Source organism: Hakea prostrata, chromosome 7 (genome assembly GCF_041222555.1).
Source record: "Hakea prostrata isolate BN-2017 chromosome 7, UWA_Hpros_2, whole genome shotgun sequence".
Lineage (NCBI taxonomy): Eukaryota > Viridiplantae > Streptophyta > Magnoliopsida > Proteales > Proteaceae > Hakea > Hakea prostrata.
The window spans coordinates 17232054-17376232 of record NC_142606.1 but is presented as its reverse complement, the minus strand read 5'-3'; the positions used below and the strand labels follow the sequence as shown (position 1 = coordinate 17376232).

The 144179-nt window shown below is 37.8% G+C and overlaps 3 protein-coding genes, 1 long non-coding RNA gene and 1 pseudogene across 6 annotated transcripts; 3 read left to right on the top strand and 2 right to left on the bottom strand.

Annotated features, from left to right (window-relative positions):
* Positions 1 to 3176: 3176 nt before the first annotated feature.
* Positions 3177 to 6752, top strand: LOC149010182 (Leucine-rich receptor-like protein kinase family protein). The gene is made up of 2 exons (XM_089163620.1): positions 3177 to 4978; positions 5069 to 6752. The coding sequence occupies exons 1-2, from the start codon at positions 3429 to 3431 to the stop codon at positions 6549 to 6551; spliced, it is 3033 nt and encodes a 1010-aa protein (XP_089019746.1). The 5' UTR covers positions 3177 to 3428; the 3' UTR covers positions 6552 to 6752.
* Positions 6753 to 7966: 1214 nt separating this feature from the next.
* PFA-DSP5 (Phosphotyrosine protein phosphatases superfamily protein) lies at positions 7967 to 11253 on the bottom strand. Its single transcript, XM_089164216.1, has 5 exons — positions 10771 to 11253; positions 10567 to 10660; positions 9220 to 9277; positions 9089 to 9132; positions 7967 to 8601 (listed from the first exon to the last, which is right to left on the bottom strand). Exons 1-5 carry the CDS (start codon positions 10977 to 10979, stop codon positions 8344 to 8346), a joined length of 663 nt encoding a protein of 220 aa, XP_089020342.1. The 5' UTR covers positions 10980 to 11253; the 3' UTR covers positions 7967 to 8343.
* Positions 11254 to 15691: 4438 nt separating this feature from the next.
* LOC149010180 (eukaryotic translation initiation factor 3 subunit H-like) lies at positions 15692 to 23902 on the bottom strand. The gene is made up of 12 exons (XM_089162157.1): positions 23761 to 23902; positions 23594 to 23673; positions 21522 to 21638; positions 21285 to 21388; positions 20991 to 21057; positions 19026 to 19159; positions 18894 to 18942; positions 18250 to 18321; positions 18042 to 18143; positions 17867 to 17934; positions 16650 to 16802; positions 15692 to 16431 (listed from the first exon to the last, which is right to left on the bottom strand). The coding sequence occupies exons 1-12, from the start codon at positions 23768 to 23770 to the stop codon at positions 16374 to 16376; spliced, it is 1014 nt and encodes a 337-aa protein (XP_089018283.1). The 5' UTR covers positions 23771 to 23902; the 3' UTR covers positions 15692 to 16373.
* A 17954-nt stretch (positions 23903 to 41856) lies between these two features.
* On the top strand, positions 41857 to 80483 carry LOC149010179 (uncharacterized; annotated as a pseudogene). The gene is made up of 6 exons (XR_016174534.1): positions 41857 to 41988; positions 42462 to 42559; positions 42673 to 42878; positions 65117 to 74097; positions 74200 to 74271; positions 78583 to 80483. The product of XR_016174534.1 is annotated as an uncharacterized LOC149010179 (transcript).
* A 20280-nt stretch (positions 80484 to 100763) lies between these two features.
* On the top strand, positions 100764 to 139676 carry LOC149010178 (uncharacterized). 2 transcript variants are annotated; one of them, XR_016174790.1, is made up of 5 exons: positions 100764 to 100838; positions 101298 to 101397; positions 101503 to 101706; positions 136620 to 136703; positions 136792 to 139676. It is a non-coding gene; the product is annotated as an uncharacterized LOC149010178 (long non-coding RNA). The 2 variants fall into 2 exon arrangements; XR_016174789.1 differs by lacking the exons at positions 136620 to 136703; positions 136792 to 139676 and having other exon boundaries at positions 101503 to 102095.
* Positions 139677 to 144179: the final 4503 nt, after the last annotated feature.

Below are 144179 nucleotides of genomic sequence, written 5' to 3'. Positions count from 1 at the left end.
CGGCACCTATATTAGTAATATTCCACCCCCTAATATAAACTCGTCGGCTACAAAAAAAAAAAGAAAAAGGATCACGTGTCACAGTCTTAGATAGGAATTACAGGGAATTGTGGAAGATATGAACCCGGGCGTGTTACCTTTCTCACCCTCACCTCTGAAAGTTATCAGGGTGGAACCCCTTGGATGGTGGTGAGCGTACACCCCCACCCCCACCTAGTAATACTAATAATATTGATTTGTCAGGATGGCCGAGTGGTCTAAGGCGCCAGACTCAAGTTTTGCCAATGCAGGGTTGGTTGAGTGGTAAAGATCCATACTTCTCAGTGGAGAGGTCATGGGTTCGACCCTTGCGGACGGCATTAAATTTCCAGTATTAAAAAAGCACCAGTACCAAAAAAAAAATACTAATAATATTGATCTAATCCATTTTTTAATTAGCCCTCTATTTAAGAGAGTTCTTGTTTACTCGAAGTACTGTACTGCATAATAGGTCAAGTTGAACTGATCATGTCTGGTTTGATCCTGAAACTAGTTTTGACAGTTACAGTCTACTGCCAATCTGAATTCTCTTCCACATTAGTAGTTAGAAGATCTCTTCCACCGTGTGTGAACTGAATGACCTCCCAATTGGACTTTTGGATAAGAAATCACTCCTTCATCCCTACTGACAATATCAGAAGTACCCTTTAACAATCTAACCATATCAATGAATATGGTGAAGTAAAACTTTGGCAGTTCTTCATGGATTGAGCTTTTTACCATTCATATCCTATGAGATCCCCTTATTATAGGGCCAGCAAAAGCATTTTAGAAACTTAAACCTTCCCAAATTTGTAAATTGAAATCAATGTGGTCCAGTTCCAGTTTCACTTCCAACACAAGAGGGCAAGAAAGTGAAGTGGAGACACAGGAATCCATTTCTGGATAGGTGGCTTTGTTTATTCTGAAGCGTGAAACAGAGGCCAAGGCAGTCCGTGAAGGTGGTTTGGATCATGTGAGCTTTGCTCTGCACTGTTGTGTCCGTGACACCGAAGCCATGTTTGCTCAAGCAGAAATGAAAGAGATTATTCTCTCTTTCTCTCACACATTATTGGGCTTTTGGCTTTAATTCACATGGCTAACAGTCACTAGTGACAAAATAAAAGACATGAGAAGAATTGAGAGGAGAGAAGAGCAAGACAGGAAGCAGCAAGTGGGGCTAAAAATCATCCTTTTAGATTTCTTTGAGACCCAACTTTAGATTATAAAATTTTTCTTGTCTTCTTCATCCTGTGTTCTCAGTGAAAAAATCAAACGCCAAAATTTTCTACAGAAGAAATGTTCAAAAAATAAGATTCCTTTACTGTAGGGTCTTCTGAGAATTTAATGAAGGTTGGTGGGAATTTGGCACCAAAAACAAACTTTCAAAACCCAGGACAGTTTTAGGAATGTTCAGCTTTTCAAATCTCCTCCAATTGGACTCACAGAAGAGCGAGTAAGAATGAAGTAAACGTCAACATTAGGAAAAGAAACTGGGTTCAGAATTGACTTTGAAGAGATCTTCTGGGAACTGGGTACAAAATACTTTCACAAGAACTTTCTGGGTTAAATAATTCATGTGGGTTTTATAATAGTGTTCCACGAAACAGAAACAGAAACAGAAAATTTTATTATAAAGAGAAAGATCACGGGATAACATTGGAGGAGGTATACAACATTTTTTACTAAATATTTTGATCAATAGAATAGAACAATCAAGCCCTTATCTCAATTAAAACATTATTTCCTTGAATAGAACAATCAAGCCCTTATCTCAATTAAAACATTATTTCCTTTTCAAGCATGGTTCAAGCCTTCATGGCGTCAGCAGATACAATTTGTTGTTCTTCGTTCCCTGTAACTGGTTCATACGGTATCGGTGCCGACATATAAATGTTGTATTAGTTTTTAAAACGATTGACACCGACCTGATTTTTCATGATACTTCAAAACCCACCAATATAAAGTGCATGTGAACCCATGGGACACATGATTTCACGTGGGTGATGGGATTCAACCCCTCTCCTACATGATATAACTCATTTAGGAATCGGGAACACCTCCCCGTCGGGATGGCTTCCCAACTACAAAACACAGTGGGGCTCACAGGTAAAATTTTGAGCTTTTTAAATTTTTTTCTTTCCATAAAGTGTTTTTCACCGTGGGCCCCATTGTATTTGTGGTCGGGAAGCTGTCAGGAGAGCTGATCCCAACTCCTCATTTAGCTTCTCTCTTTTCTAAGTGTAAATTCTATTATGTTGTTACAGACACTAATATAGTCGTGGATTTTCTTGCTCGGAGGGCATGGTCTCTTAGTAGCATGACCGGTTGGCCGGTCTCCACTCCTTGGACTTGGATATAGATATTTTTATGTCCTAGACTTTGATATCTAAATAAATGAAATTTTTCTACCAAAAAAAGATGGGACTCAACCCCCTTTGACTAACACAAGAATGAAACATTTAAACCCATTGGTCACCAAAGAAATTATAATGTAGATATGTACAAGATGAATTTAAATCAAATGTACTAAGGGCCTGTTTGGTTGCATGAATTCAGAGATTTCAAATCTCTGGATTCGAATGCAAAATTTATACCGATTTGGTTGTGAAAATTTTTGGATTTATGAAATCTAGAGATTCATCTTTTTACACTAAAAACGTGAATCTGGATATTTATTGGTATGGTGTGAAATCTCTGATTTTACCTCTACTATAAAAGTGTTAAACATTTACGCATTCACAAAAATTATTTCGACCAAACAGTTTTTCAAGATAAATCCACAGATTTCATTCCACATATTCAAATTAACTAAATAGTTAATTTTATAAATTATGACTCCATAAATTTGAAATCAATAATGTAAAATCTCTAAATATTTGAAATCTCCATACTCCTAAAATCATACATGCCCTAATAAAAGATCTCTGAGAAATTACTAGCTGGTGAAAATTTCATTTTCCAAAAGAAAACCCACTCCACCGCTCAGGCCAATTGCAATCAATTCATCTTTTGGAATTAGCAACAGTGAATAGTCCAAGTCCAGATCACTGATCCAAATCTAGCCACTTGTAAAATTATTGGGTTGGTCATGGTGCCCTCTCCTTAAAGTTACTTGTTTTTATCATCAATTGAAAATTATGGAATGGAACCATCCAAACAAAGCTGCTGCCCAATACGACACACACCTCCATCAAGGTTCCATGTTGGACTAATAAGGTTCTTCCAGTTTTTCCATCTTACGCTTATCTGGGGTTTTTAGTGTCTTCTCTTCTCTTCTCTTCTCTTTTTTCCCCCTTCCTAACGTTAAAGGAAGTTCTAATTAGCTGTCTTGAAAACAAGTCTTGGTGACTGCTACTCATCCTGCTTCATCCACGGCAGATGAACTGTGACATTGTAAAGGGAGGAAAATGAAGGTGACCCGTTTTCTCAAACTGTTATTACTCTCGTGGGTATCCGTTGTTTCTCTCCGATGTTGCTTCTGCAGCAATGACTCGTCTCTGCAACTCAACGATGATGTACTGGGTCTAATCGTCTTCAAATCAGGCTTTAACGATCCATCTTCTGCTTTCAGCTCGTGGAACGAGGATGATAATAGCCCATGTTCTTGGCAGCACGTACAGTGCAATCCTGTCACAGGTCGAGTTACCCAGGTGTCACTTGATAACTTGGGCTTATCGGGGAAGATTGGAAGAGGACTTGAGAAGTTGCAGAGCTTGGAAGTTTTGTCTCTGTCGCGTAACAACTTGTCTGGTAATATAGGGCCTGAGCTTTCACGAGTTAACAGTCTCAATAGATTGAATCTTAGCCACAACAGTCTTTCTGGTATCATTCCCATTGAACTGGGTTCTATGGTTTCTTTGAAATTTTTTGACTTCTCGGCTAATTCTCTGTCTGGGCCAATCCCTGACAATCTGTTTAATAATCTCTCTTCTCTCCGATCTGTTTCCTTTGCTGGTAATAGCTTGGAAGGGCCTATTCCACATTCTCTGCCCAAATGTTCCCTCTTGAGTTTTCTAAATCTATCACACAATCATCTTTCAGGGAATCCAAGTTTCGTTAATGGGATATGGTCATTGACAAGGCTGAGAATCTTGGATCTCTCTTACAATGCCTTCTCTGGTTCTGTCCCTGATGGGGTCTCAGCTCTACATAATTTGAAAGAGCTTCATTTACAGGGGAATCGCTTCTCCGATTCCTTTCCCTCGGATATTGGATTTTGTCCCCACTTGTCTCGATTGGATTTCAGTCATAATTTGTTCACAGGAGCTCTACCCAATTCCTTGCTGAGGCTTAATTTCCTGAGCTTTCTCAAATTATCAAATAACATGATGACCGGCAATTTTCCTTATGGGATTGGTGAGATGAGAAGTTTGGAGTTCTTGGATATGGGAGGGAATAGCTTTTCTGGATACCTTCCAGAATCAACTGGTGATTTGAAGCAACTGAAGCATTTAATTGTAACAGATAATCAACTCACAGGTAAGATCCCTGCTTCACTAGCCAACTGTTCTAGGCTGTCTGTGCTTCGTTTGAGGGGTAATCGATTCAATGGTAGCATACCACCTGGACTATTTGAACTGGGTTTGAATGTAATCGACCTTTCTAAGAACAGGTTTGATGGATCAATCCCACTTGGTTCAAGTGCACTTTTTGGTTCTCTCCAAATATTGGATCTGTCAAACAATAAGCTGATAGGAGGTTTTCCTGCTAATATGGGTCTCTTGTTCGAGTTGAGATACTTGAATCTATCATGGAATAATCTACAGTCAAGTTTGCCTCCTAAACTTGAGCTTTTCCAAAATCTTGAAGTGCTTGATCTTCGCAACAACGCTTTACGTGGGCTAATCCCAGAGGATGTATGCGACTCCAATAGTTTTTCAATCCTGCAACTAGATGGAAATTCCTTGAGTGGTCCAATACCAAAAGAGATTGGGAATTGTTCATCTCTTACATTGCTGTAAGTCTTTAACTGGCATGAAAAATACTTGTAATCTGTTGTGTTGTGCTTCTTGGTAGAGAAATACTGACCAATGGCTATTGCTTGCAGGAGCTTGTCACATAACCACTTAAATGGTTCCATCCCAAAGGAAATCTCAAAGTTGAATAAGCTGGCAATTCTCAAACTGGAATTCAATGAGTTAAGTGGCGAAATACCGCTGGAGCTTGCTAGGTTGGACAATCTTCTTGCAGTAAATATTTCCTATAACAGGCTTGAAGGAAGGCTTCCTATGGCACCAATTTTTCAGAACTTAGACAGAAGTGCTTTACAGGGGAATCTGGGCATCTGTTCACCCTTACTGAAGGGACCCTGTAAGATGAATGTCTCAAAGCCATTAGTCTTTAATCCATTTGCCTATAACATCCCAATGAACAGGAACAACACTGTTTCTGAAACCTCTAATTCTTCAAGAATGGGGGATAGCAGATACCTCCGTTTTCCTACAATTATTGCAATTGCTGCTGCTATTTCAATCGTAATTGGAGTTCTAGTGGTAAGTGTACTGAATGCTACCACACGCAAAAAACTGTCATTTGTTGATACTGCCTTGGAGAGCATGTGCTCAAGCTCTCAAAGATCTGGGAGTTCTGCCACTGCGAGATTCACTCTACTTGGTTCAAAATCATCAGAAGATTGGGTGAGCAATCCAGAATCCCTACTTAACAATGCCCATGAGATAGGAAATGGAGTCTTTGGAACAGTCTACAAGGCTTCACTGGGTGAAGGTAGATATGTAGCCATTAAAAAGCTCACTGCATCTAACCTACTCCAAAGCCCATATGATTTTGACAGAGAAATTCGAATCTTAGGAAATGCAAGGCATCCAAATCTTATTACTCTGAAAGGGTATTACTGGTCTCCTCAGTTTCAGCTTCTGATGTCTGATTATGCTCCCAATGGGAGTTTACACTCCATCCTTCATGAAAGGTCTGCATCATCCATCCCTCCTCTTTCATGGGCTAACAGATTCAAGATTATACTCGGAACAGCGAAAGGACTTGCTTACTTACACCAATCTTTCCACCCTCCAATCATCCACTACAATGTAAAACCAAGCAATATTTTGCTTGATGAGAACTACAACCCCAAGGTTTCAGATTTTGGGTTGGCAAGACTTCTCACCAAGCTTGACAAGCATGTGCTAAGTAGCAGGTTTCAGAGTGCATTGGGCTATGTTGCACCAGAATTAGCATGCCAGAGTCTAAGGGTTAATGAGAAATGTGACATCTATGGCTATGGAGTGATGATCTTAGAGATTGTGACAGGAAGAAGGCCAGTGGAATATGGAGAAGATGATGTGGTGATACTTAGTGATCATGTAAGAGTACTACTTGAACAAGGAAACGCACTTGATTGTGTTGATCCAAGCATGAATGAGTACCCAGAAGAGGAAGTCTTGCCAGTCCTAAAGCTGGGTTTGGTATGTACCTCTCAAATACCTTCTAGTAGGCCATCCATGGCGGAAGTGGTGCAGATACTACGAGTGATCAAGACACCAGTTCCACAGAGGATGGAAATGTTCGAAGGATGATGATCACAAGTACTGTTTAACTAGTAATGTTTCCCATTATTTTGATGATAGTCATATGTACCCTGTAGTCCTCTTGGATGCAAGAAAGCAACGTTCTTCATGTTCTGTTCCAATTCTTTTGGATGGTCTGGGAATTTCCTTTTAAGAGGAACAGACCTGTCAACAAAAAATTTAGAGTGTTTTTCATGGCACTCACATAAATTTGGGCCTAAATTCTTAATTGCTTATTTAAGCAGAAAATTTTCAAACTGCCCACAAATCATTTTTTTTTTCTTTTTCCAAATTCTAAGTTACCCATGCTTAACTTTTCCATTATCTTTCAAAATAAAATGACTATTTTGTCCATGGGGTGAAGGGAAACCTACCCTCTGGCTGGGGGAGGCCCGGAGGGGTGTTGAATCGAGTGAACAAGAGAGTTTTCTTGGAGATTTAAAAAAATTAAGTGAAGTAGTGGTTGTCGTTTCATATATATATATATATATTACATAATTTTGGGCTGGAAATTTTTGGATTCACATCATTTTGGGCTGGAAATTTTTGGATTCTTTACATGTCATGTCTTAGTCCATTGGGACCATTAAGTGTGAATCGCTGCATGGATATAAACGGGAATGTATGCTAAATTGCTAATACGTGCGGGAAAATGATAAATTTGAATCTTAAATTTGACATGCAAGCTATCTAAACCATCGCTTACGTTTCAACTTTGACTTAGCATTTGAGCATTTAACGATTCCATAGGCATCTAAGCCTAAGACATTTTGATGGGCCAACTCTGGATATTTTGCTGAAGAACCAACGTTCTTTTAAACTTGAGATATCCCTGTAGATGATTACATTTAGTTCCTTTCTTCCCATATATTTGTCCTCCCTATTCATTTATCTTTCACAAACCACCATAGCCTAAGTAGATCAAATCCCTGTTAATCATTTTTGTGTTCATGGGTACCATCTAGGTGTGCAAGTTTGGCCCTGATAACTGGAACCTGCCTTGGGTCCAAATAAGGTGAGAATTGAGAAATCTTGGCCGAAGGGTCAGATAGTTAGAAAATTTTTACCCTGAGACAGGGCCAAGCCAAGGTTAAGGCCTCCAGCTTAGCTCAGCCAGATCTTGTCTTCGCCTGCATCTCCATTCTTGGTCCAATGGTCAGGGGCAATCATTTTCAGACACACTTCAGCCCATTCTGGGCTGGACATGGTTAAGGGGACATAGAAGGGTTTGATAAGCCTAGCCCAACCAAACCCTCTTGGAGCCCTAGAGTTATCTACTAGTTATAAATGTTCCAATAAGATTTTGGTGGTATGCATTGCAGAACATGTAAACCAACAGGAAATCAAATCAAAGACTAAGCAACAAGCATATGAAATGTACAAATTAAGTACTGAAGAGATGCCTCCCTTCCTCGCCTCTGTTTGTTAGGAAAATAAGCTTCAACTAGTATTACATAATCCCTCCCAAGGGTACTTAAAGAAAGATAAAAAGAGAAAGAAAAAAAAAAGAGTAAAAAGGGTTCTTCGTTTAATGTAATAACTAGTGAGGAGAATATGCACCTCAAAGAAGAATGTAATTCACAATATCCAATCCCATTTACAGACGAACAAACTCAACTATTACGCAGGCTGACAAAAAAAAAAAAAATGTTAACCTACGTTTCATGTAGAAGAAAAAAGGTGAACATGAAGGCGTAGCTCTCAAGTGCAAATCATGAGAAATCCCGGGGAAAAGGGTATCTACTTCTTGCTATGTATATGCAACTTCTGCAAATGCAGAAAGGCTATCCAATTCAATAGATCAACTGGAAGCTATCTGTGGTTTCTGTAAATTGTCCTCTACGTAAACAAGACGCCTATTGTGGATCCCATATCCATGGTAACGGTAGATGATGCCATAGAGACAATGTCTCAAAGGTGAGACATCATACATCTCGATGAACCTCATATCTGATACCCTGGCTTTGGCACCAGCAAAACGCTGGTACTCTTCAATCACAGAAGACAAGCACCAACTCTGGAGTTTCCTCAGGCAACCCACAAGGGTTCCTGTCCGATGCTGCAGCAAATGCACAATAAAAGAAATTCTAATTAGGATTCTGTAGCAAGTTTTTGATAACTAATTGCACAGTAAAAGTTAAGAATTATTAGTAACTCCACTGTGAATCGTGAAGGAAGTCTAATGGAAGCACTAAATTTAGTGAGAAACTATTTTTGCAGTTCATGAAAAACACTGTTGTAGTAAGGAAGTCTTAAAAATCAGGCATCAAGAACTAAAAGATGGCCATGTCCCCTGGTTCTTTTCGTATCTAGCTCAGTATGGTATATAGGCCATGAGGATCCCACCATATTCTGATGGGGAGAAGGAGTTCCTACAACCATAGCCACCAAATTTGAGGGTGTTTAGAGTGTTTCCAATTCCCATTTTTGCTTCCATGATAAATATACACTGTCATGCCATATGAGCTCTTAAGAGAACTCATGTTCCACCTAGCCAAAACTAAATTGCAAGTTAAGGCAGTAGTTACTATCAAGCATTACCATACCTTTCCACGTTTGCAATGTATCAAAACTGGATGATTTCGAACGTCTGAAAAACAAGAAAAATATCAAGAATATTAGACAAAGAGAACTTCAAGCAAAGGTGGTGACTTAAATTATTGTTTATTATCAGTACCAAGTAGGACCCTCAGAGCTTCAGTGATGGCATCCTTGGGATTAGTCACAGAAGGCTCCTGCAGATGCTAATAGTCAGATCAATCACTCGTAATGCTACAGAAGAAGTTAGTGCACTTTTGGAATGTAGAGATGTATTACCAAACATCTTCTAACCAACCAATATGATCTTTCTATTATTTCTAAGATCCCTGACCATTTACGCAAAGTTTCCATTCAAGAATCCATAACTCTCTGAATCTTGTAAATGCCCATCTCATCAAATTGCAGACTTGAAACCTATATATAGTATTATAACCTCAAATTATATCTAGCTACAACCATATCATCAAAGCTATTCTTTAAATGGGCATATTTCCATGAAGCCCTACCTATGAGGGAATTTCCATGACCTGCTACAGAATATATCAAATTTCAATTTTGTGTAATACAACTCAAATCCGTTTGAATGTTGGAAGACACGAAAATTTACTAGTGGCATTCAAGCAGTCCAGATTAGACCACCAAGAGGAGTGGCCTACCTTGAAGATTAATCCAGTGCAAGACTAAAGGAGTCCCCTTCTCTTTTTCCAAGTCAGACTCACTATTAATATTAACATCTTGTGTTAGGTTATTCCTTCTGCTTGACACTTTTCAAATGGCAACTTACTTAACAATGAACACGTTTTCATTAAATCCTGGAGGTAACTCTTAAAGATGAGACTGAAAAACTTGAATATATCTCTGTACATTGTCAAATCCTAAAACATATTGTTAAAGATGAAACTGGGACTACTTGAACAATCTATTTATATCTACCCAAAGAAGAACAGTAGACAGTGAAATCACCAAAAGAAACTTAAATAATTCATGCATACTAGTCTCCCGGTATGCTAATTTGTCTAGCTATATACCAGAAGAATTCCAACATAAGAAAAACAACACCCGTCCAGTCAACACAAAAACAGAGCAACAAAAGCCAAATAATATTGGATCCCTATTGTGAAATAATAAAAGGTAAAATAACCAGATGAATTAGTAATAATCTTTTGAGTTCGATTCATAATCAATTTGATAATGCTCATTAATTTCGTATTGCAGATACAAAAATACCATATATTGTACTCAAAGAATTAGTTTTTTCCGGTTCTTTCTTCCATGTACTTTCTTCTATTCCTTCATATGAAACGGTTACACTTAATTTCTTTCAGAAAAATCTTTCAGTATAGAAGCCAGATTAAGACCAAACAAACAAACAATCAATCGAGCAATTTCATCCTTGCAAAGAAAGAGCAACATCGAAATAATGTTCCTCAACAGGATAACCGGCAAAACAGAAAATAAAATAGAAAGAAGACAGAAAATTTACCTTGTTTCCATCAATCCCAAACTGGAAAAGCTTGATATTATGACTTCGAAGAAATTCAGAGTTGTCTTCCGGATACGGTTCAGGACACAAGTATCTGCCCAGATATTACATTCACACAAAAACCACAACATCAGTACTTCAAAATAAAAATACACCAAAATAAACAAAACCAAAAACAATGGCGGATCAATCTAGTTGAATTACATGATAGATCGAAGACTTAGGGTTTCAAGGAAACCAAAATTGGATTCATTAGGGAAACCGGATCTGTAAATCCCTCTTTCAACCATAGAGAAATTCAAAGGAGTAACCAAGAGATCCTTCTCTTCTCTTATTTCCACCACCTTTGTCATCAGAATCAGTCTTGCTTCTTCTTCTTCTGCTTCACGTTCTTTCGACGACAATACCACCATTGTTGATCTCTCGCTCTCTCCCTCTTTCTTTCTTCTTCTTGGATTTCAAACAAGAATGAAAATTTGCTATTTCAAGACACCTAGAAGGCTAGGGTTTATGAAGAACGACGTTGTGGGTACGGATTCTGATTCTTCCATGAAAGGTAAAGAAAAGGACTTCCCAATTCAAACCTCTTTTTAATATTGTATTTTGAATGAAGAAAAAGGAACGTGGATAAAGTTGAAAAGTCTAACTTAACAGCAGAGAATCCCAATCTCTCTCTATTAGGGTTTCTTTCAGATAAGACGTTTCGCTATTCTGGTACTTTTGGATGATTCATGAGACTCGAACAAGGACTTTGCTTAAGTAGATGCGCACACTATCGAGCCGTATATTTTGGACCATTCGATCGAGATTTCAATCTTGTCCGTTAAAATTCCACTCTTGAAATTTCAATCTCGACTGAGATTTCAGATCCAACGGTCTAAAATCTCGCTTGATGTTTAAAGCGCTTGCCGCGATGGAGTTTTCTATTCTCCCACGAAAACTTCTCTTTACATCCAATGGAAGTCTGACACGTGGTACTAAGATTAGCTGCAGTGCTGTTACGGAGAACCTAAATTTCGAGTTTCGACACCGTTTTCGACGGAAATAACTGGATATCGTTACGGAGTATTATCGTTCAGGGAATGTGGGGCCCACTTTCAAACTCGTCGAAGGTGACGTCACGTGGATGGAGAATCCGTTTTCGGATTCATGCGCGCATGTGTGTGGTGGTGTGGTCCCGTCGAACCCGGCAAGCAAGTGTTCTCCGAAAGCAGGAAAACTGAAATGACGCATGGCCACGTCAGCATGTGCTGTTGTGTTGGGAAACGTGGGTGCAATCACAAAGGGTGTTCTCGTAATTTCTCAATTCGTGCAATGCGGTTCGGTTCGGTTTATACAAGTTTGGTTTGGTTTGGTTTAGTTATTGTCGATTCAAGTCCCTATCTTCTCGAAACTTTTTCTCGTTTCCGATGCCAACACGTTCGGTGGATGAGAAAAAAAGAAGTGGGAAAAGTAATTTGAATTTCAAAGCATCTAGCGTTTGGCGATGGGAATTAGACAACACTGGTAGGGGGCCTATGAGGGGAATGGGCAGATGGCTCATCAAGAAAGTAATTAGGGAAAAAAGATTAAATTAATTTTTGAAACTTATATAACACGTTTCTTGAAAAAAGTAAAGTTAAATACCATATGACTCAACACTTGGATTATTGGGTTTTGCAATTAGGTAGCTGTACTTGCATGGTTGCATGTTCTTCACGCATTGTCCAGTTTGGTAGTGAAATGAAGCGTGGGTTCACAAGATTCTTCTTTTTTGTAATCCAGTCTTTCATTGAAAGGTAGAAGCCGAGACAAATTGAGTACATAGATCAATAAACCAAGGAGAGGAAGATGGCCAGCCATGTCTTCCTGGCCAGAGAGTGAGCAATAGAATTCAGCTTCCTAGAGACATACTCGAAAAAGCAAGTAGAAAAACTTTGAGTGACAAACAAAGTATCCGAAATAATAGACTGCACTTCCGCAGATCTACATTCTGCTGCTGAGCGGTCGAGGCATTCTATCAAAGTAGCATAGTAGGCGATAAGTGAAGGGTTGGTGAATATCGTTTTCAATTCTTCTTGTTCAAATCACTACTTTCTCATTCATTCACATGAAAGCTCAATTATTTGGCTTGTTCACTCTTTAAAATAATATATTCTTTTGTTCTTGATAAGCTCAATCATACTTATTTTTATGGAAGTTAGATACTTAGATACACCATGTGAGTGTTACCCAATTTCCACACATGTAGATATATAGCTAACAAGATTAGGTTGGTAGCCCTAGTAGGAGTCAATGATTGAACTTTATAGCAAAAAAATATGAATGCTCCAACATTAACCATATCGTCAGCATACTTATACATCTCATATTAATTAAGACAGTGAGTTGGATTGACATCCTTAGATGACATTGATACCCATAGGTGGTGTAGTAGTAGGGTTTGTTATCCATCCGGATAGCCTGCAAGTTACTGGTAGATTCATTCGGGATTTAGGACAATCGTGGGCATTGAACTGACAAACCAAACAAGGAAATTGCTCGAATCAAGGGCGGCAACTCTCACGATTCCAATCTAGGGAAATGTTGGGATAATTGTATTACAAATTCTATAAAACACAAAAAATTGTTAGAACTAGAAGACCAGAGGCATAGTATAGACAGACCAATAATAGAATCAAGGAGAAACGAATATATAAAATATACTTTATGTCAGAATCACTTACTCGAATGTAGTAGAAGAAGCGAAGGAAAACCAACACGAACTCGAATAGGGTGAGTTGAAGTGTATGTATAGTACTTTTCCTTAAGGTATTTGAATACCCCCTTTAATGCAGACTGGGTTTGACCTTGACGTTCTTACCTCCAAGATACAACAACTCCTAGATTTGAAGACTAGCACTCCAACAGGTACTTGCTAAGGAGATACGAAAGTTATACACAACACAAGAATGAAGAAAACAAAAAAACGAAATTTTTCTAACTCTAGAATACAAATTTATGTTTTTTCACCAAAATTAGAGTGAGGACTTTGTTCAGAGTTTCACCTCTATTTATAGGCTCTCGCATGGACACTTTCAGAGAGCTACATCTGTACGTAAGGTAACATTCAGAGAGTTTTAATTGTATGATCAGTCACCTCCCTACAGCAAAACCCAAAACCGGATTTTCTGGATCCACAACCCACGACCACAAGTCCCATCATAGACACTTAATTTTATTTATATAATATTATAGTGCCCCATGGCCTTGTTAGACTAGGGTCTACGGACCACAACTGCAACCATGCCCGACTCTGTCCAACTCGGTGCATGCGCGTGATCCACACTTAGCTCTTTACCGGCATACACCCTAAAAGAAGGGATATTTTTTTTTTTATTTTATAAATTTTTTTTTAAAGAAAAAAAAAAACTTTTTGAGGGAAAAAAAAAAAGAGGAGAAAAAAAAAGAGGAAGATTAAAAAAAGAGTATTAAAAAAAAAAAAGGGGGGTAGGGTTTTTTTTTTTTGAAAGTTATCTAAATAGTATATTATAGGGATAATTACTATTGCCCCCCTGTACTTTGATCTTATTACTAATAAAACCCTATTCTTTATAAAATTACTGTTGCCCCCCTTCCTTATAACGGTGTTAAGTAGCCGTTAAGTTTGAATATGTAATGTCCACTTTGTCCTTCATTAAAATTAAGAAATCAAAAGACGATACTACCCCATTTATAAAAACCAGATTAAATGTCAATTTTACCCTAACTTCATTTATTTTGAATTAAAAAAATATTGGTTTTCCACCTTCACTAAACTTATTTATTTTGAATTAAAGAAATTGGAAAAATTCAAATTCGATTTGGTTTCCCACCTTCTCCTCTAGCATACGTAGGGAAGGAAACCACAAATTTTTTTTTTTTTTTTGGGGGGGACTGGTGCTTTTTTAATATTGGAAACGAAACGTAACACCTCCCCATGGGAGTTTAGACTTTTAACCGCTTTACTAACCCACCATTGACGAAACCACAAAATCTTGCCAGAGAAGGAATTAACGAAGTAGGTGATATTCAGTTTCCAAATTTGAGTTGAATTCTATCTTCCCTCCTCTTCGGTTTCTATTTTAATTTTATTCAACTATTATTTCTTTATTTTGGTGATTTTTTTTTAGAGTAAAACAAATTATGATTATTTTTTTCTCTACAATTAATTAAGGGTATTACTGTAACTTGACAAAAGGGTAAATAAGTAAAGAGATAAGTAAAAGGGTATTTTGGGATTAAAATATGGAGATGCTACATCATCAGTAAACTAGCGGAACTTAACAGTAGGGGGGCATTAGTAATTATAGACAAAGTTAAAGGTTGGATTAGTAATTTTGCAAAATACAGGGGATACATTAGTAATAAAATCAAAGTATAGGGGGGCAATAGTAATTATCCCTATATTATATTATATTATTTTTATTTTAAAACAAAAATCCAACAAAAATAAAATTGCAATACAATTGAAAGATGAAGATCCTTAGCCAATCTGGAGAGCTTGATGTTGCAATCGAACAAAAACCACCGATCAATGAGGTTGAGTCACACATTAAGTGCTATTTTTAAGATAATTCATGCACCATACTACCAAGGATTTTTCACATCACCACCTCTAAAATAAATCAACCTCCAACTAGAAGATGATGTAATTCTTAGGGACATGCAAGTTGCTCCTCTTGGGCTAAGTTGCTTGACAGAATATCCACTAGCACCCTTTACTAACATGGCGTGTATTTGTAGATACAAGATGTGCAACATCTGCGACCCCGTCGAGGAGCACTTTGTGCTCTCCTACGATTTTTCCACCCCAAAATACAGGGGGACCTAGGGGTGGGTGATAGGGAGTTTTTTTTTTTTTTTTTTTGTGGGGCCAACCGATTTTGTGGTGGTAAAACCGTCGGGGAGCACTCTGGGGTGATGATCCGAATTCCAAAGTAATGAGGTCATCTTTATGCGTGCACGAATGAATGAGCCAAAAAATGTTGCACTAGATGAGCATATGAGACACTAATGGCAATGATACAATCCTAATGGTACTAGAAGGCATGACGAAGGGCACGAGGAAAGCAAAGAAATGGATGTCAAAATCACTCATATTTGACACAACCATAAACAACTACTCAATCTTGTTCCCATACCCAAATGCTCAACTTGACCACTACAACTTGTCCCAACGATTATTAACTTTCTAGATTGTAAAATTAGAAAATTTTAAGTCAACAACAACGGTAGAACAGTTTGAAAATTTAGCAGTACAGGGACATGGGGGATCCCAGAAAATCTAGAAAGAAGTCCCACTGACCTCTCTGTGCTTGTTTCTAAATATCTGTTTTTCATCAACCAAAAAATAAAAAAAAATCAATTGTCTATATATCAAGCATACATGACTTAGAGTTTTCTTCACTATGACACTGAAGATAGAGAGGGCATTGATGACCTATTAGCAAATCGACTGCAGACTGGATCTACTCCCCTCTACAGAATGCAGATTGGATCAGTGCACTGTTTCATACAAAGCCTCATGGACCAAAAAAGGTTCCTTCATTCACTGGTTAGAAGCCATCTCCACAATATAAAAAAGGGGGAAGGAGAAAGGGAAAACAGACCTCAATGCGGATACATAGATGATGGCATTTCACTAACAGGTTTCTAAGAAAAACCTAGTATCTCAAACATCTTCAAAATTGCCTAAAAGCTGCTGCATAGAATCTATATAAAATCTTGAAATAATTGCCAATGAATGCTCAACACGCATACTGATTCGCAGCAAACTAATGCAGAAAATGAACTTCATACAGCCCAGGTCAATTTTCATGTAATGCCTTCATTAGGTGTAGTCTACTGAAGCTCTGCCCTGCAACCCTGAAAAATAGAATGACAATGAAAAATCCATTAATACAACAAAAAGAAACTTAAATAGTCCAGTAGGTATATTAACTATAAGGGCAGATATTGTAAGGGTGACTGACAAATATATGCTTCAGCTTATTTAGCATGCTAACTATACTTCAGATAATTAGAAAGAAGGCAGATAACAGGATGTCATGATACACAGCAAACTTCTTTGGTATCAGTCATACCCATTGATTTGGTTGCAGTAGTTTGCAATTTGGTTTGTGATCAGGAAGCTATCCAATCGCGATGGTTCGGGAACTGGCTTAAAGATGGGGTTTGCAGGATCCTCCTCAGGCAATGGTTCCTCTCCAGCGGCTTTCCGTGCCATGTTCTCAGCTCTATACAAAAAAAAAAAACCCAAAACAATGGTATTACAGAACTACATAGGAATTTGATTACATGACCTCTACATCCTTTACTCATGAGCAAGAATGACAGAAAGCATGAATATCAAATAGCAATCATCAGCAGTTCCAATTCAATGAATGGGGAGAAAAGGAAGACGGAAAGATCCTGAGTTCTTAACCATGCGGAGAAATCAAGAAAAGGCTTATTCTACCTCCACCCATATGTATATTTCAATATTGCAGGCAACAATGGAACAAGAATGTCCACATGAGTATTAAATCCAGGTGTTATATTTCAACTTATTAAATCTTTTTATTGGATTGTTAACTTCTGAAAGCTAAATATTAACACTTTTGTCATAAAAATCCTTTCTTTTGGATGCAAAAGAAACCATACTTCTAAATCTCATAGACCTTACTTGTGGGAAGAAAAACTGTCCAGAAGTCTGCCCAACACCAGCAATTCAATGACTCTTTCTTCCGCATATGAAAAGACACATATGCTCCCTAGTTTTAAGGAGATGGACAAGGCACATGAGAATGCTGGCATCCGCCTCACTCTCAGACAGAAAACTACTTCCCTTGTTTTACTCATGTTGCCTTGTACAGGGCACCTCACATGATATACTAGGATCAACCAAAACAAGCAGCTTCCACACAAACTTAAGGTCATGCAAAAATCATGTTAAACATCACTGACAGCTCCCAGTAAACCGATTTCAAATTTTAACTTTTCATTAGATTAAGAGGGCTTTGTTACAATAAGATCCCACCAGGTAAACAAAAAATAAAATAAAAAGGCTGCACCACTTAGAAAAGCAAACCTCCTCATTTTCAACACAGAAATTAATAACTTTCTAGTCACAATATATAGCACACAACTAAAGAAATTCACATCAATGCTGCAGTGTTCAACACTTCACCAGCTGTCTTCATTACTTTGCAGGGGCAGTAGCAAGATTCATACCTCAAACAGAATCTTTCAGCTAAACCAGGAATAGAAAATGGTACAGTAGAGAAGTCACAATTGATTAATTCATATGCCAATTACTCACCTCCTCTTTTGAAGCCATGCCTGCTGCTGAGCTTGCTGACGTGAGAGGTTTCTATAGTAGAATTGGAACTGGGAATGAAAAAAAAAATTAACATATTTCAACCAACCATAAGTTCACACCCCGTGGTGCAAAAACGTGCCAAACTATTACTAGAGCAAGGGTCTCAGAGACTAACCTTCTGCTGTTCCATTGATAGATCGTCCATGCACTCAACCAAAAATTCAAGATTCCTCTCCATAAATGGAGTAGTTGATAATTGTAGACGATCATAGTCACACTGCATTAGGAAACAGATGGCATAAAGTTAAATGGAAAAAGGGCAAGTGTAATATACACGATTAAGTCTCAAAAAGCTCACAAAAGAATTAGATAATTTATAAAACCTGGGAAACAGGTGAATCAGCTTCCAGCTCTGTCATAAAGGCACTAATAAGTGCTGAATTTGAAACTTTAATCTGTACAGAAGCAGAACCATAAACACCTATACAAAAATTTAATAATCAACTAGGGGCATAAACAAATTTCCTACGAAATATTGCAACTTCTACCAACATCAGAGAAGAACTATGGATCCAGAAAACAACACACATTCTTGACCAAAAAAGAAAAAGAAAAATGACAAGCATGGATAAAATCCTCCCATAAGATGAAACCTGTTCCCATCACAATTTCATGCACTTCAAAAGGGTAGGTAGCGTGCTGCCATGCTTATTTAGACCTGGCTGTAAAGAAGTTGTATGGATTAGACAACAGCATAGTCCAATTGTGACGTGTATTATCCTTTGAGAATTCCCTTTCAATTCCTCATACCAGCTAAACTTTTCCTAGGATTACAGTAAGCAACCCTATGAGGAATAAGCTATTCTTCCACAAGTCAGTATACAAATATGACTCTTGCTTTTTTATGTATGAACACAAAACGACAGGACCATGACCAAAATTGATTACTCAAACGCACATCACCAATCCTACCAAAACTTCAGAAAATTATACATGTAAATTGTGTAAAGAATCACTGAGAACATACCGGTATCTCCTCAAAGATATCCACCCACGTCAATTTTTTTTCTCTCAACCTGTATGGAGAACGACAATATGATGAGATTTGAACTTACTATAATCTTCCATACATTAACAACATGAAGGAACCAGCACTAACTTTTCCCCAGAAAAATTGTTATTGCGATGAAGATCCATGAAAGAATCTGTCAGCTTCATAGCCTTGAGAGCTAAAACCCCTTGATTGGAGCGTGAAGGATCATATATAATGCACACACACCTCCTGATATTCTCCTGCAGTAACACATCAAAGAAAATCAGTTTCTACATAAGTGCACCAGAATGTTGCTAAGTGCCACTGTACAAAGAAAAGATAACCATTCAAGTACAGATGATGCCTACGGTTAAAAAGAAGTAACCGATAAAGAATAGTCCATCACTCAGTTGCAAGAAAATATTGGAGATACGAACACAAATATTGAATATAACATAACCCAAATTACACGATTCATGATTCAAGCACTTCTAAAATGATCTGGGATTTAAAATTGTTGAACTGAGAAATTTCCAACAAATATTTAAAAGATCTTGATCCAGGATCCACTCAGTCTCAGCCAATCTCAAACCATATTAGCCCAGACAGGCTGATCAACCCTGCTTCTGACTAATCCATAGGTGAGCATGATTAGAGAGAACAAATATCACACAAACCTTTATCAAGGAATGATTTTGAACATCACGGTCAGTATTTCCATTTTCAAGTGAGAAGAGAACAAAGAGCACAGGAACTTCCAATTTCTTGAGAATTTGCAAACCTGATAAGTGAAGGATTAAAGACTAGATGACTCAAGTAGCAAGTCAAATCAGTCTGACAACATCTGATATGCAATGGGTAAATTCACGCAACGACCCAGATATGTGAAAGCTTAACTGCAAGCCACTCAATGGGCATGCATTTGGAACAGTTAGGCAAGGTGATCAAGTGACTTTTGGAATAAAAAGAGCGAATTCAAGATGAAGAAACTAAATATTTAGAAGATATAAAGTTGAAACTAAACTCACATTCAAGAACCTATCTTGCACAATTTAGGGGTTCTCAAGGAGAAAGAAGAACAACTTTTGAATGGGGGAGGGGGGGGGTAGAAGAGTAAAATGAAAGCAGCTTCTCTAATAGTCTCTTGCAGGAGGATTTGATTGATTTTGTAGAAGTGGGAAAATAGGTACCAAAGCAACTCTAGAATTCAAAGCCTAATTGAGGCCAAGGTGCCCAAGCAAGCTCTACATGTTATATCCTAAATCCTAAGTCACATTTTCTGGGTATTCATGATTCATCTTATAAATGCATATGTAAATGTATGAATGAGCATGAACATAGACCAACAAGGACAAATGTAACAAGAGAATTTAGAGATATACAAGAGTAGAACAAGAGATGATTGAACATTATAACATGTGCCGGGCAAGATTATTAGGCTTCAGGTCTGGGTACCTTGGAAAATAAGGCGACATTTGCTTAGACCTCAAATAAAAGCCTTGAAAAATTATGCTACCAAAATATGAGAGCTGATGCATAAGAACTGTTTAAAATTTATTCAATTTTCCCTACTTCCCACTTGTCTTCTTTCTATAGCTTAGCTTAGCTTAGTGTAGTTTTCTGCAACTCTTCTTAATTGCCTTATTATCATCTTCTCACCCTTCAAACACAAACTTCTCAAAGTGAGTTGATGACTTGATGTTAATGCTTTCTTCAGTGAACCCCATCTGATTCTTCTTCATTTCTTCATTTTTTTCAAGTTGAAAGAAAAGTATCATTAATACAAAAACCAGTTTTCCTTTAAGACCCAGCATGTCTATATACAAGTCCATCAGACCATAAATATCATGTATGTTTTTGGTCATTGCCAAAGGTGTATTATCTAGAAATGAACCCTTTTGAACACCATGACAATCATGGAGGCTTTTCGTTGTATCATCTGTTTTTTCAACCTTACTTGAAATACTCAAGAAAATGGGACTCACCAAAAATAAACATGGTGGTTCAGAAACAAGAATGGAAAGAGTCTGCTAAGAAGGTCAACAATTCAAAGTGATGAATGTACTACAACAGGAGAAAAATCTATGTTACCTGGTAATTCATAAAGGTCTCAATCAGTTCCACGGTCTGAAACGACCCTAACAGGGTTGATTGATACCTGACAAACATTTAAGAGGAAACATGAACACCAAAAAGCAACAAACATTACAATCAAAATATTACACAACTTTTTTTTTTTGCGTGGGAGGGGACTGAAGAAGGGGATTGAAGAGATAATCTTCTCATAAAACCTCATAAAAAGTTAGAAATACAACAAAACTCTAAACCACTGCATGTATAAATGAGCTCAGATGAGCCAAAAACAATACATAAATTTAAGCATACCATCCAACAGTGTTATTATCAACATTGACCTCTCTCAAGCATCTCATCATTTCAAGTTGGTAATTAGCACCATCAGCTTCAATTTCTTCATCTTCCTCTCGTATCTGATGTCATTCATGTGCCAAGCGAGGAAGAAAGATCAAGCAGAGGAGGAAAGGAACATAGTGCCATTTTTATCATTTGAAATTCATTCTACAAAATACTTTCCAACATAGATAAAGGACAGTGTTTACCTACCGGGAATGGGAAACAGTTAGTAACTTCAAGAACACTACCCACATCTAATCCAAGAAGCTGGCCCGTAACCAAAGCTGGTGAAAACTCTTTGCAGTGCTTAATTATCTTTAGTACAACCTGTTTATAGAACAATAACATTAAGACTTTAGAAAATAACTCATCATTATATAGCTTGAGAATCTACCAGCATATATACATCAATTGTGCAAGAAACTTTTATCTTCTGAATCTAATTGCAATGCTTGAAGCATATCCAAGTGAATTTGTCTTTGTTTGTGTATTTCTTTCTGGTAAATGATGACCATACAAAACCCAAATCTACGGAAAAACACAAACTGTACAATATCAGCCAACTTTGCCCCATGAGTTCATAAGTTCTTTAGCATTTTGGAATGAATCTAGCACTACTAAAGGGGATATCCAATTCCTTCGTCAGGAATATGACAGAAACTCACTAGTTTGACAGCCCGACAGCAGCACTGGAAAGTCAAAAGGAAACTAAAAGAACAATAGCCTTCTGCATCAAGCTAGCCACCTAATAATGATTCAAAGACCCTAAAGATTTCAAAACCCTGCTGACAGCGTATTTGAATCACAATGACCCCATTCAGCCCTTCAAAAATATTTGAGTTTGCATGAACTAGAAACCTTATAAGACACATTGCTGAGGTAGTACTTACAAAAATAAAGACTATCAAAAGGGCTGGTGACTTGTTCCTAGAGATGTTTAAGATTTCCATTCTCGAGACAATGAAAAATAAGCTTAAGTATCATTCAGCTCTGATGCATAGAAATCACTAATAGATAAGCAGAAGTACCAACATTATCCCAAAAAATTGAAATTCTAAGGTGAAACCATTACCAAATTTGACCCATTAATAGATACACAGAAGGCCCAATGAAAGTTCTATGTAGGCCCAACATTTGAGTGGCTTCATTAAGGCATCGTTTGTTTGCAAGATAAAAAAGGGTGGGAAAAATAAACATGTGGAACCCACTTGTAGTGTGATGGTGAAATAGTAAAGGAAAGGAAAGGGTTTTTTGGAAAAGTTGAAAATGTGAGTCCCACTTCTATCATTTCGCTTCCTTTTCCACAAAATCCCACTAAAAATGTGTTACTTTTAAAAGAGATGGGGTGGGAAAGGTGTGACGCCACATCAGCATAAGGAAGCTTGTCAGCTCATTTTCCAACCCATTGATCCAAACAAACCATGCTTTGAGATTTTATGAAAAAGTTTACTTCTTCCCACCCCACTTCAAATTATTCAAACAAACAGCACCTAATAGAGCAGCAGTTCAAACCCCCCCCCCTATTTTCCCCATTATTGTTGGATAAATCTAGCATCCTTGTCTTTTAGACTAACTATAGATATAGAAGCAAGAGGAAAGATGGACAATCACCAGCTACTAAGCTTTTCTAGTGATCTATTTCCTTTGCAAGGGAAGCTAATAAACCAATTTAATGCTCGAATAAACATTCAAGAAATAGCCACGCGAAGATTTTATTAAAATTGCAGCTTCTACCATCCAGCCAAGTTTATGGAAAACAAGAATTCAAGGAGTGAGACTACAAGTAGTCTCTTATTCTGTCAATACAAATAGAGTGTTTCATCTTTTGTATTTTTTTTGGCTTATATAACTGCTTAATCTTAGAGAATTTAATTGACTGTTCATAAACTTAGTTGGAATCTGGAAACATGTCTCTCTGGGGAAGAAGTCCCCTTGGAATCATGTTGCCCATGGACAATAAGTATCCTTCGTAAATGTGTAATAACCTCACTGACTGCTGCAGACATTATCTTCTCTACTTCACTATGAATTTCAAACTGTCCATTAACATTGATATAACATCCCACAATTTTTTAAAGACAGTCAATAATTTCCTCCGTTAACTATTGGTCATCAGGGGTTAACAGAACAGAAAAGCTTCCAGAGTTATCCACAAATTTAAATTCTTGAAAATAGATCTTAGTTGAAGACCCGATTAGCATTGCAAGTTTACAACACGAAGATCAAACAACTCAAGGCAAAAACCCAGAAAATAATTTTAACAAAAAAGTGGAATAGATTACCAGTCCCTCCATCTGAACTACTCTTAACGGTGATACGACCTCCTCTGTAGCCGCGACTTGGAGGAAGGAACGAACCATAGCTGCAGAAGACAATAGAAGATTTAATCAGTAAAATCTCCAAATAATCAAAAAATTCGTGAAGGAGATACAAGGGTCGAAGAACACACGATTTGCCATGTTAATCAAGTCTTCTTTGAAGAGGAAAATCTGAAACTATAAAGAAAGGATATGAGATGCTTTAGGGCTGGAGAGCTCCGTCGGATTTATTCCTCTGATTAAACACAGCCTCAGCTCTGTTCATCAACCAACGCTCGAAGTTCTAAAATCCCTATTAGGTTACGAGTCCTACAACACTAACTGTTGGCGGGTCAACCCGGATGGACTAGGTCCGACCCATTCCGACTAGTTATTTTTTCTGTTACAAAGGCGCTTTTTATACTAATATTGGGATGAGGATACCACATATGTCTCGGCAAACTTGAACCTATGATCTATTCACTAAGAGGAATTGATTTTACCGTTAAAACAACTTGTGTTGACATTCCAACTATATTTTCTTATCGATGAGTAATAACTTGGCTGGATTGCATGGCAGACACCGTAACGCTTGTGAACAACACTTATAATTTTTCTCTTGGTGAGGCATCGAATTCGGTTAGTCGCTCTGGAGTGTCAAACTCCGATATTCCTTCCTAGGTATGTCAATCTCCTTGGGTTTTGTTTTGGTTGTGCTTGGTGTTGCTTATTGTCTTTCTTTTTCACTCTTGCTTGTTTTCTTGTGTCTGCTTACTCTGTGTTTGTCAATGCAGGGTTGGTAGAGTGGTAAGATCCGCACTTCTCAGTGGAAAGGTCATGAATTCAACCATTGTGGACGACAGAGCTCTCCCTCCAAGAATGTAATCGAGGTGCGCGCAAGCTGGCCCAGATGAACCTTAGATACCACAAAAAAAAAGAAAAAAAAACATGAAATTTCTTTCGTGCATGGAATCTGAGAGACCTCAAATCTAAATTTACCCTTCGTTACCTGTCTATGCTAGTTAAGAAATTGGACGTTGACTTTTGTCTTTGCTTGTAAAACTAAATGGTCTTCTTTGTTGGATGTTTTTTCCCCCTCCCCTCTTAATATGTTCTCTATTTTGGCTTCTGTTCCTAAAGAAGACCTTCTTTGATGAGGGTTTTGAAGGTGGAAACTGGAGAATCTTTCATTTATGTTCTCTTACCTTCCAATGTGTGTGGGGATTTTTGGGTTATCTGTGTCTATGACCCCCCTCAAGTGGTTAATTGAATGCCTTGTTGGGACCATTTGAGGGACCGGATTGCTGTGATTTCTTCTCCTCTCTTGTTAATGGGAGATTTTGAAGTGTTGGCCCCGGCTGAAAAGGTGGGAGGGGTTCCTTTATAGCTCACATAGTTATAATGGAAGTGTAACATCGAGGTTTTTGGCAAGTTGGACAGGGTCAAGGATTCTATTTGTCAAAGATTTTGATGCAGGATGATGGTTTAACCCCTACAGGGTTGGATTTATCATCTTAGCTAAGGCTATTTTTGGTATCAATTATCATTCTTAATTATGAAATGTTTTCATCATTTTAAGTTGTTTGGCATCTATTATCAGTTAATTTTTATTTAAAATAATAAAAACTTTCAAAATCTATAATGAACTTTGTCTATTATGGATTATGATGAGAATTTCATTCTCTTCATTTATGCACAAGTTTACATAAAATATTATAGTTAAAATGAGGGTAAAATAGTCAATACACACTTTTTTTATTATAAAAACCATACTTTTTCTTATTTTATCACTTGCTCACTATTATTTTCTAATAGTTTTTTATTTTGACGCCAAACTTATTTTCTATTCCATAATTTATTTTCGACAAAACTCACCAAATCATTTTTCATTTTTGACCAATAATGAATTCTTGTACTTATTTCTTTTAAATAGGCATAATAGAGAATGAGAATTGATACAAAAAAGAGCCTAAAATGGATACTTGATGCTGAAGAATTCTTTTGGATGCAAAAATTCAGATGTGATTTTATTCACAATGGTGACCGATCGAATTGAACACTTGATTTTATCCTTTCTGGGACAGGGTGACTGCCGTAAGGGTAAGATTGAGTTTATTCTTGACAATGAAGGTAAGAAATTGACAAACCCCAAATAAACAATTTTTCTATTTGCGTATTAGTTTAAAAATCTTTTTTCTACCAATAATCCTCTTGATGCTTCGTTTGTGGGAAGTCTCTTTGATCCTGTTATGCAGATTTCTGACAATTCTCTTCTTTTTGTTCCACATTATAAGGATGAAGTGAGAAATGTGGTTTTCTCTATGAACCCTTTTTAAGTCTTCAGAGTGGATGGATTTCAAGCCTTTATTTTTATTTTTATTTTTTGGGATTTAGTTGAGAAGCATGTTTGTGAAATGGTTGCCTCTTTTTTTCCAATCTTGTTCTTTCTCTTTGGAATCAATCACACTCTTATAGTGCTTATAACTAAAATCCGGAGATGCAACCACAATGACCCAATTTAGGCCCATTAGTTTGTGTAATACTGGTTACAAAATTGTAGCAAAGTTAATAACTAATCGTCTTAAACCTTTTATGGATAATTCAGTGTTACCTTTTTAAGGAGCTTTTGTCCTTGGACGGCAAATCTATGACAATTTTGCTATTGTTCATGAAGTCTTCCATAGTCTTAAGTCTAAGAAATCTAGTAAGGTAGGCTATGTTGCTATTAAGTTAGATACGTCCAAAGCATTTGATAGAGTTGAATGGAATTTACTTTATTTTTGTCTTTAAATTCCTAGGCTTTAGTCTGGAATGGATTAATTTGACTGCTGGACTTATTAACTCTACGTCGTTCTTTTTTAAATTGAATAGTTCCCCTTTTGATTTTTTTTTTCAACCAACGAGGGGATTCCGCCAGAGTTGCCCGCTCAATCCCTATTTGCTTCTTTGTAGTATAGAAGTGTTATCTTGGATTCTTCTTGCTTACCATGATTTGGGGGTTTTAGAGGCATTAGGATTGGTAGGCATAGCCCTAAGACTACTCATTTGTCCCTTCTTTTTTGATGGGTTGTATCTCTATCTCTAATGCCATTTATGATAAACTTGGTTCAATTGCTTTTAGATATTGGACTAGGTCTTATGGGAGCAAGTCCCATGGCTCCCTGATAAGGAAGTCTTTTTTGTTTAAACCTAGAGAGATGGGTGTGATGGGTTTTAAATCTGTGTGGGTGCAAAATCAAGCTTTACTTCTAAAGTAGTCTTGGATATTAATATTGAAGCCTTCATCCCTTTGGGCTAGGGTTTTGAAGGATAAGTACTTCCCGTCTTTAATCCTAGAGTATGGAAGAAGAAAGGATCTCGAGTTTGGATCATCATAGCTTCTTCTTCTTTGCCTATCCTGAAACGTATGATCTTATGGAAAATTGGGAATGGGGCTTCGACCCCCTTTTGGGTTGATCCATGGATTCCCACCCTACCCTCCCATACTATGCCTAATGACTTTTCTCTTGACCCTAGAGTCCCTTGGGTTAGTTAGGCAATATCGATCTAACGGGTGTTAGGATTTAGGGTTTTAATCTAACTTTGCTTCCTTCTTATTTTGTTTCTCAAATTCTTGGTATCAGGATTACTACGACTAAAGACTGTTGGCACTGTGATCTTGTCTAGGACTGGCAAATTCACTACTAGGAAGGCTGCTACATCTTTCTGCTAATTCTAATTCTGAAGGAGTTAAGAACTTAAAGTGGTGGCATTTCATCCATAAACTAGCCCTCCATCCTAGGTATAAGTGGTTCCTTGGAGAATGATTCATGATGCCTTTTCTGTTAAGACGAAGATAAGAAAATGGAACACACAAATATTTCATCCTTATTGTTCTCTATGTTGTAAGTTGGATGAAACTAGCTGGCTTTTGTTTCTTTGCTGCTCTCTTTCTAAACATGTCATATTTGCTAGTCCCCTTGGCTTACAACGGAGAGATGCAAGACTGGTTCAATCCTTTACCAGTTTGTCCAATGCTGTTCCCAACTAAAATGGTAAAAGGTGGTGATTAACTGGGTTTTTTTCTTCTTCAGTTTTTGCTGTTTCTTGTTACTATATTTGGAAATGAAGAAACTGTGTTATATATAAAAAGGGTGAGCAGTTTGATCCAGGTAAAGTGTTACTTACTATTAACTTTCTGGTTATCAGAATTGTCAATTGTTCCACAGGTAATTAATAGGAGACTCTTGAATCTCTTTCAATGAATGGCATATGATTTCTAACACTACTCTCATGGTTGCAGGGCTCCCAGATGCCACAATGAGGTTGTGGTCGTGGGATTTCTTTGGTGAAATTGTATTGTGCTGCAACACCTCTTACCTTCAATGGGCAAGGTTTGCTGGCCTTACTTTCTATCCCCTTTGTTGGTTGAGTTATCTTCAAGGCTCAAAAAAGGTCTCTTTTGTTATATTCCTTCGCCTATGTTGTTGCGTAGTCTTTAGCCATGCATCCCCTGGGATGTACAACATGTTCCTCAAAAGCAGGTTGTAGTCCAAGAGAGTTTGTAAGTTTGGGTCTTGTGTCTCTAGGGATAGAGCTCTTGGTATTTTAAGGGAGTTGCCCACACTCTTTCTACTCTTAAGACTAGCATAATTCATTTGGTTTAGTATTTAAAGTTATCTTTTTTATGGATTGATCATTGGTTGAATATATTTGTGGATATTATTTTTCTTTTGAGTTTCTTTACTGTCCATTTAAAAGGAAAATATTAACAAACTACCCACAATGGTTTTTTGAAAATTTACAAGCTATTCACATTTACTTTTGTGTTAACTTTGAAATTAAAATTACTATTTTATCATGAGGTGAAGGAAAATATAAGTTTTTTTATTTTACCAAATCTCACTTAACTTTTTTCAAATTTAATAAAATAATAATAATAAAATAAATTCCCCTAAGGACTTGGTTCACTTGAATTCATCCTCCATGTGGATTTGAGAAAAACAAAGAACTCCAGAGAGAATTGAACAAGAGCCTATCAAGGAAAGAATAGGTAATGGAGGGGCTCTGAACAAGAGCTTAGCAAGGAAAGAAAAGGTTATGGAGGGGCTCCAAAGGACTCTAAACAGACTCAGATGTGTAGAAGATGCTGAGGGACATCTCTATTTTCAACTTGGGGAGCTTGAAGCAGAAGCTCTATACGTAAATTGAAATGTGTTATCATACATGGATCATCTCTAGATCTAGGGGTTAGTTAAGGTGTTCTTAGCTTCTCATCTGTTTATAAACTCGTATGGACACCTATATCTCAGAGAGTTACATCTCTGCATAAGGTCACCTTTGTAGGGAAGACATTTAATATTATTTAAATAATATTATTACAATGTCCCATGGCCTGGTTAGACTAGGGTCCACAAACCACAACCGCAACCACGCCTGACTCGGTCCAGCTCGGTGCATGCGCATGATCCATATTTACCTCTCTACCGACATACACACCACTTATGAGCAATCAACGTATATATAATTGATATTCTCATTAGCTCCATCCAATGTGTGATTAAACAAATATGGTAAATTAAATTACCTTATATATGCTGAATTTCCAGAAGCCTTGGATGATGATAGTGGCGGAGCCACATTGGGGCCGGAGGGGGCCATGGCCCCCGGATTTTTTGAAAATTTAAACTATACCTATATTTTTTGTTATTTCTCTCACTTTACATGTGAAATACCACTATTTGGCCCCCTTCAAAAATTAAAAATAAAAATTAAGATAAAAGATAATGGGTACAAATGTCATTCTTAATTATGGTTTTCATTAAATCCCTAGTTTTAAGGAATAAAAGATTAAATTCTAATTAAAAGCTAATTCACAATCCATGAATTTCTCCCTATATATTCTCATATATTTTCATTTCTATTTATTCTCTCATGAATTTCCTCTTTTATTCCTACTTTTTCTCTCTTATTTTTCTCACGCGTCTCACAAAATAGTGGAGTAGTTAGCAGATATTGTAATTTTCCTAAATGTTCTCCACAGTTATCAGGTATTTACTCTCTCTTTCTCAAATTATTCCTCTCTCTCACACACACACGATTTTTCTAATATTTTTTTCATAAAGTATAATTTGTTTTTTCCGTTGTTCTTTCTTTCTCATAAATTTTGTATTCTACTAATAGCAATTTAAATCTCATTAGAATTCAGCCATTGATTTTATCATATCTAATCATAATCATTATTTTTTTTTAATCCTAGATTTTTCTCCAAAAATTTCATTTCCTATTAATGGAAATTAAAATCTCATTTAAGATTTTAGCCATCAATTTTATCATATCTAATCGTAATCATTTAATTTTATTTTTGAATCCTTAAACTTTCTCATAAAGTATTACCAAAAAAAAAAATTTCTCATAAAGTTTCGATTCCTATTAATAGCAATTTAAATTTTAAGATTTTTTAAAAATTTTCTCCCACAATTTTAGCCTTTACTTTATTTTAATATATTTTTTATAATTTACTTATAATTATGGGACCCACCGTAGGTCCATCATTGGCCACATATATTCGGCCCACCTGCTTGGATCGGAATCTTCACATCCAAAAGAATCCTATAGAAGCAAGAATCAACAAGAGTCCTAAAATAACATTAGAGAGATAGAGTTTTAATGTTTTGAAACTTATCTAAATAATATATTATTATTATTATTATTATTATTATTATTATTATTATTATTATTATTATTATTATTATTAATTTATTTTAAAAACAAAAATCCAACAAGTACTAAGGTTATCCATAGCTAATTCTAATAATAATAATAATAATAATAATAATAATAATAATAATAATAATAATAATAATAATAATAATAATAATAATAATTAAAAAAATATGCCAAGTACAAACGAACCCAAACTCCAAACATCTCTACATCATCATAGTGTTACTCAGATCCTCTAGGAAACCATAAATCACAATCAGATCCTAGTCCCTAAGGAGGGATAAAGAACCTTCAAAACAAAACAGCTGTCTGCATAACATATTTAAGAATTTCAACCAAAATCTCTACCAAAAATCCACCTCATTCCCCACTGCTAATTTTTAAATATTCCTAGGCAGCAAACTTTTGGAGTTCAGATTTGAAAGCAGAAGCATATATGTTCCCAGGACGAACAGCAAGATGAAACCAATGGTCTAGGCTATGAAGTTATACGATGTATATGTTATAATTCTAAGTCATAATATTGATATCATACTAATGCAATGGCTTGAGCAGCATTTTGCCTCCCCAGTATTCTTCTGTGCTACCTGGAAAAATCAAAAGAAACCAATCAGACAATTCACATTGTCCAGAGAATATAATCAACGTTCAAATGAGCAAGGATGAACTTTCCAGAAACTAGATCCAAGTATATGCAATTGGATTCACGAAAACAATGAGAACCACCACTAGCAAACTGGTTTGAGATAATACTCCAAAAAGAGAACTTACACACTACCACCCTGACCTAACTTAATGAAGAATTAATGCATAAACAGCAGTTGAAATCAACAGATAGTTCGATAACAATGAAAATGAATTCATCCTAGCACTTGAAAGGTAAAACCCAAATTCATAAACGGTAAAGTTATCCAACATTAATCATGCCTACCTTATCAAGAATAATTCAAAAAGAAATTGAGACCTCCCACGGGGAAGTCTTGTGTTCGCACACATTCGGCGGCATTAATATACTCATTCCCATCCCGGTAAATAAGAAGCTCTTAATCCCCCCCCCAAAAAAAATAATAAAGGAGATTTAGAGTCCGATGAGTTAAACCAACTGATCAGTTCTTAAGCTCAGATAAACATAGGAAATATACAGTCGGAAAGGGCAGCTCATTGGCTGCTGACTGTTCGATCTCTCTAGTCTCTGACTCTCTAATCTCTATTCCTTTAGTCACCCACTCGGCACTCGCCCTTTGGCTTTGGACTTTGCCACTTTGGTACCTCTACGGCTCAGCAGCTCTGCTCTATCATGTTGGTAGAGATTCCAGAGAATATCAAGGATTCATGATTAGAGTGAGACGAAGACAATGAGAGATTGAGAGATGAGAGATTTCTGCTCTATCTTGCTGGTAGAGATTCTAGATTAGAGAATATCATGGATTACTGATTCAGGATGAGAGTGAGACGAAAACGATGAGAGAAATAGAGATTGAGAGATGAGTGAAGACACTGAAGTCGAGGTCGAGCGGATTGGAAAATAGCAAATAGGGCAAACATAAATTAGAGGAACAAATTACAATTTAACTCTAAATTCGGTACGGGAATCGGTATAAATGGTACATACCTCCGGTATACAAATTCGGTACGGTTCCAGTATGTACTGATGGTATATGTCCAATTGAAACCAGTACCGTACCGTACCGAATTTTGAAATTTGGTTTCAGTCCGTACCGTATCGAATTTTGAATGGTTCGGTATTAGGTGGTGTGGTTTGGTACGGTTATACGGTTTCAGTACATAGTTGACACCCTTGCCTACAAGAGCTCTCTAGAAATCTGAATCTCTCCTACAATGCGTTTTTCGGCAAGGTTCATGTGTCGTATGGAAATTTCCCGGTTGCCATGAACTTAGATCTCCAGCACAACAACCTCTCAGGTAAAATTCCTCAAGTGGGTTCTCTGTTGAAGCGGTGACAGATTTCCTATGGACGGAGTCGGAGGAGGAGGTCAGTGACAATGAAGAGAGAGGTGATGGGAGGGAAGCGAGTGAGAGGGGCATTAAGGTAACTTACATTGATGAGGGTATTCTTGTCCATCAACGCTTAAAATTTGAAAACTTAACAGTCAAATGGTCAAAATTTAATGGTGGATAGCTTGTAATTTTTCAAAAAGCTTAGTGTGAATAGTGTGTAATATTTTTCACTTAAGTAGGCAGTCAAAAGCTCTTTTCTTTTTTATGCATGAAGTTATTTGTAGAAATTTTGTTAGTAAGAATGTTATTGATCTCGTAACATGTATTTTTTATTTTTTCTTGGGTGAGGGGAAGGGGACAAAACCTAGCATAGATGATATTGTCATCTTATTAAATTATAATGTTGAATCGTAGATGACTTCTCTTTCTATCACACAAATGGTTTGCAATGTATTTATGTGGCAAACTCTCTAAGATAAGTGGATTTTTATTTGCACTGCTGCTGGTTGAGATTCATCCATGTCATCAAACTTACATTTAATGGTCCATATTAAAAACTGAAAAGTATTATATAGATAACTGAAAACTGCAGCAGCTGCAAATAAAAATCTAAGATAAGTTAGCCAAAAAAAGAAAACAAACTCTTTGAGATTAAATGAGTCTTTGGTATAATTTTTCTTTTTTGATTTTTATCCAAATAAATATACATGATAATGTTTGGTGTAATTTATACAGCGTGTTTCTATTTAGAAAAGGTTAAAAAAAATATAAAACAGGTTGAGACCTGTTTTTAATTTTTCCATCCCGTGTTTTTGCGGCAATGTTTACAACGCACGTGCTTTTAATGTGTTTAAGTAAAGTTAAAATGGTAGATAGATTACATTTTATAAATTTATTTCTTGCAGTGACTGAGAAACTATGAGAGAACAAAGGATTACTAAAACATTGAAACCACTAAAGACCTAATAAAAAGTGATCAGAATCCCTTCGAATTTGCTAAATTATATTAGGTTGGGTCATAATCCGTAGCTAGGTAGAGAGGGCAAGACGGTGAAATTAAGTAAAATTGTGAATCTTTGTAAAACCCTTAGATTCATGAAACAAAAAATAGCCTCCTTCTCCGTGGATGTAGGCCTTTGGCCGAACCAAGTTCTTTATTGATCTCGTATCTTCCTTTTTAATTTTATATCGTATTCTACGTATTAGAGCCTGGTTCTCAATCTACTGTCTTCTCCGTAGCTGTTGCAATTTTTTTTCTTCTCAATTTTGTGTTTTCCCTGCTATTGTCGGGATTTTAGATTTTTCTATGGCTTCCATTGTCAAAGACGTTGTTTAGCAGCTTTGATCTTGTTGATTCGAGATCGTGATGGTCTTAATTACAAGAAAAACGATTGTTGTTTTTTCCAAATCAGATTATAGTGTCTTGGGTGTGCAAATCAGATGGTTGGTTTTTGAAGTGGCTGACACAATATACCCTTTTCTTTTTGCTTGGTTTCATTTTTTGAGAATTATTATTTCTTTTGGTGAAAAGATGGCTACCGTTTCGGATGCTTCGACGTCCACCATCGAATTTGGTGGTTATCACTCACCTTATTATTTTCATTCTTCTGACAATCCAGGTATTACTCTCGTCACTCAAGTCGTTATGGGTGATAATTAACATACTTGGCGACGGCCTATGCAGATTGCTCTCTGCCAAAAATAAAGTTGGTTTTATTATTGGCACCTTATCTAAACCTTCATCCCCACTTTCAGTGGTCGATGTTTGGATTAAGTGCAACGACATGGTTTTATCTTAGTTACTTAATGTTATTTCTCCAGAATTATTGTCTCCAATGGCTTTTATCAGTATGATATATGAATCTTTGAAATGATTTGGCAGAGCATTTTACTGAAGGGAATGCCACTCACATATATTACTTGAAGTGGACCATTAGTACCCACACTCAAGGTCAATCTTAGTTTCAGTATATTTTAATAAATTAAAAGCTCTTTGGTATGAGTTAATTTCAATGTTCATCATTCCACAATGCTCTTGTGGGGCCTTAAGAGACTTAACAATGTTACAGCAAGCAGAGAATGTATTTGAATTCTTGACGGGCCTTAATGATAGCTACTCTGTTATTAGCAGCCATATTTTGTCCATTGAACCTCTTCCAAATATCAATAAAGTGTTTTCTAAGGTTCTTCAAGAAGAGCGACAACGAATATTATGGATTACTCATTCTAATTCTGTTGCCCTTGCGGCTTCTCGCAATAATTATGGTCGTACGAGTCATTCTTCTGGCACTCATTGATTACGACCCAAATGTGATCATTATGGAGTTTCACTATTTTAAACTTCATGGTTTCCCTCCTAAAGCAACATGATTCAGGTTCCTCCTCATCCACTACTACAACTTCTACTGGGGCTTCCTGCTCCAGCCCATCTCTTACTGCCAACAAGTACCAAAGCATTTATGCAATTTGTCAATATTGGAAGCTCTCAACCTTTTGCCAATCTATCTAGTAAGTCTATGTGTTGTTCCCCCACATTTTCATCTTGTTGGATCATTGATACAAGTGGGCCACTGATCATATAACCCACTCTTTGCATCTTTTAGATAATATTTTTCCTTAAGTTCCTTCTAGACCCATTCGACTACTCAATGGTGCATCTATCCCTGTTACTCACAAAGGGACAACTCACTTATCTTCTTCTATTCACCTTCATGATGTGCTTTATGTTCATGATATTCATTATAACTTATTATCTATTAGTCAACTCACCAAATCATTATCTTGTTATTTTCTTTCTTGATTTTTGTGTTTTTAGGACCTCACCATGAAATAGGTGATTGTGATTTGTGGAAAGCATGCTGATCGATACTTTTATGGTGCTCATGATCATTTTGCTCCCTTTCTTTCCCCCACATTACACATAATTTTGACATGTGACATTGGCAGTTAGGGCATTCTTCTCATTTTCCTCTCAACTTTTTATCTCAAAATATTTTTGATGTTGCCATTTCACCTAGACATTGTGATATTTGTCCTCTTGCTAAACAATAACATTTATCATTTCTAATGCATGTTGAACGGAGTAATTGTCAATTTTCTCTTTTGTGTTGTGACATATGGGGTGATTTTTCTATTGCTTCTATTTCTGGTGCTCACTACTTTCTTACCATTGTTGATGATTATTATCGATGTACTTGAGTTTTTCTTATGCATTACAAATGTAAAACTCAATGTCTTCTTAAAATTTTATTGCTATGGTAAAAACACAATTTAATTACATTGTCAACAAAATTCTTAGTGATAAGTGATAACGATCTTGAGTTTCTTTCTCTCCCCTCTTACTTTAATGAGTTGAGCATAATTCATGAGCATAGTTGTATTGCCATTTCTTAGTAAAATGGAGTTGTTGAACATAAACATCAACATATCCTTGAGGTTGCTTGAGCTTTATGTTTTCCGGCACCTCTACCTTTAACTTTTTGGGGAAATGTGTTCAGACTACAATTTATCTCATTAATCGTCTTCCTACCCCTTTGTTAAATGGTAAAATCCCAAATGAGTTTGTGACTAGTGTTTCATCCAAGTGTTCTCATCTGTGTGTTTTTGGTTGTTTATGTTATGACAAGAATTTAACCCCTAATCAATCTACTTTTTCTCTATGTGCCATCCTAGGCATTTTTGTTTGGTATCCATATGGGCAAAAGGCATATTGTATTTATGGCATGGGAAGACCTGGCGGACGCCAGTAGCTGGTTCCACCACTACGCTCTAGAAGACAACTTGAGGAGTCTATTGAGCTTGAGCCACCTAATTCACTGGTATCACAGTGATTGGATTGAGGAGATGACATGCTTCCATGGACCCCCAAGTGGCCCAAAACAAGGTGTTAGGATATGATGATTCCCTCAACAAAGAATCCAGAAAGAGGTTGAAGTGGTCAAGGGGTGGAAGTTGCATGAAGTCAGGTGATGTCTTACGCGTTTATGACAGGTCAAGACGGTAAGTGCGAGTGCCTCTTCTTCCCCACCCTCCATAGCTATCTCATCTTCAGTTTGTGTTTGAGCATCAATAGTCCTCATTTTTTGTTCTTCAATTTTCTCAACCATTTTCTCACCAGGTTTGGGGCAATCACATTTTGAGACTAGCGTGATAGATTGAGTTTTGAGCGAGTGTATTGTAACTCTTTCTCGCTGTTCTAATCATTCAAGGGCATGTAGCATCTTCTCCATCATTTTTTATTCCTTCCCATTTGTATGATCTCCTACCATTTCTTGTCTCTCTTTCAATTCTTTCATTTCTTTGAAATCTGCCTTAGTAAAAGCTTATATAGATTCAGTTTGTATACCTATTCCACAAGTTTTGATATGAAGTTGTGGTTTAGAGGAAGGCACAATTGTGCCCAAAAGTCCACCCGAATCCATTGTCGCCGGACTTTCAAAAGATTCATTATTCTTCCCCTGCAATTCCAAGTTATCACTGATACCTCTTGTTTATGCATTTTCCGTAATTTGACCCTTCTTTTTCTCAGTACCACACTGAGTTTGAAACTCCTTTGGATCCGAACACTTTCCCATGGGTTATTTCATTTTGTTTTCCTTGGTCTTTTCAACTGCACTCCCTGACTGAATTGGAGTTATAAGATCTGCATTAATCCCTTCAACATGAGACTTCCCACCTGCTGCATCATCGTTCTCCCTTTTCATCATTGCTGGGAGAGAAGAAAAATTTCCAAACACCTTGTTGATAAGGTACGAGCAGTCTCAAATTTGATGCAGTTAGTGATAAGATTTTGGTAAATCTTTATAGTATTGAAAGACTAAGGTTTACCCTCTTCATCATAGAGTGGACAACATTTTGAGGGATGGTTAATCTTACCACAATTTTCACAAATGAGTTTTAGTTCATGGAGCAACTGCATGTGAACCCATTCCTCCCCACAATTGTTTAATTGGGCATAGCCTTTATGCATAGCCTTTATGCGTGCTGACCCCTTTGGTAGCCTCATTTCTGCAACATCCATTTATATCTCAACCACCTTTCCAAGTTAACTTGTAGCCTTCAGAATCAATCCATATTCAAAGCAATCAAACCGTATACCCCTCATTTGAACTCATATTGCAATAGGAGGAAGAAGACTGTTGTTCTTGCATTCTGGCATAGGTTCCAAAGCAGGGTGGAGTAGTAGCCGATCTACCCACCATGGCGACATAGATATCACCTCATTCTTGTTGTTTTTAGATGCACAGATTGCTTGAAATCCTTCCCTTCCTATTATTGATATGTCTACAACACCCAATGGAACCTATAGTTCCACCAACCGTCTGCGAATTTCAAAAATATGTTCTGCTAGATATCCAATGGCATACCCGTACAGTGTTTTTGAAGCCAAATACCAAGCAGAAAAATTTGAAGTTCCCACTTCCTTCCACCCCATCGTATTTGCATTTCCCTTGTTGTGGTGCCTTGACCATGATCTAAACCATGCAGATGAAGCTGGGTTGCTTGTTGCATATGCGGAAAAGGTGGGGAATGTAGGTACTGAATAAGTTCATCATCGCCTCTTGCTCCAAGAAAACACCCCTAAGATAAGCAGTAGTTACTGGGTACTATTGTTTCAAAACTCTAGTGTCCTTGACTTGGTCTTCCAGAAGCAAGTTTTATCAACTGCCTAAGAATGTGTTTTTGCTTTTGTTAAGTTATAAAAAAGGTCTTAACCCTGCTATCTAACATTTTATCATAAACATTTAGATAATGTTGCCCATAATGGAATTAAAAAAAAAAAATGGTAAATATACTGGTTATTTTGAAGTGTTTATTACAACTTGTTATTTTATCCTCTCTTTTTTTCTTCTGAACAAATAGGGGATGCAATAGTGAAGATCTTGTGCTCCTCACTTACGCAATGTTCAGAATTTCAATCAATACAGAGTTGGTAGAGTGGTAAAGATCCATACTTCTCAGTGGAGAGGTCATGGGTTCAACCCTTGCAGACGACAAAGCTCTCCCCTGAGGATGTAATCAAAGTGATTGCAAATTGGCCCAGACGAACCTCAGATACCAAAAATTCATCTTAATTTGTGCAAGTGGTTCACACGTGGATAGGTTGAGCGCCAAATTCTGAACTTTAATTTGTGTAGGTGGTTCACAAGATCAATGGGTGGATAGGTTGAGCTCCAAATTCTGAATTTTTTGCCGGTGAAGGAGATAGGTACGGGAATAGGTTTCAACATGAACAGGTTCAAAAATCCTTGATGCGGGATCCGATCCAGTAGCAGGGGGCCTTTCGATGAAGCCGTTGATGCAGCAGAAGTGGACTCTTTATTTTATGTCGATTCAGCAGCCTATGTTTATGAGATACTACTAGGGGAGCACCTACTAGCTAGAGACGAACCTTAGATACCAAAAAAATAAAAAAAATTCAGAATTTGGAGCTCAACGTATCCACACATTGATCTTGTGAACCACCTGCAAAAATTAAAGTTCAGAATTTGGAGCTCAACGTATCCACACATTGATCTTGTGAACCATCTACACAAATTAAAGTTCAGAATTTGGCGCTCAACCTATCCACGTGTGAACCACCTGCACAAATTAAGATGAACGAATGGCCTCTAGTTACCATGACAAACAGACAACACGAAAGAATATCTCAGCCACAAAAAAAAGGGGGAAGGAATCTATATTAGGATGTGGTAACCGTCAGATGCTTTTTATTTTTTTGGTCTAAGTAACCGTAAGATGCTACTTTCGTGTGAATATTCTTTCAACGATTATAAGTAATATTCCAATCAAATGCTTTAAAGCGCGATTTCTTACCACCGCCCATGTTAATCCATTGGTTCCTACCACGTCAATAGAGTTCTATCACTGTCTGTCTCATCAGTAGTGGAACCTCACTCATATTCGCGGATGACGTTTCAAGTTTTCTCTGGCTCGGATGGTCCAAACTTTTTATCATGAAACGGACGGCCTCAGTTATTCTTTTTTCTTTCCCAGACATTTATCGGAGGAAGATCTCCGTATATCGCCGTGCAGGGTTATTGATCACAAGGAACGAAAGTTCGCTCGGTTCGCCGGGTTCGCTACCCGGCGAACCGGGCGAACTGGCGAAATCTCGGCGAGATTTCGCCGATATTTACCTGAATTATATAATAATATATTATAAAATAACATGATGATATGATTGATGAGTGATGGCTCGCATGCGTTTAAAGTTTTGAAATTCAAAAAATTAATAAACTAATAAATATCCCTGTTATTCTGCAAAAGCGTCAGTAGTTACAAATCTATCCAGGCTGTTATTCAGCCTCATGTTTATCTTTAATATTTTTTATTTCATTTTTTTAATAACTCCATTATTCTCCATCAACCACGTGTGCGTGCGGATCAAATTCACAACTTATAATCTCAAAAAAATCAGAACTCAATCTTCATCACTTCGTCTTCCTCAGTCTTCGTATTCTCCGTCCGGCGACTCACTTCATCTTCCTCAGTCCTCCTCGTCTTCCTCACTTCTCCGTCTTCTCCGTCCGGCGACTCACTTCGTCTTCCTCACGTCTCCGTCCGTGACTCAGCAATCACTTCGTCTTCCTCACTTCTCCGTCCGGCAACTCAGCAGTTACAATCAGGGTGCAGCAGACTCTTTCTAACGGCTGGCTTTGCTGAAATCTGTTTTTTTTTTTTAACCAAAATCACATAGCAATACCAGAAGACAGAGGCAATACCAGAAGACAGAGACGATGCTTCAATTGATCGAGGAAGACGCGGACTCCTTTGCACAACGAGCGAGTGACCGGAGTTGATATCCATGGTTCGCCGACATTCGGCGAGATATCGCCAGTTCGGCAAGAAAAGGCGAGATATCGCCGAGAAATCGGCGATATCCCGCAAATCTCGATTCGCTCCCTTGTTTCGTTTCGCCCCTCGGCGAAACTGGCGAAATTTCTTTCCATGATTGATCACATTAGTTAGATTGGACGGCTCACATAATAATACCACTGCCCCCGCTTGAGAGATCTCATACGTCTGGGTGGGCCCTCTCGAATTTACATCTGATACTTGCAGGGAAGAATTGGGTTGGCAACTGGGCTTCGTCGCATGTGAGTTGATGGTTGGTAAAGTCGACACGCTGAGCGAAGCTGAGCCATCAAACCATCCGTGAGACACCACCACCACGAGTGGCAAAGCTAAGGCAACTGTCACATCTGAAATAAGGGTATTATCGTCAAATCGATAAAAGTTTGTGGACATTTTTTTTTTCCCTATTAAAAAAAAAAAATTCTTCAAGAAAAAGAAACCCGAGTGCAAGAAAATTGATGGTGAAGATCTGAATCCATAACGAATATTGGATAATCCACTTCTTGAAGTGTAGGGATTAGGGGTGTCAATTTATAGTCCAACCCGAACCTTAATGGACCGTAATTGGATAGTAATTGGACTGAGGGTTGTGGAGCCCGTACTAACTTGAAACCGAATTGCAACCCGTTATAACCCGTTTTATAATTTTACATTAAATAGAATTTGAATAATTATATTACTATTAGGTAGTTGGTATAGACAATTAAAAAAATTAAGAATGAATTCAAATATCAAAGAATCATTTTACTAGTTAATATTTAGGTTCTTGATTTCTATAGAATGGGTGGGGCTTTTAAATGAAAATTGACTAATAACAACTTTGTTTTCCATATAATTTTTGTTTTTGTTATAGGATGCTCAATTGTTTCTTATTATTTTTTTTTTTTACACATCATAAACCGTTAGTCAACCCGAATCTAAATCACTAGTCCAAACCTTTAATTAGCCCGAATCTAAACCACACCAAACCGAAACAGGCCTGAAATCGTTATTTTGGTAATGGGTCATGTTTGGACTGAGTGTTTTTCAACCGAAACCACCCCAAACCGTATCGTTGACACCCCTAATAGCGATTATCAAACGGGCTAGAGTTCTTTAGCGGCCTCTTTTTGTAAATCTCGATTCAATCGGAGGCTAAGATTTGTAATTTCAAGAAACTTTTAATCTTAATAAACCTAATTATTAAATTATCCATATATCTGACCATTGATATCTCTGAATAGCACTCGTCATTATACTCCTGCCCGATCCTCCGCGCACGCACGTTCGAAAAGCCATTTAAGGTATTCAAATTCTCGAATTTAATAAATTATCCATATATGCGACCGTTGATTTCTCTGAATAGCACGCGTCGTCATATATTCCTGTCCGATCCTCCGCGCACGCAAGATCGAAAAGCCATTTTAGGTTTTCAAATTCTCTGGATACTTTTTTATTTCTTTTGACTTCAGGGCAAAAGGTAAAATTCTCTAGGGATTTACGTACTTCTCCGCTTACGAAAATGAAGTACAATGGAAACGTGGATAAATTTATGACCGTAAGATTCGAATCATGGGTTGGAAACAAAGAGAAAGTTAATCTGAAAGAGTACTATAGTCGTTGTCATACTCATACATCAGCTACGATGATGAGACGGGTACCATGCACTCCTCTCTCCGTCTCTGTCCTACGGTATCTACTGAAAATTTTAAAATTATTTTTCTTCCACGACCTCTGGAGTCTGGAAAGGCTGTTTAATCTCTGGAAAGGTTACTTAAGGAGGTGGTGGTGGAGGATGAAGATGAAGATCTTCCAGATTCGGAAAGCTCTCATGAGTGCTGATCTGCAACAATGAGAAGCCTGCGTCTTTCTCCTTCTAGGTTTTTTTTCTTCTTTCTGGCTCTCCTCTCTATTATGCATTTCGCGAGCTTCAATATTCATGAGATGGTGTTGTTTGTTAACCTAAGGAGCTGTTTATTTTCTTTTCCTAAAATGCTCACCGAGTTTCATTTCGTGTCGATTCGTCTACTCTTGGTTTGCGTCTGTCTCGACTCTGTATCTTCTATACTCAGATTTCCTTGGAATCTAGTTATTTTTCTATGAAGATGTCAAAATTTTTGGTTGTCGTTCGCTTTCTCCGTTGTTATTTCTTCAGTTTTGAGGTTTAGTTTCTTTATAGGTTTGAGCTGAGCATATTTGTCTGTGTCCCCCCATTGTTGAACAACAACTAGGTTTTTCTTTGTTCCTGATAAATTTTTTTCCTTATCTTTTGGGTGTAATTAGGTAACGCAGTTTTGTTTCAGTTCTTTATAAGAAGCCTAGAGTGTGATTACTTGTCCTTTTTCTTTTTCAGTTCGATTCTGTCTCTTTTTAGGGACACATGGTTGAAGAACTGGTGACTAGGTCTTGTTGTGGAAACTTTTGAGTTGTTGGAATAATGTTAGAGGAAAGGTAATCAGATATGTAGTGCTCTGAAATTCTTGTCTTAAATCATTGTTGGCTGGCTAGCTAGCTAGATGCTGTCGTTGATGATCCTTATATGTGTTGTTTCTCTTTTGTTACAGAGAGGTTTCTTGAGCATTGTTTGGGAGTATGATTTGACGACGAGAGAGAGCACGCTTGTTGGTAGTCATGCAAAGGATTTTGGCTATTCTACATGCGTGCTGTCTCTCGTTGTCAAGCTTTTTTAGCTCAGCAAAGCTGTTCCTTTACTTCTGCTTGCTTAGCTACCACATGAAATATTGAACTGTGGAGAACTTCCGAAGGACTGGTACTGTTGAATCTGAATCTGCTCCCTTCTCTTTTATTGCTTGTCTTATCATTTGTTCTTTTCCGTCTGGCTTAGCTTGTAACATGCAATCTGATAGTTGATCTTGCTAAGGTTTCATATGTCTTTTAGTTGGGTTTTGCTCTGGCTGTGTATTTATGATTTCTTCTGCAGTTACATGAACTTGGGTGTTGTGCTTCTGACCATCTATGCTGGTTAGATTCATGAGAATGTGATTTATATTCTCATCCTATCTGAAATCAAAAGAAGTTGATTTGAAATTTCAGTAAATTTGCATTAAATTCTTAATAGAGTTGAAGTCTTATTTGACGTTGTTGAGATCTTTTCATTGATACCCTTATATTTTTTACTCTTGTTCTTTTCACATTTTCCGGTGACCCAAATGGCTTAAGCATACCGGTTTTTCCCCAGTAAAGGCGTAAGCGTAAGTATACCATTGGAGATGAATGAACTTGGAAAATATGTCTGTGTTCCTGCAGGAAGCTTCCTAAATGGAAAAGCTCTAACGATGAGATGTCAAGAACAATGTAAATTAGGGTTTTTTTTTTTTCGTTTTTTTTGTTTTTTGTTTTTTTGTGTGGGTAGTGGGTTCAGGCTTGGCTTCACAAAGTAAAAATATGCCTTATCCTTCCCTTTTTCTCTTTGGTGGGGGTATGTTTTCGAACTCTAGTTTTGTGATTAATGCACTGTTAGTTGTGTGACTAATGCTCTATTATGTTTGGGACGGACATCTGATCCAGGTTTCACTGTTTAGGCTTTAGATTTTGGAAACTGCTCTTGTGTGGTACAAACCTACTGATGGTAGTCTTTATTAAATGAAAGAACTTTCTATTGGGAATGCTATTTTTTTTATATAGAATAGAGAAACCTAGACACCTAGCCATGGAGGTCCAACACCGAATTGACACATGTTCCTTTGAGGTCAACCTATGGGTGATAGATATAAGGACGAAGTCTTTGTTTAATATGTTTTTGTGGTCATGGGCCTATTCTGGGGCCTAAAAGTTTAGAATCTAGGCCAATGCAAAAGCAAGTTAGTTTTATTAAGTTCACTTGGTCTAACAATGTGGGTTCTACACTTCTACCTAAGGGTGTCAATTGTGTATCGAAACCGTTTAACCGTACCGAACCGTGCCCTCTAAAACCGCACCGTATCGTACCACTCAAAATTCGGTACGGTACGTACCGAAACCGAATTTCTTTCGATACGGTTCCGATTTTAGATACTCACATCGTCGGTACGTACTGAAACCGTACTGAATTGGTATCGTACAAAAATAAGATATATAAATTGTAATTTTACAATTAAAACACTTAACCTTTTCCCTATCCCTAATTCCTTATTTCAATTTTTCGTTTCATCATTCTCTTCTCTTCTTAGATTTACTTGTTTTGTCTCTATTAATTAGATTTATTTGCTTTATGTATGTTAATTTCATATTATATCGATTGGTTGATCACAATTTCATTAGGATCTTAATGAACTAATAACAAAACTGGCATAAGTTCATTTGTACCAAAATTGTACCGCAGTAGATACTGTGTTTAAACCGTTTTCCCGTACCAATTTAATACCGAAACCGTACCGCGAACCGTTTTTGTAAATACCGAAACCGTACCGTATAGTTTAAATTTGGTACGGTACGGTTCTGGTTTTCGATATTCAAAGTTGGTACCGCACCGAAACCGTGTCTATTGACACCCTTAATGTCAATACGGTACCGAAACCGTTTAACCATACCGTACCGTACCATACCATATCGATTCAAATTTGGTACGGTATGTACCGAAACCGTTTTCTGGAATTTGGTACGTTAGGGTTTTGGTTTCAGACGGTATACCATTGGTACATACCGAATACCGTTTTTAAGGTTAGTTTTGTAATTTTAGTTTAACATTTAAACCCTAATAGGTGAATAACCACGGTGCTAAAGGACTATAGTTGTAATAGATGGTTCTTCCATTTCTGTAGATCTTAACCAGTTAGTCTCTAAACAACTTGGGCTAATTTTGGATTGTATTTCTATTATTTGTTTCGCCACCAAACAAGTTGACTATTTGCCTAATAACCATTAACCTCATAGTAGCAAGAGCCAAGAAAGCATAGCGTTTCATTTGTATTTGAAATTTTCCAAGCATTTTAAGTATGAAATTTACATGGGTGTTTCGTTATATTGGAAGCCTAAAAAATGTTGTCTTGTATAGGAGAGAACAGACAAACATGTAGGCAAGTTTGAATTCCAGAATAGCTAATGTTGTCTCCATTTTTTTTGTCTCATCCATGTCCTTCAGGCTATCTTAAGGGTATGTTTCCCCTGGCTGTTATTTGGCTTAATCAATCTCTTCTCTTTTTCATCTATTGGAGTGTCCTTCTAAATTAAGGTTCATTAGCAAAGTGATATGATTTTATACCGAATTCATACCGTACCATATACCGAACCATTCCTTTTTTGCGTACCGATTTCATACCAAAACCGTACTAAACCGTTTTTAAAATACCGTCATACCGTACCGAATTTATATGGTATGGTACAGTTATGTTTAGATGATTTGAAATGCAGTACGGTACCGTACCGCATTGACACCCTTACTTCTACCCAACTATAAAGTTATAACTGCAGAATACTCTTTTCTTATATTTTATTCATTGAGAAAGAACGGCTATGATAGAATACTCTCTTTCTAAATGTTTTATTTTAGCTTTAAGAGTCTGAATTAGTTAGTTTCTATTTCCTAAGTTAAAGTCAGTTTCTAGGTCCTAATTTCATTAGGACTTTTTGTGAAGTAAGGCCATAAGTAAAGCTATGGGCATGTGATAGAGGGAGACTTCAGAATACAAGTGTTGTTGTCTAAGAGGAACGTGTTAGTAAAGCTTTTCATCAATGGTAAGGGACCGGTATGTGATCATCTTCCTCATTTGTTTTATTTTTTTTTATTTTCTGAATTTTTGGATTATTAGGAGACCAAAAATTCAAGATCAAATTTACACCAATCTAACTGTTAGATCTATTCCAAATTTTAGGTATAGCATCCCCCCAACCGTAGTGAATTTAGACCCTATTTGAACCATCCGGATTGCCCGATTTCAAAATCTAAATATTTTCTTGAATCTTTGTACTTTTTAGAACCCTTATATGTTTTAATTTTGCCATCCAAACCCAACCAAACTTGGGGGATCATATCCCCGTACCATTATCTATGTTCTCTCCAAATTTCACCTTATTCCCATAACTTTTCATCCCATTTCTGAAGAACCTACCCCATCACACCTTATATTCCACCATTTTAATTTCTCCAAAACTAACACCCTGTTATCCTTGACAGTCATCCATACTAATTAATCCTAAATGGGAAATATAGCCACTAGTTTGAATCGAATTGAGGCCATACCTATAATCCACCCCATATCTCAAAACCAAAGTATCAAAAGACCTTTTCTTGGTCCCATATGAGTTGGTTTTCTTAAAAAAGACCTTAGAAGAACTGACCCTCAAACCAGGCTACATCAAGGGTATCTTACTCAAGTTTTGGAAGCATCAACTACATAACCTACACGTAGGAAAAACTCCATTGTACCACTTGGCAATGGAAATTTCAATAATTCATATTTGGATCAATTGTATATAGTTATTTTCTAGATTATTTACCTCCTATCAAGCTTTAGTTGTTGATTAAAATCTCAGCACAGTATTCGGCCTAGTCGGTATTAAGCTAGATTCTTCCTATCAGTCATTTTGTTTTCATGAGATCTTAGGTTTTGCATAGAATTTGCTTCCTCTATCAACAAGGTTGTCAACCAAGTTCAAGGAGTAGAAGGGGGTGAGTATGCATGGAGCTAAATAGCAGGGCCGAAAGATTTTTGGGCCTTAAAAAGCCTAGAATGTAGAAAGATAGCAACTTCTCATATAATGATTTGGAGTGCATTCAACCACAAAGGGGAATGATTTTACAGTTGGGGGGGGGGGGCGTTGTCCAATTATGAAGTCTAACATTTAATGTATTCTTTTTTTTTGGTAGGATAAACTTTAATGTATCCACTTGTATGGATTGTATCTACTAGCTTGATTCCTCCTTTGGGGATGTGAATAATTTACTGATGTGACCATAGATTTCTAATCAATAGAGTGTTGGTCATTGGCATAAATCCTTCTAGTCGATGCGTTTGATGTTATATATGACAAAATGTAAAGATTGTTAGGCTTCATTTGATTTTTGAACATTCTTCCCTGCCCTCAAGCCCTTAACCCCTATGATCAAGGGTGTCAAGGGGTGAGTTTGGTCAAGTCTCCGTTGTGATTTGAGAACTGAAACCAATCCATTTAGGGTTATTTGGTTTTAGTTTGAGTGAATGGTTTGGGTTCAGCCTGGATCTAGTTTTTTGTCATTGGTTTGTAACTATTCTATTCTATTCCCTTATCTTGTAGTCTTAAATTGTGAAGTTGTGCTAACATCACTCCCTGAAGCCTTTTTTTTGTTGGATGAATAAATTATAATATTAAACAACAAGGAGAAACAAGGGGTGGGGGGGGGGGAGAAGGGGGAGGAGCCAATCATCAAGAGAAAGTTTGAAAAGAAGAATCAAGACCCCATGTAACAACAATGAACCTATTCCTTGGGGAGTCTACAATCGGGGGATGATGGACGGACTGTAGCCTAGAAGAAACATCGAAATAGATGGCTTTTCAAATCAAGTCAATGGAGTAAGATTTGGAAATCCATCTCCTGAGGTTGCGCTCCCACCACAAGTGATGGATGATAGCACTGGAGATCAACTTGCCAACCCGATTACAAATGGACGAAGACCTAGAGTAAATTCTCAGAATCCTATGCCAATCATGAGTGAAACCAAAAGAGCGTCTCAAACAGGGCCAGATGGAGGCTAAGGCTTTTCCCCAAAGGAGGTGGGAAAAGGGGCATGTGAAGAAGAGATGCTTAAGGTCCTTTGAACCATTCCAACAAAGGATACAATTGCGATTAACAAGGATACAACGGCTAGTAAGAAAGCCTTGTGTAGGGAGGCCAAGGTTGAGGGCCCTCAAGAGGGTAAGAGAGCGGTGAGGGATGGGGCCTTTAAACTAAACCAGGGGGGTCTAGGGGGCAAGGGGAGAAGGGTAGAGAAGGTTCCAGGCTAAGGAAATGGTGAATGTTTTAGATAGGGTGGGGGTTTAGACAGTAAGGTGAAGGGAGGTGTTTGAGAGCGGGGGGATGGGAGACCAAGAACCATCGAGAATGATCAAGGAGAGGGAAGGTTTACCTAGGGTTGCGGGACACATAAACTGTGTGAGGACTCAGTAGATTGAAAAGTATACCATTGGATGCCAAGGGTCATGGCAGAAGGAAGAGGAGGTGCCAGAAGAGATTTGGATGGAGACGGAGGAGAGGGCAAGAGGTCTGAGGGTGAGGAGCTTCCTCCAAACCCAAGAAGGTTTTTTTTTTTTTTTTTGGGGGGGGGGGGGGGAGTTAGGACAGTCCAGATGGAGCCATATTTGAGGAGATAGGACTAGACCCAATTTATCCAAATAGAATCGTGTTTTAAGGCTATCTTCCAGATTAGCTTGAGGGGGGAGGCCGTGTTGACATCTTGGATTCCTAGTCCACCCGTAGATATGGGCCGACAGATGGCCGACCGACTAATGGGATGGAGGAAGCGAGAAGATTTTTGGCCTTTTTGGAGCAAACGCATAAGAGAGTCTCCATAGTATGGATAATAGATTTGGGAATGGAGAATATGCCACACCAGTAGAGGTAGGAAGATTGGTGGACCAAGTGGATAAGCACCACTCTACCAACGAAGGAGAAAATTTTTCCTTTCAAGAGTTGAAGCTTTTTCACGGAAGCTAAGGCTTTTCCCCAAAGTAGGTGGGAAAAAGGGGCATGTGAAGAAGAGATGCTCAAGGTCCTCTGAACCATTCCAACAAAGGACACAATTAGGATTAACAGGGATACAACGGCTAGTAATAAAGCGTTGGATAGGGAGGCCAAGGTTGAGGGCCCTCAAGAGGATAAGAGAGTGGCAAGGGATGTGCCTTTAAACTAAACCAGGGGGGTCCAGGGGGCAGAGAAGGTTCCAAGTTGAGGAAATGGTGAATGTTTTAAACAGGGAGGGGGTCCAAATAGTAAGGTCATGGGGGATGTTTTAGAGCGAGGGTATGGGAGACCAAGAACCACTGGCATTGATTAAGGAGAGAGGGGTTGACCTAGGGTTGCGGGACATATAAACTGTGTGAGGACCCAGGAGATTGAAAAGTATACCCATTGGATGCCAAGGGTCATGCTAGAAGGAAGCGGAGGTGCCAGAAAAGATTTGGATGGAGATGGAGGAGAGGGCAAGAGTTCTAAGGGGTGAGGAGCTTCCTCCAAACCCAAGAAGATTTAGGGGGAGTCGGGATGGTCCAGATGGAGTCAGATTTGAGGAGATAGGACTAGACCCAATTGATCCAAATAGAATTGTGTTTTGAGGCTATCTTCTAGATTAGCTTGAGGAGGGAGGTTGTGTTGACATCCTGGATTCGACAAATTCCCAATCCACCTGTAGATATGGGCCTACAGATGGTCGACCAACTAATGGGATGGAGGAAGTAAGAAAATTATTGGAGAAAGGCGCATAAGAGAGTCTTCATAGTATGGATGGTAGATTTGGGAATGGAGAATGTGCCACACAAGTAGAGGTAGGAAGATTGGTGGACCGAGCGGATAAGCACCACTCTACCAGCAAAGGAGAAAATTTTCCTTTCTAGAGTTGAAGCTTTTTTCGGATATGGCTGAGCATGGGAAGGCAATGGTGGTTGGTGAGCCTACCAGGGATAAGAGGAAGGCCTAAGTAAACCACCGGAAATGAGCAAAGACTAAAGCCAGTGAGAGATTGAAGAGAGGAGTGAACTAACTCTGAGACCCCCCGCAAGGAAGAGAGAGGATTTGTCAAGATTGACACAAAGGCTAGAGAGGGAGGAGAGGAGAGGATAGAAGAGATGGAGGTGAAATCTGCTTTGGAGAAGATTATAAGGTCATTTGCAAATGCTAAGTGGGTGAGCTTAAGGGATTTGCATTTAGGATAGGGGAGATGAGAACTTGATCGATTTTTTATTGGAGAATATAGGAAAGGACCTCAAGTCCAAAGAGAGAATAAGAAAGGGGAGAGGGGACAGCCTTGGCGAAGGCCAACATGAGAAGGGAAATGCCTGGTAGGGGAGCCACTAGTGACGATAGAGAAATGAGGGGTGGAAATGCAGACCTCAATCCAGTGAACGAAAGGGGGGGGAGTCCATGGACAAAAGGACTTTCACTAATGAAGTCCCAATGGATGGAGTCAAAAGCTTTGTGAAGGTCCCTGAAGCCTTAATGCTAAACAATTCTAATCAATAAATAAATCTAGAGTTGGGCTTATATAGACAACCAATTGTTTATTGCTTTTAGAACTTTAGCTATTAGGGTTTAGGTATGTTTGCTTTGTATTGGTTTGGGTTTGGTCTTCTTTTTGGGTTTATTGGGTGCACATCGAATAAATCAAATCAATCCAAACCAAACCAGCCCCACTTGCTTGTTGACATCAAAGCCAGCCCAAAGCAATAAGACATCCACTTGGTTTGGATTGTTTTTCTAAGTATGGTTTCAAGATTGATGCCCTTAGGCTACGAGGAGTAGTGGGAATGTTTTGATTGAGAATGGAATGTACCAAAGGAAGTGATGTGAACAATTTTGTTTGATTGATGTATCATTCTTGGGAAAATACAACTGGACGTAATCAATGAAATGTAGCAACTTGGGTGAAATGCACATAAGCTTGATGCAAATGCAATGAAGGAAAAGAGGAAGGACCCTATGCTACTTTTGAGTCTTAGACTTTAATGTAGCAGAACCAAGTCAACCAAGTCAAATCTCCATCCTACCATAGTATGATAAGGAAATTGAATTAAAAACCAGCAACACAAGCCCAGGAGCAGCATGTATATACGTTCAACACAAGCTTTTTTATCCTTTTCATTTGTCCAGTTCAGCATAATGTCGTGGAAGTTTCTAGATGGTCAATGGTTGTACCTTGCCTCTTGCATTGGCAAAGCTGCCTTAAGCTTTTGTCTATTATGAACTGAAAAAATCTGGCCTCTTTGATGTAGTTGTGCAAGTGCATTCAAAGGTTCTACTATATATATTGATATGGGGTTCCATATCATACATGGATATACCACTATGGTGTCCGAGCTTAAATACAAGGGCTAATACAGCTAGGATCAACACAATATGGTAGAAAAAGTTAGTGACTGAAACTTCTGTTGCCTTTTATTTTCTTCTCCAAAGAAGAAGAATTAGAAGGGGATATAGAAAAAGGGTGGATGGGATAGAAAGCTATCTTGCTCTTGGCCCTCACTCCCACAGGCTTCTCGGCTGTTGAAACAAGTCTTTCCAAAGCAAAATAGAAATTGCAAATCAAGTTCAATTCCAATGCAGGTGATGGGGCCACTTTTTTTTTTTGGGATGAATCTGATGGGCCAAATTTAGCTTGGCTTAAGCTTTACAAAATAGAATATCTCAAAAATTGAAACCAAATGAAAATGGAAAGAAAATTTAACTAGATGGAAACAAAAACTTCTAAAAAGCTGAGCTTACTGAATCTAAGCAATTTGCTGAAACTTAAAATAGAAACTAAGCTATAGTGACTTCTAATAGAGCATCTACCAACACCCAGCAGCTAATCTACATGATAGTTGTCAATAAATACCCTAAAATAGCTGTTCATGTGAACGGTAACTTGGGTATTGTTCATGTGAATGATAACATGTTTGTTTTTATAAAGTTTTGCTTTGGTCCAGTCTCTTTTTCATTGAGGGACTTGTGAGATACTCCCTGAAACTAACAGCCATAGGGGACGTTATTCTTCCTGTCATTGATAAATCCATAAAAAAGGAAAGACACCCGGAGTACGGCCTTTGGTCCTACTTCCACAACATAATTCCTCCTGTACATGTAAATCTTTAATAGTTTATGCAAAAGCCAGACAAACATGCTTCTTTATTTATGTTATGCTTAATATATTACTGATGAAAGTGGCAACATTGGAAAGCCCTAATTGGCTGAAGAATTTAGTATTCTCATATTTCAAGCCCCTTAGTTTGATTTCAAGAAAATTCTCACATTTCAAGCCCCTTAGTTCAACTTTAAGAATCCTTTTTGACATTGTTGGCTCAATGTATGGCTCTCATGAAATGTACTTCATGGTTCGCTTTCCAGTCATGAGTTTATTATTAGCTTTTGCCCTACAAAACTTTTCCTAAACATCATCGTTCATTGACACCTCTTTTACTTGCATTACCACTCATAAATCTTACCTTGAACGGCATTCTACCTCCACTTTATAATCCAAGGGTTGAGAGAGTCATAATTGTCTGGGGGGGGGTAAACAATCTCATTTTGGTTGATGCCTTTTGTGGTCATTGTAGTCATAAAAATCACCATGCATTTGCATGCTAGTACCAAGCCATCCTTACTCAACCCTCCCATCTTATTTTTAGAACTTAATTTGATAAATTAAATAGAGAAAGTACATAAATAAGTTCAAATGGTTTTGGATAATAGAGTAAGGGCCCTGACATTATTATTATTTATTGGTCAAATCAGTATTTGTAGAAAAGAATGAAATATAGGAGAAGAATTCTTTCATCTTCATCATCAACCCTTGTCCCAACTAAATTCGGTCGGCTATATGGTTCTTGCCTTCCAATTAGCTTTGTTTGAGGCCATGCTAGATACAAGGCCCAAGCTATGCATGTCCTTTCTTACCACTTCTCTTAAGGTTATCTTAAGTTTACCCTTAGCTCTTCTAACTCCTTCAGTTTGATTTATATCACTTCTCCATATAGGGACATTTATAGGCTTCCATTGAAGGTGGCGATGCCACCTCAGATGATTTTTTTGTAACTTTATCACTTATCGAAGTAACTCCCGAACCAACTCGAATATGATTGTTCTTTATAGGGATAATTACTGTTGCCCCCTTGTACTCTGATTTTATTACTATTTTATCCCCCTACTTTTTAAAATTGCTAATCTAACTTTTAACTTTGTCTAAAATTACTAATGCCCCCTTCCGTTAAGCTCAGTTAGTTTAGATGATGTGGCATCTATATATTTTTTCAAAAACCCAAAAATAACCCTACAATTATCTCTTTACTTATTTACTATTTTTCAAGTTATAATACTATCCTTATTAAATATGGAGAAAATTAACTTTAAATTAATTTTTATTTTCTAAAAAGAAACTACCGAATAAAGAAAAGACTTGATTTTTCTTCTCTAAAATGAAAACGCCGAATAAAAGAAATATGTGATTAAATAAAACTTAAAATAGAAACTAATATATTAGGAAATATCAAATGTAATTCAAAGTTGGAAATTGAAAATCTCCTAATATATGCTAATCATTGTACAAAGTGTGTTGTCCCACCAAAGCCAAAATATATCAGTAAAATATAAGATTTTAAGGATATAATTGACATTCAATATAGTTTCTAAAAATGAGGGTAATGTCATATTTTTTAACTTTTTAATTTTAATGAAGGGCAAAATAGACATTACATATTTGATGTTAACAACCACTTGACACCGTTAGAAGTGAGGGGGACAACAATAATTTCATAAAGAAAGAGGTTTGATTAGTAATAAAACCAAAGTACAAGGGGGCAATAGTAATTATCCCTTCTTTATATTATCCTTTGTAGTTTTGCCACTCATCCATCTTAACATCCTTATAAGAGAAGAATTCTTTATAAGGTAAAAAAAATTATTTATCTCAATTTTTTTGCAAGAAAAAGATTTGTTCGGCCCAAAATGGGAATTGGCTGGGGTATTAACTTATAATCCTGATGATAGAGTTGATTCCATTACAAACCCATTTCTTTGGACAAATACTCCATTTTTTCCCTCTTTTCGGATTGTAAATGTTTCTTAGAAATCCTACAATGATGAAGCGACAAAAGTTTTAAGAATCCTAGTAAAGGTCTCAGACCTTTTGAGATTTTGATAAGAGTTACTCTTTGGAGAGCATGCTATGATGAAAGTTGTAAGCTTTGTTCGTAGGGGAGTTATTGTCTATTGTTGGCCTCTATGGTAGAATCAATTGGGAAGGCTTGAGAGGGGTGTTTTACCTTGTGGCAGATGTCAGCAGTTTGAGTATGCTTATCTCTAGCTCGTGACTGCATGGATAAAAGGTATGCCTTGGAATGAGAGACCTAGTGTAATCAAGACGATGTTTAGATTGATCAAAAGATCCTTTCAATTTAGAATCCCTTGTTTTGAACGAAGAAAGATCTTGTGGAATCACATTGGATATTTAACAATACATTCTGTACCTTGCTTTAAACCGATCATGGCACCTCATAGCCCAACTCCAACAACTTATCTCACTTGTTTCCTTCCCATAAAGCTTTCTTTCTTCCCTTCCTTATAAATGGTTTTGAGATATTTGGGGGGCTACTCAATATGTCACCCTTAATTTACAATCTCTTTCCTCTTATGATAGTTGTAATAAGAGTCCTGATAATCTACTTAGTTTCTTTTCTCATCGCTTCTCCTTGGATCATTTTAAGCTTGCCCTTGTCTCTTTTTGGATTGTTAGTATTAAATCAAAGCACTCCTCCCTATTGTATCCTCCAAAGGGCTCCACTAGACATGATCATGCTACATCTGACAACTTTCTCGTAACTAATCATCTACTAGAGCTACTCCTATATCAGTGCGTTGTTGCATTATCTGGTCGATCCTATACATTTTCCTCTAAGTTCTAATTGACACATTATTTGCACAACATTCTGGATGTGCTTGTCTACCACATCCTATTTTAATTCTCCATGAACCATTATCCTCTCAATCACCACTATTTATTTATGATTGATTCTTTGAAGGGCCTGTACAATGCACAAGGCTCCTACTACAATTAATTATGATTGAGCCTAGGTACATAAAATAATAAGTTATTGATCATTGTCATAAATTTCTACTACCTCATTGTCTGTCTTAATGTAACTAAGGTTATTGGGAAATACTTTATCTTCATTCTTTTTGTCTTAAAACCTTTTGGTTCCAGGCTTGATCTCCATAATCCATCTTGCCTTAATCCTTGCTTTTGCTTCATCAACCAAAACATTGCCATCAATAGAAAGCATTCACCAATTAACCTAATGTTAAACACCTCTAGTAAAATTATCTATGATGAGCCCAAACATATAATAAGGTTGAAGTTTATCCTTACTATAATCCAATTATAATTGGAATTCATTATCTTGACCCCCACAATTCTTGTAGTGTTTATTGAACTATCATACGTATCTTGAATTATGTATTTATTTGGAACATTCTCTTCCCTAGTACATTGTAGATTAGCTCTCTTAAGGACTCGTCATTATCTTTTTCTGGGTGAATAAAACGATAAGAGACCATGTGGAGATCATTCTTCATCCTTCAAGTTTCATTCACTGACTCAAGCATTCAAACTAGAATTTTCTGGAAGTCTTTAATCACCAGTTAGTAAGAGACCCCATCCCCATCCCCTAACCCTAATCTTCCTCCTTCTGTCTGCAGCCACCCTAGCCCTTCCCCCTCAGTTTCAGACCTTGTAAACTCCCCCATCCCCATCGCAAATCACCCGTTTCCCTTCCCCCACTGGCCTAGCAGCTCCTACCCGCTTCCCTATCATTTGTAAGTCCTCCCCCTTTTCTCCCTGTTTCTGCGATGGCAGCAGCATTTCTCCTTGATTAACCCTCCTACCTCAGCCCCTTTTGACACCATTCTTCCCCTCCTAGGATCGCACCTAACCATGGAACACATTCCCTAAGTTTTTTGCTCCATCCAACGTGTTCTACCCTAATCTGAATTTCCTGCACATCAGCCTCTTCAAGTGAAGCTGCAGAAAATTTTGAATTCTCAGAAATCCCAAAAACCTTCATTGCCCAACCCTCCCAACCTCTGAATAGCATCTGAGCTTCTGTTTAGCAATAACAGTTGTTAAGATTTGCAGAACCAGCAACCCTGGACCTATGCTAAACCCAAGCTGAACCCTGGTTTACCCCTAAAATTCTAAGTAGCTGCTGGACCAATTTCAGAAGATCCTGGATATCCAACCCTAAAATCCAGGGTTGCATCAGAAGCTGTCTTTGGAGTTTGGTAGGTCAGGATGGGTCATTTGGGAGATTCAGTTTCTTGATTTTTTAGGGTTCCAAGAACTCAAGTTTCAAGTTGCTAGCCTCAGGGTTTAGGATGACGGGGAGTGGACGGGTGTACGCTTGAAGTTAAGGGACGAAGTTAAAGGACGATAAGCCTTAAGAGTTTGGGATAACAATTTAGATCCAAGTTTTACTGGTGGGTGTCATGGGGAGTACAGAAATTAAAGAAAGAGTTGGTTCAGGTTGGGGGGAAGAAGACCTTGGTCTGCACTAAAATTTGCTGCTGATCGTGTTTTTCAATGGCTGAATGTAGATCAATGGAGGTGTTGGTTGAATGATTGACTCCACAGCCACAATAAGAATCTTGGACTTGAAATACCAAGAAAGAAACTTCAACCACCTCAGACCTTAAACTCTACGGATCCCCATTTAACCACCAAGAAATCTTAATTTAGACTGTTTTTGGTATCAATTCTCGTTCTTATTTAAGAAATCAATATTAAAAACCACTTTTGTTAAAAAAAAAAAAATTAATAAAATAAAATAAAATAAAATTGTAACTATTTTCCACAATGAATTATGGAGTGAAAAATAAGTTTGGTAAGAGGATAGCTGTTATTGATTTCTTAATTACTTCCAAATGGGATGCAAGATGGTGATAGGCTTTAAAAGAGTTGATTGGAATTTGGGGAGCAATATGTTTTTCTAATTTGTTATATGATGTTCTTGCCCTTTTTTAGGTAATATGATGACATGCTCATTAAAGCTACTTTGTAAATGATAAAAAATAATTTTTTAACCCAAAATAAGTCTATCATGGATTATGTCTCAATGAGAATTTATATGTTCTTTTACAATAGGTTTCATAATAGATACCATACATATACAAAAGTGAAAATTTATTAGAAATGAAGATGAAATTAATACCAAAAAGACTCTAAATCACAAACTCTTAATAAAGGAAACAACAATACCTTGCTAAGCATATATTGCATGAACTAAGCTCACCTTATCTATAATCTTTTTGTAATACAATACTTACATTCATGTCTTCACAGTTCTTAATAGTTGGTGTCCAAGCTTATGCTTTTTAGTATTTAGAAATTAGAAATTGCACACATTTCCATCCAGTATTTATGCCTCTTAATGTAGCATGCAACTCTCTCTCTCTCTCTCTTGTTTGTATTTATGAATAACAAATTTTGTTTAGAGGAACATATATGAATACATTTAATGGGTACATAGTTGAACACATGCATGACGTTAGCCACCAGCAAGCAAACCCCTTAGTTAGGGTTCATGAGTAGGAGGAATGAGTTGTGCCTACAACATTGATTGGGGTTGACCAGATGATGTCTAGAGCCAAATGGATGATGTGTTAAATCAGATATGGGGGTGAAAGTTTGACCCTGGCCCTAATTTGGCCATAATCCTGGCCCTAATTTTGTTCTTGATGCTTAATCTTAACAAATTGGAAACAAGGACAAGGATAGGGCCAATCAGGGCCAGCGCCAAGGATAGGGTCAATCAGGGCTAGAGCCAGGGCTAGGGACAGGGCCAAAGAAAGGGCCAATCAGGGCTAAGGCCAATTAGGGTCAAGGACAAGGCTAAACAGGGCCAATCAGGGCAAGAATGAGCTTGGCCTGGCTTTGTAGGGCTTAGGGCCAGGGACAATAATTCTTAGCCCTAAATTAGGGTAAGGGCGAGAATGAGCTTAGATTAGAATATATAGGGCTGGGCTTGGGTTGCAAAAGCCCAGCCCTATTGCAGCCCTAATCAGATATAAGCAATGTTTGAAATTTTGCTTCATTTTGCAACCTTGGCAAAACACCAAATTTGGTACAAAATTTGTACCAGATTTTGATGGTAGATTTTAGTCGGTTTTTGGTGTTTTTTTGGCTGATTTTCGGTGTCCACCCTAATTTGAGGTCAATAAACACAATAGAGTGTGTTTTTCCCTAAAACCCCGAAGTAGTGTTCTTGATTGGCATGTGCCGGGTGGTATGCATGTGAAATTAGAAGTTTTCAACATGCATCTTCAAAAATTATATATGGATATTATGAAAGAGAACATTAAAATTTGTATTAAAATGTAACAAGTAAAATTCAATATATAGCTACAAGTGTAGAACTCAGCAATGAGGTTAAAAGTTACAATGAATGATGTGTAATACTTTATCTTCGTTCTATTTGTCTTAAAACCTTTTGGTTCCAGGCTTGATCTCCATAATCCATCTTGCCTTAATCCTTTCTTTTGCTTCATCTACCAAAACATTGCCATCCATAGTTAGCATTCACCAATTAACCTAAAGGGCATATACGATGAATTATGGAGTGAAAAATAAGTTTAGTAAGTAGATAGCTGTTATTGATTTCATAATAACTTTTAAATGGGATGCAAGCAGGTGATGGGCTTTAAAAGAGTCGATTAGAATCTGTGAAAGGAATAGGAGGCGAGTGATATGTTTTTCTAATTTGTTAGAGTAAATGATGTTCTTGCCCTTTTTAGGTAATACGATGATATGCTCATTAAAGCTACTCTGAAAGTTGGAAGGTTTGGAAACCAGAGTGTGAAAGCACTCGGGAAAAGGGAATCAGCAACAGGATATGTAATTCCCTTTCTTTGGTTTGGTAAGAAGCTTCCTCAAGGATCGGAGGTTTGTGGTACGGTCAATTCACTCGAATCCACTGACTTCATGCACGGGGACTTGCCCATAATGATAAAAAATGAATTTTTTTTGCCCAAAATAAGTTTATCATGGATTATGACTTGATGAGATTTTATATGTTCTTTTACAATAGGTTTAAGAATATATATACCATACATATACAAAAGCAAAAAATTATCAGAAAGGAGAATGAAATTAATACCAAAAAGAGTCTAATTCACAAACTCTTAACAGAAGAAACAACAATACCTTGCTTAGCATATATTGCATGAACTAAGCTCACCTTATCTATAATCTTTTTGTAATACAGTCCTTACATTCATGTCTTCACATTTCTTAATGGTTGGTGTCCGAGCTTATGCTTTTTGGTATTTAGAAATTAAAAATTTCACACATTTCCATCCAATATTTGTGCCTTTTAATGTAGCATGCAGTTCTCTCTCTCTCTCTCTCTCTCTCTCTCTCTCTCTCTCTCTCTCTCTCTCTCTCTCTCTCTCTCTCTCTCTCTCTCTCTCTCTCTCTCTCTCTCTCTCTCTCTCTCTCTTGTTTGTATTTTGTGAATAACAAATTTTGTTTAGAGGAACATATATGAATACATTTAATGGGTACAGAATTGAACACATGCATAATGTCAACCACCAGCAAGACCCCTCAGTTAGGGTTCATGAGTAGGAGGAATAAGCTGTACCTACAACATTGATTAGGGTTGACTAGATGATGTCTAGAGCCAAATGGACGATATGTTAAATCATATATAAAGGTGCAAGTTTGGCCTTGATGGCCTTGGCCCGCCTTGAGCCAGAATAGGGCTTGGGTTCAAGATTTTGGCCTTAAGGGTGGGTTAGGGCCAAAATAATCTGGCCTTGACTAGGGCGGGCCTGAGATTACTCTTTGGCCCGCTGGGCCTGTCCTGACCTATCCTTGATTTTTGTCCTTGACCTTGGCCCTGATTTTGGCCCTAATCCTAGCCCTATTTTTGTCCTCATGCTTAATCTCAATGAATTAGGAACAAGGACAAGGATAGGGCCAATCAGGGCTGGGGCCAAGTATAGGGTCATTCAGGTTTAGAGCTAGGGCTAGGGACAGGGCTAGAGAAAGGGCTAATTAGGGCCAATCAAGGCTAGGGCCAGGGATAGGACCAATCAGGGCGAGGGATATGGCTAAATAAGGCCAATCAGGGTGGGAATGGGCTTGGCTTGACTTGGCCTTGTAGGGCTTAGGGTTTGGAACAATAATCCTTGGTTTTGAATTAAGGTAAGGGCATGAATGAACTTAGAATAGAATATATAGAGCTGAGCTTAGGATTGCAAAAGTCCGGCCTTGTTGCAGCCCTAATCAGATATAAGCAATGTTTGAGATTTCGCTTCATTTTGCAACCTTGGTAAAACACCAAATTTGGTACAAAAATTGTTCCAGATTTTGATGGTAGATTTTAGTGGGTTTTTGGTGTTTTTTGGCTAATTTTCAGTGTCCACCCTAATTTGAGGTCAATAAACACAATAGAAGTGTTGTTTTCCCCTAAAACCTAACCCAAAGTAGTGTTCTTGATTGGCATGTGCCGGGTGGTATGCATGTGAAACTGGAAGTTTGTGACATGCATCTTCACAAATTATACATGGATATTATGAAAGAGAACACTAAAATTTGTATTAAAATGCAATAAGTGGATTTCAATATATAGCTACAAGTGTAGAACTTAGTACGGAGGTTAAAATTACAATGAATGATGTATATGAATGGATGAGATACATCATACAAGATATTAGATGTCCACAATAACAAATATTACAATGACTGAGACTACAAGATATTAGATGTCCAGACTAACAAATATTATAATGACTGAGACCCAACATAATCTAATAAAAGCCCTTGTGTTGGGCTGGATCCATCCCTTGAGTCATGGAGGATTACTCTGAATATTGGACATAAGCAGGTCATGACATGGTATGGATAAAGTCATCATGTAGTCTATCATCTCCTGTCTATAGGTAGCATCATCAACATAAAGTAGTACCTACCCTAGGGAATGTGTTGTACAGCCATTGATTGTAACCCGGTCGTAAAACTAGCATAACTGGTTGTGCTAGTCCCGACGGACATCCAAAGATGGAGTCTGCAAGTGAATTGCACACAATAACCGCCACGCCCCGGTGGAAGGTGGGAATCTCCAAGGGTGTGGTGATCGTTTCATGTTGCCTTCTAGCTAGGCACAGCCACATGCCGCTACTCATCATGTAATGTTCTCTCTTTTATTTATTTCATACTATTTTAATTCTTAGTACATGCTTTCTGTTACTTCTACACATTTCTTGTGTTTGAATAGATCTAATTGTGTGTACACAGCCTTCCCAGGTGACCTATTTTCAACCTATTTTCACTTCTCTTGATGTCATGAGAAGGGATCAGTTTCTCGTCTTCCTCTCTAATTCTAAATGAATTCCGTCATCCCAGCTCCTAGTTTCCTGTTCTAAGGTGCCTCAAGACCCTAACCACAGTTGCATTTATCTGAATATTCTGGTCATCACTTGTATGGTATTCCTGGCTTAGAAAACAGAATCTTGTGGTTCTACCCTACCTAGAACCTTTCCTTCCAGGAATTTAAATGTGCTCGTCTTTTTGATGGTCCCCCATCGGCATGAGAAAAAAGCTTTTGAGTGATATCTTGGTCTCTGCTGTTGAACAGCTAATTGGAAACCTTGAAACCTTCTATATAAAACATTGACATGCAAACCTAAATTGGAAATTCTATTTGAAACCATTGAGTTTCAAAGATCACCGAAATATTCAACATCTGAAATTGTATAGACAGCAATCATTGTCTTACTCTGCAGACATTGTTGCAATGAATGTAGTGTCAGCCACCATCATCTGTGGCTGCTGTTGGTTTGCAGAGTGAAAGGAAATAATTGGAGGAGAACAACAGGGTTTGGTTAGTAGAATGATGATCCTCTGACATTTCCTACACTTCAACTCTTTTATATACACACTCAGTAGGGATATCACATAGCATCAACATTGTAAAAATGACTAGAAACAAAAACATAGCTTATGTACACATGAATAGGATGAAGCAATACAAACACTAATATTTACAAGCAAAGAGAACCACTCCTCGGTTCTCAGATTTTTCCCCACTCCCAAATCAAGTAGTGAAAATTCATGAAGTGGTCATTCTTTGTTTTGTCATGTTGATTCCTTGGGTTAAGACAGTTACTGACCTTATACTGTACATGCTGTTGCATTCAAAGAAAAGAGATGCATAAATCTGCAAGCATGGGTAGTAGTTGTTTAAAAGGACAACAAGACCTTGCGCTGGTTGAATCCTTCAGTGGGTGAATCAGTTCTTTGATGAACCAGTCAATTATTTGAGAGCAGTATTCAGAGAATTGGAGAAGCTATATGAGATGAGAACCAGTTTGGGTTAGGCTCTATCTCCTCTTCTTTCACTTCTGTCTCCTTTGCTCATCACTTGGCCTATAAGTAAGCTACAAGAAACCATTTTCTTTGTTTAAGTAAGCAATTTATTTCCTTACGTTAAGAAAGCAATTCAAAAATCATTTGACTGTTGAGCAACCAATATTAAGTGTGCTAAATTTTGTGGTCTGGTGGGTATTCCAAGTTAATTATCAAAATATAGGACAAGATTTATGTGCTTTTGGAGAGGGTGGACAAGCCACTGAAATTTGAGTTTTAACAGTGGTCCTTTGATTAATCCAGCCAATTTTGCAGGATTTCAGTGGATGATCCAATTTGGAATTATATGTTGTTTTGGAGAGGGTGGACAAGCCACTGAAATTTGAGTTATAACTGTGGTCCCATGATTATCCAGACCATTTTCCAGGATTTCATTGTAAACATCAAGTTGGAATTACTTCAGGGTTGATGGTGATCTCTTAACTTTTCTAAAAGGGTCTAGGGTGCCACATCGAATTTGATTTGTTAAAAGGTTTTGATTCCTTGCCTCCTCTGTCATCCAATGGCTAGGGGTGGCCTTTGGTACCTTAGTAGGGCTGATGGTGATATCCAAGTTATCTACAAGGGGGAGTGTGATTTGGACAGTGAAAGGGTTACTTTAAAGATGAAAACAACCAGAAACACGAGAGGCTTGCATCAGGGAGTGTTTGTTAGTAACTTAACTGTCTTATTCCAGGTATTTTCGCTAAGAACCTATGTTTGGGTTGGGGTTTTAAAATTCAACTAATAGAATTAAGGTAAGGTCTTCGCTTGGTGCGCTACTGGGCATTCAGGATCTTGGAGGATCTACTGTAAGAGAGAAGCTAGGTTTCATGGAGAAGGAAATTGAAGCCAATCTCAGTGCGTTATCTTAGCTTTTCTCAAAGGTTGGAAGTGTTGACTGCTGGAAGTGATCTTTATAATAAAGGAGACAAAAGTCTTGAGCATCCAACAGGTTTGCATCTTAAGACAGTGAAAAGTTCTGCTGGGGATAACTATTACGTTGCCTTGGTAGAGTAAAGTTTGTTCAACTGAAAATCTAGAATAAGGATAAGATTATGTCTTTCAGCTAAGTGATAGAAGCTTATCCTTAAAGTCACTGATGCTTATCTTGAGAAAACAAAGTTCTCACTGAAGCCCTTAGATCAGTTGAAGAGAAAAAGCATTGAGGCAACAAAACCAAAAACAAAAACTACAACCAAACGTGCATTTATTCCGTTGAGAATTGAATGGAAATTTCTGGCAGTGCTGAATGATCTAGAAACTAATTAGTGTTTTTAACCATATTAGGATTGAATTGTCTTGGAATTTGAGGCTAAATCCAACAACCTCAGGACAGGAACCAATAAGATCCTTTTCTTGTTTCTTTTACGGCACTTCATATTTTCATTGGGTTGGAATGTGAACTGTATCTTTTATGGCGTGTCATATTTTCATCAGAGATTTTGCAAGTCTTTCCCTTGTTGCTCAAATTGAATACTTCCATAATATTTTAATTAAGGAAGCTCTTGTTCTCAGGAGTGCTGTGCTACAAGCTTTACCAGAGAGACTTATGATCACGTGCGATTGGAATCTAACAATTTGGAGTTGATAAGATCCACAACGAAAACATAAAGAAAATTAGATTTTATTTCCTCTTTGTTTCATTTTCTCATATTTCTAAGAAGTTCAACAATGTTGTAGACATCTAGCCCTGATAGCAGTCTTTTAGGCAACACAGCGTTCTCTTCTTGGCTTTAGAGTATTTGTAAATCTATTTCCTTGGCTCAGCCTGTTCAAACGAAAGTTTTATAATCAAAAGAAGAAGAAAAAAAAAAAGAATGTAGAACTATTTCGAATCATCTCTTCAACACTGGGAACACATGTTACTTTGTGAACTCAAAAATTAGGAGGTCTATAAGAAAAAATATAAAAAAAATTGTAATGATGAGACTTAAAGTATGTTCATTCTTGATTATTTTCATGGTCTCAAAAACACATCCTTCAGATACTCCTCCGTCACCATCATCAGGCACTTGTGCAAGTTTGGTTGGTCGGGCAGGGCCTCATGGGAAGTCTGGCCAGCAAAGGCATTGTCATCATATGTGATTGACAAGTGAGTGAAGCTGAAGAGTCAGGGACGAACCCTATTCCTGACAAGGACGACGATAACATCACGGATTCAAGGGTAATAAGGCTTTGATTTCCTCCTACCCAGAAAACAAGATAGGCTTGATTATTAGGGTTTGGTATTCCTTCTACCAAAAAAAGAAGTAATTAAGATCGTGGCATTCATTTCCTCACGTTCTTCCTTGCCTTTCTTTTAGGTTTGGGATTAGGTTAGGATGGTAAGGCGTTGAAACGTCAAACCTATTGTTTATGTAAGTGCCGGATATTTCGCTATAAATTGGGTGCCGTAGACCTAGCCTACATGGAGTAAAAGACGATTTTGATTTGACGGTTAGTAGTACATTGAAGTCACTGAACTGGGTCTTTTTGAGATTTTTCTTGGTAGCAGACATCAATAAGATTGTAAAACGATACAAAACATCTCCTTGCTCTCTGCGTTTGGTCTAATTTGTAGTTCTAAGATAAATGCTTTCTATGGTTTTCCGTCCTCACCAAATGGTCTTTGTTGCCACTGTGGGTTCCTCTTTTTTCTTTGTTTTTCTCCTTTTTTATTTTTATTTTTTTCAGCTGAACCGCAGTAGTTAGGGTTGATTTCTTCCGTTTCCAGATTTACTCCTTCAAGCTGCTGGTTTTTCCCGTTCCTCTACTAATACCGCTGCTCTCTCTTTGTTACTATGTGAGGGAGGCTATGTTTAAGGAAAATTTTGGGTTTTAGCTGATGAGCAAATCAACTTCTTTTTCCCTTCTGTTGAACTTTGAACCCTTTTTTTCTTTTTCTTTTAGAGCTAGAGTGTTTTTTTGGGCGTCATTGGTTCTGATTCCGACCGTACGTTGTCAGGGATTCTTGGGTTGAAGAGGAACTGCAGTGTTCATTCTTTGGCGACTCTCAAAATTCAGTTCCGGGATTAATGTTGCTGGGAAGGTATGTCGTATAAGTCTGAAGTCCTTGTTGTCTCATATGATTGTGTCCAGTTCTTTTTCTTATTTGCTTTGTTAATCTACTGGAAAGGTATGTATAAGCCTGAAGTCCTTGTTGTCTCATATTTGCGTCCGGTTCTTTTTCTTATTTGCTTTGTTAATCTACTGATTGCACACAGGTTTTTTGAGGTTTGTCAAGGCATTGTTTGACGATGAGAGAGAGCACGCTAGTCGGCTGTCATGCAAGGATCATGGTTGGTCTACATGCGTGCTCTCTCTCATCGTCATCCTGTTACTTCACCAGAACCGTTCTTTTTCTTCTCTATGCCTGCATGCTGCCTGTTGTCTGCCACATGAAGTGCTGACTGCTTGTGGGCGTCTTATTTCACTTCTGAAGAGCTGGCACGGTTGAATCTGAACGCTTCTTATCCTTTATTTATGGGGCTTGCTGTTGATCTTCTGTTTTTGTGACCTAATTTTAGCAGTAATTTTCTCTTGAGGTTTGTTATCTGCTCCCTCGATGATCTGAATGTTCATTTTATTCTTGGTTCCTTTGTTAAACCTGTACAAGCTGTGGATATCTGAATGATAATTTGCATCAATTACTCAATATTTTTCATGTCTAATTTGGCTGCCTTTAGAGTTGCTACAAAAATGTCCATAAACATGGAAAAGTAAAAGCACACCTTAGATCACTTAGAGCTGTAGTCTCATTTATAAATTCTTATGGAGAATTTAGAAACAGTGCTGTGATGACTGATTCTTATCTAGCTGATTAAATCCTTCAGTATGGAGGCTTGGGGACATCATGGAGTGTGTAGAAGTAGAAAATTTCAGTTCTTTTAAAACTCTGCTCCACATAGCCTTCTATAAGTAGTATTGAAAATGAGAAGCATTAACTTATAGATAATGAATAGTCTATCTTCTTTTTTGATAAAGATATATATATTTTTGTATGTAAGTGGATAAGATAGTATTCCTTCCTTTTATTTCTGTCTTTGGCTTTAACTTGTAGTATGAATCTGAGAGTCGGCTATCCGGACCATTAATTCTACATATACACATAGAGGATAAAGGCCTGCCTTTTTCCTATCTATTGTGAGGGTTAGGACCTACTGTATAATTATGGATGATTTGTTGATCGCATGAACTTACATTACTGTGCTTCTTACCATATATATATGCTTGTGAATTCTCGAAAATGTTTGTGAATTTTTAACTCACTTTGTTTGAAGATTTTTTGGAAGTGGAATTTTGCAACAAGAAGAAGAAGAAGAAGCCTTGTCCCAACTAAATGGGGTTGGCTACATGGATTCTTGCCTTTCAATCAGTTCCGTTTGAGGTCATGCTACGTACAAGGCTTAAGCTATGCATATCCTTTTTCACCACTTCTCTTAAGGTTATCTTAGGTCTACTCCTAGCTCTTCTAGTTTCTTCAATCTGGATTGTATCACTTATCAGCTCCGTTGTGCATGGATGTGCCACTTCAAACGACTTTCTTGAAGCTTATTACTTATGGGAGCAATTCCCATACCAACTCTAATATGATCATTCCTCATCTTATCCTTACTACTTTTGCCAGTCATCCATCTTAGCATCCTCATTTCTGCTACACTTAGTTTATCTATATGATTCTATAAAAATTGTTATGTTCTATAAATTATTATTTTCTAACAATTGAGTTAGTCTTATATTATTTGAGGTTTTACAGATTCGATGACTGTTTGCATTCAAGATTCAAATCCTCCCCAGGGCATGATGCATAGTTAGAAGCACTTATGTACTAAGCAACATTAAATTCAACTCTATGGTTCTCAATGTCTCTTTAAATCAACAAAAGTTTCTTTTAACTGATGTTAAATTGTGTGCAAAATGTGTACAAGAATCTTATGGTGAAAGGTCCTAAAGTGTCATATTTGGATCATGCTTCTCTACTTCCAGATTATATGTGCTCGCGTTCTGCACCCTTCGGCTGTGGGTCTTTCCATCAACAAGTATATATGCTGGTCCTGTGGTCAGCAGCCAATCTCAGATTCAAAGGTCAAAGTTTCTCTCTTAAAATTGGAGGTTGACTGCCAACCAATAGATCAGCATATTTGAACCTAAGCATGCATGATGGCTGCACAAAATCTGGAAGTAGAGGAGCTTTGAGATTCTTGCACACATTTTACAGATTCTTTTAACCTTGGTTTAAAGGGATTTGGGAATCAACTTTTAGTGTGGGTTTAAAGTGGGTTTTGAGAATCATAAGAATTGCATTTTATTGTGCTTAGTCTATGTATTTAGAATGTGCTTCCAATGCCCGAGAGAGAATTTGCATCTTGATTGCAAACTATCTTCCAAAAGGCCATAGAAGTGATTATAGATCTCTGTAGTAGTAAAGATTGAGGTTAGCTGAAACACTTGTATTAAATTTGAGCTCCGTAAGCTACTGAAGGTTGTAACTTTTTTTTTTGGGGATAGATAAATAAATTCATCAACCAAATTGGAGAAAAGGGGAAGGAAAAGGTATAGAGCCAGAGATAGGCTCAATAAAACAAGTATAGAACACAAGCACAAGTTGCCCAAATCCATACAATTAGACCAGAAATTACAACCTCACAGAAGTGGACCAAAAAGGCAGGGGCCCAACTAGACCTACACGTTATCCCGATCGATCGGAGAGACGAAGAGCCTTCATGGCAACAATGCGCAGGACATGCAACAAGGACTGACGCAACATCACCACAAACACAAGGGTTGGTAGCATTACTAGATTGAGATAAAGAATGATGAGTAATGATCAGAGTTCGAGACTAATTCAGAGTTCAACAACGATGGCGCTCATGGCTTTCCCCCAAAGCCATAGAGGCCATCAAAGGTAGGAACCCTTAACAAACTAAAGTGAAACCCTGAAACAGATAGGGGAGAGGGCGAGAGAAGGAGAAATAGAGGGAGAAAGATGAATTTGGATTTGAGATCGAACCCATATGGAGAGAACAATTAATGATGGCCCTCACGGCTTCCCCTTGACGCTAGAGATGCCATCAAGGATTAGAACCCTAGACAAAGAAGCTTAAACCATAAACAAAAAGGGGAGAGGAAGAGAGGAGAGACCGAGGGAGGAGATGGGTCTAGATCTGGGATCGAAAGAGAATTGGAAAGAACAACAATGGTGGCCGCCGGCTTTTCCCCCCGATGCCCAGAGAGACCTTCGTAGACAAAAACCCTAGACAACCTATGACAAAACTGTGAAACAACCATCTTTTATATATATATATATAAAAACAAACAAAGAGGAGAGGGTAGAGGCGAACAAGGGAAGAGAAATATAGAGAATATGAGATCATGAGGAGGAGAAGTAGAGAGAGAGAGAGAGAGAGAGAGAGAGAGAGAGAGAGAGAGAGAGAGAGAGGAGAATTAGAGGGCGAGAGGAGAAGGAGGCAGAGAGACACAGAGAGACACGAGGTCAAAGAACTGCCAGCATTGCTTCACCTCCAGTATCACCCAACACTATAGGATTTCAAGGAAAGACTTTAGAAACCCAAAGAGGCAGAGGCAGAGGCGAAGGGCTTTCATGAAGTAGAGAGAGAGGCAAAGGAGGGCCAACGTCGCTTCACCTCCAGAATCACCCAACGCTATAGGATTTCAAGGCAAAGACTTAGAAACCCTAAGAGACAGAGGTGTAGAGCTTTGCTCTCGCAAAGCTTGAGAGAGAGAGAGAGAGAGAGAGAGAGAGAGAGAGAGAGAGAGAGAGACCCTAAGGCAAGTCACTTGAGATCGCCGTCTCTTAGCTTCGGAAATCCTTGTTTGAGATCTCCTTCAAAATCCCTTGTTCGAAACCCTCCCAAAGGTTTTAACTTTTCATGTGGAAAACTATGAGGTTTTCAGGACCTCACAAACAATTTTGTAAAGGCTTGACTGTTGCTGTTGGAAACTGTTCTTTATTCAACAGAGCTGTGTCAGTATAACTTGATGTACACAAGTTGCTGAACCAGTCTAAATTATAGTTTTCAAAGTGCCGGTTGGGCATCTAGGTTCTTTTGGGGTCCAAGGTGGCATCATTCACCATTAGCACATCATAAGTTTATGTTATTAATGTTTAAGACCTTCTTTTGTTCTTTTTATCAGAGGATGGTACATTCTTATATTTATTGCATTTATATGGCTTGCATGATGCATATAAGTATTATTTATATGGAAGTATGCTGTATGAAATATTAACATACATATTCCATGTCGGGAGTGTTGAAGCGACACTGAAGCATGCACCTTGTCGCCTGGGCACCCTTTCAACTGATGGAATGCCTTGTTGCCTTGACAATTTATTCTGCAAGTCTATTTGGTACAGTTTAAATTTATGTTTATTTGACATATAATCATAAATAGGTGTGTTTGATATGATTCATGATCCCTATTCCTGTTCAAAATGAAATGATTTGACTTGGTATCCGTAAACACTTTAGTGTTGGTTATGAATTATCACCATAAACTGTTAATTTTGTTTATACCTGTACCATTAATGGGTAGTTATGGGCTTTGAGTTGAACTGTCCAAAAATTGAGGTGAAACACTGAAACCAAACAGATATGAGCTTCTTGGGTCATGTTTTGGGTTGGATTTTTGTGATACTGAAGCAATCTGGGCTGCACTAAAGCCACCAAAAAGAACTTGAAAAACCAGATCAAAACCAATACAATCCGATGGTTGAAACTACACTGCAATTCTTGATGGTATATTTCATCTTTTATACTTCTAAATATATTTATATAGTAAACCAAAACCAAATCGATATGAAACTAATATCAAACCGCTATTGCATAACACATTCTTCATCTACATCAGACCCTTTTCATATAATGGAGAACTTAACAATAATTGATTATAATAGTAGCTAATTATTGGACTCTTTTCTTTATTCCTCTTCCTCCCTATCAAAAATTTCTGATGGACAAATTGATTATATCATAGTTGACCATTCATAAATAAGTCATAAACATAAATATGAACTGAGAGTCTAAATCTTATTGAGTTTTCATTGTCTCTTTAACCCATATCTCAATTGTGTTTTGGAGTTCTTTATGACGATTTTGTTAGTTCTTCAATATGGTTACACAACTCACTGCCCCTCTTGTGCTGCCCTCAAAGTGTCAATGATACCGTGCCTACAGAAGCAATGAGTTTCTTTCACATAGCAGTGGTTAGAGGTTAGCATCCAGGAATTGAAGAATCTCGTAACTACTTCAAATTATAATTTTTCTAGCTATATATGATCTTAAAATCATAAAAATAGGAAAACAGTTTCAGTAGTGAGAGATATGGACAGATGGTTGTTGAGTGCTCTAGAGATGTCTCAAATGGCAAATTCAATATCAAGGTCGAGGTAGTGAATTGGGATGGTGGAAGTGAGGATCCTAAGCAAAGGGACTGTACAAAATCAGTTTATAGGCCGCAGCGATGAAGAAGATGGATAAACCTTATCTAATGAGCTTCAACAAGCTATTTGGAGAACATGAACGTATACTTGCAAAATTAGCTTGTGAAAAAATGAAGTTCATCTACTCTCAATAGTAAATAAGAGTCTTGCAAGTGGCAATTCAAGCTTGAAAAGTCTGAATTCGTGCATGCAAATGGTAAGCCATCAAAATTGACTTACATCAGAAACTACCACTCTACATCATTGAAACTTGAGAGAAGGTATTGGAGTTAGCTAAGTGATAAAGCTTCAGTGTTAGTGAAGGCTAGTCAATTTGTTATGAAGAAAGAGGTGTTGATGTAATGCCTCAGTGTCATCTATGGAGGTGTGCAGATTGTGGAAGTTGATTCACTGCTTGATGTTTCTTAGCTGAATTGGGCAAAACAAATCAATTAGTTGATGCAACTAAGCAATGGTTTATTGTGGAAGTTGTTATCCCATTGTAGTCTAGTTGCTCTTGTTGTCCTTTTGTTTGTCTTCTCTTCTGAATGGTTGGTTACCCCTATAACCCTCGCCATTTAAAAACTTCGGTTTACTTGCATCTTCAATGCAACTCCTCATTGGTTGGATTGTGAGCAGTTTTGAGCTTCTGATGTTACATTTTCTAAATTTTGTCAGTAGTTTTGAGCCTCTGATCTTGCATTTTCTAGAACTTTTCTCCATTTTCCGTGACAAATTGAACTGTTAAAAACATATGAAATAGGAGGAAACAATTACTCTTTAGTCCAAAACCAGGTCTATTGGTCTTATTATTTGGAACTTGGAAGGCCTGTTTTCTGATAGTCCATTTTTTTTTGTTTTTAAATTATTATTATGTCTGTAATAAGTGAACTCTGGGGAATCTTATATATATATATATATATATATATATATGTTTGTACTTTGAAGGATGATTGCAGTCAGCATGATATTCAATTTTACAATTGGAATTGGTGAGCCTTTTGTGATACTTGTAGAGGTTTCTGAATATTGCATAACCATGCATCCATGGGGCGTGGGTGCATGGCTCTTATATGTGAAGCAAGGGATGTACAATATATTGCAAACAAACATGGATATGTATCTTGAGTTCGTCGTATGGCAGAATTCTGATTCCATCCATGTATTCCTGATTTGGGGATTTGGTGTCTTTGATTGTCTACATATATGTTGTGCTGTAGAAGTTCTCTACCTGGAGTGGGAACTGCTCATTACTAAAACCATTGTAGCAGTGGCCATGGATAGCACCTTGCATTGATTAGGGAGCCAAGATGAGATTAGATGAGGAAAACATCCATTAGGATGAAAACTCATTGAAAGTTGAATTCAAGATGAAGAGAGCAAGGAAGATGACCCAGTACTGGGTTTGCCATTGTTTTTGGTTGCTAGGACACCTAACAAATTAGCACTTAGGTTGATTTCTGTATAAAGCCCTCAATAAGAGTACAAGGGTAGTCTGAGTGAACCCCAGCATCAGCAGGAGCTGGAATTAGAGGGAAAGCGAACCTGTAGTGAGTTCAACACCATCTTCACCCTAGTGAAGAACCAGGAGATGAATGTCAGAACTGGGCATTTCATTGGAATCATAAAGAGGTAGGCAGGGATTGGAGAATCGTTTAATTATTGCTTGATTCATGAATTTGCTTCTTATAGGTGTAGGGAATCCAGTTTGTGTAAAACATGAATTTCCAGAATGAGGTCGAGGCAGTAACCAAGGACAATACATACTCTCTGCGGTTCTCTCCAGAGATTTTTAGCTGGGTTTGGTCAAGCAGTGCTCCAGCTTCCTATGGTTGGGGCTTATACTCCACAAAGAAATCAACAAGAGAGGGGAACCTTGCCATAATATTCCTCAGAGGGACTTAAAATATGTGAATATTTAATCTTAATAAGTTTGAAAAGTGATTCTTTGTTCCATCAACTATTAGTTTTAGAAGTTCAGTGTCATTGTTTTCATGTAATTTTGATTGGGCAAAAGATCTTAGCAGGCAATTACATCCACCGAGGCTTATGGATATTTATACTTGAAAATTCAATAATGAGATTATTTATTTTAGAAATAATTGTTTTCTTTAAACTTAGGCTCTTTTTGGTATCAATTATCATTCTCAATTATGAAAATTTTTCATTATTTTAAATTGTTGGCATCTATTATAAGTTTTATTTTTATTTAAAATAATAAAAAAACCTCCAAAATTCATAATGGATTTTTGTCTATTATGGATTATGGTGAAAATTTCATTATCTTCATTTATTCATAAGTTTACTTAAAATTTTATGATTAAGATGAGAGTAAAATATTCAATGCACAAATTTTTTTTTTATAAGAATCATACTTTTTCCCTCTTTTTTCACTTGTTCATTATTAATTTTTAATAGTTTTTTATTTTGTCACCAAACTTATTTTTCATTTCATAATTTATTTTTGACAAAATTCACTAAGCCATTTTTCATTCTTGACCAATAATGAATTCTTGAACTTATTTATTTTAAATAGGCATAATAGAGAATGAAAATTGATACAAAAAAGAGCCTTAGTAAGAAAGGTCTAAATTTGAGAGCATCAAGAAATTATGAAAAATAAGTAAACATTCGAAAGGTTGAAACATATTGTAGCTAACTCGTCTAAGATTGTTCCTATGGTGATGAATTTTGAATTCAGAACAAGTGGTCAATTGATCGGATTACATTTATGAAATTTTATACTGAAATTCTCGGAAAATAAAATTATATATTTTCAATTTCAAATTAATGTAAAATAATTTTTTACGTGTGAGTTTCTTTAGGGGATTATAAACTAATGTTGAGTCCCCTTAATGCAATATATTACATGTGAGTCTTAATCATATTAAGACCGTAGTTGCATTTAAGTATATTTCAAACGTTGAGGGAGTGTACCAAAAAAAATGTTGAAGGAGCAAAATGCCCTTCAGATTATTTAATAAATTGTATTAGTATAATTAATGCTTAATGACCAATTATCTCTTTTTAAATTTTTTTTTTGTAATATTTTTAAAATTATATATTTATACAATGTATTAAATAACTTGAATGGTACTTTAGTCTTTTTACGTTTGAAATTTAAATATATTTAACGACGATTAAAGATGTTAATCTGTTTGGGACTCACACGTAATATGTTGCATTAAGGGGATCCAACGTTAGTTTATGGTCTGATGTAAAAAACTATTAAAAATTTACTTATCTTTCCTTGGTTTGCTAATAATCACAATTACCCCTATCTTTTATATTGAGAAATTGTGTCATTTGGTTGAAATTTTCTCCAGAAATTCTCGAGTTTTTCAGATTTTCCAAAAAGGATATTCCGAATTGCATATATTTGCTTCAGAGTCCCTCATCTCACCGGTCTTTATCAGTTTGTGCCCTCCCACGGAAACCTTGGAGCTTTTGCTTTTCTGCGATAGCTAATGGCGTCTGTCTTGTCGCCTTCGCTTCGTATCTCGACGGTTTGTTGGTTTAAATTCACCAAATTGCATCTCTTTCTTCCATCCTCTTTTTCTTTCCAGATACCCTTTACTGAATGAGGTCCATGCCTTTATTTTCTACAGAATTTTCGTAGCAGCTTCGCCGATAACGATGGTTTCAAGCATCATAGAAGAACACCTGTTCGTTTCTCTCTGGTTAGTTGGTTTAGATTTTTCTGCTTTTATCTGATCAAATATGGTATATTGAGTTCTGTCTCTAATGGAGTACTGCGAATAACCACAAATAATGAAGACTCATGTTAAGAATTTTACTTCTTCAGAAGCCATTTTGAAATATATGCAGCAAAAGTAGCTAGAGTAGTAATTGTAGCTGATAGTTGATAGCGTGAAGAATGGTGACGAGCTACCCGAAATTTTTTTCGTGTTGGCAGCAAACTTCGTTGTTAGTAACAACCCCCCAGGTTTTCTGAATCACTCCCTAGATGATGTGGAAACTGCCTTATATCAGGCCCAGATTCATGTAGCATACAAATACCATCGATTGTTCTCTGGTATTTACACCAGAAAGCATTTTAGTTTTCCACAAGATAGTAAAAGTGTCCTTTTCGTGCATCCTTTCATCATTCTTTTGATCAGAAGATGAAGCTGCCGATATAATATGTTTAAGTTTATCAATGGAGTTAGTTAAAGTATCTCTGACAGTCCACCGATTAGATTGCTACCTAATGCCAATATTCTGGTTTTTGGGATATGGTACATGCTTCGATATCACCAGAAAATACCCCCTAGAAAGGGTTACAATGGATGAGTCTCTATTCAGTTATGTATGATAAGTAGGTAAAGGTCACCAATATGTCACCAAAAAAGGGGTGCTGCGAGCTGGAGAAGTTGAAATTATGAACCTACATAGGTACTACATATTGAGTAGTGTTAGTAGAATAAGAGAATCAAATAAAACGATGTGCCACAGAGCCATTCTTCAGCCAAAAGAATGAGAGAAAGTAGTCTTCAATAGTAGTAACTGAGATTGATTGCAGCAGTCAAACTTACCTAAAAACTGTTTACCACAACCTTTAAGTACACACTTATTGGTTGCAAATCTCCAAAAGTGGTAATTATCGCATAAACACCCTACTTCATTGTTCTTCATATGGGTTAGGAAGAGGAATTCAGCATAGGTTGCTGCCAACCAAGGAAGAGAGGAAACTTCAAGAAACACTCAAAACAGAAGACAGCATTACCCAAATATTGATTAAACCTGTTCTGAGACCATTTCATGATATCAGACAAGTTTCGATTTTCACCAATTAAAAGAAGGTTCAGATTAGTACCTGTACGTGAAGATGGAAGAAAGTAGGATTAGGTAATAAAGTCATTCTCACAGTTTGCTTGTATGTGTTACAATGGGAGCCAGCACCTTATTTACTAGATAATGAATTCGTTAATCATAAAAGAATCAATTAACTCCCCCCTAACCCCAATGGTTTGGTAAGCTAGTTCAGGGCAATGTGCTTCGCTCATCAGGTCTTAGGTTTGGGAACCCACCAGTGTAAATCTGGACATGTTGCAGCAAGAAATACAAGAATCAATTGTAAGGAAGCTAAGCAATACCAAGCATAGCCAAGTATCACCAGTGTACTAATTTATTGTCTTCATATGTTGTAATCATACTGTCTTAACAGATGGGAATTACTATCCTGAACTCTAAATGACTGAGCTGCTTAGGAGTTCTGTTGTGCTTGCTGCTCATCCTTTTAGTGATATAGTCATTGTTTTTTTATTTTCAGAAACCTTATTATCATTCTTCATCATTCACTAGATGTCTTTGCTAGGAAAAAAATAGAAGTCAGGAATGGTGAGCCTATTTAATGTAATAATACATGAACAATTAAGTCACCTGAGTCACATTTCAATGCTAAAATAGTACTTGAAAGTTGATTTTAACTGAATTAGGATTTGTTACTGTTGTGTAGCTAAAGCCATGATAAACGAGATTTTGAAGGAAAGCCAATGATATATTGCCTTGTTTACTTTGCAATGGGAATACCGTAAAGGAACATACGTCTCTTCATGTTTGACTTGTATCTTTTTTTTTGGAAATTTGTGATCTCCCCCCCCCCCCCCCACCAAAATAAATAAATAAAATGAAGGATATCTGGAAGAAGAAGGAACAGAGGCATCGTTTTTGTATGAAATAGATGTACAGATGCATCTTTTTTAGTATGATGAAATAGATGTATCTCTGAGTAGGGCCGGACCTTAGCGCAATGGGCAGTGGACCACAGTTGTAGTCAGAGGTCAACGCATCAAGACAGGCTCAGGAAAAATTGCTGGGTTAAGACTGCAAACAGAAACTACCCCCCCTTCCCCGCAGAATTCTTCCTTTGCGCCCTTTGGCACTAGGTTCCCCATTTTTAGATGCATCTCTAAGTAAAAGCATGGGCTGTCCAATCAACCTTTTCTTGTGTTGGAATTCATTCAGGGTTATTTGATTGGACATGTACAATGATATAGTCTTGCTAGATTTTATAGTTCTTGTTAGAAAAATGTTAGCCATTTTAAGAGAATGAGAAATGTTGGGTTTGATATTTCTGTCACTAGCATGTTGTCTTCTCAGGTTCTGCAAGTCTCGTAGATTTTGGGGGGCAGTTGGGGGTGGGGAGGTTAGTTTTGTAGAGGCATGCTATATTCTTGAAAGATTGATGTAACCTTGTACTTGAATGAAGGAAAAACTGAAACCAATTTTATCTGGTGTAAGGAGGTTCGATGTTGGGGATTGCTATGGTCTTACCAAACAACATTTCAAATATGAGTAGAGGTGGCAAATTTGTAAATATCCCAAAGCTTACAAACAGGTAGGTGATTTTCTAGTAAGATATTACAAACAAAATATTAAGTAGTATTGAATGATTAGGGAAGGATAGAAGAGGAATCAATAAATAAAGATTGGACAGCAATTATGAGCAAACTAAGATAATGGTTAGATTAGAAATTAGTAAACAGCCTTGGTGCAACAGTAAAGGTTTCTCCATTGTGACTTATGGCTCACAGGTTCGGCTCTAGAAACAACCTCTATGTGGATTAAGGGATAAAGCTGTGTAAATTATGACCCTCCCCATAACCCACAGTGGCATGAGCCCCATAAACTGGTTATACCCTTTACTTTTAATACTATAAATAAGGAAAGAGGGGCAGTTTTGGGAAACAAGAAAAGGTATTACATCAAGGAAAACAGTTTGCTGCCCAGTAGTGTAGCCAATGCCAGTATCTTATGAGTCTTTTCTGTCATAGGGTTCTCCCCAACAGATTTCTTTTACCCTTCTATCAATATATAGGAGGAAGACAAGCAGTTGTTTTCAATCCCTGGTAAAAAAAAGGAGGTAGCATTAGTTCAGTTGTTCGATTTCACCCAAATAGAATTGCATGTATGCCATCAATGTGTAGTTGTCATGATGACTAGGGAACCAGGGGGCCTGGACAGAAGGTGACAAAAACACTTATCCATGCATCCAAGGTGCCTGGACGCTAAAGTGGCATGTCGGTGAACCCTTGACAACTATACAGCACACGAAGCAATGGTCAATAGCTTGAAGATCAGTGTCATTGACTGGAATACTGACTGGGGAGAGACCAGAACCAAGATTTGGGTTCTTGTAATATTTCACAATAGAGGAAACTAATGGGGGCACGAATGTGGGATCAGAGTTGAACTGAGCTACTCAATATTAACTCCGGTTGACTCAACCAGACCCAGAAGGTATTGCCAGTACAACAATCCAGAAGTACGTAGAGGTATGGGGTAATGCAAATGTATCAGTTGAACAGGAAGAAGGCCTGGGGGGAGGAAGCAAAGAACTGGTAATATGGAGGGTAGAATGGTTAGAATAACACACACCTGATGCAAAGACTGAAGGAAAGAGTTTGATTAAGGGGGAGTTGAACCACACTGTTGAATCCCATGGTAGCCTAATATAAAGCAAACAAATTTGGTTCCATTCTCTGCTGTTGGGTATGCAAAACAAGAGAAAACAAAGACTACTGTTGTAATATTAAGACTAATAGAGTTCAATTATGTCATGAACTTAATCTGAAAGGGGCCTATTGTAGGGCACAACGCTCCGGTCACTGGCATCTAGTAGAGTTATGATTTATGCATTCTTACCCCTACTTTTCTGGAGTGGCTATTTTTAGACTTGAACTCATAACAACTTGATCACAATGGAGCAAACTTAAATGTTGGATCAAAGTCCCCCTCTACCTCCTGTATCGTATACAAACTATCTATGCAAAACATGATAAAATAAAAGATTTCCGAATAAATACAGATTTTGGAGTGGGTTTCCAAATTGGTCAATGCCCCTTACTGATCTTAAAAATGGAGTGACATTCTTATATTGCTTTAGTATTCCTCCAAATTATATGGGCTGATTTCCTCTCTTTTGGGACCTTTAAACAGCAAAATCTGGAATACCAGTGGCTACATTCATTCTTCAAAATGTTTCACAGGAAAGAAGCATTTTAGAGCCAGGGCAGACGCCAGGAATAAGGAGTCTCATTGGGAACACTGAGAAGGCTTCAGACTATGGAATCGGGGTTCCTTGTTCTGGATTACCTGCTCAAGATTCAAGCTCTCCTTTGGTTACTGCACTTCAAGCTTCTGCCAGACAAGATGCTGCCAGTTTTCACTTTCCTGGGCACAATAGAGGGCGTGCTGCACCCCATAGTCTGGTTCAACTCATAGGAACAAGACCATTTATTCATGACCTGCCTGAGCTTCCTGAGCTTGACAATCTCTTCTCTCCACAGGGTCCTATTTTGGAAGCTCAGAAGCAAGCAGCCAACTGTTTGGATCCTCTGAGACATGGTTTCTTGTGGGGGGTACTACATGTGGGATCCAGGCAGCAATCATGGCTACTTGTTCCCCTGGGGACTCACTCATCCTCCCCCGGAATTCCCATATATCAGCCATATCTGGAATGGTATTGTCAGGTGCACTGCCAAAGTACATTTTACCTGAGTACAGTTCAGAGTGGGACATTGCAGGTGGAATCACTCCATCGCAAATAGACGAACCAATCAAAGAAATAAACACAGATGGCCGGAAAGCCAAGGTGATACTTATTACTTCACCAACTTACCATGGTATCTGTAGCAATTTGAGTGAGATTGCACAGCTGTGTCATTCCCATGTAGTCCCTGTGATAGTTGACGAGGCACATGGGGCGCACTTTGAATTTCATCCTTCACTTCCTAATTCTGGTCTTCAACAAGGGGTGGATCTTGCTGTATAGACCACACATAAGGTTCTTTGTTCACTCACACAGTCATCAATGCTACACAGGTCAGGAGCTATTGTGGACAGAGAAAGAATATGTAGATCCCTCCAAACACTTCAAAGCACCAGCCCAAGTTATTTGCTTTTAGCATCATTAGATGCTGCTAGGGCTCAATTAAGTGAAAATCCAAGAACCATTTTCAACGAAGTGATGGAATTAGCTGCTGAAGCCAAGTGTATGATCAAGAGGATCCCTGGAGTCTCGGTCCTTGAGTTTCCAAACTTCTCCAACTTTCCTGCCATAGATCCCTTGAGGATTACTATTAGGGTCTCGGATCTTGGTCTGTCTGGTTATGAAGCAGACGAGATCTTATGTAGGCATCATGGGGTCATTGCTGAACTTGCGGGCACCCGATCCCTAACATTTGCCATTACCTTGGGAACTTGCAAAGAACACATACAGAGGCTTGTATTGGGAATAGAAGATTTATCAGCAACCTCTCGAAGAAATAATGCGAGGGAGCAATGGAAGAAGCACAGTGACTGTGCACCCTTTGCTGACATTAGCATGAGTCTGAATCCTAGAGAGGCCTTCTTTGCAAGTAAAAGGAGAGTGAGTATAAAAGAGACCCTTGGAAAGGTGTGTGGGGAGCTTCTATGTCCATACCCACCAGGAATTCCAGTGGTTTTCCCAGGTGAGGTTATTACTGAGAAAGCTTTAGATTATTTGGTGGGTATTAAAGACAAAGGTGCTGTTATTAGTGGGGCGTCTGATCCTCTACTCTCTTCCATGCTTGTCTGTGATATTTAGCTATACAGAAGATTGCCTATCTGAAGGGTGTTAGACATAACCTTTATCTCTCAATCAGGCTTAGCTAATGCAACCTGAGCAGTGTTAACTTCAAGACTCTGTCAACCCAACCTTCTCTGTGCTTGGGTTAGGAATTAGCTCCTTGGGTTTTGGTAGGGGCAAACATGTTTTCTTTACAACATCATGATAGTGTTTATTATCGACTTAATTGCTTTGTATGTGTTCCACATGATTAGTCTTCTTGTGTTGTCAAGTTAAAATCATTGGATTTGGACCCTTCAGCTTTTACCTTGGGATTAATATGATTCATTAAGGAGATAACAATGGGATTCAGTTTACCAAATTACTAGTCTTTCATTTAATCAAACACCTAAATTAAGATAAATATTACAAATCTGCCAAAATCCATGGCCCCCTAGACCATCCAAGGTTTGTAAATGGTAACACCCATATTGTTCTCTGTAATTTGATTAAAATGAAGGATTGTCTAAAAGTTTGGTAGACGTTACACATTTCCGTGTAACCTTGTAGTTTTCTCTACAAAGAAAACTCTTTCGCCCTTCTCGTCCCTATTCCAGATTGTAGTCAGTATTAGTATTAGAGCAAATTGCACTGGCACCTCAAAATGGAGGGGCCTTAAAGCATTGACACCCCACTTTATGTTTAAAAAGTATAGATCCGTTACCGTTAGCATCTAGGTTCAGATTTGTGTAAGAGAAATCGCAAAAAAAAAATCCTCTGTGGATTAACGGGTGTTTCCCCAAAGTTGGAAAAGCAGAAAAAAACTGTTTCGGGTAATCCATTTCTTGGTGGTAGAACACTCATGGAGAAACTGTGAAGCTTTCCAGTAGTACATTTTCATTCAAAGGAAGCATCCTTCACATTGTAAACCTTATTCAAGACATCTCCAGCATTCTACATGTCACCATCCCTGCTTTTTCTTTTTCACATTTTCATTTCTTACTTTGTTTAACTTATTCGTCTTGCAGAATGGATCATGTTCTTACACATTTTATTTATTTGTTTATTTTTCTTACTTAGCTAGTTTCTAGGGTTTTTTATTATGATTTTGGGGCTTAGTATTTGAAGATTTTGGGTGTCAATGGGGAGACGTGAGACAAACGACAACTCATGAATAGCGAGAGTGAGAAGTTCCCAGATGCAATGCTCATGGAGTTTTTTCAAAACAAAGTTGGTACTTCAAGTTAAGAAATGTGGTGGACATTGACATTGACATTGACAGAAGTGGTGAAGTAGTACCTTTGGTGTTGCGATTTTTTTTAAACAGATCAAAACCTAGATGCAACCGATTGTTCTTGCCCTACAGCCGTGCACCCGTCAGAGCGATGAGTTTTTGTTCCTGCCCTAGAGCCGTGCAACCCGTCGATGATTTTTTCCTTCAATTTTCTTCTGTCTTCCCCGCCTGAAAAAATCGATTTATGCGGTTTAAGAGTCGTAGAGTTCAGGGGGTACTTTTTGTAAATTTCCAAACTATTAAACCTTTAATGTAAAAATGAAACATTCTATTTACAATGTAATCCCTTCTCTTTTAATATCCACCATTTGATTGAGGTGGTGAAATCTTGGCGATCAGCTGCCGCAAATAAAAATCCATAGACCACTGGCTTAATATTTTTTATTTGAATATAATAATGACCTCATAATAAGGCCAAATACTTGAATTTTAGGGGTTGTATTATAATGATTATGTGCCTGTTTCTTGTCCCATTTCTCATTCCGGTTGAAATCTTGCATGGTTGTAGCAAAATGGGCAATATTTCTATGACAAAAATGGAATCAAGAACTTGTATGGTATTGCATAAATGGGCACTTATATATAATAAGACCAACTGAAAAAAGTTGACCATATCTATTTAAACTTAAATCCACAATTGTTTACAGTAAATCGGAACACAAAATCCCTTCTTCCTCACTACCAAAAAAAAAAAAAACCCACAAAAAAAAATTAAATTAACACCAATGAAGACACTGGAGAACTATTTTGTTATTTTAAACAAGAATTATTGTTTAGCACTATTTGTAACCACAAATCTGAAGGCTCAATGCAAACAAAACAGAGATCTACATAGGAATAAGCTGACTTAACAGATCCAAGGAACCTCACGACATTGCAACATCAATTAAAATATTTTAATGGATTCCACCAAATACCTGGATTTGTTCTCACTCAAGATACGGGTCTCTGACTCTTATTCATAGTGATTTGAAAGCTATAAAACCAAGCAGAACTCAAGATACAGGTCGTGAAACTGAAGAGATCGTATAAGAATTTTTTTTCTTCTTAGAATTATACCTAAAAATGCTGTTAAGAATTATACCTAAAAATTAAAACTACTGTTAAGAATTATAACTAAAAATGCAGCAAAATAAAGAGAAGAAATAAATAAATAGAGAACAAGACACAGAGTTTACTTGGTTCGGTTACGAGAACCTACATCCAAGGATGAGTTAAGGAACTCATCAAACCTTAGGCCCCAATTTTATGTATATATAATAACCACTGAATGGACCTAAATAGCCTCTCATGCAAATCAATAAGCCATCCATATCCTAAATAGAATAGAAATGACTATAAAGCCCCTAACATATTTACAACATTCTCCACCTTGACTCTGATATTTTGACAGTGCGAGAACCTGAGAGTAAATACAGAACTCATCAAATAATAACAAAAAAGAAACGAAAAGAATAAACCATACGTTGCTTTGTTTTATTCCAAAGCATGATAGGGCTGTTGAAGTAACTGAATTTAGACCCATTAGTTTGTGCAATGTGTCATATAAAATAATTGCTAAGCTCCTGGCATCTCGTATTAAGCCTATCTTGCATAACATCATTTCTCCTTCCCAAGCTGCCTTTGTGCCGGGTAGACAAATAACTAATAATATTTTGCTTGCACATGAAATTTTCCATTTTATGAGAAAGACTAAAGCAAAAAAAGGGTTTGTTGCACTCAAGCTAGACATGTCTAAAGCATATGATAGGGTGGAATGGTGTTCTGTTGAGAGTTCTCAAATGTTTAGGGTTTGATGCCAAATTTTGTGCTTTGATATCTTGTTTAATCTCCTCTACGTCCTTCTCAATTAAACTGAATGGTGTCCCATATTCTTATTTTAAGGGGAGTAGAGGGTTAAGACAAGGTTGTCCTTTAAGCCCATACCTGTTTCTGATTATTATGGAAATCCTCTCTCGGCTCATTGGAGCGTTTAGAGCGGAGGATGCTTTTCATGGAATCAAGATTGCCCGTGTTGCCCCAGAAATTTCACATCTTTTTTTTTTGCTGATGACACTTTCATCTTTTGTCGTGCGACCATAGAAGATGTTTGTGTGATCAAAACTATTCTAGATACTTTTGGACTAATTACTGGACAGGTAATCAATATGGACAAAAGTGAAGCTTTCTTCAGCAAAAATACATGCCCGGCGATAAAGGAACAAATCCTTAATTGCCTAGGCATAAAGGAGATGAGTAACACTTCCTCTTACCTGGGAAGCCCTCTGTTCTCGGGGAGATCTAGATCTGATAGGCTGGACCCTGTCTTGAACAAGATGAAGCAGAAGCTGGCAGGATGGAAAGCACATTCACTTTCTTTTGCTGGGAGAGCGGTTCTACTTCAATCTGTTCTGCAAGGAGTTCCTATCTATCATATGCAATATATGTTATTCCCAAAAAAGGTGTGTAGATCAATGGATTCTATCATCACAAAGATTTTGGCTAGGAAAATCGGGACAAGGTAAGAATCTCTCCCTCATTTCCTGGGACAAATGTTGTCGTCCTAAACAATTGGGAGGACTTGGTTTCAAAAGACTGGAACTAATGAATAAGGCCCTTCTCATTAAACTAGGATGGAGACTCTTGACTGAGCAAAATTCAATATGGGCCCAGTGTTTCAAGGCGAAATATTTCCATAATACATCTCTGTGTGACCCAAAAGTGTGGAAAAAAAAGGGCTTATGGAACAGCCTCTGTGCTATCTTCCCTACTCTTAGGGACCTAGTTGTCAGGAATGTGGGGAATGGTGAAAATACCCTTTTTTGGGTTGACCCATGGGTCAAAAATAATAATCAGCATGTGGTGGGTATGTTTAATATGCAGTTTGCTCACTATAAGATTACGTTGGCTGAAGTGGTAAGTACAAGTGATAGGCTTGCCTCAGAAATTTCTCTCACCTTTGATTCCCAGATTGCTTCTGCTATAAATTCTGTCCAGCTCTCTTCTGAACAGGATGCATGGAAGCTAAGACACCCTTCAGCTCAGGATCTGACCACCAAAATTGCATATAAACACTTATACTCCATACAGGACCCGACCGGATATGCTTGTTTATTTAAGAACTGGTGGTTGTTCTTGTGGAAACTTAAGATTCATCCAAGATTTGTTAACTTTTTCTGGCGGCTTTTGAATGCAGGGATCCCAGTTAATGCAATACTTGCCAAATGGAACTCAAATACAGATCGGTGTGTTCTGTGTAATTGCAATGCTGAATCACGTTGGCATCTTTTTTTCACATGTGAATGGACGAGGAGAATTTGGAGGGCGGGACCGATAGGATTAAGAACTGAAATGTTGCCTTTTTCAGACATCAGTGATTTCTGCTTTGATCTGTTCTATAATTCAAATCTTGATAAAACTATGCTAAGGTGGTTATTTTCCATTATTTGCATCACTTGCTATAGTGTGTGGCGGCTGCGAAATGCAATAATTTTCAAAAAAGCTAATGCGAACCCCAAAGATGTGTTATCATACATTAATAAATGGTGTCATAACTTAAAGCTTAGGCCACCTGGGGCCTTAGACAATGACATACCCGGATCTCTAAATAGAGAAAATAGGGGAATACAATTTTCAAAGCTACAATCAGTAATACCAACAAATCTCACAATTTTATTCTGTGCAGGGACGGATAAAGGATACAATAACGAAACAGGATGCTGTTGGGGAGTAGCTCAATGCGGAAAGATCATCTACTGCTGGAACGGGAAATACCGAGGATACAAGTTTATCTCGACAGTTGCTAGAGGACTAGCTTTGGGAATCAGATTTGCATCAACACACAACTTGCGGCTAGAAGGCGTTCTAACAAACTGGGAGCAGATTAAGGAATTCCTACTAAAACCAAAAAAACAATGGCCGTTTGAAGCAGTACAGGACCTACTTTTCCTAGCCTCTAATATAGAGAACCTAGAGGTCGTCACATCTTTTAATCAAGAGGTCATAAACTATGCTGTAAGGATGGCTGAAATAGGCCTGCTACAGGAAGAGCCATGGGAAGTGTACAACATGTAATCATAATTACTTGTATTTGTATCAAAAAAAAAAAAAAAAAAAAAAAAGAAAAGAAAAGATTATAGAGATAACAATTTCATCATGTTCAAAGAAGATTTGAACTTTCCAATAGGAACAACTTTAGTCATAATGCCAGCTGGATTGATAAATGTATCAATCTTGCAAACACTAATAAAACCTTTAGCAATGATATCTCTAATAAAATGAAGTTTTACATCAACATGCTTTGTTATTTCATGATATACATTATCTTCGAAAGACACAAAGCACTTTGAGAATTATCAAAATGCACAAGAGAATTTAATTATTAAATCCAAGCTCACTAAGAAGCCCCTTAAGCCACAAACATTCCTTAACAGCTTCAGATAAAATAATATATTCAGCCTCAGTGGTTGAAAGTACGTGCCACCACATGTTGAAGTGTGGACTTCCAACTCATTAAGTTCCCACCAATAGTAAACAAATAACCAGTTAAAAATCTCCTCTTATCTAAATCAGCAGCAAAATCAAGTCACAAAAGCCAACAATGCTAAGATTATTAACACAAGAATTATTATGAACAAATTGTATAAGAAGTAGAATTTTTTTAGATATATTAATAACCATATAATTGCATCTCAATGTGCATCACAAGGCCTACTCATGAACCTACAAACTAGTCCAACTGAATATGCAATATCAGACCTACAACACACCATTGAATACATAAGACTGCCAACACATTCTTGATGTGGCCTACTAGTTACAGCAGCATTAGAAACAGTTCTTAGATTAAAATGTGCACCAAGAGGAGTATCAATAGTCCTACTATTATCATTTCCAAACTTATTTACAAGCTTATGAACATAATCAACTTGAGACAAAGTTAAAACACCATTAGATCTATCTTTATGAATATCAATGCCAATAATTCTTTTAGCAACGTCTAAATCTTTTATTTCAAGCTCAAAATTTAACATTGATTTAAGTTTACAAATCTGAAATTTATCCTTAGATGCAATAACCATGTCATCAACATAAAGCAAAAGATAAATGAAATAATTAGGACTGAATTCACAATAATATACACAATTATCATAATAACTTCTTTTATACTTATTCTTGAGCATGAATTCATCAAATCTCTTATACCACTGCCTAGGTGATTATTTTAAGACATACAATGACCTCAACAATAAGCAAACTTTTGTCTCACTTCATTTAACAACAAAGCCTTCAGGTTGAAACATGTAAATTTGCTCATCTAATTTTCCATTCAAAATACAGTCTTTACATCTAATTGTTCAAGTTCTAAGTAAAAAATAGCAGCCTAGGGCCACAAGACTCTAAAGAAGTATGTTTCACAACAGGTGAAAGCACCTCATTATAATCTATTCCCTCAACCTGAGAATAACCCTTAGTCACTAATCTAACCTTATATCTAGGATGTTCTACACCTGACATCCCAGCCTTAAACTTATAAACCCACTTACAAACCTATAAGTTTCTTCCCCTTGGGTCTATCAACAAGAGTCAAAGTCTAATTTTTTATTAAAGAATCCATTTCATCTCTCAAGGCAGCAAGCCAATACTTGCTGTCCACACAATCAAGAGCCTCCTTATAAGTTCTAGGCTCATATCCCTCAAGCTGGTCAGCAAATTAACATTAAGAGCATAAGAAATCAGATTTGAATCAAAATTAGACACTTCACACATATTGACATATCTAGCAAATCTTCTAACCTTTCTTTTAGACCTATCTCTAGCCAATACATAGTTGTCTAAACTCTAAAGAGTCCTCATCCTCAAGCTCTTCTTTAACATCTAATTAACCACTACTAGCCCCTAGATCACCATCATCACTTATAGGATCAGAAGTATCTAGATCATCTTTAGATCTATCATCTAACTCTACCTCAAGAAAAGTCTTATCTAGGTCATGGGAGTTAGAGATAACATTAGAGGAACTAATTTTCAGGAATTCTAGTTCATTGAACTTCACATCCCTACTAATTACAACTTTCTTCTTCTCTAAACACCAAAGCCTATACCCCTTAACTCCTAAAGAGTATCCTAGGAAAACACATTTCCTACCTCTAGGCTCTAGCTTACCCTTACTTTGATGAACAAAATACACACATCCAAAAGGTTTTTAGATATTATAATCAGCATTAACTTTACTCCATCAGAAATCAGGTGTTTCAAAGTCAATAGAGGAGCATGGAGACTTATTTATTACAAAACAAGCTGTACTTGTAGCTTCAGCCCAGAATATTTTACTTAGGCTAAATTCAATCAACATGCATCTTACTGTATCCATAATAGTCATATTCATTCTCTCAGCCATTCCATTTTGCTGAGGAGTTAAGTGCATCTTCAATGTCTAGTTATACCATGATCTTTACAAAAGTCAGAAAATTATTATTCACAAATTCAAGCCCATTACCAGTCCTTAGTTTTTTAACTTTCTTTTCAGTTTGATTCTCAACTAAGGCCTTCCACTATAGAAACTTATCAAAAACACCTGATTTATCCCTAAGAAAATACAACCAAGTTTTTATAGAGTAATCATCTATTATTAACAATAAATATTTGGCACGCGAAAGAGATAAAGGCACATTAGGACTTCCCTATAAATCTGAATGGACATATTCCAGGATTTGAGTGGTCTTAAATGAAGAATGAGAGAATTTAATCTTATGGAGCTTACCCATAGCACACACATCACAAAAGTTCAGTGGATTAAACTTCTTAAGGCTTATTTGACCAATTTTGTACAAGTGTATAAGACCCCTACTACTAATGTGGCCCAATCTCCTATGCCAAAGCTCCACCTCACTAAGAACTCTACTAGAGACTGATGCAATTCAATTCCTAAAACTACACTTCCTTTCATGAAGTATAACCCATTCTTCAAATTAGCATTCAATCTTACATTATTACCCCTCATAACCCTAAGAGAACCATCTTTAGAGATATATTGAAAACCCCTAGGATCTATCTAACTTAGAGACAGTAGGTTTCTCCTAAGTCCAGGTACATGTTTAACATTTTCAAGATCTCTAATAGTCCCATCATTCAATCTAAATCTAATAGATCCAATCCCCACAACATCACAAGCATGATCATTTTCCATTAACACCTTACCACCTCTAATAGACTCAAAAGTGATAAACCATTCCCTCCTAGGAGTCATATGAAATGTACAACCTGAATCTAAAATCCAAGTATCTAGATCACCACTTGGGGATATTACAAATGCATCACTTGTAACATCAGCTACATTTGTAGCCTCCATTCTCTCATTTCCATTTTCATTTTGGTTCTTTTGAAGTCTTTCTCTACAATATTTCCTTATGTGCCCCTCCTTCTTACAATAATAACAAATTCTCTTATTATTATTATACTTACTATTATTATTCTAACTATTACTTGCATTATTATTCTTTCCCACAAATTTCTTCTTTTTTTTTTTTTTGTTATTATTATTGAACCTCTTCTTAGTTTCAAAACCACTTCTATTTTCAAAATTACCAAATAACCCCTCACCTACTTGCTTTCCCTTCTTCTCAATTTTAAGTTCTATATACCTAATTTTTAATGTTTTCATAACATCATTTAGGATTATAGACTTTCTACCATACTTAATAGCATTTTTAACACCAATATGAGAATCAGGCAAAGAGTTTAATAACAGAACAACAAAAGTATTATCAGTTAATTCTTCATCTAAGTCAGCCAAATCATATGACAATTTATAAAATTCTTCTACATTATTAGTAAGAGACTTAGATGTATCCATTTTGAAACTAAACAATTGTCTTTAACAGAGTAATATTAGGAACAGATGCAGTCAAATATAATTGTTCAAGTTTCAGCCAAACTTGAGCTGCAGTCTTACAATCCCTTACCCTCCTCATAACAGTGTTGCTTAAGTGCAAAATAATTGTACTATAGCATGCACAAGTCTTGCATATCTTGTTTATTTTCTTCAGACAAGGATGAAGACACTTCTTTATCCACTTTTAAGGCTTTATAACAATGGTTTTGGACAAGAATGGCATGCATTCTATTCTTCCACACCATATAGTCTCCCTTTCCATCAAATTTCTCCAATTAATATCGAGTTGGAGCCATGACAGAAAAACAAAGAGACTAAGTCAGGGTATGTCTAATTTATAACCAGCAACACAATAAGAAATTACTAAACTAAACAAATTTAGATTTAATTTAACTTCTGAAATAAAACAATACAATAATTTCAATATTATATCAAGAAGGTAAAAAACAGATTTCAGATGAACAACTTACTTCAGATAATCCATTATAAAAATAAAGAATAATATTCAGTAAGAAAGAACTAATTTCCATAATACAAACAATATGTACCTTGTAAACAATAATCAAAACATAATCAATTTTAGATTATAAACACAATTCAAGCATCAATTACATATTTACAGCATGTTAAAAACAAAAGCCCCAAATTAATTCAATAAACCCTAGCAGGCGAACCTTAAAGAAACTCAATCTGTAATTTTGGGTCTCAATTTCAAGCAATAAATTGGGGGTTTCAGTTGCAAACAACTCCAATTAGATCTAGGAACAAAAGCCCTAAACTAATTTGCTCAAACCCTAAGTTAGGGTTTAGGGTTAACAAGAACCGAATCACACAGATACTTGAAATTAACTGCAAGAATCAACCATAAAATAATAGAGGAGCACTGGGTTGAAGTAAACAAGATTATATAAGAAAATATCAGTCAAGGTATATACTGGAAGAACACGGCTCGATGCCAAACTGTTAAGAACTATACCTAAAAATGCAGCGGAATAAAGAGAAGAAATAAATAAAGAACAAGACATAGAGTTTACTTGGTTTGGTCACGAGGACCTACATTCAAGGATGAGTTAAGGAACTCATCAAGCCTTGCACTATAGAATATTAGGTAAGATTACAGCCCTATTGCTACCCAACACATGAACTCTATACATGGACTAAGAGAGAAACAACAGTATAAGAACAGCTTTTAAACCTCCATGCTAGAACATATCAAGAAGAAGTAGTAGAAAACTAGGGCATAGCATAACCAAAACAACGGAGCTCAAACTCATGCACAAGAGAACACGAAGGAAATGAAAGAATGAATCGTATGAAACCCTATGCCCCAATTTTATCTGTATATAATAACCACTGAATGGACCTAAATAACCTCTCATACAAATCAATAAGACATCCATATCCTAAATAGAATAGAAATGACTATAAAGCCCCTAACGTATTTACAACAACTACAAAGTGCTCTGTGCATTCCAAAGGAAAACCATTTCAGATCAGATGAGACACCAACTGAAACTGAAAGAACCCAAACCGGCTTTGCCTTGAAAGAAAGTACGCAAGTGAGCTTCCTTGAAATAGTGGTCTAATGGAATTAGGATTAGTGAGAGACTAATCTAAACAATAGGTGCAAAACCTAGGTCTATTCCCTTCAACATGCCCTATTCTTTCTTCATTCTTTTTATTTTTCCTTTGATTTCTGCATTGGTACACATTACACAGTATCAGTGAGTGATTGTTCCTGTAGTTCAATGTCCCACTGAAGCATGTAGTTGCTAATACAAAGGATGTCAACCAGTAGTTGAGTCCAGACCTGGCATTCTTTGATCAAGCCTACATACTTGATTTCTTCATTCATTAGGCTGCACCAGGAGGTGTTCTGATAACCCGACATAAGATTCTTAAGAGTTTTAAGAGATATTCTCTATGCTGTGTCATCAACCTTAAATGAAACCTGAACTAAGTTGTTGATAGGGAGATGCAGGTAGTTGACAAATTATACCATTAGTTAATAATTTGAAGAATCTCTTGAATCAGGGAAGCTGTTCAGTGGAATGTTGATTTCGTGCATCTATGTTGTTATTTCTAATTGTGGAATATATATGTATTATATATTTCCATTCCCTGAAAACATCTGGAACTTAGCTTTTGGATTGTCAACTTATTTTAAGGGATTGGAGAACAGCTCATGTGACCTAAGTATGATTCCTCCAAGAACTACACCTGTTGGGCTTTCGTCTGCAACCAAACCAATTGTAGCAAGCTGATAAAACAGTCATAACCATAAAAAAAAATATTGATGAGCAAACCCACAACTTTCAGGAATGTATTAATAAGATGCAGTTTCTCGTTTGCAACTTAGTTATCTGGCTCTTGTCTCCCCCACTCGCCAAAGAATGCAAGGGAAAATGCCTACACGAACAAACACGACGCATGGTAATGGCAAAACAGGTCAATCATCTGTGTCATATTTATTTTTGTTTTGTTTTAAAACCCAAAATTTCCCTCCTTAAACTCATTGAATAATGAGAGAAAATTATACATTTATAATTGGGGGCCATAAACAATCTTATCCCAAACCCTACAAAGAATGGAGACCACTCTTTCTCACCCTAAAAAAAGGTATAAAAACCCTATAAAACCAGACATTGTATCGGTCACGATGTGTTGTTTTTAGCCTTGCCAACAACCCATACCCCTTTGGTATCGCCAGCTCTGCACTTAGGGCTCTCTTCTTGTTGCATTGCCCCCTGGTGGCAAGCCCTGCTTCTCATTTGCTAACGCAAAACTAGAAACTTCATTCCATCGACCGGTTCAAAGACAAAAGCTGGGTTGGTTAACTTCCACACCTCAAGCATCGTAGTAGCAGCATGGCTGAAAGCTCCCCAACCCTCATCAGAAAGGATGCCAATCGGCTTCAACTTGTGGATGCAACATGGGTATGATAAACAAGGCAACTGAAACTTTTCACTAATCTCGAGCTCTGAAAATAAGATGCAAGTTTTCACAAAAAAATAAATAAATAAATAAGATGCAAGTCCTGCTCCAAGCATTGTGGAAGCAAGAGAATTGAAGGCAAGAAGCGACCCTCACTGTTTAGGATTTCTAGGTACGATAAGATTTCTATAAGTGTGGGAGAATGTAAAACTCATACCTAACTGTACCAAATGACATGTTGTAGGAACCAAACTCCCCACATAAAGACCAGCACGTTGTGGTCCGTTTTTGTGGAGAGCATCAGGGATGAACCCAAATCCCTGGGATCGGATGTGAAGGACCCCAGGGATATAGTCATCACGGATCCTATTGGGGGATGATCACCCACTTCCAAAACATAAAGATCTCAGATTTCGGTCATCATGTAACACATTTGAAACCTTAAGCATCTTACTTTATGCACAACAGCCGTGTTCAAGTAGAATGTAGAAAGAATCATAGCATTTGGATTTGAATCAAACATGTTATGGACAACATAGTGGAGAAAGGTCAAATTCCCTGTTGCTCTAGAGTGCACAGGCTGATATAGTGGATCAATATGTCAATCAACCGGAACCGATAAACCGCTGCACTCTTTTGTGTGTGTGAAAGGAGACTAGGAAGGACCCTCACGCCACTGATAAGTGAGGATCTAAAATGCTACCTGTGATATATATCTCTTAGGATCCTAACCCAAATCCCTACTTGCAAACCCAAGAACCTGTGGATCTAGTAAAAGGAAGATGTGAGCCATCCAATTAGAGACCATTGAATTAACATATGAATCTATGGACCTGGATGGTGGAGGTCAAGGTTCCACCACTTTGTTGGAGTTGGAAAAAGATCGGACTCGAACCCTAACTGATTGAGAAGGTGGATTACCAGCTCTCGAGTGTCGAAGTTGGGAGGTGCCCAAGTGTAAGTGTGACCCTGGGCCATTTCCCTAGCTTGTACCTAAGTCCAAGACAAAACCAAACATATTGACCACCTTGTTGCTGAAAAATGATTGGGGTGGTTGGTCACCCAACTTGCTGCCCCCTAGGCAGTTGGTCAAGACAGTACATGAATTTTGGGATTATTTTATTCTTATACGGCCGAGAGTTCTAGAGCGAGTCAAGAGGGTTCATTCCGGAGTAAAAGGAACCAGTATTCGCGGCAGGAATCTCAAATCTTTATTTGATCTTCAGTTTTGAAGGTAAATCATTTTTCTCTTCCATCTTCTATCTGTTCTGCATTAAGTTTTGAGATATGGATGTGAGAAACTACGTTGGGAGAGTAGATTTGATTGGGAAACCTTTGTTTTCCATCAATCTAATTGGATCTAGCACGAGCGATAAGATCTACATCTTTCCCAACTACGGAATTCTCCCAAGACAGTATCCTCATCTTCAGATTGTTAGATCTTTAAGGTTTGTTGTTGTTTGTCATCTCGGAGTGTTTGGACATGCTTTAGAGACAAAATCCATACCTAAGATCAGCCCAAAACCCTCTGTGGATCATGATCAAAGGTGTGAATTTCGAATCTGCTGGCTGCAGCTCGCACAACTTGGGTGGTCGCGCGATTGGGGCAATCAAGCAGTCTCTACCATGTCTAATCGACCGCTCCTCCTGCTGTCCATGGGTGGGTTGTCTGTTTTGGCCTAATTGTTCCCAAACCCTAATTTTAATTGTATGAACACATTTCTAGGGTTCTTGGGGATTTGCTAGCATAATTGTTTGTGAAGTTTAATAGTCCTTGAAAGGTTTTAGAACGTAGTTTAGGTGAGGGAAATGATTCACATATGCTTGGTTTGATCCTTAAGTTTTTCTTATGCCTTCTAATATATCCTATGATGTGTTGCGGTGATATTATATGTTGTTTAGGACATGCATGCAATGGGTGCACCTTGGGTGTGATGCCCCTTATCTTTTTATATCATTATTTTATCATTGTATTGGAATGTTTTAATCCTCAAGATTATTAAAAGATCATGGTGGTCGAACCATGTGTCAAGATGGTTTGTTTGATGGTTTAACCAAATGGTTTGATGTAATTAAATGATAGCTTAAATAGAATTGGATTCCCATTAGTATTTTGGTCGAGATCCAACATCGCTTGTAGGCTCCACAAAGATGGAATAAGACTGAACTGAAGGTAAGGAAATGATCAGCATATTTTTCTGAACTCGAAGATATTAATATTTGTTTCCCAGAGTGGGCCCTGTGTAAGAAAATAGAGTGGGCCTACAAGCCCATAAAGTGGGCCCATTAGTTAAGTGTGTGTGTATATATATTATATTAAATGTAATAAGTAAGAGGAGAGAGAGAGAGAGGAGGAGGTGACACCTCCCTCTCTCCCTCCCACCTAACGTGGATATTAAAGGTAAGTGAGGTGTCATTAAATATGAGAGCAGAGAGAGAATAAAAGGCAAGGTTATTTTGTGCGTGTAAGCAGAGAATAGCAGAGAAGAGACAAGGAAAGAGAAGAAGAAGTAAAGAGGAGAAAGAGAATTGAAAGACAAGAGAAGAAAGAGAATAGAGAGAGAACGTAGAGAGGACGGAGAGAGAGAAGAGAATTTTGAAGAGAGAGAGAGAGAGAGAGAGAGAGAGAGAGAGAGAGAGAGAGAGAGAGAGAAGGCTGTTGAGTAACGTTCAATCATCGGCTGTGAATTGATAGAAGAATTCCCAAATCTCAGAGAGGGGCAACCACTCTTAGAAACTTCCTGTCTCTGTGAACGAGAAGAGAGAGATAAGAGAGAGAAAGTAACACAGGGGAAGCCTTGTGTGGTTCCTGCATGTTTTAAAATAGTCAAAGATCATTCACAATACAAGAGAGACGGGGAGCTTTAACAGAGTCAAGATCAAGAGATGTACATCGAACAGGAATAGATAAGTGATATGGACTAACCTATATATGTTATAAGTGGATGGTTCCACTTAGTAAACAGGTAGCATTTACATGTTAATATAAAATCTTATTCTTTCACTTATGCAATTTATGGAAGTGCATGATATATTGCTTTGTGAATAGAACAGAAGTGCGTGGGATTGAATGACAGCTTAAGATTTTGATTGCAATTTTTTAATTGAAATGATGTTAATATTCTTAACTGTTAGACTAGGAATTGAAATGATGCTTATGCTTGTTAAATTCAGAATTATCATGTTTTCTCTTTTAAATGATGGGATTGTATAGATAATTGTATGAATTATGTCAAGTATTATTCAAATAAGGCTAAGTGATAACTAAAATGCAAGAGGTACACTAAAATAAACAGGGTATAGTAATGCAAGGCTGAAATTGAACATAAAAAGAGGAAAGAAAATGGAAGAAATAATAAGAATAAAGAAAGAAATAAAATGTTAATGGCTTCTATAAGTCCTAGTACCTAATGTACCTATATGGGAAGACAAGAAGTGAGACTGAAAAGTGAAAGATAGAATAGACCTATGATGGCCTCCTGTGGAGAATACCTGGCCTTATGACAAAAGACTGAAAAGAGAATCTCTTATGAAAATCTCTGAGACTGAGATTGAGACTGAAGCCACTTGTGTGGTTTAGACTAAGGGTGTCCTCTCTACAGGTAGCGCTTAGGTTTGGATTAATAAAGAAAGAAAAAAGGAAAAATGAAAATGAAACTGAAATGCATAATGTCATAAATCTTTGATGTGATAATGGATGCGTGATGATTTACATGATTGGCTGTATCGTTTACTGGGCCTGCAAATCTCAGCATTGTAAATGTTGACAGGTCCCCAGATACATGACAAGGGCAAAGGTACTGACATTCAAGAGTACAGTTTAAAATAAAGGATGGGAATTTCTTTTACAACTGATGTTTTGTTAAATTGGACTGTGGAATGTATATATATATATATATATATATATATATATATATATCTTTTGAGGTTATATGTATTTAACTAGGTATTGGGTGAAACTCAATGTTAGTAAAATGGGACTTTGGACCATATACATAAGTATATGAGTCAAATTGTCAAACAAGTTATTTATTTCCGTCCTTGAAAATATTTAGTTTAGCACTATTTTTAGTGGCGATAAACAAGTTGATACTAAGAGGAACTGTCACATGCTCTGGTTGGATGTCCATAGTGTGTCCTTCACCAAGCCTGTGAAAACTGGGGTTGTGACATTGGGAATATAATTAATGTGTTGTTTATTTCAATTCCTTGCCTATTATATGATTTAAAGCATGTTGGGCCGGGAATTAAGGACCCATTTGATAACTCACCAAGTGCTTTTGCTTCGAGAAACACCAAAAACAGTTCTATATGTTTCTTAAAGCAGAGACACTTTTTTATTCATTTGATAAAACTTACTTTTGGAAGTAGAAAATTTAAAAATTGTAATAAAATTTACAAAATTTGCCATTGTTATGTTTAGAATGCCAAATTTCATAACTATCCCTTCTAAAACTGTCTCACTCCAATGATTGAGGTTTTGGTTTCGACCTGGCCAATAACCAAAATCTTGAGGTTTCAATTGAAATTGTAATTTTCGAGCAAGGTTTTGACCCTAGGTTTCGGGGCTTATATGGCCTCCATTTCTTTTGGTTTCTTACCTCCTACCTATTTAAAGTATAAGAAACAAAATAGAACTAGTATTTTGCCCAAAAAACCACTGAAAAGTTATTATTAAAGTATACGACGAATGACTAGTTCCGAGAAGTACTGACTACATTGCATACACGCATAAAATCATCAACATACATGAATTGTTTGATAGAATGACTACATATACAACAAGTCAACAAAATACAATAACCAACTAGATCAAATGATCGCTCATTTGAGGCATGACCAAAACAAATATAAAAAAATGAGGAGTTTGGAATTGTTGGGTATGGCTCATACTTTACATTCTAGAGGCCTTATATCACTTTGGGCCTTGGAGTTTCCTTGGTAGTTTAGGCTTGGGCCAGGCCCATGAATAAATATTGTGGCTTAAGACGTGTTTGAAGGCAAAGGAAGAGCAAAAAAGTTGTTTGAAGGAAAAGGAGTTGTTGAAATAGGGTAGAAATAACCCAAAAATAAAAAAAAATAAAAAAAAATAAAAAAAAAATAAAGAAGAAGAGAAAAGAAAAGAAGAAGAAGAAGAAGAAGAAGAAAAGAGAAATTCGTAAATATAGGTCAAAACCTAACTTGTGAAACCACAGCAAAAGGGTCAAAACTTGCGATATTTCATAGGTTACGATCAAGAAAGAGGATTTTATAAGGAATAATCGACTGAAATTGGTTTCAACTAGTTTTGGTTGAAATTTTGGATGGTTTCGCACGAAACATTCGTAACAAAATGAAATTTCAAAAGTTTCATTTCGATTTTGAAGAATGCAGATATTTCGGTCGAAATTTCAATTGCTTCAACGAAAATTTGTTCCATGGCAACAACAAATAGTTGTGTCGAAAGTGTTTCTCGAAGCAAAATTTTTCATAATTTTCAACTTATGTTGCACAAAACATATGAAGAAAATGGTTTTGTCAAACGATTTTTGAACAATTTTTCTGCTTGAAGCAAGAAACACGAGAATCTATTTTTTGGTGGGTTATCAAACAGTTCCTAACATATTTAGTTCCATGCATATAAATTTATCAAGGATTGTGCGTTGTGGTTTAGGCCATTACCCTTGGTACCTCTTATATGACCTATAGAGTTGTGTGTGCATATTATGTTTGTCTAGACGTATAGTTAGGAACCCTATTACATGTTGCTACTCTTTCGGAGAGGGCCTTTAAGCCAAGTGACCTGTGATAGCACTAAGTGGTTGGTGGGCATCTAGAGAGCTGTGAGAAGACACAGTTCTACTGACATATCATTTATGGTAGGGTTGCATATGATATGGTTTAAGCTTGTGGGTGCCCAAAAGATGATTGAGAGCTCTGAGGGGACACAAAGTGCCTCCGTTGTATTGTTTGTGGATGACCATAGGGTTACAGGGAGCTTATCCAAAAGACGGTTAGGATCTTTGAAGATGTGAGGAACAACATTCCTAGATTGGGAAGAATAGTAGACCTAAAAGGCATGTGGCATGAGGAAAGAATCTGAACTATGAGTAGCATGACAAATAGATGATCTTGCATATGGCTAGGCATTTTCCCTGACATATGACATTCTCAAACCAATGGTCATGGTTTGGATATGATGGACCTATTATCCCTTTACCTTGATTGTGGTCAGAAAGTGATGACCTACCTTTGGACCTTTGGTTATGATGCCCAAAAGACGGTTAGGAGCCGTGAGGGGTCGGTGACACTCAAAAGACGGTTAAGAGCCATGAGAAGTTCAAAAGCAAGTTTTATCAACTGCCTAAGAATGTATTTCTGCTTCCATAAACATTTAAAACTATTTCTAGTGTTTTTCGAAGCAAAAACACATGTTAAGTTATAAAAAAGGTCCTACCATGCTATCTAACATTTTATTATAAACATTTAGATAATGTTGCCCATAATGATTTTTTTTTAAGTGGTAAATATACTGTTTATTCTAAAGTATTACAACTTGTTATTTTATCTTTATCTTTTTATTTTTTTAACAAATAGGGATGCAATAGTGACGATCTTATGCGTCTCACTCACTTAATGTTCGAACTCAACCTATGCAAAGATTGATCATGTAAACCACCATCGCAAATTAACATGAACAAATGGCCTCTAGTCACTATGACAATGGCTCATATAACATGAAAGAATATCTCACCCAAAAAAAGGGGGGAAGGAATCTACATTAGGATGTGGTAACCGTCAGATGCTTTTTATTTTTTTGGTCAAAGTAACCGTCAGACGCTACTTTCGTGTGAATATTCTTTCAAACGATCATAAGTAATATTCCAATCAAATGCTTTAAAGCGCGATTTCTTACCACCGCCCATGCCAATCCATTGGTTCCTATCGCTTCAATAGAGTTCTATCACTGTCTATCTCTGTCTCATCAGTAGTGGAACGTCAACTCATATTCGCCGATGACGTTTCAGATTTTCACTGGTTCGGACGGTCCAAGCATTTTCCATGAAACGGACGACTTCAGTTATTCTTTCTTCTTTCCCAGATATTTATACGGGCAAGATCTCCGTAGATCGCCATGCAGGGTTATTGATCACAACAGTTAGATCAGACGGTTCACATAATAATACCACTGCCCCCGCTGGAGAGATCTCATACGTGTGGGTGGGCCCTCCCGAATTACATCTGATGCTTGCAGGGAAGAATTGGATTGGCAAATGGGCTTCGTCTCATGTGAGTTGCTGGTTGGGAAAGTCGACACGCTGAGTGAAGCTGAGCCACCAACCATCCGTGACACCACCACGAGTGGCAAGGCAACCGTCACATCTGAAATAAGGGTATTATCGTCAAATCGATAAGAGTTTTGGATATTTTAGAATAGGTAATATTGGATCGTACATTCGTACCTTATATTAATGCTTACTTTTAGCTTTTTTGGGTAGAAGTAAAGCGTACTTTTAGTTTTAGTTAGGCTTAAAAATACGAGAAGCTTTTACCAAAAAAAGAAAAAAAATACGAGAAGCGGAAGAAGACGAAGAGGGCCCGAGATTTCGACGCTGTCATCCAGATAAATCAACGGTCAGATGAATGGATAATTTAGTAATTAAATTTATTGAGTTTAGTTATTTCTTTTTTATTTTGAGAATTACAGGAAGTAAGCCTCTGATTAAATCCAAATTTACACAGAGGGCCAAACCATGGTTTCCTCATCTCTCCGGTTAGCTGTTGTCTTCTCCCTTCAACGACCCTTGGATGAAAATAGGAAGAAGAAAAAAAAACGGGTGCAAGAACATTGATAGTGAAGGTTCGAATTAAGGTTTAAAGTATCGGTATTGAATATGGTATCGGTTCATGTGATTTTAAGAGACGTATCGTCCTGTATCGAGATGTATTGTATCGCTTGTGTCATATAGAGATGCGTATCTACTAATATCATATGGTATCGTGGAATACTTTAAACCTTTTTTTTGTAAATTGTGAAGGCTGGGATTGTAATTTAAGAAACTTTTAAACTTAATAAATCTAAATATTAAATTATCCATATATCTGACCGTTGATTTCTCTGAATGACACGTTTCGTCATTTTGCCTGCCCGATCCTCAGCGCATGCACGAACAAAAAGCCATTTTAAGTATTCAAATTCTCTGGATATTTTTTTTCTTCTTCTGACTTCTGGGTATAAGGTAAAATTCTCTGGGGATTTACGTACTTCACTGCTTACAGAAATGAAGTACGGTAGAAACGTGAATGAATTCTAACCGTAAGATTCGAATCATGGCTAGTTTCTACTGTTCGAAAGAAAAAGTTAATCTGAAAGAGTACCATAGTCGTCGTCAGAGATCAGCTATGATGACGAGAAGGGTACCACCATGCACTCCTCTCTCCGTCTTTGTCCTGTAAACCGGTAAATCTGTACGGTATCTTTGAAAATTTGAAAATTAATTTTCTACCATGACCTCTGGAATGGCTATTTAAGGCGGTGGAGGCGGAGGAAGAAGATGAAGATCTATCAGATTCGGGAAGCTCTCATGAGTGCTGATCTGCAACAATGAGAAACCTGCGTCTTTCTCCTATTTAGGTATATTTCTGGCTCTCATCTCTATTATGCATTTCGCTAGCTTCAATATTCATGAGATAGTGTTGTTTATTAACCTAGGGAGCTGTTTATTTTCTTTTCCTTAAATGCTCACCGAGTTTCATTTCGTGTCGATTCCTCTAGTCTTGGTTTGCGTCTGTCTCGACTCTCTATCTTCTATACTCAGATTTCCTTGGAATCTAGTTATTTTTCCATGAAGATGTCAAAATTTTTGGTTGTCGTTCGCTTTCTCCGTTGTTATTTCTTCAGTTTTGAGATTTAGTTTCTTTATAGGCTTCAGCTGAGCATATTTGTCTGTGTCCCCCGTTGTTGAACAACAACTAGGTTTTTCTTTGTTCCTGATAAAAATTTTCCTTATGTTTTGGGTGTAATTAGGTAACGCAGTTTTGTTTCAGTTCTTTAGAAGCCTAGAGTGATTACTTGTGCTTTTTTCTTTTTCAGTTTGATTATGTCTGTTTTTAGGGACACATGGTTGAAGAACTGGTGACTAGGTCTCTTTGTGGAAACTTTTTGAGTTGTTGGAATGATGTTAAGAGGAAAGGTAATCAGATATCCAAGGCTCTGAAATTCTTGTCTTAAATCACATTGTTGGCTAGCTGCTGTCGTTGATGATGCTTATATGTGTTGTTTCTTTTTTGTTACACAGAGGTTTCTTGAGCATTGTTTGGGCGTATGATTTGACGACGAGAGAGAGCACGCTTGTAGGTAGTGATGCAAAAGGATCTTGGCTATTTTACATGCGTGCTGTTCCTCGTTGTCAAGCTGTATAGCTCAGCAAAGCTGTTCCTTTACTTCCGCTTGCTTAGCTACCACATGAAATATTAAACTGTGGAGAACTTCCGAAGGACTGGTACCGTTGAATCTGAATCTGCTCCCTTCTCTTTTATTGCTTATATTATCATTTCTTCTTTTCCGTCTGGCTTAGCTTGTAACATGCAATCTGAGAGTTGATCATGTTAAGGTTTCACATGTCTTTTAGTTGGGTTTTGCTCTGGCTGTGTATTTATGAGTTCTTCTGTAGTCACATGAATTTAGGTGTTGTGCTTCTAACCATCTATGCTTGTGAGATTCTTAAGAGTGTTTGTTATTTATATTCTCATCCTATCTGAAATCAAAAGAAGTTGATTTTGACATTTCTGTAAATTTACATTTCATTCTTAATAGAGTTAAAGTCATATTTGAGGTTGTACAGATCTTTTCATTGATACCTTATATTTTTTACTCTTGTTCTTTTCACATTTTCCGGTGACCCAAATGGCATAAGCATACCCTTTTTTTGCCCGGTAAAGGCGTAAGCATAAGCATACCCATGGAGATGTATGAAGTTCGAAAATATGTGTGTTCCTGAAGAAGCTTCCTAAATGGAAAAACTCTAACGATGAGATGTCAAGAACATGTAAATTAGGGTTTTTTTCTTTTTTCTTTTTGGGTGGGTAGTGGATTCAGGCTTGGCTTCATAAAGTAAAATATGTCTCATCCTTGGAATTTTTTAATCTCGGTGGTGGGGGTAGGATTTTGAACTCTAGTTTTGTGATTAATGCACTGTTTTGTGTGACTAATGCTTTATTATTTGTTTGGGATGGGCATCTGATCCAGGTTTCACTGTTTAGGCTTTAGATTTTGGAAACTGCTTTTGTGTGGTACAAACCTACTGATGGCAGTCTTTATTAAATGAAAGATCTTTCGATTGGTAATGCTAATTTTTTTGAATATAACTAGATTAACAGCTGAAACTACTAAGTGGAATTTTTTTTTTTTTTTTGGAACAAATACTAAGTGGAACTTACAAATATAGAATAGAGAAATGAGATAGACCTAGACACCTAGCCCATCTAGGTATGATGGAGGTCCAGCACCGAATTGGCATACGTTCCTTAGAGATCACCTATGGTTGATAGACATAAGGATTGATCCTTTGTTTAATATGTTTTTGTGGTCATGGGCCTATTCCAGGGCCTAAAAGTTTAGCTTCTAGACCAGTATGAAAATAGGTTAGTTTTATTTAGTTTACTTGGTCTACCAAGGTGGGTTCTGCCCACCTGTAAAGTTATGAGGACAGAATACTGTCTTTCTTATATTTTATTCATTGAGGAGAACGGCAATGATTGAATACTCACTATCTAAATGTTTTGTTTTAGCTTTAAGAGTCTGATCGAATTAGTTAGTTTCTATTTCCCAAGTTTAAGGCAGTTTCTAGGTCCTCATCTCACTATTCTTATGTAAGGCCATAAGTAAAGCTATAGGCATATGATAGAGGGAGAATTCAGTATAGGAGTGTTGTTGCCTAAGAGCACGGTGTTAGTAAAACTTTTCATGAATGGTAAGAGACTGCAATGTGATCATCTTCCTCATTTATTTTTATTTATTTTATTTTTTTGAATTTGTAGGAGATTGAAAATTCAAAGTCAAATCTACATCAATCTAACTGTTATATCTGTTCCAAATTTTAGGTATATCATCCCCCAAACCGTAGTAAACCTAGACCCAATTTGTGATCATTATGATTGCCCGATTTTAAAATTTAAATATTTTCTTGAGATCTTTGTACTTTTTAGAACCCCTCAAAATAAGAACCTTCATATAATTTAATTTTGCCATCCAGACTTGGGGGATCATATCCCTGTACCATTATCTACGTTCTCTCCAATTTTCACCTTATTCCCATAACTTTTCATCCCATATCTGAAGAACCTACCCCATCCCACCATATCTTCCCCCATTTTAATTTCTCCAAAACTAACACCTTGTTATCCTTGATAGTCATCCATACCAATTAATCCTACATGGGAAATATTACCACTAGTTTGAATCAAATTGGGCCATACCTATAATCCACCCTATGTCTCAAAACCAAAGTATCAAGACACCTTTTCTTGGTCCCATATGAATTGGTTTTCTTAACAATGATCTTAGAAGAAATGACCCTCAAACAAGGCTACATCAAGGGTATCTTACTTAGGTTTTGGAAGCATCAACTACATAACCTACATGTAGGAAAAACGCCATTGTAAACCTACAAGTCGAAAACACTCCATTGTACCACTTGGCAATGGAAATTTCAATAATTTATATTTGGATGGATTGTATTTATAGTAATTTTTCTAGATTATTTACCTCCTATCAAGCTTTAGTTGTTGATTAAAAATCTCACCACAGTATTCGGCCTATTCGTTATCAGGCTAGACTCTTCCTATCAATCATTTTTTTTTCATGAGATCTTGGGTTTTTGCATAGAATTTTTTGTCTACAAGATTGTCAACCAAGTTCAAGGAGTAGAAGGTGCTGAATATGCATGGTGCTAAATAGCAGGGACTAAAGATTTTTGGGCCTTGGTAACCTAGAATGGAGAAAGATAGAAGTGATTTGGAGAGCATCTAACCACAAAGGAGAATGATTTTACAGTAGGGGGGGGGGGGGGTTGTCCAATCATGAAGTCTAAACTTTAATGTATTCACTTGTATGGTATTGTAGCTACTAGCTTAGTTCCTCCTTTGGGATGTGAATAATTTACTAATGTGTCCATAGATTTCTAATCAATAGAGTGTTGGTCATTGGCAAAAATCCTTATGGTTGATGCATATTATGTTATATATGACACAATGTAAAGATTGTAAGGCTTCATTTGATTTTTGAACATTCTCTGCCCTCAAGCCCTTAACCTCTATGATCAGGGGTGTCAAGGGGTGAGTTTGGTCAGGTTTCCGTTTGTGATTTGAGAACTGACACCAATCCGTTTAGGGTTATTTGGTTTTAGTTCGAGTGAACCGTTTGGGTTAAGTCTGGATATGGTTTTTTGTCATTGGTTTGTAACTATTTTGTTCTCTTTTTATTTTTATCCACAAAAAGATTGTTTGGCTCCTTTATCCTAACATCATTCCCTGAAGCCTTTTTTTTGGATGAATAAATAATTATATTAAACAAGAAGGAGAAACAAAGGGGGGGGGGGAGCGTGCCGTCAGGTGGAAGGTTGAAAAGAAGAATCAAGACCCCAGGTAACAACAATGAGCCTGTTCCTCGGGGTGTCCACAACCGAGGGATGGGGGGATAAATGGTAGCCTAGATGAAACATTGAAATAGATGGCTTTTCAAATCAAGTCAATAGAGAGATATTTGGAAGTTCATCTTCTGATGTTGCGCTCCCACCACAGGTGGTGGATGGTAGCACTGAAGATTGAAGACTAGATTGCCAACCTGTTCACAAATGGATGTCCCAGACTTGATTCTCAGAATCCAATGCTAATCATGAGTGAAACCAAAAGACGTCTCGAGCGGGGCCTGATGGAGGCAAAGGCTTTTCCCCAAAGGAGGCGGGAAAATTGGCAAGTGAAGAAGAGATGCTCAAGGTCCTCTAAACCATTCCAACAAAGGATACAATGGCTAGTAAGAAAGCCTTGGGTAGGGAGGCCAAGGTTGTGGGCCCTCCAAAGGGAAGAGAATGGTGAGCGATATGGCCTTTAAACCAAACCAGGGGGTTTAGGGGGAGAGGGGGGAGGGGAGAGAAGATTCCAGGTTGACGAAATGGTGAAGGTTTTAGATGGGGAGGGGGTCCAGATAGTAAGGTCATGGGGGTGTTTGAGAGCGGGGGGACGGGAGACCAAGAGCCACCGGCAATGAACGAGGAGAGGGGGGTTGCCCTAGGGATGCGGGACACAAATTATGCGAGGTCGTAGGAGATTGAAAAGCATTCCCATTGGATGCCAATGCTCATGCAAAAAGTATGTGGAGGTGCTAGAAGATATTTGGATGGAGAAGGAGAGGGCAAGAGATCTGAGGGTGAGGTGCTTCCTCGATACCCAAGAAGGGTTGGGGGGAGTTGGGATGGTCCAGATGGAGTCAGATTTGAGGAGATAGGAGTAGACCCAATTAATCCAAATAGAATCGTGTTTTGAGGCTATCTTCCAGATTAGCTTGAGGATGGAGACTGTGTTGACATCCTAGATTTGACAGGTTCCCAGTCCACTCACATATTTGGGTCGGTAGATGGCTGACCAACTAATGGGGTGGAGGAAGCGAGAATATTTTTTACCTTTCCAGAGAAAGGCCCATAAGAAGGTCTCCATAGCACTGATGGTAGCTTTGGGAATGGAGAATATGCCACACCAGTAAAGGTAGGAAGATTGGAGGACCGAGTGGATAAGCACCACTTCACCAGCAACGGAGAGAATTTTTCCTCTCTAGAGTTAAAGTTTTTTTTGGGATGTGGTCGAGTATGGGAGTGCAATGGTGGTTGGTGAACCTACCAGGGATAAGAGGAAGGCCTAAGTAAACCACTAGAAAGGAGCCAAGACTCCCAGCAAAGAAGGGAGAGGATTTGTCAAGATTCATAGGAAGGCTAGAGGGATTCAAAGAGAGAGAGAGGGAGGAGAAGATAGAAGAGATGGAGGTGAAATACGCTTTGGAGAAGATCATAAGGTCATCTGCAAAGGCTAGGTGGGTGGGTGAGCTCGAGGGATTTGCATTTAGGGATATGGGAGATGAGAAGCTAATCAGTTTTAGATTGGAGAATACGGAAAAGGACCTCAAGGCCAATAGAGATAAGAAAGGGGAGAGGGGACAACCTTGATGAAGGTCAACACGGGAAGGGAAATACCTGGCAAGGGAGCCATTAGTAATGATAGAGAAATGAGGGGTGGAGATGTAGACCTCAATCTAGTGAACAAAGGAGAGGGGGGGGGAGTCCATGGACGAAAGGACTTCACTAATTAAGTCCCAATGGATGGAGTCAAAAGCTTTGTGAAGGTCCCTGAACCCTTAATGCTAAGCAATTCTAATCAATAAATAAATCTAGAGTTGGGCTCGTATAGACAACTAATTCTTTATTGCTTTTAAAACTTTAGCTATTAGGGTTTAGGTATTGCTTTGTATCGGTTTGGGTTTGGTCTTCTTCTTGGGTTTATCGGGTGCACATCTGATAAATCAAATCAAATCAAACCAAACCAAACCAAACCAAACCAAACTAGCCCCACTTGCTTGTTGACATCAAAGCCCAGCCCAAAGCAATAAGACATCCACTTGGTTTGGATTGTTTTTTCTCAGTATGGTTTCAAGATTAACACCCTTAGGCTACAAGGAGAAGTGGGAATGTTTTGATTGAGAATGAAATATACCAAAGGAAGTGATGTGAACAATTTTGTTTGATTGATATATCATTCTTGGGAGATTACAACTGGACCTAATCAATGAAATGTAGCAATTTGGGTGAAATGAACATAAGCTTGACGCAAATGCAATGAAGGAAAAGAGGAAGGACCCTATGTTACTTTTGAGTCTTAAGACTTTAATGTATCAGAACCAAGTCAACAAGTCAAATCTCCATCCTACCATAGTATGATAAGGAAATTGAATTAAAAACCAGCAACACAAGTCCAGGATCAGCTTGTATATATGTCCATCACAAGCTTTTTTTATCCTTTTCATTTGTCCAGTTCAGCATAATGTCGTTGAAGTTTCTAGATGGTCAATGGTTGTACCTTGCTTCTTGCATTGGCAAATCTGCCTTAAGCTTTTGTCTATTATGAACTGAAAAAATTTGGTCTCTTCGATGTAGTCGTGCAAGTGCATTCAGAGGTTCTACCATTGATATGGGGTTCCATATCATACATGGACAAATATGGCGTTCATGCTATGTATACCACTTTGGTTTCTGAGCTTCAATACAAGGGCTAATACAGCTAGGATCAACACAAAAAGGTAGAAAAACTTATTGGTTGAAACTTCTGATGCCTTTTATTTACTTCTCCAAAGAGAAGAATAAGAAGGGGATATAGAAAAAGGGTGGATGGGATAGAAAGCTATCTTGCTCTTGGCCCTCACCTCCACAGGCTTCTCAGCTGTTGAAACAAGTCTTTTCAGAGCTAAATAGAAATTGCATAAATCAAGTTCAATTCCAATGCAGGTGAAGGGGCCTTTTTTTTTCTTCTTCTTTTTTGGGATGAATCTGATGGGGCAAATTTTGCTTGGCTTAAGCTTTACAAAATAGAATTGATCAAAAATTGAAACCAAATGAAAATGGAGACAATTTAACTAGATGGAAACAGATACTTCTAAAAAGATGAGCTTGCTGAATCTAAAAAAGTAAGAAATTTGCTGAAACTTAAAATAGAGACTAAGCTATAGTGACTTCTAATAGAGAATTCTACCAACATCCAGCAGCTAATCTACATGATAGTTGTCAATAAATACCATCAAATAGCTGTTCATGTGAACAGTAACTTGGGTATTGTTCATGTGAACAGTAACTTGGGTATTGTTCATGTGAATGATAACATGTTTGTTTTTGTAAACTTTTGCTTTGGTCCAGTTTCTTTTTCATTGAGGGACTTCCTTGTGAGATACTTCCTGAAACTAACAGCCATAGGGGACGTTATTCTTCTTGTCATTGATAAATCCATAAACAATTAAAGACACCTGAGCTACGGCCTTTTGTTCTACTTCCACAACATAAGTTCCTCCCGTACATGTAAATCTTTAATAGCTTATGCGAAAGCAAGACAAACATGCTTCTTGATTTATGTTATGCTTAAATCTAGCACTGATGAAAGTGGCAACCACTGGAAAACCCTTATTGGCTGAAGAATTTTGTATTCTCATGTTTCTCAAGCCCCTTAGTTTGATTTCAAGAAAATTCTCATATTTCAAGCCCCTTAGTTTAACTTTAAGAAACCTTTTTGACATTGTTTGCTCAATGTATGGTTCTATTGCAATTCACTTCATGGTTTGCTTTCCAGTCATGAGTTTATTATTAGCTTTTAATCTAGGAAACTTTTCCTAAATGTCATCGTCCATTGACACCTCTTTTACCAGCATTGCCGCACATAAATCTTACCTTGATCGGCATTCTACCTCCACCTGATAATCCAAGGTTGAGAGAGTCATAATTGTTTGGGGGGGGGGGGTAAACAATCTCATTTTGGTTGATGCCTTTTGTGATCATTGTAATCATAAAAATCACCATGCATTTGCATGCTAGTACCAAGCCATCCTTCCTCAACCCTCCACCTTATTTTTAGAACTTAATTTGATAAATTAAATAGAGAAAAAGTACATGAATAAGTTCATATGGTTTTGGATACTAGAGTAAGGGCCCTGGCATTACTAATATTTTTTGGATGAATAAATAATATATTAATGAAAAAGGAACACACAAGGACGGTCTTTAGGAGGAAGAAAGACCGGAAAGAAAGGTTAAGACCCCATGAGACAACAATAAGCCTGTTCCTTGGGGTATCATCAATCAGGGGATGGGGAGAAGTTACAAGCCTAGTAGAAACATAAAAATAGATGGTATTCCGAATCATATCTTTCGAGCAGGATTTGGGAGTCCATATTTGAAGATTATGCTCCCACCAAGATGATGGATATAGGCACAAAACGCGAACTTACCAACCCGATCGCAAATAAAAGAACCTGGTAAGTTTCTCAGAATCCAAGACCACTCACTAGCAAAGCCAAATGATCGCCTGGAACGGGGCCAAATGTAGGGTAGGACTTTTTCCCAGATAGGAGAAGAATTCTTTCATCATCATCATTAACCCTTGTCCTAACTGAATTCAGTCGGCTACATGGATTCTTGCCTTCCAATTAGCTTTGTTTGAGGCCATGTTAGATACAAGGCCCAAGCTATGCATATCCTTTCTCACCACTTCTCTTAAGGTTATCTTAAGTCTACCCTTGGCTCTTTTAATTCCTTCAATTTGACTTATATCACTTCTCCGTATAGGGGCATTTACAGGCTTCCACTGAAAGTGGTCAAGCCACCTCAGATGGTTTTTTCATTACTATCACTTATCAGACCAACTCCCAAACTAACTCAAATATGATTGTTCTTTATATTATCCTTCCTAGTTTTGCCACTCATCCTTTTTAGCATTCTATAAGAGAATAATTCTTTATAAGGTAAAAAAAAAAAATTCATTTATCTCAATTTTTTTCACAAGAAAAGATTTGTTCAGCCCAAAATGGGAATTGGCTGGGGTTATTAACTTATAATCTGATGATAGAGTTGATTCCGTTACTCAACGCATTTCTTTGGACAAAGACTCCATTTTTTCCCTCTTTTTGGATTGTAAATATTTCTCAGAAATCATACAGGGATGAAGCTACAAAAGTTTTGAGAATCCAAGTAAAGGTCACAGATCTTTTGAGATTTTGATAAGAGTTGCTCTTTGGAGAGCATGGTATGATGAAAGTTGTAAGCTATGTTCGTAGGGGAGTTATTGTCTCGTTGGCCTCTATGGTAGAATCAGTTGGGAAGGCTTGAGTGGGGTGGTTTACCTTGTGGCAGATGTTGGTAGTTCGAGCGTGCTTATCTCTAGCTCGTGATTGCATGGATAAAAGTTATGCCTTGGAATGGAAGACCTAGTGTAATTGAAACGATGTCTGGATTGATCAAAAGATCCTTTCAATGGTCTAGAATCCGTCTAAAATCCCTTATTTTGAATGAAGATAGATCTTGAAGAATCCCATTGAATATTTGACAATACATTCCTTACCTTGCTTTAAACCGATCCTGGCACCTCATAGCCCTACTCCAACAACTTATCTCACTTGTCTACTTCCCAATTCCCATAAAGCTTCCTTTCTTCCCTTCCTTACAAACGGTTCCAAGATATGGGGGGCTACTCAATATGTTATCCCTAATTTATAATTTCTTTCCTCTTATGATAATTATAGTAAGTCCTAATAATCTACTTAGTTTCCTTTTTCATCGCTTCTCCTTGGATCATTTTAAGCTTTCCCCTATCTCTTTTTGGATAGCTGGTATTAAATCAAATTACTCCTCCCTATTGTATCCTCCAAAGGGCTACATCAGACAACTTTCTTGTAACTCATCATCTACTAGAGCTACTCCTATATTAGGTCTAGTGTTGTTGTATTATTTGGTCGATCCTATACATTTTTCCTTTAAGTTCTAATTTACACGTTGTTCGCACAACATTCTAGATGTGCTTGTCTACCACATCCTATTTAAATTCTCCATGAACCATTATGCTCTCAATCACCACTATTTATTTTTGATTGATCCTTTAAAGGGCATGTATAATGCACAAGGCTCCGACTACAAATAATTATGATTGAGCCTAGGTACATAAAATAATAAGTTAATGATCATTGTCATAAATTTCTACTACCTCATTGTCGGTCTTAATGTAACTAAGATTATTGGGAATTACTTTACCTTCATTCTATTTGTCTTAAATCCTTTTGGTTCTAGGCTTGATCTCCATATTCCATCTTGCCTTAATCCTTGTTTTTGCTTCACCAATTAACCTAATGTTAAACACCTCTAGTAAAATTATCTATGATGAGCCCAAACATATAATAAGGTTGAGTTTATCCTTACTATAATCCAATTATAATTGGAATTCATTATCTTGACCCCCACAATTCTTATAGTGTTTATTGTACTATCATACGTATCTTGAATTATGTATATATTTGGAACATTCTCTTCCCCAGTACGTTGTAGATTAGCTCTCTTAAGGACTCGTCATTATCTTTTTCTGGGTCAGTAAAACTATAAAAGACCATGTGGAGACCATTCTTCATCCTTCAAGCTTCATTCACTGACTCAAGCATTCAACATAGAATTTTCTGCAAGTCTTCAATCACAAGTAAGTAAGAGACTCATCCCCTAACCCTAATCTTCCCTCTTCCTGTCCGCAGCCACCCCAGCCCTTCCCCCTCAGTTTCAGACCTTGTAAACCACCCCATCCCCATTGCAAATCACCCCTTTCCCTTCCCCCACTGGCCTAGCAGCTCCTACCTGCTTCCCTAACATCTGTAAGCCCTCCCCCTTTTCTCCCTGTTTCTGCAATGGCAGCAGCATTCCTCCTTGATTAACCCTCCCATTCTTCCTGTCCTAGGCACCTAACCTTGGAACACATTCCCTAAGTTATTTGCCTCATCCAACGTGTCCTACCCTAATCTGAAATTTCCCGCACTTCATCTTCTTCAATTGATGCTGCAGAAAATTTTGAGTTCTCAGAAACCCTAAAACCTTCATTCCCCAACACCCCCCCCCCCACCCACCTCTGAACATCATCTGAGCCTCTGTTTTTGCAATGACAGTTATTCAGATTTGCAAAACCAGCAACCCTGGACCTGTGCTAAACCTCAGCTGAAACCCTAGTTTTCCCCTAAATTCCTAAGTAGCTTCTGGACCAATTTCAGAAGATCCTGGATATCCAAGCCTAAAATCCGGGTTGCATCAGCAGCTGTCTTTGGAGTTTGGTATGTCAGGATGGGTCATTTGGGAGATTCAGTTTCTTGATTTTTAGGGTTCCAAGAACTCAAGTTTCAAGTTGCTAGCCTTAGGGTTTAGGATGACGGGGATTGGACGGGTGTAATTTGGCTTGAAGTTAAGGGAAGATAAGCCTTAAGAGATTGGGATAACAATTTAGATCAAAATTTTAATGGTGGGTGTCATGGGGAGTCCAGATATTAAAGAAAGAATTGGTTTGGGTTGAGAGAAGGAGACCTTTGTCTGCAACTAAAATTTGCTGCTGATCTTGTTGTTCAATGGCTGAATGTAGATCAATAAAGGTGTTGGTCGAATTATTGAATCCACAGCCACAATAAGAATCTTGGACTTGAAATACCAAGAAAGAAACTTCAACCACCTTGGACCTTAAACTCCACGGATCCCCATTTAACCACCAAGAAATCCCAATTTAGACTTCATACGCAAAGGCAGTTTTTGGCATCAATATTTCTCAATTCTTATTTAAGAAATCAATACTAACACCCACTTTTTTTCTTTTTTCTGTTTAAATTGTTTTGGTAACTATTTTCCACAATGAATTATGGAGTGAAAAATAAGTTTGGTCAGCAGATAGCTGTTATTGATTTCATAATAACTTCTAAATGGGATGCAAGCTGGTGATGGGCTTTAAAAGAGTCGATTGGAATTTGGGAGAGAAATAGGTGGGGAGCGATATGTTTTTCTAATTTGTTAGAGTATATGATGTTCTTGCCCCTTTTTTAGGTAATATGATGACATGCTCATTAAAGCTACTCTGAAAATGATTAAAAAAAAAAAAATGAATATTTTGCCCAAAATAGGTCTATCAAGGATTATGACTCGATGAGATTTTATGTGTTCTTTTATAATAGGTTTCAGAATAGATACCATACATATACAAAAGTTAAAATTTATCTGAAATGATAATGAAAATTATTACCAAAAAGACTCTAAATCACAAACTCTTAACGGAGGAAACATCAATGCCTTGCTAAGCATATATTGCATGAACTAAGCTCACCTTATCTGTAATCTTTTTGTTATACAGTCCTTACAATTATGTCTTCTTAGTTCTTATCCAAGCTTATGCTTTTTAGTATTTAGAAATTAGAAATTTCACACATTTCCATCCAGTATTTGCACCTCTTAATGTAGCATGCAGCTCTCTCTCTCTCTCTCTCTCTCTCTCTCTCTCTCTCTCTTGTTTGTATTTTATGAATAACAAATTTTGTTTAGAGGAACATATATGAATAGATTTAATGGGTACATAGTTGAACACATGCATGATGTCAGCCACCAGCAAGCAAACCCCTCAGTTAGGGTTCATGAGTGGGAGGAATGAGCTGTGCCTACAACATTGATTGGGGTTGACCAGATGATGTCTAGAGCCATGTGGATGATGTGTTAAATCAGATATGAGCAAAACCTTCAGAATGAGCTGTGCCTACAACATTGATTGGGGTTGACCAGATGATGTCTAGAGCCAAATGGATGATGTGTTAAATCAGATAATGAGCAATGTTTGAAATTTTGCTTCACTTTGCAGCCTTGGTGAAACACCGAAATTTGGTACAAAAAATTGTACGAGAGTTCGATGGTAGATTTCAATGGGTTTTTGGTGTTTTTTTTGGCTGATTTTCGGTGTCGACCCTAATTTGACGTCAATAAAACAAGAGAAGTGTTTTTTTCTTCCTTAAAACCTAACCCAAAGTAGTGTTCTTGATCGGCATGTGCCTGTTCGTATGCATGCGAAATTGGAAGTTTGCAACATGCATTTTCACAAATTATATATGGATATTATGAAAGATAACACTAATTTTTTTTTAATTAAAATGCAACAGGTAGAATTCAATATATAGCTAGAAGTGTAGAACTCAGTATTCAGGTTACAAATTACAATGAATGATGTATAATAGTGAAAGAATGCAAATAAAAACTCTAATTTTGATAAGTAGGTTGCTTACCTTGATGGGTAAGTCTTATGGATTTATAAGTAAACATGGCTGTTGTACAAGATTTGTTTACCATATTCAAATTTGAATTCAAAATTAAAAACTTGAATTCAAATTTAAAGACTTGAATCTAAAAATTGAATTCAAAAATCAAATTCAAACCATAACAGATCCGTTATGGTCTTTCATCCCCCTCAAACTCTGCATTGGCAGGTGCAAGAGCTTGTCTCTATGCTTAAAGAAAGCTTGTGATGTTAAGCCCTTAGTAAACACATCTGCAATTTGATCATTTAACCGAACAAAGTGCACTTTTATGGTGTTGTTCTGAACTAAGTTTCGGACAAAATGATAGTCAATTTCTATATGTTTTGTGCAAGCATGTAGCACTGGATTTGCAGCCATTCATGTTGCATACACATTATCACAATAAATTCCCATTCCTCTTGGAAGTTGTACTTGCAAATCACGTAAAACATAAGAAAGCCATAGTAACTCAGATGTTGTGACGGCAAGGGATTTGTACTCAGCTTCCATACTTGATCTAGATATTGTAGGTTGTTTCTTGGAAGACCATGATAATAAATTATCCCCAAGAAAAGTGCAAAACACACTAGTTGATCGGCGTGTGTCTGGACATCTTGCCCAATCTGCATCAATGTAAGCAGCTATGAAAGAAAGTTGGGTTGGTTTCAAGAGAACACCAGCACCAATAGTATGCTTGACATAACGTAAAATACGTATGCTGCTTTTAGATGATCTTTTGTGGGAGATTGCATGAACTAACACACTTGATTGACTGCATAGGAGATATTTCGTCTAGTGATCGTCAAATATTGTAAGGCTCCTACTAATTGTCTGTATGGTGTTGGATCAGGTAGGGTTTAACCTGTTGTTGATGATAACTTTGTTCCAACTGCAATTGAGGTTGTGCATGGCTTTGAAGTCTCCATTTCTGTAGACTTTAATAAATCGATGGAGTATGTACTTTGAGGGAGTAATGCAAGTGTCCCAAATCTGTCATTGCAAATTATTTGCTTAGGTTTTGAATTACTTCTTGAATTGTAGCTTCATTGGCTCCTGTCAATATTATATCATTTACATATAACAGCAATACTGTCATTGTACCTTGCGTTTTGCATGTAAACATGGAAGAATCTGCCACGCTTTGCTTGAAACCTTTGCCTTGTAGGTATGTTTTGAATCTGTGAAACCAAGCTCGTGGAGCTTGCTTGAGATCATAAATTGCTTTTTGTAGATGACAAACATGTGTTGGTTTAGATGTGGAAACAAACCCCTGTGGTTGTTCCATGTAAACATCTTCTGCTAAGTTGCCATTCAAGAAGGCATTTTCACATCAAGTTGATATACTGGCCATGACTTTGAGAGTGCAACGGTTAATACTATCCGAATGGTGGCTGGCTTTACAACTGAACTAAAGGTTTCATAAAAGTCCACTTCTACCTGCTGGTTGAACCCCTTGGCAACTAATCGTGCCTTGTATCTCTCAATGGAACCATCACTTTTTGTCTTGATCCTGTACACCCACTTACAGCCTACAATATTCATACCCTTGGAATAAGGCACCAAGTTCCAAGTCTGATTGTCTATCAGGGCTTTGTATTCTTTTTGCATTGCATCAATTCACTTTGGGTCTTTTGAGGCTGATTTGTAGGTTTTAGGTTCAGTTGGGATGTTGGAGATGGTTGTAAGAAAGGTTTGAGGTATTGGGTGTCTAATAGTGAGTAAAGAGAGAGGGGTTTTTGGTTTGGCAGAATTGGTTTTACTCTTAGCAATCATAGGATGAGATGGTTGGGGCTATGGTTGGTCTATTGTTGGTGGGGATTGATTAATATCTTGCGTTGGATTTGCCATTGATATGGCTGGTGATGATGTTGTAGGGGCTGTTTGTGATGGTTGGTTGTTTGAAATAGGTGAAGTAGAATGTGAAGTGAGTGGAGGCACATGTGGGGTGTGTGGGATGAAAATAGGTAGAGAAATAAGTTCGATTGGTGGTTTGTTTGATGATTGGTGTGATGGGGAATTTGAAAAGGAAAATTCCTTTTCTTCAAAAATAACATGTTTAGATAAATATACCTTGCCAATGTCCTTATCTAAGCATCTATAACCCTTGTGATAGAGATTGTAACCAAGAAAGACACAAGCCTTGGACTTTGGCGATAATTTGTCTTCTCTGTACGGTGTCAAGTTGGGGTAACAAAGGCAGCCAAAAACTCTCAATAAACAATAATCTGGTTTTAAGCCAAACAGTGCTTCATGGGGAGATTTTCCTTGCAATACCGGTATAGGTAACCGGTTTATTAAATAGACAGCAGCAGTAAAGGCTTCTAACCAATATTCTTTGGGCATGTGAGCTTGGAATAGAATGGATAAACTCATCTCTGTAACATGTCTGTGTTTTCTTTCTAAAACTCCATTTTGTTCTGGAGTATAAAGACATGAAGTCCTGGATACAATGCCACATTCATCAAGATAGTTTTTAAAAGCTCCCCTTGTTAACTCTAAGGCTCCATCACTTTGAAAAAATTTAATAGAAGTAGAAAGCATGTTTTCAGCCATATTTTTAAAATGCTTGAAACAATGAATTGCATCAGATTTAAATCGTAGAGGATAAAACCAAGTAAATCAACTGAAATCATCAACAAAAATAATATATGAATTGAATCCACTAATTGACAAAGTTTTAGTGGGACCCCACAAATCATAATGAATAAGCTGTAATGGTTGAGTAGTTCTACCAACTGAAATAGGAAAGGGTAATTTGTGATGTTTGCCAAGTTGGAAAGCGTCACAAATTTTATTGGATCCAAGTGTTTCAAAGAAATTAAATAAGGCACTATTTCTCAAATGAGTAAGTACTGCAGAAGAAAGATGACCAAGCCGGCGATGCCAAATATCAAAAGGAGATTTATTTCCATAAAGAGCCAAATGAGGCACAACATTGGCCGAGAAAGAATACAGTTTATCTTTAACTGGACCCTTCAGTAGAGTGATTCTTGACTCCAAATCCTTAACACAAAAATCCCATGGAAAAAATTCAACAGAACAATTATTGTCAGATGTAAGTTAAGAAATGGAAATTAAAATTCTTTGACAATTGGGGAACTATTAGTATGTCATTAAGAGATAAATAATTTGAATTTGTTTTCAAAGTTGAGGAGTCTATATGAGTTATAGGGAGTTTCTTACCATCACCAACTGAAACCTAGTCTTTTCCTTTGTAAGTGGCAGATCGCTGTAGCATCGTTGGATCAAATGACATATGGTTGGTAGCACCTGAATCCGGTATCCACTGTGCATCATTTTGTAGTGTAATGTGTTAGGTATTTTGGGTACCATGTAAGCCAACATAAAGAATGTGAGGTGGTGGATTAGGATTATTTCGATTCGGGGCTAACGGAAATAGCATCTATTGGCCGAATGACCTTGCTTAGCACATATTTGACATTTGAAGGAATTAGTATTAAAGGTGTTTTGGTTTGGTCGGTTATAGGAATTTTAAGATCTTGGAGGGCCATTTGATGAATTTCGGAAGTCAGATCTAGGTGGGTTTCGGTTGTTGGGTGAATATGAATTAATACTATTATTAGGCCGATTAAATTTAGGCTGATCTATAACAAGTAACACAGTAAGGGAATGGGAATCAATTAAGATTGATTGGGTGTTCCTATAGCCACGGCGTAACCATTGCTCATGAGTAAGTAGTTTGGCCCTTAGGTCGGTAAAGGTAACGGGTGGGGTAATATTTTTCACAGTGATGATGAAAGTGAGATAATCCGAACCAAGACCATTTAATGTATATGCTACCAAGTCAGAGTCATTTACCTTGTCATTGATTGCCGCTAAAGAATCACCTATGGACTTAATTTTGTGAAAATAGTCCGCAATTGTGCTCATTCCTTTATTGATCATCTGCAATTCATTGCGAAGATAAGTCCTTCGAGCAGTGAACTGTTGTTGAAAAAGTTGTGCAAGAGAATCCTATACATCTTTCGCTGTTTGAAGGCCAAGAATATGAGAAGAAAGAGACGGTGTGAGGGTGGCATTGATGCATACTCGAACAAAATGATCATTCTTTCTCCAAGTTTGAAATGCTGGATTCGACGTTTGAGTTCTTACAGTAGTGACAGTTTGATTTGGCATTGATCCAGTACCATCAAGATGATGCATAAGATCACAGGTAATAAAAATGGATTCTAATTGTTCTCTCCACATGAGATAATTTGTTCCATCAAAATTGACAGAAACAAGGTTGGAGAGATTGGTAATGGGGAAGGGAGTGTTAACAATGGCCATTGAAAATATAGTGTTTTGGGGAAAATAAAATCCCAAAACCTTAGCTCTGATACCATGAAAAAATGCAAAGACAAACTCTAATTTTGTTAAGTAGGTTGCTTACCTTGATTGGTAAGTCTTATGTATTTATAAATAAATATGGCGGTTGTTCAAGATTCGTTTACAATATTCAAAATTTGAATTCAAAATAAAAAACTTGAATTCAAATTTAAAATCTTGAATTCAAAACTTGAATAAAAAAATTGAATTCAAAAACTTGAATTCAAAAATCAAATTCAAACCATAACAGATCTGTTATGTTCTTTCAAATAGTAAATGAATAGGTAAGATACATCATACAAGATATTAGATGTCCACAATAACAAATATATACAATGAATGAAACCCAGCATAATCAAATAAAAGCCGTTGTGTTTGGCTGGATCCATCCTCTGAGTCATGGAGGATTATTTTGAATATTGGACATAAGCAGGCATGGTATGGATAAAGTCATCATGTAGTGTGTCATCTCCCGTCTATAGGTAGCATCATCAACATAAAGTAGTATTACTACCCTAGGAAATGTGTTATATGACCATTGATTGTAACCCGGTCGTAAAACTGGCATAACTGGTTGTGCTAGTCTCGACGAACATCCAAAGATGGAGTCCACAAGTGAACTGCACACAATAATCGCCATGCCCCGGTGGAAGGTGGGAATCTCCAAGGGTGTGGTGATCGTTTCATGTTGCCTTGTAGCTAGGCACAGCCACATGCCGCTACTCATCATATAATGTTCTCTCTTTTATTTATTTCATACTATTTTAATTCTTAGTACATGCTTTCAGTTACTTCTACACATTTCCTGTGTTTGAATAGATCTAATTGTGTGTACACAGCCTTCCTAGGTGACCTATTTTCAACCTATTTTCACTTCTCTTTGTGTCATGAGAAGGGATCAGTTTTTCGTCTTCCTCTCTAATTCTAAATGAATTCCGTCATTCCAGGCTCCTAGTTTCCTGTTCTAAGGTGCCACAAGACCCTAACCATAGAGTTGCATTTATCTGAATATTCTGGTCATCACTTGTATGGTATTCCTGGCTTAGAAAACAGAATCTTGTGGTTCTACCCTACCTAGAACCTTTCCTTCTAGGAATTTAAATGTGCTCGTCTTTTTTATGGTCCCCCATCGGCATGAGAAAAAAGCTTTTAAGTAATATTTTGGTCTCTTCTGTTGAACAACTAATTGGAAACCTTGAAACCTTGTATATAAAATGCTGACATGCAAACAACAAGGGAAATATGAGAGAGCTCCGGACCCCTCTTCTCCGATGACCCCTCTGCTCCGGTAACCTTCCATGGCCACTACTTTCCCCTCCGATGACCCCTCTGCTGAAAACCCCTCTCGCCCTTCCTCTCCCCCCATCCTACCTTCCCCCCTTTCCGCTGATAAACCTTGGAGCTCCCTCTTCTCTCATCACAAACAACCTGTAAACTCTGACCTTGACCTTACCTTCATCCCTTCCACCACAAATGATCCCATCCCAATTGCCCATTGCCCTTCTGGCTCTACTACTGACGGTATCCACCGATGGTCCTCTGCAATCCTTGGTCAGTTTCTTGGCCCCCCACCCCCTTTTGGCATCCTAAAATCTTCTTTTACCACGCAATGGAAGGCTCATGGCCTTTTGAACATCCATCTCATTGACACTGGTATTTTCCTGTTCAATTTTGACTCCCCTAATTGCCACTCCCGTGCTCTTGAAGGCTCTCCCTGGTTTGTAAGGAAAACCCCTCTTTTCCTCAAACCTTGGACCCCATCGCTTCCTTTCCGCAGGGTCGACTTCAGTTCTCTTCCCCTGTGGATCAACTTGCCTGGTCTTCCTCTTGAATTTTGGAACTTTGATTGCCTGAGTAGAATTGGATCCTCCCTTGGCAAACCTCTTCGTACTGATGCAAAAACTTTGAATATGACTCGCCTCTCTTATGCGAGGTTATGTGTCGACTTCTCCGCCTCAGAGGATCTCCCTTCTAGTGTCACTATTGTTGACGATCTTGGCCTCAAGTATAACCAAATAATTGCCTACGACTGGATTCCTTCCTGCTATGACCTCTGGTCATCTTTTGGTCATGTATCCTCTAGCTGTTCGTTTGCTCCTCTCCAACAAGTAGAGCATACAACCCCTGCCATTGCCGCTAGTGCTCCTGCAACTGCTCCTGCTGAAGATACCAAATTCCCTATTGAAACCCTCTAAAAATGAAAACCATTGATGCTCTTGAAATGGTCTCTGTTCTAGTTACTGCTGCAACGTCTGCCCCGACAAACGCTACAAATTTTACTTCTTATTGTAAGCTGAAAGTGGCCAAAAATAATGCTCCAATCACCTTCCAGTACCGTAGAAGAAGAAGAAAGAAAAAAGCTGCTACTATCTCTGCTCTGTTGACCCCTGTCTCGAACTTCGTCAAACCTACTGACGGTGACCTGTTGATAAAGTTTGCGATACCTGTCAGTTACTCTGCGGATTGAAGAAGGCGAAGCTTCTGAGATTGCTGCTCCTGTCCAAGATTTTGCTGTTTCCGCTAGACTGCCTGCAAGGTCATCTGAGGTTCCTGGTTCTCTCCCCAAAGAACTCATGCCCCTGCCTTTCCCAAAAAATGATAGCTCAACTGGCGTAACCCCTAAAGTCATGCCTTGCGATCCCTGAATTTTCCCAAATCCTATCCTAAAATCCCCAAACCTTTCCCCTCACGCAACCCCAAAACCTCTTTTACCAACACCCTCTCTCCTCCAACTAGGCCCCACCTTTTGTTCCCACTCCTGTCGCAAGCTCCCTATTTCCCTCACCTTATCGCCCAACATTCCTGGGCGCAAGCGCATCCCGAAACATTACCCCTCTTCCTTTAGGCCTTTAAAGAGTGATGGGTCTCGGCCCATTATGTCCTTAAATGTTTTTTGTAGTCCTATCTCTCCCAATGGAAACCAACCCACGTTATCCTCAGTCATTCCAGCTTTAAGGATTCGAGTTCACCTGACACCCTTTGTCCTTTGGCACAACTGAACCCCTCCCCATCTACCCTCCACCCTGAAAATTTAACTGCTTTTTCCCATCACCCAACCTCTTCATTTGAGCTCTCAACTGAACCTTCAACTCCATATTATGTTTCCTCCTTTTGACCCAAATAATTTTGAAGCTCCTTCCCATCGGGATTGCCCCTTGCGTGAGCCTCTCTCCCCCCATTTGCCTCACCATTTAGCCTTTCTTGACCCCAATTTTAATTGCTAATCCCCTCCCCCTTTATTTATATGTCAGACTTTTTTGTTTAGAATATTAGAGGTCTTAATATTGTTGCAAAATAGGTAGAAGTCAAGAAGTTCCTTTCGGATTCTAAAGCTACCTTTTGTGCCATCCTTGAGACTCATGTCCAATCTGAAAATTCCCATCGTATTGCTAATTTCTTGGCCCCATCTTGGTATTTTCTTTCCAATTATTCCCATTGCCCTAATGGTCGAATTTGGATCATTTGGGATCCTTCCTCCCTTAATATCTCCCTCATTGATTCTTCTCCTCAATTCATGCACCTATCCATCTCCCCTTCCAATGTCACTTCCCCCTTTTTCCTCACCATTGTCTATGGTTTAATCGGGCCTCCGAGAGTGCCCCTCTTTGAGACTCCATTCAGTCCTTATCCTCTTCCCTTGCGATCCATCCCTGGGGTGTTGGGGGGGGGGATTTTTATTGTTTGCTTCTCTCACAAGAGGGTGGGTGGGCATTCTCCTAATCCGATTGCTGTGGATGATTTTAATTCTTGTCTTGAGGACTCTTGTCTCACTGATCTTCATTGGTCGGGCCACTCTCTCTCTTGGCACAACCATCGTATTGGTGATGATAGAATTGCCTCTAAGCTCGACCGCTTCCTTGTCAACCATCACTGGCTCTCTGCCTTCCCGGATTCCCATGCCTCTTTCTCCTTTGCTTCCCTTTTTGACCACTTTCCCTGCCTTGTCCACCTTTTCCCTCCGACTTCATTCAGTCCTAAACCTTTTAAATTCTTTGATATGTGGACCTCTTCTTTCCTTCCCACCGTTAAGGAAGCCTGAGAAAAGCCCATCCACTGCCACTCTCTCCCCCTTATTGCTTTTGCTAGCCGGCTTAAAAACACTAAGGAAGCTCTCCGTCGATGGAACTCCCACCTTTGGAGAGATTTCCTCTAGGGTTTCTGAAAGCCGTTCAAATCTCCAGAGAATCCAAACCCTTCTCCAAAATGATCCCCTCAATCCTCAGCTTGCAGAAAATGAAAGAATTGCTTCCTTTGAATTATCTTCTTTTGTCTCCCTTGAAGAGAGCTTCCTTCAGCAAAAAGCTAGAATCAAATGGCTTAGCTTGGAGACTCAAATTCTGCTTTCTTTCATCACTCTCTTAAAGCTCGCAATAATCATAACTCCATTCCTGCTCTTCTTTCTAGCACAGGATCTTGGATTTCTGACCCTTGGAAATCAAAGCCGAGGTGGTCTCCTATTTCTCAAATTTGCTTTCTCCTTCTTCCCTTTCACCTCACCCCCCTCTTCCCCCTCTTCCCCCCTGGCCTTCTCAACAAATTTGTCAACCCCCAATCTCTCCCCTCTCTTTTCTCAATTCCTTCCCATGATGAGATCATTCAGGCTATCCGATCCCACAAGTCTAACCGAGCCCCTGGCCCTGATGGTTTTAGTATGGGTTTCTTCTCTTGTGCTTGGGACCTCATTGAGGCTGATCTTATCCATGCTATCCGCATTTTCTTCCTCAATCCTTCCCAACTCTCTTCTATCAATCAAACCTTCCTTTGTCTCATCCTAAAGAAGGCTGGAGCCTCCTTTGTCTTTGATTTTTGCCCCATCTCTCTCTGTAATCTCCTCTACAAATTCATCTCCAAAATCCTTGCGAATCAAATCAAAATGATTATGCCTTACCTGGTAGGTGCAAACCAATCTGCCTTCATCTCGGGTAGAAGTATTGCGGATAATATTCTCCTTTGTGCCGAAATTGTTTGGGGGTTTGAAAGATCCTCTCATTCCCCAGCTGCTCTCTTCAAAGTTGATCTCCACAAAGCTTTCGACTCCATCCGCTGGAATTTTATCAGTGATGTTCTCTGTGTGATGGGTTTTCCTCCCTCCTTCATCCACTGGATTGAGATCTGCATCTCGTCTCCTTTCTTCTCTGTTTAACTAATGGCTCGCCGGCAGGATTCTTTCCCTCCCGTGTCGGCATTCGCCAAGGTTGCCCCCTTTCCCCCTACCACTTCTCCCTGGCTTTGGAGGTGCTCTCTCGTATCCTTCAAACCAAAACAAATCAGCTTTTGATTTTCCCATCCCTAAATGTAAAGCCCTCAATCTCACCCATCTCGCCTTTGCTGATGACCTCATGATTTTCGCCAAAGCAAATCATAGCTCCATCTCCTCCATCATCTCTGCCCTCTCCTTTTTTGAATCCATCTCTGGCCTTAGGGTCAATCTTGACAAATCTACTCTCTAATCTCCTAAATCTCTCTGGTTTCAAGCCAAGCTCCTTCCTTGTTGTCTACCTTGGCCTCCCTCTTATCCCAGGTAGGCTTTCTTGCCATCATTGTTCCCCCATGTTGGACCATATCCGCAAGAGTCTCCAGCTTTGGAAAAGCTGACTTCTCTCTTTCGCTGGTAGGGTGGAACTCATTCGATCTGTACTCCAATCTTCCTTCCTTTATTGGTGTGGCATTTTCCCAATCCCTAAGGCCATCTCGTCGGCGATGGAATCTCTCTTCTGTGCTTTTCTTTGGAAAGGTCAAGAATCTAAGCGATTCCTTTGCCCCATCAGTTGGTCCAACATTTGTCGACCCAAATCCGAGGGGGGCCTAGGAATTCGTAGAATCCAAGAAGTCAATTCCGCCACCTTGCTTCAACTCATCTGGAAAATTGTCACAAATTATGACTCCATCTGGGTCAATTGGGTCCACTCTCACCTCCTCAAATTCGACTCTTTCTAAATTGCCCCTATCCCTCCTAATCCTTCCTGGACCTGGAGAAAGCTTCTTCTTCTTAGGCCTCGGGCTCTTCCTACTTTTACCATCCACATCTCTTCTGGTTCCTCTACTTCCTTTTGGCTTGAACCTTGGCATCCGATGGGGATCCTCCTCAACCTTTGCACCCCCCGCATTGCTCATGAGACCCGCATTCCCAGATCTACCTCCCTCTCCCACTTCATTTCTAATGGTTCTTGGGTCCCCTCTCCTCACCAGAGTCTCACGCAAGTCTAGAATTCTCTCCCCCCCCCCCTATTTTCCCATCCTCGCGACCTAGTTATCTGGCTTCCCTCTACCACCAAATCATTTACCACTTCTTCTGCTTGGAGCTTGGTCCGAACCCCCTCCCCTTCCCTTACCTGGCCTTCCTTGGTTTGGTTCAAAGGTCACATCCCCCGCCATTCACTTACCCTTTGGAGAGCCCTAAACTTAGCCCTTCCAACCCAGTCATTCCTCTTGTCCCACCACATCCTTTTGAGTCCAAATTGTATCCTTTGCTGGAATGGTATCGAGGACACTGAGCATTTGTTCTTTTCTTGCCCTTTCTCTAGTTCTTATTGGAGAAAAGCCCTTAACTCCATTTGGCCCCGCTCCCTTCGTTCCTTTGGTTTTAGCCGGGACTGGTCTTGGGTATTGAGTAACTTTTCAAGTTCCTCTATTTGTGACCGCATTGGCAGGCTTGTCTTTGGTGCTACAGTCCACCATCTTTGGTGGGAGCGAAATCTCCGTCGCTGGACCTCAAAATCCCGCTCTATTGACACTATTTGGAATGCTATTTACTTTGATGTATCCTCTAGAATTTATGCTATCCCCATCCCCTTGGTGATTGACTCCCTAAAGAACAGGCTCATTGTTGTTTCCTTAGGGCTCAACTCCCATCTTCACCCTTGATCCTGTCTTTTTGGGCCTTTTTCTGTATTTGGTTTCCGTCTTTAATTGATTACTTATTCATCCAAAAAAAAAAAAAAAAAAAAAAAACAACAACAACAACAATAAGCCTTGTCCCAACTAAATGGGGTCGGCTATATGGATTCTTGCCTTCCAATCAGTTTTGTTCGAGACCATGCTAGATACTAGGCCTAAGCTATGCATATCCTTTCTCACCTAAATTGGAAATTCTATTTGAACCCATTGAGTTTCAAAGATTTAACATCGGAAATTGTATAGACAGCAATCATTGTCTTACTCTGAAGTTACTATTGCAATGAATGTAGTGTTAGCCACCATCGTCTGTGGCTGCTGTTGGTTTGCAGAGAGAAAGAAAATAATTGAAGGACAACAACAGGGTTTGGTGAGTATAATGATGATCCTCTGACATTTCCTACACTTCTACTCTTTTATATACACACTCAGTAGGGATATCACATAGCTTTGTGATATCAACATTGTAAAAATGACTAGGAACAAAACATAACTTATGTGCACATGAATAGGATGAAGCAATACAAACACTAATATTTAAAAGCAAAGAGAACCACTCCTCGGTTCCAGATTTTTCCCCATTCCCAAATCAAGTAGTGAAAATTCATGAAGTGGTCATTCTTTGTTTTGTCATGTTGATTCCTTGGGTTAAGACAATTACTGACCTTATACTGTACATGCTGTTGCATTTAAAGAAAAGAGATGAATAAATCTGCAAGCATGGGTAGTTGTTTAAAAGGACAACAAGACCTTGCGCTGGTTGCGTCCTTCAGTGGGTGAATCAGTTCTTCGACGAACCAGTCAATGATTTGAGAGCAGTATTCAGAGAATTGGAGAAGCTATATGAGATGAGAACAAGTTTGGGTTAGGCTTTATCTCCTCTTCTGTCACTTTTGTCTCATTTGCTCATCACTTGGCCTATAAGTATTTCTTGTTTTGGGGGGGGGGGGGTAAACAATCTCATTTTGGTTGATGCCTTTTGTGATCATTGTAATCATAAAAATCACCATGCATTTGCATGCTAGTACCAAGCCATCCTTCCTCAACCCTCCACCTTATTTTTAGAACTTAATTTGATAAATTAAATAGAGAAAAAGTACATGAATAAGTTCATATGGTTTTGGATACTAGAGTAAGGGCCCTGGCATTATTATTATTTTTTGGATGAATAAATAATATATTAATGAAAACGAAACACACAAGGACGATCTTTAGGAGGAAGAAAGACCGGAAAGAAAGGTTAAGACCCCATGAGACAACAATAAGCGTGTTCCTTGGGGTATCATCAATCAGGGGATGGGGAGAAGTTACAAGCCTAGTAGAAACATAAAAATATATGGCATTCCAAATCACATCTTTTGAGTAGGATTTGGAAGTCCATCTCTAAAGATTACACTCCCACCAAAGATGATGGATAGAGGCATAAAACACGAGCTTACCAACCCGATCACAAATAGAAGAACCTGGTAAGCTTATCAGAATCCAAGACCACTCACTAGCAAAGCCAAAGGATCGCCTCGAACGAGGCCAAATGTAGGGTAGGATTTTTTCCCAGATAGGGGAAGAATTCTTTCATCACCATCATCAACCGTTGTCCCAACTAAATTCGGTCAACTACTTGGATTCTGCCTTCCAATTAGCTTTGTTTGAGGCCATGTTAGATACAAGGCCCAAGCTATGCATATCCTTTCTCACCACTTCTCTTAAGGTTATCTTAAGTCTACCCTTAGCTCTTCTAATTCCTTCAATTTGACTTATATCACTTCTCCGTATAGGGGCATTTACATGCTTCCACTGAAGGTGGTCATGCCATCTCAGATGATTTTTTCTTAACTATCACTTATTGGAACAACTCCCAAACAAACTCAAATATGATTGTTCTTTATATTATCCTTCCTAGTTTTGCCACTCATCCTTTTTAGCATCCTTATAAGAGAATAATTCTTTATAAGGTAAAAAAAATTCATTTATCTCAATTTTTTCACAAGAAAATATTTGTTCAGCCCAAAATGGGAATTGGCTGGGGTTTTTAACTTATAATCTGATGATAGAGTTGATTCCATTACTTAACGCATTTCTTTGGACAAAGACTCCATTTTTTCCCTCTTTTCGGATTGTAAATATTTCTCAAAAATCCTACAGGGATGAAGCTACAAAAGTTTTGAGAATCCAAGTAAAGGTCATAGACCTTTTGAGATTTTGATAAGAGTTGCTCTTTGGAAAGCATGGTATGATGAAAGTTGTAAGCTATGTTCGTAGGGGAGTTATTGTCTATCGTTGGCCTCTATGGTAGAATCAGTTGGGAAGGCTTGAGAGGGGTGATTTACCTTGTGGCAGATGTGGGTAGTTCGAGCGTGCTTATCACTAGCTCGTGATTGTATGTATAAAAGTTATGCCTTGAAATGAAAGACCTAGTGTGATCGAAACGATGTCTGGATTGATCAAAAGGTCCTTTCAATGGGCTAGAATCCCTTATTTTGAATGAAGATAGATCTTGTGGAATCGCATTGAATATTTGACAATACATTCCTTACCTTGCTTTAAACTGATCCTGGCACCTCATAGCCCAACTCCAACAACTTATCTCACTTGTCTACTTCCCATAAAGCTTCCTTTCTTCCCTTCCTTACAAACGGTTCCAAGATGTGGGGGGCGACTCAATATGTTATCCATAATTTATAATTTCTTTCCTCTTATGATAGTTATAATAAGTCCTAATAATCTACTTAGTTTCCTTTTTCATCGCTTCTCCTTGGATCATTTTAAGCTTGCCCCTGTCTCTTTTTTGATAGTTGGTATTAAATCAAATTACTCCTCCCTATTGTATCCTCCAAAGGGCTCCACTAGACATGGTCATGCTACGTCAGACAACTTTCTCGTAACTAATCATCTACTAGAGCTACTCCTATATTAGGTCTAGTGTTGTTGCGTTATTTGGTCGATCCTATACATTTTTCCTTTAAGTTCTAATTGACACGTTGTTCGCACAACATTCTGGATGTGCTTATCTACTACTTCCTATTTTAACTCTCCATGAACCATTATCCTCTCAATCACCACTATTTATTTATGATTGATCCTTTAAAGGGCATGTACAATGCACGAGGCTCTGACTACAAATAATTATGATTGAGCCTAGGTACATAAAATAATAAGTTAATGATCATTGTCATAAATTTCTATTACCTCATTGTCTGTCTTAATGTAACAAAGGTTATTGGGAAATACTTTACCTTCATTCTATTTGTCTTAAATCCTTTTGGTACTAGGCTTGATATCCATAATCCATCTTGCCTTAATCCTTGCTTTTGCTTCATCAACCAAAACAATGCCATCAATAGAAAGCATTCACCAATTATCCTAATGTTAAACACCTCTAGTAAAATTATCTATGATGAGCCCAAACATATAATAAGGTTGAAGTTCATCCTTACTATAATCCAATTATAATTGGAATTCATTATCTTGACCCCCACAATTGTTATAGTGTTTATTGTACTATCGTACGTATCTGAATTATGTATATATTTGGAACATTCTCTTCCCCAGTACATTGTAGATTAGCTCTCTTAAGGACTTGTCATTATCTTTTTCTGGGTCAATAAAACTATAAAAGAGCATGTGGAGACCATTCTTCATCCTTCAAGCTTCATTCACTGACTCAAGCATTCAACATAGAATTATCTGCCAGTCTTCAATCACAAGTAAGTAAGAGACCCCATCCCCTAATCCTAATCTTCCCTCCTCCTGTCCGCAGCCACCCCAGCCCTTCCCCCTCAGTTCCAGACCTCGTAAACCGCCCCATCCCCATTGGAAATCACCCCTTTCCCTTCCCCCACTGGCCTAGCAGCTCCTACCCGCTTCCCTAGCACCTATAAGCCCTCCCCCTTTTCTCCCTGTTTCAGCAATGGCAGCAGCATTCCTCCTTGATTAACCCACCCACCTCAGCCCCTTTTGACACCATTCTTCCCATCCTAGGCACCTAACCTTGGAACACATTCCCTAAGTTATTTGCCCCATCCAACGTGTCCTACCCTAATCTGAAATTTCCTGCACTTCATCTTCTTCAAGTGAAGCTGCAGAAAATTTTGTATTCTCAGAAACCCTAAAACCTTCATTCCCCAACCCCCCCCCCCAACCTCTGAACAGCATCTGAGCCTCTCAAAACCAGCAACCCTGGACCTATGCTAAACCTGAGCTGAAACCCTAGTTTATCCCTAAATTCCTAAGTAGCTGCTGGAGCAATTTCAGAAGATCCTAGATATCCAACCCTAAAATCCAGGGTTGCATAAGCAGCTGTACGTATTTGGAGTTTGGTAGGTCAGGATGGATCATTTAGGAGATTCAGTTTCTTGATTTTTAGGGTTCCAAGAACTCAAGTATCAATTTGGTAGCCTCAGGGTTTAGGATGACGGGGATTGGACGGGTGTAACTTGGCTTGAAGTTAAGGGACGATAAGCCTTAAGAGTTTGGGATAACAATTTAGATCAAAGTTTTAATGATGGGTGTCATGGGGAGTCCAGAAATTAAAGAAAGAGTTGGTTTGGGTTGAGAGAAGGAGACCTTGGTTTGCAACTAAAATTTGCTGCTGATCTTGTTCTTCAATGGCTGAATGTAGATCAATGAAGGTGTTGGTTGAATGATTGAATCCACAGCCACAATAAGAATCTTGGACTTGAAATACCAAGAAAGAAACTTCAACCACCTCGTACCTTAAACTCGACGGATCCCCATTTAACCACCAAGAAATCCCAATTTAGACTTCATACACAAAGGCTGTTTTTGGCATCGATTCTCATTCTTATTTAAGAAATCAATACTAACACCCACTTTTTTCTTTTTTCTTTTTTAAATTGTGTTGGTAACTATTTTCCACAATGAATTATGGAGTGAAAAATAAGTTTGGTCAGCAGATAGCTGTTATTGATTTCATAATAACTTCTAAATGGGATGCAAGCTGGTGATGGGCCTTAAAAGAGTCGATTGGTATTTGAAAGAGAAATAGGTGGGGAGCGATATGTTTTTCTAATTTGTTAAGAGTATATGATGTTCTTGCCCTTTTTTAGGTAATATGATGACATGCTCATTAAAGCTACTCTGAAAATGATAAAAAAATGAATATTTTGCCCAAAATAGGTCTATCAAGGGTTTTGTCTCGATGAGATTTTATATGTTCTTTTACAATAGGTTTCAGAATAGATACCATACATATACAAAAGTGAATATTTATCAGAAATGAGAATGAAAATTAATACCAAAAAGACTAAATCACAAACTCTTAACGCAGGAAACATCAATGCCTTGCTAAGCATATATTGCATGAACTAAGCTCACCTTATCTATAATCTTTTTGTAATTCAGACCTTACATTCATGTCTTCTTAGGTCTTATCCAAGCTTATGCTTTTTAGTATTTAGAAATTAGAAATTTCACACATTTCCATCCAGTATTTGCGCATTTTAATGTAGCATGCAGCTCTCTCTCTCTCTCTCTCTCTCTCTCTCTCTCTCTCTCTCTCTCTCTCTCTCTCTCTCTCTCTCTCTCTCTTTTGTTTGTATTTTATGAATAACAAATTTTGTTTAGAGGAACATATATGAATAGATTTAATGGGTACATAGTTGAACACATGCATGATGTCAGCCGCCAGCAAGCAAGCCCCTCAGTTAGGGTTCATGAGTAGGAGGAATGAGCTTGTGCCTACAACATTGATTGGGGTTGACCAGATGATATCTAGAGCCAAATGGATGAGGTGTTAAATCAGGTATGAGCAAAACCTTCAGAATGAGCTGTGCCTACAACATTGATTGGGGTTGACCAGATGACGTCTAGAGCCAAATGGTTGATGTGTTAAATCAGATATGAGCAATGTTTGAAATTTTGCTTCACCTTGCAGCCTTGGCGAAACACCGAAATTTGGTACAAAAATTGTACAAGAGTTCGATGGTAGATTTCAATGGGTTTTTGGTGTTTTTTTGGCTGATTTTTGGTGTTGACCTTGATTTGAGGTCAATAAACACAATAGAAGTGTTTTTTTTCCGCTAAAACCTAACCCAAAGTAGTGTTCTTGATCGGCATGTGCCGGGTGGTATGCATGCCAAACTAGAAGTTTGCAACATGCATCTTAACAAATTATATATGGATATTATGAAAGAGAACTAATTTTTTTTATTAAAATGTAACAAGTAGAATTCAATATATAGCTAGAAGTGTAGAACTCAGTATTCAGGTTACAAATTACAATGACTGATGTAATAGTAAATGAATAGATAAGATACATCATACAAGATATTAGATGTCGACAATAACAAATATATACAATGAATGAAACCCAGCTTAATCAAATAAAAGCTGCTGTGTTGGGTTGGATCCATCCCCTGAGTTATGGAGGATTCCTTTGAATATTGGACAAAAGCAGGCATGGTATGGATAAAGTCATCATGTAGTCTGTCATCTCCCGTCTATAGGTAGCATCATCAACATAAAGTAGTATTATTACCCTTGGAAATGTGTTGTATGACCATTGATTGTAACCCGGTCATATAACTGGCATAACTAGTTGTGCTGGTCTTGACGGACATCCAAAGATGGAGTCCACAAGTGAACTGCACCCAATAACCGCCACGCCCCTGTGGAAGGTGGGAATCTCTAAGGGTGTGTTGGTCATTTCATGTTTCCTTGTATCTAGGCACAGCCACACGCCGCTACTGATCATGTAATGTTCTCTCTTTTATTTATTTCTTACTATTTTAATTCTAGTACATGCTTTCTGTTACTTCTACACATTTCCTGTGTTAGAATAGATCTAATTGTATGTACACAGCCTTCCTAGTTGACCTATTTTCGACCTATTTTCACTTCTCTTGGTGTAGCAGAAATGAGAATGCTAAGATGGATGAGTGGCAAAACTAGGATGGATAAGATAAGAAACGATCATTTTAGAGTTGGTCTGGGAGTTGCTCCCATAAGTGATAAGCTTAGAGAAAGTCGTTTGAGGTGGCACGGCCACGTTCAACGGAGACCTATAAATGCTCCTGTACGGAGAAGTGATATAATCCATATTGAAGGAACTAGAAGAGCTAGGGGTAGACCTAAGATAACCTTAGGAAAAGTGGTGAGAAAGGATATGTATAGCTTAGGCCTTGTATCTAGCATGGCCTCGAACATAATTGATTGGAGGGCAAGAATCCATGTAGCCGACCCCATTTAGTTGGGACAAGGCTTATTGTTGTTGTTGTTGTCATGAGAAGGGATCAGTTTTCGTCTTCCTCTCTAATTCTAAACGAATTCCATCATCCCAGGCCCCTAGTTTCTTGTTCTAAGGTGCCTCAAGACCCTAACCACAAAGTTGCATTTGTTCGAGTATTCTAGTCATTACTTGTATGGTATTCCAGGCATAGAAAACAGAATCTTGTGGTTCTACCCTACCTGGAACTTTTCCTTCCATGAATTTTTATGTGCTCATCTTTTTGATGGTCCCCCATTGGCATGAGAAAACAGCTTTTAAGTAATTTCTTGGTTTCTTCTGTTGAACAGCTAATTGGAAACCTTGAAACCTTGAAACCTTGTATATAAAACATTGACATGCAAACCTAAATTGGAAATTCTATTTGAACCCATCGAGTTTCAAAGATCACTGAAATATTTAACATCGGAAATTGTATAGACAGCGATCATTGTCTTACTCTGCAGTCATTATTGCAATGAATGTAATGTCAGCCACCATTGTCTGTGGCTGCTGTTGGTTTGCAGAGAGAAAGGAAATAATTGCAGGACAACAACAGGGTTTGGTGAGTAGAATGATGATCCTCTGACATTTCCTACACTTCAACTCTCTTATATACACACTCAGTAGGGATATCACATAGCTTTGTGATATCAACATTGTAAAAATGACTAGAAACAAAAGCATAGCTTATGTGCACATGAATAGGATGAAGCAATACAAACACTAATATTTACAAGCAAAGAGAACCACTCCTCGGTTCTCAGATTTTCCCCCACTCCCAAATCAAGTAGAAAATTCATGAAGTGGTCATTCTTTGTTTTGTCATGTTGATTCCTTGGGTTAAGACAATTACTGACCTTATACTGTACATGCTGTTGCATTCAAAGAAAAGGGATGAATAAATCTGCAAGCATGGGTAGTTGTTTAAAAGGACAGCAAGACCTTGCGCTGGTTGCGTCCTTCAGTGGGTGAATCAGTTCTTCGGCGAACCAGTCAATGATTTGAGAGCAGTATTCAGAGAATTGGAGAAGCTATATGAGATGAGAACCAGTTTGGGTTAGGCTCTATCTCCTCTTCTTTCACTTCTGTCTCCTTTGCTCATCACTTGGCCTATAAGTATTTCTTGTTTAATCTGCTACAAGAAACCATTTTCTTTGTTTTTAAGTAAGCAATTTATTTCCTTAGGTTAAGAAAGCAATTCAAAAATCATTTGACTGTTGAGCAACCAATAGATTATGTGGGCTAAATTTTGTGGTCTGGTGGGTATTCCAAGTTAATTATCAAATTATAGGACAAGATTTCTGTGTTTTTGGAGAGGATGGACAAGCCACTGAAATTTGAGGTTTAACTGTGGTCCTATGATTAATCCAGCCAATTTTCCAGAATTTCAGTGGATACAACTCCAATTTGGAATTATATGTGGTTTTGGAGAGGGTGGACAAGCCACTGAAATTTGAGTTATAACTGTGGTCCCATGATTATCCAGACCATTTTCCAGGATTTCATTGTAAACATCTAGTTGAAATTACTTTAGGGTTGATGGTGATCTCTAACTTTTCTAAAAGGGTCAAAGGTGCTACATCCAATTTGATTTGTTAAAAGGTTTTGATTCCTTGCCTCCTCGGTCATGCAATGGCTAGGGCGTGGCCTTTGGTACCTTAATAGGGCTGATGGTGATTTCCAACTTATCTACAGGGGGAGTGTGATTTGGACAGTGAAAAGGTTATTTTGCAGATGAAAACAACCAGAAACACAGAGGGTTGCCTCAGGCAGTGTTTGTTAGTAACTTAACTGTCTTATTCCAGGTATTTTTGCTAAGAAACTAAGTTTGGGGTGGGGTTTTAAAATTCAACTAATAGAATTAGGGTAAGGTCTTCGCTTGGTGCAGTACTGGGCATTCCGGATCTTGGAGGATCTACTGTGAGAGAGAAGGTTTCATGGAGAAGGAAATTGAAGCCAATCTCAGTGCTTTATCTTAGCTTTTCTGTTAACTGCTGAAAGTGATTTTTATAATAAAGGAGAGAAATGTTTCGAGCATCCAACAGGCTTCCATCTTAAGACACTGAAAAGTTCTACTGGGGACGACTATTACGTTGCCTTGGTAGAGGAAAGTTTGTTCAACTGAAAAATATCGAATCAAGGATAAGATTGTCTTTCAGCCAAGTCATACAAGCTTCAAGTTTATCCTTAAAATCACTTATGCTTATCTTGAGAAAACAACGTTCACACTGAAGCATCATTTGAAGAGAAAAAGCATATATTGAGGCAACAAAATCAGAAATGAAAACTACAACAATTGTGCATTTGTTCCTTTGAGAATTGAATGGTAATTAACTTCTAGCAGTGCTGAATGATCTAGAAACTAATTAGTGTTTTAGGATTGAATGGTCTTGGAAATGTGAGGCTAAATCCAACAAGAACCAATAACATCATTTTCTTGTTTTCTTTTACTTCTTGTCATATTTTCATTGGTTTGGAATGTGGAACTGTTTCTTTTATGGCTTGTCAAATTTTCATCAGGATTTTGTAGTGCTTTCCCTTTTAGCAGCTTCTTAGATTGAATACTCTGATAACATTTTGGTTGGAGAGGCTCTAGTTCTCAGGATGGTACGCTACAAGCTTTAGCATATACCTATGAAATCTGACAATTTGTTGATCAAGAGCATCAAAATTGCAAATTACCCCGTCTCCTCGTGTTTGAGATCATAGAAGAAAACATAAGAAAAATTAGATTTTATTTCCTCTCTGTTTTAGTTTCTCATATTTCTAGGAAGTTCAACAACGTGGTAGACATCCTAGCCCAGAGAGCACAAAGTCTTTCAGGCAACAATGTGTGACAATTCTCCTCTTCTTGACTTTAGAGTATCTGTAATTCTATTTCCTTGGCTCCGTCTACTTAAATGAAAGTTTTATCATCAAAAATAAAAAGAAGGAAAGAGTGTAGAACTATTTCGAAACATCTCTTCGACGATGGGGAACACATGATGCTTTATAACCTCGAAAATAAGGGGCCTATAAGAAAAAACATATAAAAAAAATATATAGAGATGAGACTTAGAGTGTGTTCCTCGTGAGTCTTGTTTATTTTCGTCTTTATAAAGCAGGAGCATTTCCTCCACATGCTCCTCCGTCACCGTCACCGTCAAAGTCGCCGTCAGGCAGTTGTACAAGGTTGGTGGGTCGGGCCGGCAGTGGAAGTCCGGTTAGCAAAGGCATTGTCATGCATCATTATGAGATTGACACGCGGGTGAAGCTGAAGCATCAGGGACGAACGCTATTCCTGACAATGACGACGATAACATCACGGGTGATAAGGGCCATAAGTCTTGATTCCCTCCTGCCCAGAAAACAAAATAGGCTTGATTCCTAGGGTTTGGTAATTAAGATCCTTCTACCAAAAAAAGAAGTAATCAAGATTCTGGTATTCATTTCCGCACATTCTTCCTTTCGTTTCTTTTAGGTTTAGGATTAGGTTAGGTTGTTAAGCCATTGAAACGTCAAACCTTTTGTTTACTGGTAAGTCCTGGCTATTTCGCTGTGAGTTGGGTGCCGAAGAGCTTGCCTACTTGGAGTAAAAGACGATTTTGATTTTATGATACTGGTTAGTAGTACATTGCAGTCATTGAACTGGGTGTTTTTGAGTTTTTTCTTGGTAGCAGACATCAATAAGATTGTAAAACTACACAAAACATCTCCTCGCTCTCTGCGTTTGGTCTAATTTTTAGTTCTAAGATAAATGCTTTCTATGGTGTACCGTCCTCCCCAAATGGTCTTTGTTGCCACCGTTGTCGATTTTACTTTTTTTATTTTTTTGAGGTGAACCGCAGTAGTTTTGAGAAAATTTTCGGTTTCCTTCTCTTGAGTTGATTTCTTCCGTTTCCAGATTTACTCCTTCAAGCTGCTGCTTTTTCCCTCTCCTCTACTAATACCGCAGCTCTTTCTTTGTTACTATGTGTGGGAGGCTGTGTTTAAAGAAATTTTTGGGTTTTAGCTGAGCAGATCAACTTCTTTTTCCCTTCTGTTGAACTTCGAATCATTTTTTTTAGAGCTAGAGTGTTTCTTTGGGCGTCATTGGTTCTGGTTCCGAATGTTGTCAGGGATTCTTGGGTTGAAGAGGAAATGCAGGGTTCATTCTTTGGAGACTCTCAAAATTCAGTTCCGGGATTAATGTTACTGGGAAGGTATGTACAAGTCTGAAGTCCTTGTTGTCTCATATTTGTCTCCAGTTCTTTTTCTTATTTGCTTTGTTAATCTACTGATTGCATACAGGTTTTTGAGCTTTATCAAGGCATTGTTTGACGACGAGAGAGAGCACGCTAGTCGGCCGTCATGCAAGGATCATGGTTGGTCTACATGCGTGCTCTCTCTCGTGGTCATGCTGTTACTTCACCAGACCCGTTCTTTTTCTTCTCTATGCCTGCATGCTGCCTGTTGTCTGCCACATGAAGTGCTGACTGCTGGTGGGCGTCTTATTTCACTTCTGAAGAGCTGGCACGGTTGAATCTGAACCCTTCTTATCCCTTATTTATGGGGCTTGCTGTTGATCTTCCATTTTTGTGAAGTAATTTTAGCAGTAATTTTCTCTTGAGGTTTGTTAGCTGCTCCCTCGATGATCTGAGTATTCATTTTAGTCTTGGATATGAATTATAATTTGCATCAACTACTCAATATTTTTCATGTTTAACTTGGCTGCCTTCAGAGTTGCTATGAAAATGTTGATAACATGGAAAAGAAAAAGCACACCTGAGATCACTTAGAGCTGTAGTCTCATTTATAGATTCTTATGGAAAATTTAGAAACAATGCTGTGATGACTGATTCTTATCTAGCTGATTAAATCCTTCAGTATGGAGGCTTGGGTTTTGTGGGACATGGAGTGTGTAGAAGTAGAAAATTTCAGTTCTTTTAAAACTTTGCACCACATAGCCTTCTATGAGTAGTATTGAAAATGAGAAAGCATCAACTGATAGATAATGAATTATCTATCTTCTTTTTTAATAAAAATTTATACTTTTGTATGTAAATGGATAAGATAGTATTCCTTCCTTCCTTTTTATTTCTGTCATTGACTCTAACTTGTAGAATGAATCTGAGAGTCGGCTATCTGGATCATTAATTCTACATATCAACGTAGAGGATAAAGGCCTGCCTTTTTCTTATATATTGAGAGGGTTGTGACCTATTGTATAATTATGGATGATTTGTTGATCGCATGAACTTCCATTACCGTGCTTCTTACCATATATATGCTTGTGAATACTTGAAAATGTTTGTGATTTTTTAACTCACCTTGTTTGAAGGTTTTTTGGAAGTGAAATTTTACAACAACAACAATCAGTTCTATTTGAGGCCATGCTAGATACAAGGCTTAAGCTATACATATCATTTCTCGCCACTTCTCTTAAGGTTATCTTTGGTCTATCCCTAGCTCTTCTAGCTCCTTCAATCTTGATTGTATCACTTATTTGTAAATGGGCATTTATAGGTCTCCGTTGAGCATGGACGTGCCACCTCAAACGATTTTCCCGAAGCTTATTACTTATGGGAGCTACTTCCGGACCAACTCTAATATGATCATTCCTTATCTTACCCTTCCTAGTTTTGCCACTCATCCATCTTAGCATCCTTATTTCTGTTACACTGAGTTTATCTGTATGATTCTATAAAAATTATTATGTTCTATAGATTATTATTTGCTAACAATAGAGATGGTCTTATATTATTTGAGGTTTTACAGATTCGATGACTGTTTGCATTCAAGATGCAAATCCTCTCCGAGGTAGGATGCATAATTAGAAGCACAGGTCTAAAACATATGTACTAAGCAACATTAAATTCAACTCTGTGGTTCTCAATGTCTCTTTAAATCAACCAAAATCCCTTTTAACTGAGGTTAAATTGTGTGCAAAATGTGTGCAAGAATCTTATGGTGGAAGGCCCTAAAGTGTCATATTTGGATTGGACTTCTCTACTTCCAGATTATATGTGCACGCATTCTGCACCCTTCGGCTGTGGGTCTTTCCATCAGCGAGTATATATGCTGGTCCAGTGGTCAGCAGCCAATCTCAGATTCAAAGGTCAAAGTTTGTCTCTTAAAATTGGAGGTTGACTGCCAACCAACAGATCAGCATGTTTGAGCCTAAGCATGCATGATGGCTGCACAAAATCTGGAAGTAGAGTAGCTTTGAGATTCTTGCACACATTTTACAGATTCTTTTAACCTTGGTCTAAAGGGATTGCGGGAATCAACTTTCAGTGTGGGTTTAAAAGGGTTTTGAGAATCATAAGAGTTGCATGGTATTGTGCTTAGTCTATGTATTTAGACTGTGCTTCCAGTGCCCTAGAGAGAATTTGCATCTTGATTGCAAACTATCTTCCAAAAGGCCGCAGAAGTGATTATAGATCTCTGCAGCAGTAAAAATTTAGGTTAGCTGAAACACTTGTATTAAATTTGAGCTCTATAAGCAACCAAAGGTTTTTTGGGGATAAATAAATAAATTCATTATCCAAATTGGAGAAAAGGAAGGGGAAAAGTATAAGTGCCAGAGACAGGCTCAATAAAACAAGTATAGAACACAAGCACAAGTGGCCCAACGCCATACAATTAGACTAGTAAATGCAACCTCACGGAAGTGGCCCCAACTAGACTGACGCAATCTCCCGATCGATCGAAGAGACGAAGAGCCTTCATGGCAACAATGCGTTGGGCATGTAGCAAGGACTAACACAACAGCACCACAGACACTAGGGTTGGTATCATTACAAGATTGAGACGAAGAACGATGAGAAATGATCAGAGTTCTAGACTAATTCAAAGTGGTCAACAATGATGGCATCATGGCTTTCCCTCAAAGCCAGAGAGGCCATGAAAGGCAGGAACCCTTGACAAACTAAAGCGAAACCTTGAAACAAAAAGGGGAGAGGGCAAGAGAAGGAGAAACAGAGGGAGAAAGATGAATCTGGATCTAAGATTGAACCCTATACGGAGAGAAACATGGCCCTGACGGCTTCCCCTGACGCTAGGGATGCCATCGTGGACTAGAACCTCGACGAAGAAGCTTAAACTAGAAACAAAAAAGGGAGAGGAAGAGAGGAGAGACAAAGGGAGGAGATGAGTGTAGATCTGGGATTGAAAGAGAATTGGAGAGAACAACAACGGTGGCTCTCAGGCTTTTCCCCCGACATCCAGAGAGACCTTCGTAGACAAAAACCCTAGTCGACCTATGATGAAAGCGTGAAACAACCATCTTATATATATATATATATATATAAACAGACAGAGAGGAGAGGGTAGAGGAGAACAAGGGCGCAGAAACATAGAGAAGATGAGAGCGAGAGGAGGAGGTAGAGAGACAGAGGCGGAGGACCACTAGCGTTGCTCCGCCTCCAGTATCACCCAAAACTATAGGATATCAAGGCAAGACTTTAGAAACTCAAAGAGACAGAGGTGGAGGGCTCTCATGAAGTAGAGAGAGAGAGAGGCAAAGGATTGCCAGCGTCGCTCTGCCTCCAGAATCACCCAACGCTATAGGATTTCAAGGCAAAGACTTCAGAAACCCTAAGAGATAGAGGCATAGAGCTCTCGCAAAGCTTGAGAGAGAGAGAGAGAGACTTCAGAAACCTTAAGGCAAGTCGCTTGAGGTCGCCGTCTCTCAGCTTCAGAAATCGTCTTTTGAGACCAAATCCCTTGTTCCAAACCCTCCCAAAGGTTGTAACTTTTCATGTGGAAAACTATGAGGTTTTTAGTGACCCCACAAACAATTTTGTAAAGGCTTGATTGATGCTGTTGGAAACTGTTCTTTGATGAAAAGAGCTGTGTCAGTATAACTCGATGTACACAAGTTGCTGAACCACTCTAAAATATAGTTTTCAAGGTTCTGGTTAGGCATCTAGGTTCTTTTGGGGTCCAAGGTTGCATCATTCACCATTAGCACATCATAAGTTTATGTTATTAATGTTTAAAACCTGCTTTTGTTCTTTTTATTAGAGGATGGTTATGTTTTTATATTTATTGCATTTATATGGCTTGCATGATGCATATAAGTATATTTATATGGAAGTATGCTGTATGAAATATTAACATAAATATTCCATGCCTGGAGTGTTGAAGTGACACTGAAGCATGCGCCTTGTCGCCTGGGCACCCTTTCAACTGATGGGATGCCTTGTTGCCTTGACAACTTATTCTCCAAGCTCTATTTGGTACAGTTTAAATTTATGTTTATCTGACATATGATCATAATTAGGTGTGTTTGATATGATTCATGACCCCTATTCCTCTTTAAAATGAAATGATATGACTATCCGTAAATACTTATGATTCATCACCATAAACTGTTAATTTTGTTTATGCCTGTACCATTAATGGGTAGTTACGGGCTTTGAGTTGAACTGTCCAAAAATTGAGGCGAAACACTGAAACCGAACAGATATGAGCTTTTTGGGTTATGTTTTAGGTTTTGTGATACTGAAGCATTCTGGGCTGCACTAAAGCCACCAAAAAGAACTTGAAAGACCGGATCAAAACCAATACATTCCGATGGTTGAAACTACACTGCAATTGTTGATGGTATATTTCATCTTTATACTCTAAATATATTTATAAAGTAAACCAAAACCAAATCGATATGAAACTAAAATCAAACCACTATTGCATAACACATTCTTCATCTACATCAGACCCTTTTCATATAATGGAGAACATAACAATAATATCATAATTGACTATTCATAAATAAGTCATAAACATAAATATAAACTGAGAGTCTAAATCTTATTGAGTTTTCATTGTCTCTTTAACCCATATCTCAATTGTGTTTTGGAGTTCTTTATGACAATTTTGTTAATTCTTCAATGTGGTTACCCAAGCCACTGTCCCACTTGTGCTGCCTTCAAAGAGAAAATGTCAATGATACCGTGCCTATTGAAGCAATGAGTTTCTTTCACATAGCAGTGGCTAGGGGTTAGCATCCAGAAATTTGAAGGATCTCGTGACTACTTCAAATTATAATTATTCTGGCTATATGATCTTAAAATCATAAAAATAGGAAAACAGTTCCTTTAGTGACAGATGGTTGGTGAGTGCTCTAGAGATGTCTCAAATGGCAAATTCAATAACAAGGCCGAGGTAGTGAATTGGGATGATCTTAAAAGTGATGTGGAAATGCGGATCCTAAGCAAAAGGACTGTACAAAATCAATTTATAGGCCACAGCGATGAAGATGGATATACCTTATCTGATGAGCTTCAACAAGCTATTTGGAGAGCATGAACGTATACTTGCAAAATTAGTTTGTGAAAAAATGAAATTCATCTACTCAATAGTAAATAAGAGTCTTGCAAGTGGCAATTCAAGCTTAGTGGAAAGTCTGAATTCGTGGATGGCAATGGTAAGCCATCATAATTGACTTACATTATTGAAACTTGAGAGAAGGTGTTGGAGTTAGCCCAGTGATAGCCCAGTGTTAGTGAAGGCTAGTCAATTTGTTATGAAGAAAGAGCTGTTGATGTAATGCCTCAGTGTCATCTATGGAGGTGTGCAGATTGTGGAAGTTGATTCACTGCTTGATGTTTCTTAGTTAAATTGGGCAAAACAAATTGATTAGTTGATGTAACTAAGCAATGGTTTATTGTCGAACTTGTTATCCTATTTGTAGTCTAGTAGCTTTAGTTGTCCTGTTTGTCTTCTCTTCTGAATGGTTGGTTTACCCCTATAACCCTTGCCATTTGAAAAATTCAGTTTACTTGCATCTTCAATGCAACTCCTCATCGGTTGGATTGTGAGCAGTTTTGAGCTTCTGATGATACATTTTCTAAAATTTGTCACAGTTTTGAGCCTCTGATCTTGCATTTTCTAGAATTTTTCTCCATTTGCCGCGACAAGTTGAACTGTTAAAAGCATATGAAATAGGAGGAAACAATTACTCTTTATTCCAAAATCAGGTCTATTGGTCTTATGATTTGGAACTTGGAAGGCCTGTTTTCTGATAGTCCATTTTTTTGTTTTTAAATTATTATTGTTTCTGTAATAAGTGAAGTCTGGGGAATCTTATATATGTTTGTACTTTGAAGGATGATTGCAGTCAGCATGATATTCAACTTTACAATTGGAATTGGTAGGCCTTTTGTGATACTTGTAGAGGTTTCTGAATATTGCATAACCATGCATCCATGGGGCATGGCTGCATAGCTCTTTTATGTGAAGCAAGGGATGTACAATATAGTGCAAACAAACATGGATACGTATCTTGAGTTCGTTGTATGGCAGAATTCTGATTCCACCCATGTATTCCTGGTTTGGGAATTTGGTATCTTTGATTGTCTACATACATGTTGTGCTATAGAAGTTCCCTACCTGAAGTGGAACTGCTCATTACTGAAACCATTGTAGCAGTGGCCATGGATAGCACCTTGCATTGATTATGGAGCCAAGATGAAATTTGATGAGGAAAATATCCATTAGGATGAAAACTCACTGAAAGTTGAATTCAAGATGAAGAGAGCAAGGAAGATGACCCAGTACTGGGTTTGCCATTGTTTTTGGTTGCTAGAACACCTAACAAATTTGCACTTAGGTTGATTTCTGTATAACGCCCTCAATAAGAGTACAAGTGTAGTCTGAGTGAACCCCAGCATCAGCAGGAGCTGGAATTAGAGGGAAAGCGAACCTTTAGTGAGTTCAACACCATCTACACCCTAGTGAACAACCGGGAGATGAATCTCAGAACTGGACATTTCATTGGAATCATAAAGAGGTAGGCACCAGAATGGGGTCGAGGCAGTAACCAAGGACAATACATACTCTCTGTGGTTCTCTCCAGAGATGTTTAGCTGGATTTGGTCAAGCAGTGCTCCGAAGCCCAGCTTCCTATGGTTGAGGCTTCATACTCCACAAAGAAATCAACAAGAGAGGGGAACCTTGCCATAAAATTCCTCAGAGGGACTTAAAATATGTGAATATTTAATCTTAATATGTTTGAAAAGTGAATATTCTTTGTTCTATCAACTTATAGTTTTACAATTTCAGTGTCATTGTTTTCATGTAATTTTGATTGGGCAAAATATCTTAGCAGGCAATTGCATCCACAGAGGCTTATGGATGTTTGTACTTGAAAATTCAATAATGAGATTATCAATTTTAGAAATGAATGTTTTCTTTAAACTTAGTAAGAAAGGTCTAAATTTGAAAGCATCAAGAAATTATGAAAAATAAGTAAACATTTGAAAGGTTGAAAAGTATTGTAGCTAAATCGTCTAAGATTGTTCGTATGGTGATGAAAAAATCTTGAATTCAGAACAAGTGGTTGAATTCAGAACAAGTGGTCAATTGATCAGCTTACATTTATGAAATTTTATATTGAAATTCACGGAAAATAAAATTATATATTTTCAATTTCAAATTAATGTAAAATAGTATTTTACGTGTAGGTGCCCTTAGGATCACAAGTTAATGTTGAATCCCCTGTGGATCCTAATCAGATTAAAATGCCCTTAGATTATTTAATATATTTTATTATTATAAATTTTTTTGAATTATATAATTAATGCTTAATGACTAATTTTTTTAATTATATATTAATATAATGTATTAAATAATTTAAATGACACTTTGATTTTTTTATGTTTGAAATTTGAATATGCTTAACGTCAGTTAACAGT

Coding starts and splice junctions, on each gene's coding strand:
- LOC149010182 (XM_089163620.1), top strand. CDS start 3,429: ATGAAGGTGACCCGTTTTCTCAAACTGTTATTACTCTCGTGGGTATCC. Junction 4,979..5,068: donor TGTTCATCTCTTACATTGCT/GTAAGTCTTTAA, acceptor TATTGCTTGCAG/GAGCTTGTCACATAACCACT.
- LOC149010180 (XM_089162157.1), bottom strand. Junction 18,943..19,025: donor AACAATTTTTCTGGGGAAAA/GTTAGTGCTGGT, acceptor TTCTCCATACAG/GTTGAGAGAAAAAAAATTGA. Junction 16,432..16,649: donor TACTGCAACCAAATCAATGG/GTATGACTGATA, acceptor TCTATTTTTCAG/GGTTGCAGGGCAGAGCTTCA.
- PFA-DSP5 (XM_089164216.1), bottom strand. CDS start 10,979: ATGGTGGTATTGTCGTCGAAAGAACGTGAAGCAGAAGAAGAAGAAGCA. Junction 9,278..10,566: donor TTGGGATTGATGGAAACAAG/GTAAATTTTCTG, acceptor TAGCATCTGCAG/GAGCCTTCTGTGACTAATCC. Junction 8,602..9,088: donor TACATTGCAAACGTGGAAAG/GTATGGTAATGC, acceptor CATTTGCTGCAG/CATCGGACAGGAACCCTTGT.